Here is a 141,922-nt window from a genome sequence, read left to right as displayed (position 1 = left end):
CATAAAAAATAAACTATGATGAGAAAACCCTAACTCAACTCTAATTTAAAGACAAAAATGTAAATTTTGGCTTATAAGTATTAGCAAAAGAGAAAAGTTGAGACGACCTACATTACATTTAATAGATCTTATGTTTATTTATATGTAAATCTTTACCAAGATCGATTGTTCCAATGAACGATTAGATTTTTGTTAGTTAACGTGAGAACTTCTAAAGATTATAATTAGTATACAAAATAAATATATATAGATATGGACACTCACCGGCCGGAAGAAAAATAGAGAATTCCCTATATACCACTGAAATTATACCTGGTTCCTTCTATGCCATGTAAAAAATCAAACTTTCATCTATGTCATTCACTTAATTTTTTCTTCCTTATGTGTCACTGCTGTTAACTTTTCCATCCAATTCTATTAACTTATTTTGCTTACGTTCCTTCTATGACACTACATGCCAAATAACCTGAAACATAGAATTGAAAATTGATATTTTTGAATAAAATTTGAAATTAAGACAACAGAATTGAAAATTGATATTTTTGAATAAAATTTGAAAATTGATATTTTCGAATAAATTTGAAATGACCCGTAACATAGAATTGAAAATTTGAAAAATATCAATTTCCCTACTTTGAATTTTTCAGAGATTTTCTGTCACTTTGTTTACTCGTTTAATTTTTTTTAGAGATTTGAAACCATCTTACTTTTTGGAATTTTTCAAAAGGTTTAAAAAAGATACCCAGGCTGTGATAGTTAGAGACTGAGGTCAAATATTGCCCTTTAGTACTTATCAAAGTAGGAAATTGATATTTTTAAATTTTCAATTCTATGTTGCGGGTCATTTCAAATTTCTCCGAAAATATCAATTTTCAAAATGTATTTAAATATATCATTTTTCAATTCTGTTGTCTTAATTTTCAATTCTATGTTTCGCGTCATTCGGCATGTAGTGGCATAGAAGGAACGTAAGTAAAATAAGTTAACGAAGTTGGATGGAAAAGTTAACAGCAGTGACACATAAGGAAGAAAAAATTAAGTGAATGACCCAGAGAGAAGTTTGATTTTTTGTATAGCATAGAAGAAACCGGGTATAATTTTAGTGACTACGAGGAATTCTCTCGAAGAAAAACGCTTGGCACGTCGACTACACCGGTGAAAAAACGGACTCGCGGTGGCCGGCCGCTGCACCGGCGAACGAGGGACGCTCCAACACTTGTTTCCGAGCTTTATTCTTGCCCTCATGGAAGGCACAAAGCCACGCCAACTAAATTTTAAAAAAGAAGAAGAAGAAAAGCTCGCATGACAAATGCCGCGCGAGCCATGCCTCTGGACCAAAACGTCGCTGATGGGAATAGAAACTCTCTGCAAAATGTGCGCATTCTTAATCATCGATCCTCTCGCTGAGAGGCGTATGGTTTACACCATAAACCACGATCGAAACCTAGCGTTTCAACGCTAACGATCACATCCCCATGCACCGTACGTTCGCTAACTTCACTCATTTTCTTATTCTAATATAATGATGATATTAACAGAATTTTAATGCTAATAAATGAAGGTAAGGGTAATGAAGGTACGTTTGCTGATGGATGATTAAAACAGTTTATGTGTAACTTAAAAAATCATTATATTATATGTAGCCAGGTTCATTTTGTTTACCCATCCACACAAAAGGTTCATTTTGTTTACTGCAGCCTGCACGGAACAGGGGTGCAACTTTTTTCATGGTACAACAAAAAGATCGCGATTTCGCTATAAATACCTCTCCATGACTCCATGCAAGCTGCAGTCCCAGTTACGATCTCCATTTGTGATAGGGTAGCCCAGCGTGTCGTTGATCGATCGTGCACTGGTTGCAACCATGGCTATTGACCTTGGTTGTCATGTCGGCTATGCATCGCCGGAGGAGACCGGTGTCCGTTCCGACGGTATGATGAAACAAGAAGAGACCGATCGCTCGGCGGTCGTCGACGACGTCGAGGCCGCGGCTGGCGACGGCGGCGTCAACTACGTGGCCCGCGCCCAGTGGCTCCGCGCCGCGGTGCTCGGCGCCAACGACGGCCTCGTCTCCGTGGCCTCCCTCATGATCGGCGTCGGCGCCGTCAACGGCACCAGGAGGGCGATGCTCGTGGCCGGCCTCGCCGGCCTCGTGGCCGGCGCGTGCAGCATGGCCATCGGCGAGTTCGTGTCCGTGTACGCGCAGTACGACATCCAGGCTGCCCAGATCGAGCGCGCCCGCGGCGGCAAGGACAGCGGCGGCGGCGACGACGAGGATCAGCTGCCGAGCCCCACGATGGCGGCGGTGGCGTCGGCGCTGTCGTTCGCGGTGGGCGCCGCGGTGCCGCTGCTGGCCGGCGGGTTCGTGCGGCAGTGGGCAGCCAGAGTCGGCGTCGTGTGCGCGGCGAGCAGCCTCGGTCTCGCCGGCTTCGGAGTGGCGAGCGCGTACCTGGGCGGCGCGAGCGTGGCGCGCTCCGGGATGCGGATGCTCGTGGGAGGGTGGCTCGCCATGGCGGTCACGTACGGGGTGCTTAAGCTGTTCGGGTTGCGTGGTGTTTAGCAGTGCAAATCTAGCTCCTCTGCAAGATTATATTTCGCCATGTAAAATGTTAAACCAAGGTATTATTTACCGTATAAATTGAATAACAAACTCATGGAGCTAATTTTTCTTTAGTGGATAAAATTGCTGTATTAACATCCCTAACACGTGTCGTTTGATTATGGACGCGACTGATCAGAATTGGCTTGAAATGGACAAGAGAGTACTACTAGTGCTATAAGCTAGCTAGTGGCGACGATATAGCGATAAGTATTCCTGTTCGACACAATTTGCTTGACATGAGATGAAATGGGGCACTGAGCTGCATATTTAATTTGCTAGATCCCAATTCGAGAGAGAGAAGAAAAAAATCAGTGCCACCATATCGGTCACCTTCCTCCAATCCAAATAACCAATGACTTTCGTCCTTTTACTTTCACCGAGAATAGCTCGCTGAGGGTGGGAGAAGATGACTCTAGCCGTTGACGAGGCAGGCGCTGCCACAAATCTGGTCAAGCGCATGGTTGGGGGGCCTTGGGGGTTGGCAACCGTGCCCTTGTCTTTTTGTCTCCATAGCCATCCGGAGGCCGACGGAACGAGACCAATGTGGCTAGGAAGCAAATGCCTCGTGGCTCAAACTGGGCAAGCGAGCTAAGGGTCTTCACAGTGGGCCTAGGTGGCGTTTTGCCCAAATGCTCCAGCTCGGATGGCCTACCGATCATGGAGGCAGCTGGCTTGCCTCGCTCGGCCGCGCGTGTCCTGCAGAGGCTTCGAGTGTCTTTGTCAGAGTAACGGCATCTGCTGTACACGGCATGATGAGGCAACGTACTGGCTGGACACGGTGTTCCGACGGCGAGTGGCAACTCCCAAAATCGCCAATCCCTCCCGCACCTGCTCTCACTCTCCCGCGCAGCCGATCTGGCCGCTTCTCCCCCACCCTGTCCCCCTCCTGTGGCGGCAAGGAGCCCTCCATCCCGCGGCCCGGCTATCTCCTTCGGTTTCTCCCCTTCTGGGCTAGGTGTCCTCCCCTCCCCATCCCTCTCACGCGTCGGCTGTTAGGAAACAATACAAATAAACGATGAACACGGTAGATCAATCACAGAAGACACAATATTTAATGTCGAAAACCGTCCTAAAGCAGTAGAGAAAAGACCACGGGCATCAGCCAACAAAATATCTTTACTATATCAAGATAAGTTACCATGTTGTACGGTAGCTTACAAGAGGTATATATATGGTGAAACACTAAAATCCGTAGAGTCCATACCGCAAGGGCTCCGCCCTCGCACCCCTGAGCGTCCCGCCTCCGCTTCGCTCTGTCAAAGTTGGTCTTTCATACTAGGGATTTGGATCATAACTCAACACCGGCAAGCTTTAGATTTGGACGCTTCTTCCCCTCCCTATCGCCCTCTTGCACCGGCACAGTTAGGCACCAGCGGAGCGAGTGCTGCCGCAGCGGTGTCTTGTTGGTGGGACGCGTGTCCGACACCATGGTGAGGAATACCGACAACTCATCGGCTTCTAGCCTGCATGCGATCACGTCCAGCTCTATGACCTCCCTGTCGGACAGCTGTAGCAAGCACCGGTTCACCCGCTGCTTCATGGGCTCCACCTTCGATGTCAGGCCCATGGCTCGTGAGCCTTAGGTAAACCCCCCTTCCCAATGTCCTTGTACGGTGTATGCATTGGAGGAGTTGGGACAGCGGCGAGAGGGTGGCGTGGTGGTCGACTATTTTGGTTAAAAAGAAATGCAACTACATCTATAAACTTGATTAATCTCTTTGTTTTGAGGTCTTGTTGAGACCCTGGTTCACAGGATTGCTTCGATCTATGTTAGATTGGAAGTTTTTCTTTGCACTTTGGACGCTGAACTTGTGTGATATATAAATTGATGTATGCTCTATCGGTGGCTTAGCCATGTTTTTATCCAAACTCAATACTCTGATATGATGTGTTTGTTATGTTGGCATATCATTATCGGGAGTACTATAGGAAATTCATGGGCATAAGCCACTTGACTGGGATACACCTATTACGGGATTGAGTGACCTTATTTGAATAGTGTTAGATTTTGCAGGACATTCGAGGCTACTTTGCCTCGTCAGTTCTTCAACTCACTATTTTTTGCTAGAGCCACAAGTCCAAGTGGCCTCCATTGTGAGAGGCGCTCTAAGACCACTACCTCCTCTGTAAGGCCAAACTGAAGCTCTCCTACATGGTGAGCCGGAGTGAGTCGCTATGTATGAGTATTGTGTATGTCAACAAAGTTAGAGGTGAACAATTAATATCGGTATGCTACAGTAACAGATGTAAGATGAGTATGTGCAATACTTGCACTGTTGCAACATTATTTAATGTAAAATTCAAATGGTAGTATGACTTTCCGTTGTCAAATAAGCTGATACGAGACATTATTTACTTTAATATTAATACCTTATCTTTTGCGAAACACAATAAAATAATAAAAGATATCATACTATAATGGATTTGTGGTCAAAGTCGAAGTAGTGATAGCTAAACATGTTAGTTATTTGGAAACAAGGGAATAAAATTTAGGGTTAATTGGATACATGCCACTCTAATTTCTTTAGTTTTGAAATATGCCATTTATAATTCATGAAATTGAAGCCATGCCATTATAATTTACATATATTTGAGTTATGCCACTATTTACCCTTTTGATGCACATATCATATTTTTGGGACCGAAATACCCCTTTCTTCCTGCTCCATTCCCTTTTTCCTTGATTGACAGGCTGTATATGGCACCAACGGAGGTATGCGGCCTAGAATGAAAGTTAGCATGCCAACTCGAGTGGCACTGCGCCATGGCCAGACATCAGGGTGAATAGCGGCTAGTATGTATTGAGCCTAGACAACAAGAGGATGAACACGAGGTGGCCACCGATCTAAAACTAGATGCCGAAACACACCTGCAACCGAAGAGCGCGTGGATGACCACTGGTAGGTGGGTGCCACGGACCCTGAATGCTGCGTGCGCTAGCATTGGTCATGGCAGCCCATGGGAGACCACCGGCATGACTGTTAGCACGAGCGGATGCAAGCACGACGATTGCAACGCTCTGCAGCGCTGACATGTTTTGGCACAAATGGCTTCGATGTTGCGCCGCGAGAGCTTTGGACATCGCCATGGACATGGGCGTGGGGAAAGGAGTTCTTGGAGCCTTGTAAGTGACAGGAGTCAGGAGGAGTGCTCGAGAGGACACAGGAAGGAGATAGAGGAAGAAGACAAGGGCAGTTTGGTCCAAAATATGTGATATATGGATCAAAGACATAAGCAGTGGCATATCTCAAATACATGTAAAATTACAATGGCACAACCTTAATTTCGTGGATTATAATGTCATATTTCAAAACTGAAGAAATTGAAGTGGCATCGATCCGATTAGCCCTAAAATTTAACCATGATAGCCTACCGGTCAATGATGAAATAGCATGGTAGTTGTTTTTACTATAAAAAAAGTTCTCTACCTATAGAGCCCCATCTTTTCGCTTAAGTTTATGTTTATACCTAGAATCTAAGTTTTCAATCTTAAATTTAGAGCAAAATTTAGGATTTTTTTATCAAAATTTATTTTTCAATTTTACCTTTTAGATCGCTAATAACACTTATATATTTTTTATTTACAAATTATTTATTATTTATAAATATCATTTGACTCCCTAACTAAGGCTGTGTTCAGTTTGCAAAAATATCACATCGATGGGTACGGTCATACATTCGAAGTATTAAACGTGGTCTAATTACAAAATAAATTTCAGATTCTGCCAAGAAACCGTGAGACGAATCTTTTGAGTCTAATTAATCCATCATTAGCATATGTTGGTTACTATAGTACTTATGGTTAATCACATCCTAATTAGGCTTAAAAAATTCGTTTCATGATTTCCCTCATAACTATATAATTTATTTTAATATTCATGTATATTTAATGCTTTATTTATGTATCCAAATATTCGATGTGATATTTTTGAGAAAAGTTTTTGGAAACTAAAAAGGCCTAAGCCAAGGCGTGGCCGCCTGCCGGGCGCACTGGTGGCAGAGGATTCGGTGCATACTGGCAGCGCAACGCTGGAGTTTCGAAGCGTTGGCTGGAGGAGGTTTGGGTGGTGTGGGAGCGGTGGTGCGTCCAGGACAGATAGATTAGTGATCGAGCGCTTTTGCAAAAGGAAAAAAAATCTTAAACTTCATATATTTACACTTTAGGCCCACCCCAGAGATTTCTCACCGTCACGTCAATACGCGATACAACGTCAGGGTCGCAATCCCGATATCGATAAAAACCTCTCATACCATCTCCGAATTTCGTGAATACCGTTGATACATCGACACAAACCGATGAAATTTGACAAATTTTGTCACAAATTTATATTGTAGTTTGTGTTTTGTAAAAAAATTTGACCCATAAAACAAGCGGTTTGTATCATCGCAATGGTCGGAAAAGTCCAAAATTCATGAAATCCGAACCGGTTTCATTTGGTTTTTGTAAACCTGATGAACACACGAGTCAACATCTCGGTATGCAGCAATAGAACGAACACACACGTCCAAATCTCTCGTCAATGGTAACAAAGATTCGAGAGATTACGCACTTGGCTAATCAGAATTTGTTTGAATTCGAGTATTCGTACTGGCTAGCTTGGCTGGAGAGTTTTTTTTATCGGTTTAAACCTTTTAGATCTTAATTTTGGAAACAAATCCTCTTAAACTTATTTTTCAAATAAATCTTCTTAAACCTTTTAGATATTGTAAGACAAGTGGACAACACCGCTTCATCATAAATAGAGTGACATATGACATGTCACGCGAGTGTTGCCACGTCATGTTAGTTGGAGTTGCCATAATATGGTAAAATACTTGTCATAAGCTTATGGCATGATTTTTTTAACGGATGTTATACTATTGCCGTATCCCCACGCGCTTAGCTATTCCCTTAATCTTAAACCTCAGATAGCGATCTCGTCAGCTAAATTGGCTTGTAAACTTGAAAAAAAAACAAGTTTTTAGATAATTTATTTTAAAGAGGTTAAAAGGTTAAAGAAAATCTAGGTTGGAGGATCACTGTATTTTCAATTAGACATATGTTTGCAGCTTTTCTATGCAAGAACTAACATGAGGGATTGGATTTGGAGTGGAACATTGAACGATACGTACCTGTAAAGGTTCTAACATTTGCCAATCCGGTTTATGTATATGCTCTGACTTACCGCCCTCTTATTTTGAGTGGATGAGAACCTTTACTCCTTTATAGATCCACATGTCAATGACCCACGTCAAAGATCGGTATGTCATATGAGGCTCATTATTACTCGGTTGTTCAATCAATTACCCATCTATAGCTTAAAGCCAGAAGCCAACATCCCATCAAAGAGAGCAAATCCACTGTGTACCACTGAGTTTGATATCGTCTATTATTTATCATCGTCTTTTACTTAACTTCTATAATATACTATCACTGTCCGCTAAGTCTTCGTTAGTACCAAAAACTTAAAATATGACATTTTAGAATTTATCCAAATATTAAAAGTTTTGGTTCTAAGGTTATTTTGGTTATTAGAACAAAATTTATATCATAACAAAGTCTAATTGTATAGTGATGGTATACCGTAGAAGTTAAGCAAAAGACGATAGAGCGTGACAAAAAATAGTAGCATGTTGTAGATCGGTGCAAATTCAAGCACAGAGTGAATTCTCTCCTAGGGAGAAATACCTTTGCACGAGGTTCTCCTACAAGAACTTCGACCAAACTCTGCAGGCGTTTCTCAAGGATCCGACATACCCGATGGACAAGTCAAGAAACGCATCGAACATGTCAAGATATCACATACAGTAGGCGTTGCTATTTTGCCAGGTTTTGGCATCTCCAATTTTAGCATTAGCAAACTTCTGTTTTGAATTAAAACCAAAATAGTCTAAGATAGTATTTAAGTGCCCTCTTTTCTCTAGGCATGCCAAAATTTGGCTCCAACCCAAGTAAATACAAAAAACGGTCCAAATTACCAATAATATTGGTTTCACTAATTTTGATCCCGGAACAAACCAGCCCTAAGGAACCCATGACCGAAAAGGATCAAAGTTAGGCCCACGAGCGTATGCACTTTGCTAGACATCAACATCCCACCAAAATTATTCAACCAATTTTCTAATTTTTTTCATCCAAATGTATGTTCCAGCGCTAAAAATACATATATAAAACTTTTATCTATAAAATATTTTTTATGTGTAAATGTCATTTTGACCTTTTGAATAAAAAAACCAACAATCACCTCCTAGGGCTTATTCAATTAATTCCTTCTCCACGGAGATTAGAGGGGATTAATTTCACACCTATTGATCCCATGGGAAAGTTATTAACCGAACATGCCCTCAAGATACTCCAGAATTTGACTATTGTCATTAAGTAATGCAATTGTTTAGGACGAACAAATAGGAACATGCCCCTGAAGCTGTTGCACGGGTGCCACAGCAACTAACAATCCAGTGACAAGCTGCACTCACAAAATCCAATTGCGAATGGAGATTAGCCCCAAACTGTGTAGATCCTAAGTCCACAAAGACTGACCATGGAAAATTTATGGGGCGATGCACATGGACACGAACATAATTTCTAGCTTGGCCAACTATCTCATTTGGACTATTCCAGCGCTTACAAGCTTCTGAATCTTCTGCATCACTCCAGGGTTCTTAAGATGCTCCTGAGAAGCCCTAGGGTTCTCCTGCAAATCTATCAGCACCTGCCACATATTTTTGACTTCGTAAGATCATTGGCAGACAGGTACTGTGATATTTATCAACAGACATCTTAAGTTCCATATATGAACAAATATTCTGTGTTACCTGTCGCATGATAGGATCTGTAAGAATGTTCTGGATCTCTGGATCCTGCATAGCCTTGTTCTGCAGAAATAGTAGGACCAGTTAATAGTGTTGTACACCTATTGTACAACAAGGGGCATGAAAAGTGCATAACAGGTTTACCTGTCGTTCCTGAATCTCTTCCTGACTCAAATCACCCCTGTTGGCCTTGTTGATCTGTTCGATACACCTACAAATGTATGCTATAGTTCAGAGTTGGTTTATGCAAAAAAAAAAGAGGGGTGTGCATCGGATTCTTTTGGGGCAAACAAAGAGATGGGAATTGGGATGCACATCAGATTCATGGAATGCCCTAAATCATTAGGAGCAAAAGGATCCAATCGTAAGAATAACTATCACTAGTGATTTGTGCGATGACGCTTCAGTACCTCCTCACACCGTCCAGCAGTTCTGGGTTATTCGCATCATGTTTCAAACCAGCCTGGTAAGTTTCCATTGCCTTGTCGTATTCTTTCATGAAAAACTGAATTGCACCTTTCCTTGTATACCCTTTGGAGAAGGTGGGGTCTAGCTCAATGCACTTCTCTGCATCTTTAAGACCTTCAGGCATAGCTCCCAACTTGGTGTAGCATGCAGCCCTATTGCTGTACACCTGTAATAATTGAAACGCCAAACAATTATGTATTGTAAGGAATGCATGCAAACAGGCGATAAACACACATGACATGACAGCAATTTAGGCAAACGATGCAAATCAATCCAAAACGGTAATACACATAACACTTTTTTGTTATGCATACAGATAAATCAGAGCACACACAATATATAGTTGAAACTCCAACCATACAAACATGGCAAATATATATATATATAATTTCAATACAGAGGAAAATGAAGAAAACAAGTACATTCTTTGGGCGCATTCGCAAGTGACGCATGAGGCAAACCGTTCCTCCTTTTTCCATGGGCACGCTTGCCGAACTGCTAAGTGGTGTATTTTTTTGCAATATAATATATATATAAGTTGTTTAAAAGAATCAGATTAACCCATTTTTACGTTTGTAAAAGCTAATACTCAAATAATCATGTGCTAATGATTTTCTACGTTTCACGTGTGCTGATTAGACTCGCTGACATAAGCAGCTGAGAACGAGCCCTTTATATTTCCAAAGTTCAAACGAGCATGTTCAAGCAATAGGAGGAGAAGAAATTACCCTCGGATCCTTGGGATTTCTCCTGAGAGCCTCAGTGTAGTGCTTTACCGCATCTGGATATTTTTGCTCCTTGAAAAGCTGATTACCTACAAATCATAAGATCAGTTAGTCAGTCAAACTACAAATGAGACATTACAACTACTCTAAATATAAAGCTACAAGGGAAAAAATATCAGTATGAGACACATCAACTAGAGATAACAGTACGATAACCTACTGGATCTCATACCTTTCTCTCTCTCTTCATCTGCGATCTTTGGATCATAGTACTCTTGTTGCTCCAAATCTTTCTTTGCCTTCTCAGCCTCGTTTAGCCTTTTTAGAGTGTCTGGGTTTCGATGCTCAGTCAGAGCCTTCTGGAAAGTCTCAATGGCAATGTCATAGTCCTTAGAGGTCTTAGCAAGTTTGACTAGGGCTGTTCCTTTTCTTGTAAGCGCCCTTGAGATCATCTTGAAATCAGCACGAAGTTCCCTTCCCCTTTCCACAGCCTTATCACAGTCCTTAATGCATTCATCGTACTGGAGATTGAAAGTGACATTAGATCAAATTAAAAGAAGACAACCAAGTTGTTTTCAAGAATAGTTTGGTCAAAAACTGAGATAAAGCCAAGGACATGGTTCAGTGACTAGGCATCCACTTGGTACATAACTTGCACGGAGGCATAATAATGTGCATACTCATGAAAGAAAAATGGAAACAACAATTGAAGGTGATTGCTAGGCAACAAAATGTTTGTTTAAGACCTATGGAACAATTTTCACAATAAACCTATCTATGCAAACTTTTATTGGTGAAATCCATCAGCCTATTTTTTAGCAAATTCGAACTTCAGATTTCATATGAACTACAATTCAAGTGCACATCTAAAGAATGGATTAAGATATTGGTAGTGAGGTTCTTGAGGGAAAGATGAAGGATATTTACTCAGGTGGTGGACAGAACTATAATGGTGGTCCCCTAGGACCTAACATTCAAATTGTTAGCTATAGCCTATAGACCTATAGTATATGTAGTCAATTGTCATAGATATAACCCATAATGTTACTAACTTCTTCACAGAAAACATATAAAGTAGAACTAGGATAAACATCAAGAAATTTCATAGGTCACTAAGTCTAAATAAATAGACTAAAATGAATTCATTTACAGCTTAGGGCAACAGATTGAACGCTTCATCTAAAATTTTCATATAGATCAGGTGGTCATTCAGGCCTGTATAATCCCTGTGACTTTATTCTCTCTCGATCTTGTTGTGAATTTCCATTAATACTGAATCCCATTCAAACCCCTTCTTCCAAACGGAAAGACTTGTGTCAATATAAGACCACCTATATGGAGTTATTTCCAAGAGATCCACCTCTCGTGGAAAGGCCGTCTAGTAGTAACTTGCAAGTCAGTAGTAAGAAATAAGAATTGCGGATAATCAACTAGTAATAAAAGCAGAAGCAATGTACATACAAAATGTAATATTCTTTTAACACTAAGCAGTTACTCGGCTAACAAAAATATTTAATTTAGTTGCCATGTACTCTAGGCTCCATCAACTGTGCTAATGTGGTATCATGATTGCTAGCCACTCCTACATATGACCCGACCATCCTATCTTATACTTCAGCAATCGACAGTTTAGCAAAACAATCAAACTTATAATCCTCACACTAACTAGTCAATATGCATCAAGGATCAACACGCAATCTCCTGCAAGTCCAAACAAATGAATAACTACTACCAATTCACATACTTGAAAAAGCAAGCACTTTAACTTGGCAATGGACTGAACTCAGACACTAATCGCAAACCTTGAATCGAATAAAAAACAAGTACCACAAACCTTTCCCATTTCAATGTAGACTGCTGCACGGTTGGTAAGATAGGAAATGTCCTCATCGTCAAGTTCCAGGGCTTTTGTGTAATGCTGGATCGCAGTATCAAAGTCCTTTTTCTTGTAAGCTGCGTTCCCCGCCTCCTTCTCCTTCTGAGCAGACGATTTTCTCTCCTTCCGCTCCTTCTCCTCATCGGTCACTTCCATCGGCTCCGATTCCGGCTCTGGCTCCGCCTCCCTCGCCTTCGTCTCCGGCTGATCCTGCTGCTGCTGAGACCGCGGCGGTGGGGGGCTAGACTGCGACGATTCAGAGGCGTCTGGTCTCTGGATCTTGATGTTAAGCATGAGGCCGAGCACCTGCATCATTCGGGGGTCGGAGAGGTACATGTTGAGGCTGCTGGGGTTCCGCTGCACCTCTCGCAGCATCTGCATGAAGTCGGCCTGCTCAAGGTATGCGCGCGTGGTCGGGTCGGAGGCGATCTTGGTCCAGAGCTCGGGCCCCTGGAACATCTGGCCTATGCCGTCAGCGCCGCTGGGCGGGGGGCGGCGCGGCGGGGCGGCGGCGGCCTTCTTAGCGTCGGCGAGGCCGGCTTTGAGGCCCTCGTTGCTGGGGTCGAGCGCGAGGCCCTTCTCATAGGCGGCGACGGCGCTCGCGGCGTCGGCGAGGCCGAGGTGGGCGGCTCCGAGGCGGGAGTACCCCTTAGCCCAGTCGGGCTTCAGCTCGACGGTCTTCTCGGCGTCGGCGAGCGCCTCGGAGTAGCGGTGGACAGAGGCGAGCGCGGCGGAGCGGTTGGAGTAGAGGACGTGGTTCTCCGGGGCGAGCGCGATGGCGTCCGTGAAGTGCCTCGCCGCCTCCTCGAAGCGGCCGGCCGAGAAGGCCGCATTGCCCTTCGCCTTCGCCTCGTCGGCCATGGCTGCGGCCGCCCTCTCTGCTCCGATCCGATCGGCGGCGGAAGCTTCTGGAAGCGCCTGGCGGCTGGGCCGGAGGAGGAAGAGGAGGGGAGGGGAAAAGTCTGGGGTTAGATGGGGGATTAAGGTCTCCCCAGAAGGCGAAGTTTTTATATAAAAATGAGGCACACCACTATGATTGTAGTGGCGTGGCGTCGCGTCGTGTGGGCCGTCGGATCCTTCTCAAGGGTTCTCGAAGCTTCCGCCGGGCAGCAGCGACCGGAAGGACTAGAGCCGATGGATTCGCGGGGATCAGCTCGCGTAATTCACGTTTACTGTTTCCGCACAAGAAAGCGGATTATAGTGTTTTGGGCTGGGCTGGGCTGGGCTGGGCTGGCTTCTCACTGTGTTGTTGGCCCAAGGTGTATCGCGTTTGTCCGTCCCCAAGGAGTCAGCCGCGCACGTCGAAGCGGCGGTCGCCGTCGCCGCGCAAGCCGACGAGCCGCGGCGCCACCTGTCCACCTCACGCCACACGCGTCCGCGCCGCAGGCTTTGGCCCTCCCTGCATGGCGGCATGGCGCCGCGCGGCGCCTTACTTACGAGTAGTTAACTTGCTACTACTACCCCCGCTCGCTCCACAATCGGTGTCTCGTAGGGGACGCGTGCGGGGAAGGGGGAATATGGCGGCGCAGTGGTGCTTCGCGTTGCTCTTGGCGCTGTCGGCCGCGGCGGAGGCCGGAGCCAAGCGGATGTGGGAGCCGGTGATTCGGATGCCGGGGGAGGTGGTGGTGGAGGAGGAGGTGGTGGGCGGCATCGGGACGAGGTGGGCGGTGCTCGTCGCGGGCTCCTCCGGCTACGGGAACTACAGGCACCAGGTGAGAAACGCGGTACACAGTCGTTGGCGTCGTTCGCGGTGTTTTGCGCATCGTCCATGCGTCTGGAGTTCGGTTTGGGGGCTTGGATGATGATGATTGATGAAGGGTGTGTGAAACTCGGTTGGTGTTGGGATGGGCGGTCGTTTCTGAAAATCGTTCAAATCAGTCGTACCGAAATTGTTAGTGTTCGTGAATTTTAAGCTTTAGGCGTTCGATTTTTGTGCTCCATGGAATTTCACTTTAAAAACAATAAGTTTGCCTTCCGCGCTGAAACCAACTGAGTCGTAAGTCAACGATTTGGACTTGACGACTAATTAAGGCAGCTCCTCCATGATCTACGTACGTTTGATCATGTGAGTGTGTGCTAGCAGTGGAATCTCAGGGCATCATTCGCATAGATCGCTATCCAAGCAGTAGTGATCTTCTTGTCAGGAAGCTGATTGCTGAACATACACTGATGCCTCACTCATTTCAAGAAAATAGCGTGAGCACTGAGCAGCAACATAATTCAGGATGAGCAAAGGGATCTGAAGTTATTGTTTGAACCAAAGAATCTGAAGTGAACTTTTTTGTGTTATAAATTCATGCTTAGGGTAGATTGAGAAAAAATGACACCAAAAATGGGGAGTTTAAAGTGGTGGATCAATTTAATACGAAATAAATATCAGCTAAAAATATTGAGTGGTTAATACTGACACTTTCAGCGAACTGATTTTACTGAAATATGTACAGACAGACGAACGCATGGTTAATTTGTTTTATCTTTTTCTGTTCAAATTTAGAAGGAATTAAGGCTATTAGATGACTATGTTTTCAAGGTCTGTTCGTTTAATGTTTGATTTTTTTTGCGTCGGTTTACTTTGCAGGCTGATGTATGCCACGCATACCAGATATTGCGGAAGGGAGGGCTAAAGGAGGAGAACATTGTCGTGTTTATGTATGATGACATTGCTAATAATGCACTTAACCCTAGACCAGGGGTTATTGTCAATCATCCGCAGGGTGAAGATGTTTATGCAGGAGTTCCAAAGGTATTACACATTGCCTTCTCTGGAGGCAATGTGTCCAATTCTTCATGCAGTTAACCTTTTGCAGTTCTTTGTTTGTCTTATATAGCTTCGGATTTGTGTATGTCTAGCATAAGTGCATATATATAGACCATTTCCTCTTATTGAAGATAACACACTTCTAATTCCAGGATTACACTGGAGATGAAGTCAATACTAAAAACTTCTATGCAGTTCTCCTGGGCAATAAAACCGCAGTTACTGGGGGAAGTAGGAAGGTCATAGATAGCAAACCAAACGATCACATATTTATCTTCTACTCAGATCATGGGGGCCCTGGAGTTCTTGGTACATGAAAATTGTATATGTTGCTTTGCTTTTAAATTTTGTCCGTCATGCATGTTGACATGTGCAACTTTCAGGTATGCCCAATCTGCCATATCTTTATGCTGCTGACTTCATGAAGGTGTTACAAGAAAAACATGTCTCCAATACTTATGCAAAAATGGTACGGAGTAAGATTTTTCATGGTTACTTATGGGAAAACACCCTCTTTGTATGAAATAAGTAATCTATTTGTGCAGGTTATATATGTAGAAGCATGTGAAAGTGGCAGTATTTTCGAAGGTTTAATGCCAGAGGACCTTAATGTTTATGTCACGACAGCGTCTAATGCAGAAGAAAGTAGTTGGGGTACTTACTGCCCAGGAATGGAACCATCGCCTCCTGCTGAATACATTACCTGCTTAGGTGATCTCTATAGTGTTTCTTGGATGGAAGACAGGTAGCTTTCACATTTTAGCAAATGACCTCTGGTTTAGAGAACTTGAATTGATTGAAATTCAGTTGCAAGCTAACTCTAGAAACTTAAAGAATTACATGGTACACAATGAAATTGTCTACTATGCACTTGTGGTTTTCTCATAGCTTCATCTGGAAATTTCAGTGGAAATGTTTAAGAAAACTATCAAGCAGGAAGATAATGCAAAAAATATATATATATTTAATGCACCATGCGGGCATTATGAGATCCTTTATTAAAAAATCCTTTTTTCTTTTTTTTTAAAAAAAAATTATACTCTGCAACTTGTTTGTTATCATTGATTTATTACTGAAGGAATTTTTTTTATATTTTTTTTCTGATCCCTGAAACATTTCTGTCGTTATGAGAGTCTGAACCATAGTGCCATATCCCCATATTAAGCTGTTATGGGCTTATCGGTTCATGATCCAGCAGACCATCATACCACAACTGGAGAATAGATAATATAAACCAATTTGGTAAATGTAACTCAATTAAGATATCTATATCATATACTTTTGTAGTTGGTGATATAGTGGTGATTTTCCATTGAAAAGATGGCTTAGTGTTTTTTTCCTATTTTCTTATCTTAAGCAAATTCCCTGCAAGCAACATGTATTTATATCTCCATACAGTATGGAACTTGCATACATTCACTATTGAAAAGAGAGGGAGAGGGAGGGATAGAGAACAGACTTGTAGTTGCCAGCTGAGTATGTTTTCCTATCTATTTGGCATGTGTGAACTACGTTGTAGCAGCAAGTTGAATGTGAAATTTTCAAAATCTACATTTACTCTTCAATTGTGATAGTCCAAGCGTGACTGGAGTCCTGTGGTCGATAGCAGCTGAGGGCAAGTTGTGGTGTACTGCTGAAGCTAAAGTTTTCCAGAGTCTGTTGGTTGGGATCTTGGGATAGTCAAGTTTCTTGCGTCTAGTATTCTCTGGCTGTGTTCTCTTTATGTTTTGGTGCATATGTTTTAAAGTGGCTTTATGTGGTGTGGTGTTTGTTCTTCTTTCTTAATGGACTGACAGCTATTTTGCGCATTCGAGAAAAAAATGAACATGTGTATGAGGGGATTCCACATTAGTTTATAGTGCATGCTACTATTTTTAAGTATTTCTATGTAGTTTACAAAGTATTTACACAGTGATATGTAAAATTTGTTTCGATGTTAATTGGCAGCGAGACTCACAATTTGAAGGAGGAATCAATTAAGGAGCAGTATGAAGTGGTAAGTATCGATTTACTCTCTACCTTTTCTGACTTAGGGCTGGCAAACTCCTAGGTAGTGATGTTATGACAAATTCTCTGATTTGCATTGTGGACAGGTTAAGAAGCGTACCTCTGATATGAACAGCTACGGTGCTGGTTCTCATGTTATGGAGTATGGAGATAAGACATTCAAGGGTGAGAAGCTCTACTTATACCAAGGTTTTGATCCTGCAAATGCCGAAGTTAAGAACAAGCTACTATTGGACGATCCAAAGGCTGCAGTCAACCAAAGAGATGCAGATCTCCTTTTCCTTTGGAGAAGGGTATGCACTTAGTTTTTTTCTTTTGCAGATTTTTAACTTGTTCGTTATGTTCCTTCCAAAGATTTATTCCTTGAGGTCAAGAATATTTAATGTTATGGATTCAATCAAACTTCTAAAATCCAGACAAATCAAATTTCTACTAGCTTAGGTTTGTAAAATCTAATAATTTTATTTTGTTGGTTGTGTTCTTTTATAGATGAAAAATGATAGATGAAAGATTATCTAATTCTTTGTTAGATATTTAATGGTGTAAACGATGGAATTACCTACTAAAAGTTGAAAATCTACTTTAGAAATGTGACATCATGAACTTCTATATAAATTTTTTTTTTGCAAAAAACGTACCGTTTAGCAGTTCGGAAAACGTGTATGTAAAATCCGATGAATAATCTACATTGTAGTGCTGCAATAGAAGGCAGTCATTATGACTGTTCTTTTCAAGGAAAATATTTGTATATGTTTTCTTTAGTTTTTAAACTAGGTTTTGAGAAATCATTGATGGTCAAAATTTTAAAGGTTTGACCAAATCTTGTCCTAATGTCAAATTTTTGATCGGAGATAGTACTAGCTAATCCACTTCCTCTATAAGCATGGTTGGACTTGCACTTGCTTGCTGAATTTATTATTATAATATCACAAATTATTCCAGCATACAAACATAGGGTTTCTACGCAGTTTTTTTCTTTTTTGACATGGGTTGAAATCCCCTGTAGCATGCAACAACCAAAGATCTTTGTTTCAGATACTGTGATGGTGTCCAGTCAATGTGCTGCTAATAAGTTGTCTTTTTCGTTAAACTATTGGTTTAGAGAGATTATTTTGTTATCATCTAGCCATTTGGAATGTAACTGCACTAGACAATCAGTGCGCCAAACTGATAAGAAGTGCAGAATGTTATCTACATAAATAATCTGTGAGCATTTGTTTGTCATGTGCTTTCATCCTATGGCTACCAATTCTTTTTCTTGGTTGGTTTCAGTATGAACTGTTACATGAAAAATCTGAAGAGAAGCTGAAAGTTCTGAGGGAGATCAGTGAGGCTGTAACGCATAGGAAGCATCTTGACAGCAGTGTTGATTTTGTGGGAAAACTTCTATTTGGATTTGGGAATGGGCCTACTGTGCTTCAACATGTTAGGCCTTCTGGTCAACCACTCGTCGATGATTGGGATTGTTTGAAGAGAATGGTAAAAGCTGGAACCTTCTTTACACTTTGGATTACTGAGAACAATTTGCATTGATGTTACTTGCATACAGATGTCATTTTTTGGCCTGTATTCTTTCCCATACTTATGTAACGAGTTTCTTCAGGTGCGAATCTTCGAGTCTCATTGCGGGTCGCTCACTCAGTACGGTATGAAGCACATGAGGGCGTTTGCTAATATTTGCAACAACGGTATCCCTGACGCTGCAATGAAGGACGCAAGTATCGTTGCTTGCAGCAGTGACAACTCGGCAAGATGGAGCTCACTGGTCCAGGGGTACAGCGCTTGATCTGCCGCAACACGTAATCTAGCCTCGAACATGCCTACTGCACTTCCCCAGAAAAACCTTCAGGGCTGCAAATAACTGGACAAGAATGTACCACTGTATTCTACCGTACCTCTACGTGGGCAATATGCCATGTATGTGTATATATATGAAACTATGACATCATGAGTTTACATGCCTGGATGCTGGACAGTGGATAATCTGATCGTATCTTCGATGGTCGAGATCGAAACACCTAACAGAGCTTACACGTTTCAGAATTCAGAGACTGACTAGTTTGTGGCATAGCAACTTGAGTGATCGAATCACGTGTCAAAGGTCGCAAAATCGCAAGTCACCCTCTGGCAATTACAGTTGGGCTGGAACGGAACTCGCGTGGTCCATAATAGTTGGGCCGAACGGGAATGCCATTTACGAATGGCCCATTCTAGTGAGGAGCCCGTTAAACCATCTCATCTCTCATGGCCCGGAATGCGTAAAAAAGCAAGCGCGATCCCCGCCAGTTGCAGATCGATGTTCAATCCAACCCAAAGGAGGGTTACACTACATTACGTCATTACACGCAGGTCAGCCTCTGTTTCTTTGAAGACGGAACACAAGGGAGGCATTGCTTCTGAGGCAAATACCGTAAAATCATAAGCATGATTAATATTTTCTGATGAACAATTGGCTTGCCATTTGGTTTATAAATTGAATTTGGTTTGGAAACAATTAAGGTGTTGGTGCGAGTGTGTGTAACTAATGTGAGTCAGGTTGCGATATCTATGCTCGGAAACGGTTGGTTTGTCTCTAGTTGTACAGGTGACTTGAAGTCAATATCGGTCAATGGCGGTGGGATCGTGACTAGGCTCAGGGAGGAGCTGAGGTCCGGACGATCTAGGATGCCAGGTGACGATATTGAATACGAGTTGGCACATGGTGGAGCAACACCGTGTGGGATGGAATCGTAACGGGCTTCACATGTTGTGTGTGTAAGCGCTGGAAAAATCGGAAAGTAAATCGGATCAAAACTGGATGAGAAAAGGAAAGGAATTTGCTACAGGTTCGGACACTGTAGCAGCGTCGGATACTGTAGCGCACGATACTGTAGCAACCGGATTACTGTAGCGCGCGGCACTGTAGCAACCGGATCGGATTACTGTAGCGCGGTGGTACTGTAGCAGTCGGACTACTGTAGCACGGCTGATTTTGGCATGTTGGATTTGATTAGGAAAACTAAGAGATGAGCCATATTAGTATAAGGAGTCTTACTCCACTCCTGTTTGGTGATAGACTTTTCGATATAAATAGAGACCGAGGGGTATGCCCCCGGTGTGCCTTTTGTGAGATTTAGTTGTTGATTCTAGATCGACGATTTTGATAGGAGTGCTGTTCGTGCACTTTGTAAATACCAGTTGATGCAATAAAGTCAAGATCATTCAATCTACATTTTCGGCTTTCATCTATTGGTGATTTTATTTTGGATTCCGACGATCCGATCGACGTCATAGGAGTGGCGCAATTCGATGATCTGTTTGGCGGCACATGAGCGGCGCGATCAAGATAGCGGCGACATAGGAGCGACGCGATCAAGGTAGCAAGCCTGCGTCAATTTCTTCGACAAAGGTAATCCTTTATTCCGCAAAAGATTTTTGGGTTTTGTTTTTCCCTACCATTCATCCCCCTCTGGTAGGTTTGTTTGATCTTGTTCGATCCTACAAATACAGCACCAGTAACTCTCTGCTAACTAACAAAATGCAATAATGCATGCGATGGCTACATCCTGTGATCATGTAGATGGTTTTGTACTTCTGTTCTTGACCGGATGCGCCTCTGTTAGTCTCTGCACGTCTTCTTCAGCCAAGCTCTCATGTTCTGGCTACGCCGCCAGTTGCTAACCTGTATTGAAATTTGGTTTCAGCTGGTTAGCTTAAATTTTATATGTGGACATGTAATTCATAGTTTCACTTTCAGAGAGCTTACATGCTTTCCTGAGGAAAGAAATAAACACCACGAGGACTGCCAGGCCAGCCAAGATTCCGATTATTATCGCGACAGTCCTCCCAACATCATCTCCGGAGTTATCTGCCACCAAGTGATCAAAACGGAGATCAAGAACAGCCATATTGGCTAAGCTCAATTAAAGAAGCTAGCACGCTCAAGTCCCGACTGTTTAGTGACATCGATCCAAAAGGGCCGAAAAGTTTATGCCGGTGAATATATTCTTTGTGTCCTCTTTATCAGCTTTGGAAGTTTACCAATTTGGAATCTATTCTCATTTCCATAGCGACCTCACTCACTACTGAGTACGTACTGATCACTAGCTAGCTAGTTGCAGCCAACTATCATTTTGCCCATTAAGGTAGGGCCCTTAAACACAGGTTCTCTTTTAAGATTTGGATCGCCCGTGCTTTTTGAATACTAAATATTCGAATTCGTGCACCTCAGACATCTCCAAATACTAAAAAAAACGTTCAATATAAATTAAGAATAGTTGATTAGTTATTCCAACTTCTGGGAAGAAATGAATAGTAGTGAGAACTCGCATGCCATCTGTTTCACATTAATCAAAAATGTATTTTTTTTGAAACCGCCATTACTAAAAATGTAGTATAATTGTGATATGGTTGCGGTGTTGAATACCTGAATTAGAGCGGAAGTAGTAACCATTTGCCCAGTACCTCACGTAGCACTGTGCCAGGTACACGTCGGCGGCGAGCGCCGTGCCGCACGCGCCCTTGAGCTGCCCCACCGCCTCCGCCAGGCAAGCGGTGCAGTCGGCCGCCGGGACGTCGCCGAGGCACTGCGCCACCCCCTGCACCGTGCCGGAGGTGCTAAGCTTGTAGCCCGCCGCGGCTTGCAGCTCCCCGAGGACGCCGTCGCGGCTGCTCAGGAACGCGCCGTCGTGGCTCGTGCTGGAGCTGCACTTGCGGTACGCCGTGGAGGTGTCGGCGCGGCCGATGAAGTCGGCGGCGTCGTACCGCACGTAGCAGCCGTCCACCTGCAGCGACGCGGCGTAGGCGTTGGCACACACGGTGCCCAGCCGCGCCACCGTCTGCCGCACGCACGCGACGCAGTCGCCGGGGCTCAGGTCGCCGCGGCACTGGTACAGGCCGTACGCGGCCGTGCCGGCCGCCGGGTCAGGCCCGGCGCCGCCGCCAGCGGTGAAGCTGTTGTACGCAGCGCCGGAGGAGGCCGTTGATGCGATGGAGGAGAGGAGCGAGTTGAGGTTGCTCTCGAAGGCGGTGTTGGGCCCGTACCTGGACGGCGAGCACCCCGCGTAGATGAACGTGCCCGTCGCCGCGTCGGCCGCTGGCGCGGCACCCAGGTTGAGGACGGCGAGCAGGACGGCCGTGACGACGACGCCGCTGCCGAGGAGATGCATGGGCGTAGCCGATCAGAGAGCGTGCAGTGACCACTGAACAGCACAGTAGCTCATGCAGTCATGCAGATACGAGGATTAACTCTCCGTGGTTTGATCGCGCCCTCGCTTTGTCTAGAAGCTACTTATCTCGGACGATGCAGACGGTTGGTGAGGTGTTGCTTGCATCAGAGATTCCTAGCGACCAAAAGCCACGCGCTCAGCCGGCGGCGGATCTGACGAATGAGATAAGTCTGAATATGTGAGATAGAGTTTTAACTTTTTTTATTAATCTTTGATATAAAATTTTAGAGGGTCTTCGTAAGGGCTCTAATAGCTTTAAAGGGAATAGTGGGGGCTTGAGCTCCCGCCGCCCCCATATTAAATCCGCCTCTGCGGCTCCGCTCGCTCTTCCACTTCCATTGGCACGCACAATATGTTTGTTATTAGCTGACTTTTTTTTAAGCAAAACATAACGATCCGAAGAAAAGAGAATGATTTGGAAAAAATAATGTTTAGAATCAACTCTGGATGGATAGAGGTTAATAAAATGGAAAGAATTGTAATAAAAATATTTTATTTATTGATTTAGAGATCGTACCAACTCGATCTTTATACATAATATAATATAATAAGTTTTTATTGTTGATGTGGATAAAAAAAAGTTTATTGTTGCGGGTATGGATTAGAAAAACATTAATTCTATACTCTACTATTGTCATCTTTCTCTTACGCTTATGCTTACAAACTAAAAATTAAATTTTTAATTTTATATTTGAAGTTAATTTAGAATTTTTATTGTAGTTTATTTTTCATTCACGTATATAAAAGTTTTATTACAAATTATTTTTTAAATATGTTTTTTCATGAAAAAACGAAACGATACTGCTACATTTGGACATCCCTCAGATAAGCTGCCTCCGATTCCAGAATCCTCTGCACGGCAGGTTGGTGTTCAGCTTCTAATTTTTTGGATTTTTAATTTTATTTATTAAATAATTCACAAATTTGATTTTTCATTCGACCTCTGGTTAGGGACCGTAACCACTAAGCTAAGTTAGTAGTTGTGATTAAACAATTACATACATTATACATATATGTATCAATCTATGGTTTAATCAAAAAGTTCTCGGACACGAGCAGCAATTTTGAATTTTTGCATAAAACCCCTTACCTCCCCTGTAACGGCAAAAAGGGGCAAAATACAAAAAATCGTCGAGCGCCGTCATCATGTTCACTGTTGTCCGCCATGCCATGTGCCATGTTGGCTTTCCGCCCTCCTAGAGGACGATAAGAGGTTAGATCTGTGAATTTTTGAAATAAAAAATCAAATTTGTGAAAATAAATAAAATTAAATATCCAAAAAAATCGTTCAGCTTCATACTGTGATCCTATATTCCTATACCTATACGTTTGCTCTGGTCTGGCCCAACATTAGCCATGGGCGGCAGGGCCACGACGCTATATCGCGGCCTGTGCTCTCCTTACGTTTTGGGCCGGACGGGGGGACTCGACCTCCGTGCGTCCGATGCGTTGGCCCAGAACGGGAGGACGTGACAGGAACAGGTAATGTGCGACACTGTTACTGTTACTCTCCTATCCTTGTCACATAGACTGATAGACACACAGTTGATTCATGCATCAGCAACCAAAATCCAACCTTTTTTTTTCTCTACGACTGGAAGGCTAAAGTAAGTTGGTCTGCACCACCAGTACCAGATTAAGTGCTAAAATTTTTGTCTGGCTTGTTGTGGATTTGTCACTAGTTTCTTGTTTGATCCCCTTGTTCGCAGAACCTGAACAAACAATTTCTTGGTGGACAATGACTCTGTCCCCTCAGCAAGAGGCCTCTGCATCATTCTTAAGTGTCATGATGAACCTTGTAAGAAGAGAGATGAGGGTTCGTCAGCTCGTAGTAGCAGAACGACATATATTGCACGAGAGCAGTTCTTCCGTCATTTTCCGGATAAGCTGCACTTTTTCTCCCAGAATGTCCCTGCTTCAATGGTTTTTCTTGTTTGATGTTTCTCAGTGGGACATCCTGGCCAGATGCGGCCAGATGCAGGCTTGGACTAGGATTGGAACTCCGTAAACGTTCACTGCAAATTGATGTCACGTGGTGGTTATTATTCTCTGCTGCTATAGTGCTATCCTCGTTGCTATTAGGGAGCATCAAGGCAGAGAAAAAAGGCAGCGGTGATGCTCCGTACTGGCCCATTCCATGGGGCATGGTGCTTGTGTTCTTGTTGATGCTGACTCATCAGGCAGAAAATTGAAACACAGACGCTGCCGATGGATACCGTCAAAGTATACCCGTTGTTGAGTCTGCTTCATGGGCCAACAACTTGATGTATCCGTTGGGTATAATTTCTACAATTTCATTAGTGTGTTTCGGCGATTTAATTCGGCGAGGCCAATCAATCAGATGTTCATCAGCACAAAGATCTTTGTTTGCCGGGTGCCCACACGCCTCCACCCGCATCGATTGCGTAAAATCGTAACGCCCTCGATCACAAACAAGTCAGATTGGGGCTGGAATTCAGCCGCACAAGCGTAATCGTCTCGGTTGCCCTTTCAGAGATGGACAGCAGCGTCGTGCATGATTGCCCTCTCGTTGTCCTCGAGTCTTTGGCATCTCCCATCGTTTGCATGAGCCATGAGCGTCTAGCTGTGGAGCACAAGCTGAAATAAAAGTAGACGAGAAACTCACATTCAAGCTCTCCAGTTCCGGGTTCACTGAGAAGATTATACCTGATCGTCCAAAATTCCAAACTGCTCCAGCAGATTAACGATAATTAATGGCCGTAAGGCGCAAATTACTACTAACTATATAACACGAATAATTTTTCTCACTACACTTGATGACAGATACCGTGGAGATTGGAGAAGTACAGATGCCAAACACCTGATCATGTATCGAACGAACAAAAGAATTACTCTACGTCTTGTGCTAAAACTGCGGTGCAGGTGCAGTGACCAAGACGCTCGAGACAAAGCTGCACTCCGTTTGAGCTAATCTGCAAGCATCTCTTGGGATGGCTAACAGCAGAGGTGTACAGTGTCTACTTGCGTGGAAGTTGCTTGCTGCATCGCCCAACTGACCTCGGTTTGAAGGTCAGATTCAGGAAGCCGGCTGGAAGTAGCAGAGATCTTCACAACGGCTTAATCAATTCCTGCACGTACTGGATCTTACTAGCTTTGACAAGAACACACAATTCGGCGTAGCAAAGATCGAGGATCTTGGGGCAAAAAAACGGTGATCTATTAGCATCCTCCATCTGTAAAATCTACTGACTAGCCTCCTCACATCATCGCGTGCAGACATGCACACCCACAGAGAGAGGGGAGCAAGGAAAAGAAAAAAAAAACGGATACACATACACGTTCGAGTCCTATTCAGTCGAGCACACATGTGTATGTACATGCACCGGGCATGGCGCGGCCACGTGCTACCACCAGGCGGGCGCCTTCCTGCCGCCGCCGCCGGCGGCGGCCACGGCGGCCGCGCGCTCGAACCGCGCGGCGGCGCAGGGGATGGTGATGCCGCCAGGGTGGGCGAACCCGAACTCCTCCTCGGCCTCGCGGAGCAGCTCCCCGAACAGCGGGTGGTTGAAGTACACCACCGGCACCACGTACCTCATGGACTCCCCTGGCTCGCCGCCGCCCACGTACACGGCCACCTGCCCCTTGGGCGTCGTCGCCTCCCCCGGGGCGTCCTCCAGGATCCGGCCGTCGCCGCCGGAGCCCCTGCGCCGGAGTAGCCTCATCCGCCGCGCCAGCGACCGCCCCCACTTGAGCATCCCCGGCGCCTCGCCCCGCTGATGCACCACGATCTGCTGCTGCTGGTGCGGCAGCTTCTTGGCGCTCCCGCTCCTGGCCAGAAGAGGTGAGCTGCCTCCCGGTGGGCACGGCTGCAAGCGGATGTACCCGCGGCCGCGCCGGCGCCGGCGGTGGCAGAGCGCCCATCGCCACAGCCCGAGCAGCTTCCGGCCGAGCCGGAAGCCTCTGTGCCGCCTCGCGTGCATGTAGATCAGATGCAGGTGCAGCTAAGCTACCGGCCGGAACGCCGTCGCCGGCTTCTCCCTATCGGCGGTAGACTTTGGTGTTTCTAAAGCGAGCGGAAGCGACCTTGTAGTGGCAGGCGAACGTGATAACGGGGTTGTTTTATAGGAGACGGGCAAACGCAGGCACGCAGCATGGCGCGCGTGCGCAGTGGTGCGTACGGGCGTTTCCCCGTACACAGAACGAACCAAGTCATTAACATATACTCCCCAGAGGTCTATGATTTTTATTATTTTCGATAAAAGTGTAGTTAAACGTTTCAAATTTTAACTATTAATAATTTTTAAAATATTTAATGTGAAAATATTAAGACAATATATATACATATGAGTTATAGAAAGTACTTCAATAAAACCAACTATTTATTTGTTTTTATATATTTTAATAAAAAATCAGTTAAATATAATTTAGAAAACCATGTTATTGTTCAAAACGAGCAGAATTATGAAACTATTATTAACTATTATAATTTTGAAAAGGTAAATTTATCTAATTTTTAAGAGAATTATTTTTTTTCATAAATACACAATTTAGCTGTTTAAGAAAATGAATTCAAAGTTTCAAACTATAAACGAGGATCGATCCAATCCCAAATCCTACTTTCGAATAAGCCGATAAAACGGGGCACGGGATGAACGATTGATTCGTCTGACGGCTGCGACCATGTGGCCACAGGCGACCTTCCGAGTGGTCATGTGGTCGGTTACTCGGTCACGGTTTCTCAGAACGTGCAGCGCAACACTACAACGTGTGCACGAACTCTTCCATGTGGTACACCGTTTCCCCCCCGTTTTGTTTCTCTGCAAAGGATTTGGGACGTCCGGTTTTGCATCCAATTTGTTCAAGATAAATGCAGCATGTACGTGCATTACTAGCACGTCGATAAGAAGATCATATTTCGCAGTCATATCTGTGAAAAAAAAAAGGCGCTGTTGATGTAGGCAAGTGCGTCGACAAAGCGAGGAAGGGGAAAAAAAAGAAGCGATAAGCATTCCTTAAAGAAGTACTGCTGCTGACCATAAAAGTACTGAGGGATCCATGTCACCAAAGCATTTGGGAGCAAGCAGTACGAAAGTTCGCCGTGGATAATTCTTTTTTACCATGCAACCTTGAAAGGAAATTTGGAAAGTTCTTCTGTGGATAATTTTGTTTAGCATACAAACTACTGGCAAATTGCAAACTGGAACTTTCAGGTAAACACCTCGATATATTAAATACTGCAAGCATTTTCGCCGGTCAGATCGAAACGAATAAAGCGCCAGATGCGGATCTGGCCCTGGTACGTGCTTTCTCTCTCTCAAGCTCGTGCAAAATGCGCATATGGGACAGTAGTTGGTTTGGCTACCTCTTCTCAAGACTTCTACCAAGAGGCTGATTGTTTGGTGGTTTTTATTAATAAAATTTTTATATACATATTTTTATTGATCTAAAAGCTAAACAGATAAAATAAACTAGGATAAAAAACTCTAAAATTTAATCTAAATTTAAGATCAAAAAATTAAATTTTAATCTATAAGTATGTGAAAAGATGAAACTGCAAAGCTCCCAGGACCGTGCATGCAGCAACGCAGCTCCTCGACTTCAATTTAGTTTTGTGGAGTTCGATTTTCTTTTTTTGGTTGGCAGGCTCACCTCACTCGGCCCTCCCACCCCGCCCCCCCCCCCCCCCCCCCCCCCCGGTCTCTCCAATCGTACACGCCGTAGGCCGCCGTACGTCCCAATTCTGGGCTGGTTGCGGAACCGGAACGTACTCATCAATCGAACGAGCAAACGCAGTAACGCCAAGGAAGGACAACACCGGTACTGTGCACCACTGCACACGCTGCGTGATTACTTCAGCACGTCAATATCTACCCAAAACTGCCTGGATCAGTGGCCTGGTGGGGGAGCGGCCGGCGGCATCTGCAGATCCTTCGATTTCGTAGACGTTCGCGCGCGCGGAGGCGAACGTGTAAAATGCCGAGACGACGGGAGGAGGCCTCCGTCGCCCGCGGAAAGCTACGGGCTACTACGACGGGCCACTGCCCTCCTCTCGTAGGATCGGTTTCACATCGGCGGCAACGACGAGTGACGGAGCGGCCCGCCCTGCCCCTGCGTGCGGCAACTTCCGCGACGATTTTTTTCTACTGCGCGCTTTGGCGTTCTGGGGGCATTTTGGCCTGGCCCGGGACCCCGGGTGGAAACGGTAGTCCTCGGATTGGTACACTTGTGTACTGCTAGGTGGATGACCGACTGGGTGCCCGGTTTGCCGGTTTCCATGCATGATCTTTGCTTGTTTTTGACTCGTAACTTTGTGAGATGTACGTTATAAAATAAAATTTGAATTTTTAACCTTAAGATAAAAGTTGATTTTAAGATTGTTTTCACTAAAGTTTATTTTTTAACTTTGACTTTTAAATCACTAAATATATATATATATAATTTATTCATACATTATTTTTTGTTATAAATATATTACTTGACATTTTTTATAAAAAAAACTAAACAGTCAACCCCATAATGTCACGGTATACATTTGGAGTCACGCCTGTGACTGGGGTGTGACTGGGGAGGGAGTGTGGCCTGCTGGGAATTGTGTTACCGTCAGGTCAAGTGCTTTTTTCATTTGCATAGGGCATGTTTAGAGAGGTTTAGATTTTGAGAAGCAGATGTTTAGTCACCAGCTTCTGAGAATTTAGAAAAGCTCCTAAACCCAGCTTCTCCAACTTCCGTAGCTTCTGGATTCTTAGTTTATTTTCCAGAATCTGTAAAAAACTGCGAATCGTTTTGGGCAGCTTCTGGCAGAAAAAAGCTGGAGTTAAAAAAAAACTCCCCAAACAGGCCATAGCGTGGTTTGTGCACTTGAAAGATTCTCGTTACCAAAATATAGGGTGATGTTTTGAGGGGGAGCATTCTACTGCTTTATATAAAGTTTGATGTAGTCCTTTAACAAACGAGTGAGCCCAATTTATCTGGCTTTAAAAACTGCAGAGCCCACTTAATCATCTTTATATATAAAGTTCGATTGAAATAGAGCTAGACTTTTGGTGTAATCACAGCTTTACACACACGAACGCACAAGGAAAGCCATCCATAGATAGTTGGAGGTAGAGTGCTAGACTGCTAGTGGTGCCGGTACGGTTCGGATGGTCCAAACTCTGCACGGTACATCGGGAGGCTGCGTAGACTGGTCACCATGCCAGGAAACGTGTGGGCGAACGTAACTCTCTCTCCGGACCAAAAAAAATCAAGGATGCCATTACTAGTAGTCTTCCTCGCAGCACCTCGTTTCTTTGCAACAAGTCTGCATCTTGTTAGGTTAGATGCAGTGTTAGGGGGAAACGTTGCCATTCAAAATTACAGGACCTGCCGTACGGCACTAACTGAAAGTAGAAGGACTAGATAAACGCAATTTGTACTCTGTGATGGAGAAGCCAGCCAGCTGGATGCAGCTCGGCAGTCTTCTTCTCCTCGTTTTTTTAGGATTCAGCCGTCTTCTCTGAGATAGAGTTTGTCTAACTTTTTAACGAAACCAGAAACATAACCGTACGGCTCCATTAGACGTGAAGAGTATCTATAAGAGATGTCTAAAATTAATTTCTAAAACAAAATTTTAGAAATTAGATTAGAAAATATATATCCAACAGGTTACCAAATGCATTTTCAATATTTACTCATGCCTAAAATTAGCTTAATTGTGTCCTAAATTTGAGTTAAAAATATGAGCATTTTTCAATCCATGAGGAGTACCACTGTTTTCTATATAAAATTTGGGGGCTTTTTTTTATCATCCTTGAAAAATAACTTAGGTACTCAAGGTACGATGTACCTTAAGGTACCATACTTTTCACAGTAGAAAGGGTTGTATCTTGAGGTACTTTTTCAAGAATGGTAAAAAAGCTTAAAATTTAATACCTTCTAATATCTAAGGTAACAATAGGTACCAAATTTTACATAGAAAACAGTGGTACTTCATGGTACATACTCGGAAGTGGTAAAATTGCTCTAAAAATATGGGTTTCTAATACAAGTTATTTATTTTTAGATTTCTGTTAGAAGAGTGTAATTTTTATACCCATTATTTTTTAGATGAACCCAATACAAGTTTCTGGATAGCAAATATTAGCATTTTTTTTGGATGCTCTAATATTCTTTTTTAAAGCCAATCATAATTGGAACCTTTGGAACTGATGATTTTCATAGAAAATTTGGAGGGTTGAAATTCTCGGGATTTTTTATCTACGAAGTCCTTTTTGAAACAAAGGATAGCGTGCTAAAATTTAGGATTGACTTCCTAGCCCCCTAATTTCATAAAGAAAATAAAAATAAGCTCAATTTCTTTAAGAAGTCCAATGCGCGCTCTCCATTTCTCTCTCTCTTATCACATTCAAGTTTCTATGAAATTCCTGTGTTTTCTGAACCATTTAAAGGCACACATTCTAGTATTCTTACATGACAGTTGTGTATTCTTCCTATTCTTAGATGCTAATCATGCTTTAGCATGAGTTTGTTTTGGTATTGTACGTAATTGCATTTTATTATATTCATTCCAAAATATAAAAATTTATAATAAAAAATTCTAAGATTTAAATATTATTCTAAATATAAGGATTTATACCATTGTTCACTGTCTGTTTTTCCATCAATCACTTCACTTTTAAATTTATTCACATACTATCCACGTCTATCCTTCCACACTTATTCATTACTCATTTATTTTATTGAGAGACAACAAAATCGGTTTTTCTTAGCCTTAACCTTTGGTAAACATAGTATCTGTCATCTCATATAGTTAGGATGAAATCATGTTGGGTATGGTCGGATCACGAAATTCCTGTTACACTATCTGGCATGCTTTTCCTTTTGAACATACATACATGTGTATGTATGTACAGACATACGTACATATTAAATTAAGAAAGGTAATTAGAGTTTTAAAAAAGATACATCAAGAAAAATATACAATATTACTTCTGAGCTAATAAAATGGTGATTAACATATCTTTTATTATATTTATATATATATATATGTCATGTCATACTATATTTCATTATATATTTGTTAATATAGGACACACAAGCATATATACTTCTTTACATATCCTAACCCATTTTAGTGGAATTGTGTTCGAATTTAAATAGTATCAGGTATCAAATTTTCGATGTCTCTCATATTCTTCTCACAAGCCTTAGTTCGGCTGCGCAGAAAATATCCATCCCATTTTCACCCATACTCATTATGACGATGCTTTATGATTTATGCAACTAGAAAGGAAGTGGCAAACCCTCCAATCTTCCAATTTCTTTATATTTTAACATGTGTTTATTTTGGTACAGACTATTTATCCTGTATTTTCAGTAATTTTTAATCCAATTTTTCAGACATTTCCAATTCTATGATGTGCGGATCTCTATGGTATAAACCCACCTTAACTAACGATATTTTTGTTTTGATCATTTTCTTCAATTAATAAGGTAGTTTGTAGGGCATCCAAGCTAACATAGATGCTGAAACAAGTTAATTAATTAGGCATGGTTTTCGTACGGTACCGGGATAGAACGTACAGCTCGATCAGCGCCTTGTATACTTGCACACCATTGGCTGATAGCCTGATAGCGCTTCGCTGAATCGTTCGATGCACCGATCAATTACCTCTTCAGAAAGTCAGCTGCCCACTAAACAAACTCCATATACATTTGCTGAGATGTGCACATGACGGCAACAGTAGCATTAACCGACGATATACTGCATCTAACCGGTGCTGCCTAGTTGCATTATCTTTGAGATCATGTGCTGCAGTTGCTGGTTAATGTATTGCCACTGACCTAATAGCCAACCACTTCGTTAGCGCTGGATCAGTAATATATATATGCGTTAACTCTCTTGATTAAAATATTGTTAGAGCCAGTCGAGTCAGCAGCGATCAAGAAAGTGACCACGTCCATTTTTCTTTGGTTAATTAAGCAAAGTGGTTAGCTGGGGTCAGTGCAATGGTTGCGCGACAACACCGAGTTTGCCTGATTCTTTAGAGCCGTACACTGACCGTACCAGCCGATCGGTAGAGAAGAACAGATCAGTGATCAGCCTTGATGGGCTTCACGGCGGCTTTACCCTTTTCCTTTTCCATTTTGATAAGTGACGCACGGCTGCTTTCTCTTTATGCAGATTATTCCTCGGCCTTTTATCCGTGTACTTTTCGAACTGATAAATGATATAATTTTTTAAAAAGTTTCTACATAGAAATTAATAATCTCATGTTACTAAAATCGATTTTTAACTTTGTAGTAATTAATTTTATTGTTTACATCGTAAAATAGCTATAAAAATTATTGAATTTTTTATATTTCATCTTTATCTAACCAACAAAGAACGCATTAGATCAAGTTGAAGTTGGCTAAACAAGCCAACTTGGGAGAAGACAACCGGGAAATGGCTCTCGTCATGGCTAGGCTTGATCCGTTGATCGTGCCAATCCTAGTCATCAGCTTGGACCAGGCCAAGATTAATTAGATTTTTCAGGAGATTAGTATGGTGGGGCTGTGGGAGAGAGCCAGTTCAAAAGAGCCAACCAACCCGATGGCGTCGTCGTACGTTAAGTATTTAATTAAATTAAGTTTCGGGTGATTGTTAACGTTGCTAATTAGCGATCATCATGCGTGCAAGCGTAGCACTCCATTGTCGATTTGTTTTGTACGAGTTATAGCTAGCATTGGGTTTTTTTTCTGGGTTTAACTAAGGAGTCCGAAAAAGAAAATTTAAGATGTCACGTCGAATGTTTGATCGGATATTGAAAGTGGTTTTTAAAAGTGAATAAAAAAAGAATTTCATAGTTCAGCTAAAAACCACGAGACGAATCTTTTGAGCCTAATTAATCCATCATTAGCACATATGGGTTACTGTTGCACTTATGACTAATCATGGATAATTAGGCTCAAAAGGTTCGTCTCATGATTTCCTCATGACTGTGTAATTAGTTTTTTCATCCATGTAGATGTTCTATTTAGATGTTCAAATATTCGATGTGATGTTTTTGGGAAAAATATTTTGGGAACTAAACGGGCTCTAATATAGAAACTTAAGTATGGCCCTAGGAAGCTCCAAAGGACCCATTGCAAGTACTGGTACCTTTTTGTACTGCTTACAGGCGGCAAATCGAAAGCTTTTATATGTCTGTGTAGTCAAATATAACAAAATCGTAGGTGCTAATTAGCTGTTGCAGCATAATTAGGCCTTAGTTTATGCAATCTAAAAGCGACCTAAACTAGGAGGGCATACACACACACACACATATATATATATATATATATATATATATATATATATATATATATATATATATATATATATATATATATATATATATATATATATATATATATATATATATTTACTCATATCCTTCTTTTTTATCTTGAGGTACTAAATCGTTTCTCATTATTGGATCTACTGCTAAATAGGATGTATACTGTTGATGTTGAATCTAACGATCAGAAATGATTTGGTATCACGAGATACCGGTACCTCGAGATATATAATAAATGATGTGAGTAAAACTTTGGAATAGAGTCAAAGTTAGCCTCCCTCGGTCGAGCACTGGCTAGAACTGGGAAGAAACGTCTGAGAGTGGGGCAACAGGAGCAGTCAACTTTGTTCTAGATCTGTTCAATTATCATGCGTTCAGTTAATGTTGCCCTCTTCAACTCAATTATGGGACTGCGAAAATGACTGGCTGCTGCCGAAATGAGCTTATTTTGCACGCTGGTTCTCTACTCTTGAAAGAGGAACATGACTCAATCATTTGTTTATCAAGATTGTCCCATGCCAACACTGACCTTACATTGCTCAGATGCGGTGAACTGTATGCCTGTACCCCGTGATCCGAATCATGTATGATCTGAGATCAGACTGAGTGCTCTTTCTGTCTCTCCGGAATTAGTAACTCGTAAGCGGCAACGTTGTCGATCTGATATTCCACCGAGTGATTCCCTTTTCTCAGGTTTCAAAACAATTAAACAAACACATCTGATTGGTTGTTAGTTTTAAGTTCAGACATATAAGAAAAGTACCATTAAAAATAGAGCATTTTTCCTATCCTTAAAGAGTTACTATGAGGTATCACTGTTTTCTATATAAAATTTGGTACTTTCTATTACTTAAGGTACCAAGAGATACCAAATTTTATATAAAAATAGTAGTACCTCATGATACATTATCAAGGATGAGAAAATTGCTCTTAAAAATAACTCTCGCTGATACAGTCCATATTCCACGGCGTTGGACAGACATGGAAAATTCCGGTCCGAGTCGCTGAAGATCCTCGCGGATTCTGCTGTCCCAACTACCGTCAGATTGGGGACTACGAACAAGTACTACTCTCCCAAGATGCTGTTACCTCTGAAGAGATCTGACGAGAATGATCACGCTGCAAATGATCCGTTCATGTTAAACGAGCTGCAAAATAGAGCGAGCTCACCTCACCTGCTTTCGAATACCGTCGTGTGATGTCTAGTGGACTGGACTCAAATCTCTCCTCGATATCTGGTGCTGACTAGTTTCTGTCAGCGATCCTCCACGTCTTCCTGACTCATTGGAGTTCGGAAGGTCAGCAATCCTCTTCTCCTCGAACGGTCTACATGCATTCGACCTCATGGATTCGTGGCCTTTGGTACTCTACTTGGCAACCTCATGCCAGTAAAGGGGCGCATATAACAGCAGCAAGATGATGTACTCTACATGCACCAGTGCAAGAATCTTTTTTTAGATAATGACCAATGCAGGAATCACATCATGTTTGTGTTAATTTATTCTCTAGTGCATTTCCCTCTCAATGCAACAGGGATTGACATCACGCGTGTTCAGATTCTGTTGTATGTATGCACAGATTCATCCGCCGCCATGATGATCGGTGCCATCTCGTTTCTGATTAATTAGTGATGTTTACAGTATCTGGTCCTATAACGACTCCCTGATGTTTTCTGTGGACAGTAGCCGAAGTGAACAGTGAACTAGTTTCCAAATTGCCTCCGGGCTCCGGCCCTCCAACCAAAACTAGTCCTCCAATTTACTACCATAGTTTAAAATTTCGGTATACACTTTTGTACCGAGGGACAGAAATTTCGGAAAAAAATTTAAATTTAAATGCTAATAATGATTATTCTCACCAAATAAATCAATTTTGAAAATACAAATGATTATTTCGGAAAATAATACGTTATTGAACTCTATATCAAAATTTCCGAGAATTTCAGAACGAAATTACAAACCCTGTTTACTAAGTCAAAAGGAACGTAAAATTAGAATGATACACATTTCCTAGCTACTACTAGCTCATAGGCATATATGTTCCAGTAGATTCGGGAGATACTAAATAATCTGACGAGAACACTGAACCAACTAAAATTCCTGAAATCTACAAGAAATGCAGGTATGCAGTGCTGAATCCAGTGGAATCTGTACCCCCACATCTCTGCCACACAGGCACATAACACAAACACTAGCTAGCTGCCTGCCCGATCACAAGCTGATCGGCAGAAAAAAAAAATCCTATCTCTATTGACCGAGCGACAGCGACGTCGATCGTGGGCTGGGTATCTATATTTTCGATTATGTTTATATTTATAAGTTAAAATTTAAAAACTTTAATAGTAAATTTAAAGTTAATTTTGATGATTTCTTTATCATATTTTATTTTTTATCTTTGACTTTTAAATCAATATATATATATATAAGTCTTATTTATAAACAATCTTTTATTTACAAATATAATAATCAGCCACGTGGTGTTCGGCCAGCGCAGCGCCTTTCACTTCAGCTTCCTTCTCTTCCGGCGCCACTGCCAACGGGCTATCTCTCGATCGCCGTCGCTCTCGGCGTCAGCGTCGCGGCGCAATTGTCTCGAGGGTGACCGGCGAACCAACGTCGCCCATCGCTGCCAGCTTCGCCGTCCCAGTTGTTGTAATCTGCAGATCAGGCTCCATCTGCTCCGTAGTTTAATCACTGGGATTGTGAAGAGTTTGGTCACCATTTCTGTTGGTTTCTAACTTCCTATACATGTTTTAAGCAGTATTGATTATGCTGCAGCGCACCTGTACAGTACATGATTGTGAAATAGATAAATATTATGATGTTCCACGAGAAAATAATAGTATCAAATTTTACGCTAAAAATTACGGTAATTACCGTTACTATCTTAAGAATTATAACGCTTAAAAAATGTAGTACCCCTGCCATGTTTGACCTAAAACTTACCAGAAAAAAAAACTGTTCCACGTACCAGGGGAAAACAGTTCCTGCAAATGAGAGAGAGAAAGAAAAGAAACGAAACGATGTAGTGAGCTGGGCCTTTTTCGTTCAGCTAATGAGCTTGTGGTTGCTGCTATGATGGCCCAAAGGCCCGAAATAATTTGGGTTGTTGGTTCCTGCCAGGCCCATTGTTACTTCTCTACTGCATTTACCCTTGTTTTAGGGAGAACTCCTCTACACCATTTTTCCTTTTTTTTTGGTGGGGAACTTCTCTACACTACTATTTTCAACTACTCCTATCATGAGTTTGATTTCAGTGTACAGTGATGGACTGATGGACAATTAAGTGATTGAGAATTGATGCCTGAGGATCAAGTAAAGTGGTCTTAATCATTATCTTAAATGCTATCGCCCCTATATTTAAAATAGATAACGTTTTGACTTTTTCGTACATATTTGATCATTTGTTTTATTCGAAAAGTTTGTGTAAATATGTAAAAATGTAAATTATAATTAAAATATATATGTATTAATAAATCCAACCATAACAAAACAAATGATAATCATGTAAGTATTTTTAATAAGGTGAATGATCAAACATGTAACGAAAAGTTAACAGCGTCATCTATTAAAATACGGAGGGAACAAAATAAATTAGTGTACAAGGTAGATGTTTAGGTGAAAGAGATAAATCATTTCTAATGATGAACTTAAGAATGTAGATTTCACTGTTAGTGATATATCTGAATGTGAATTATATCAAATGATTTTGACAGCTACACCGGAGTTCGATGTCTTAACAACTAATAGCCTTTTTCTTGCACGATTGCAGGATTAAGATGTTAAGGCATTTATGTAACAAATTACGGTAAAGTTCCTTTTTGACAAAAGAATTTTGCTCTAACTCGATTTTTGACCTTGAGGCTTGAATTACAAAATTGGGGCTTGTTTTCTACCGTTGATTTTTAAAACAGGACAAATAATGCTCGGAACATATTTCAAAACTAGTTTTACTTGAAATGATCGAATTCCTCTCTTCTAGTTTTTATGCACATTTTGCTGATACTGATGGCATTTAATAATGTCCACAATCATTAAACTTATCAATTTGAAGTTTATATAGAAGAGCAATTTTAGAGTACTTGAGAAGGTGACATGAGGTACCAAAATTTTTACACTAAAATTTTGGCATCTCTCAGTGACTACTCAAGAACTGCAAAATTACTCTATATAGAACTACTATCATATAAATCAAAATCACCATGAAAGAAAAATGCTTACACTGTTATTTGTTCTTACATGAAAAAGTTGGAGATGAAAAATGACATTTTTTTTGGTTAATAGTGTAAAACAAATAGGCTTCGAACATAGTTTAAAGACTAAAAATAGACTTAACCTTATACATTAATAACAGATCGCTGCATTTGTCTAAACGATGTATTAGTGAAGTACAGCTACTCCAAAACATGATGACCCAGACAGCATCAACATAGGTAACCCGACAGCTAGCACAATTTGCGATGAGCACATCAGCACCATTTCACTAGATCTTAACAACGCTAACTTTAGAACGAAGACGACAACATCTCCGACATCTATCTCTGTATGCATTTCTAAATGTACTTGGGTCCTTCAGTGCCAATATCTTTATTGAAGTTGACGACCTATCCTACCTCTTGTAAAGTGGTATCCCCAAATGATGCACATATACCTCGCAGCTTAGGGTCCCAACCAGTCTAATCACCGTACGTAAAACAAAGAAAGCTATTAATACATAGTTAATTGAGTATTATTTTTTTATAAACTTGACAAATTAATTAATTTAATTTTTAAACAACTTATATATATATATTAAAAAATACATTGTTTAATAATTTAGAGAACATGCGCACCGAAAAAGAGAGTAAAGTTTGGCTGGTATGCTTACCCTGTGCGGCAAACATCACTGGCTGTTGGATCACGTACACACACTCACCTGCCAAAGCGCCAAGTGACAACCTCCCTCAGATCAGAGCACTCTCAGCTGGATCGATTAATTACTACACCCGTGCTTAATTATTTGACACCCAAATCGGGAAGGCTAAGCATGTACAGGACCACAAGTAGCACAAGTGTGCAGAATAGCCTTAACTAAAACAATGATATCCAAGCTAGTAGGCACACTGTTGATCCATTAGTATACTGATCAAGCAAGCCTTGTATATTATACGGTATACCACTTCCACATATAGGTGTGTCTCTCGTACCAAACATCACCACAACCTTTTTATTTTTTTTAAAAAAAATACAGAGAAATTCTCACCCTTTTTCCCCTTCACCTTTTGCACTTTTCCAACCTCGCTGCTCTTCCAAGTGACCAATGGCAGCCACACAGAAACACCTGTGGCTGGTAAATTAATACCCTAGCTGGCTCTGCACTACATCAAGCTAGGTAGGAGTAGCTAGCTAGCTGTAGTGTACAGGACCACAGTATATATACATGCAGATCTGCAACAAGCTGTACAAATACATGAGTGACCAAGGCTGGGTTCTTTTGCGGTACCCTTAAATTTTTTCTTGATTTCTGTACTTATGTTTTTCAAATGGTTAAACGGTGTATTTAAAACATTCTGTATATAAGTTCATCATCTTATCTTTTAAAATATTTTTTATTTTTATTATTTAATTTTATCGTTTATAGTATTAAATAGAGCATGCAATGTTTTATTTAATCTTCAGCAAAAGAAAACATCCCAGGCTGCACGAAAACGCGCACCAGAAATCAGAAGCCCACATGAGCAGGGATCGACTGATCGACTGCTGCGAGCCTGCACTACCAGTATACCAACACACTCTTGTCCCCTCTGCGTACCTCTCTGTAAAAAAAAACATCTGGTGCACAGCCTTTTCACATTTCGTACGCGCTTTTACAGTTGTATTTTTATAACACGGGCAGAGTATATCTGTATTTGTACTGGGTGGAGGAGCAGTAGAAATACGGGTTGGTGGCGTAGAGCTAGAGGACCAGCCATGATGGCGTACACCGAGCTAAGCTGCATGCAGGTGGGTGTGTGCGGGGTGGGGCCCGACGAGGATTGGCGAGGCCGCAACGCGCCCTCCCCATTGGGCCTGCCCCGGGCCCCACAGCGCTCGACCAACCGGGGGACGCCACGTCGGACGCAGAGGGTAGCAATGATTCGCGGCGGCCCGGACAGGGGCAATTAACCCCCGGGTAATTTAATCATTGGGCTTAACCACCGCCGCATCCTAGGAGAGAGGCCGCACCAAAGAGTGTGATGTTTTCTTCAAAAAAAAAAAAGAGAGTGTGATGTATTTTTACCGCGACGGCGGCCGGCACGTCGAGTATCTAGCTAGATGCATGTGTATTCAGTGGGTAAGTATTTTTTTTCCATTTACATATATGGAAATAGAAATACACTATGTATAATATTCCTAATAGTAATAACTGCCTGTCATTTAAAATTCTTCATGTTTTATCCTCGCTTATCTCTTCTCATCATAACTCCTTAACTATTATGAGACACTATATTCTTTTTTCTTATATACTCCCTCTATATTTTTTATATAACGCCGTTGACTTTTAGTTATACGTTTGACCATTCGTCTTATTCAAAAAAGTTATATAATTATTAATTATTTTGTTATAATATGATTTATTGTTATAGAAACTTTAATTATGCATTATAATTTTGCATATTTAGATATAAATTTTGAATAAGACGAATGATCAAACGTGATTTTAAAAGTCAACGGTGTCATACATATTTTTATGGAGAGAGTATTGAACAACTTACATTTTTGGACCTAAGTGGTGCGTAGTTACGAGCGGCGGTGCAGCATTTTTTTTCGCAGTGCCATCTCGCTAGCTGTTTATTGCGAAGCGAAAGTTACATCGCAACGAGCTGGAGACCGGAAGCACATGCACTCAATGGGAGGAAGAAAGGGTGAAAAAAAGTTACAGCTCGATCGCTAGCTTGTCCATGGCGTCCCCATAATTCTGCATGCAAGTGGATAAGGTGGTGCGTTTGTGGGTCCCGTTATCGGTCCATGGACGGATGATGCCATATTGGCACGTAGAAAAGCATGTCGAGGTCACCAGAGGCAAAATACGCGAAGCGCTGCAAGATCGACCAAGCGATCGCTAATTAAGGAATTAAAGTCGTCTAAGCATGCATGGCAGACTGCTTGTAACACTAATTAAAATTTGCTAATATGATTCTTTTTCGATGAAAATATATCTAATATCATGATTAATAACACACTGTCTAATGTTTTAAGAACGTTCAAAGAAGTTATTTTTAGTTTGTCTGAAAATAAGTTTATTTTCGAGTAATCATTGCATTAGAGTTTGTGAAAATAAGAAATGAATACAATAAGAATATAAGAAAATAGTTGTATTATAATTTAATTGATAAAATAAAGAATATTTTATTATTTTAGCTGATAGATGTGTTTTGGAACGGAGGTAGTACGTACCTAGGCTAGCTATCAGCTGGCCGGCTAAATCAGGCCTGATAGATGTGTGTCCGGCCGGTGCCGCGGCTAGTTGTCGCTTGCTTTTGCACCTTTTGCACCGGTCGGCGGCCGGCCGGCCTTCATGCGTGCGGTCTCTTGCTGGCCGTTTTCCCAAAGACGTTGATGATCATGGCCAGTATCCAAACCGCATGCATGCGTGAGGATCGATATATGGTTATACATGCCAAGCGCTTAAACCTAGCTGCAAAGTTCCAAGTCACGAGTCAAAAAGGTCAACCGAACAGTACGGCTAGCTACGCGTGCATCCATGGCCGTTGACCTACCTACGCAGACTGATAGTATAAGTTAGATGAGATGGCCGGATACACACGTACGTTTATCGTCGTCGTGTACATGTGTACACTTCGGTATGTCAGTATGTGTGCGTCGTCAGGTATAGAAACACGGTGAGGACTGAGGACCGAACAGTGACGCGAGCGGCGGCGGCGGCGCGCGCATGTGCGAGATGGCCGCCGGCCAGCCGGCCGCGCTGCTGCTAGCTAGCTAGCGCGCAGAAGCGCACGCGTGGCGTGGATCGAGCCCGATCCTTTTGCTTCACTCCTATCTCTTCTCTCCTCAAAAGGTATAGTTTGCACACGTATTTAAAGCGTAATATATAGTCTCATTCCTAAATAGTGTACATCGAAATAACATATTTTATAGTGTATAACTTAGTATATCTAATTATTTTATATCTTGATATACTAAAATTATAAGTATAAATTTTAATTAAAGATATTTTTCCTAAATATGGTAAAACTGTCGTATTTAAGATCCAGCCAGCACCATGCCTTGCTAGTAGCGTACGTCCACCCGAATGCATCCGACGCACGAATCGATCGGTCGCCATCAGGCCAAGGGTTTGGGGATTTTGTGGCGAAAGCGCGCGAGATTTGCCAACACGGCGCCTCCTCCGGGCCGCCGGCCGTCGCCATCGGACGGTCGACGGGCGCAGCACGCCAACGTGTCGAGGTGCCGAAACATGCGACACGAATCGATCGATCAACTAGCTAGCTACTCATGATGAGTGGTTCGAGTGGGGCTGGCTGGGCGTGCACTTTGTAGGATTAATCAGTTAGGACTGTTCCTTGAGTTGCACCAATGACCAAGCTATGTGTATTGTTAGTTTTGAAGGATCACATACGCTTATGGGCTCATCTCTGCCTAATAATGTGAAATTAAGAGGGTTAATATTAGAATCGATGATTTTTTTAATGGAAAATCCTAAACGATATATCTGCAAACGAAAAATAATTTATAAATAAAATGTTTATATACGAATTTTTATCAATCTGAAATCCAAGGCTAGAAATAAACTTCGATAAAAAAAAACTTCAAATTTAAGGCTAAAAATTTAAATTTTACCTTATAAACTTAAGGGTGGTAATTTTTCGAAGTGCAATCGAACACTAGTGTCGTCAAACGCTGGTGATACAACTCATTTATTTTTAACGTGGTAGGCTGTGGTAAACCGAAGTAACTTAGAGCGCTATATGCTTCTACGGTTAAGTCCATGAACAATGTTAATTGTAAACTATATATCATAGTAATTAATCAAATATGGACGTTTATACATGGTAAGCGGTTACAAAGGTGAATACTAGACTCAAAATTTTTCGTACGTCGACTAAGCTAAACACACATGGATTAGTTGCTTGTACCATATATATATATATATATATATATATGAAGACTAACCGTTGGTGGTGTCAAACACGGACGACACATTAGATTTGCTGTACTATGTTAGGCTTATAAACCTAACTAACTTTTACACATGTATGAAATTAAAATTATACTGAGTTTTTGATAGCCAGCGAGAGTTCAGATGTATTAAATTTTATATTAGAGAATATGGTACCTTTCATCCAAAAAATGATAAAACCACTCATCAGTCAACACATATACTCCCTATAAAGCATTATATGATTGGGAAATTCTTTTAAATCCTGAGGGGATATATATATTAATCTATCTTGTAAATATTTAAAATTTTATTCATAATAAACGAGAGGGTACTGGCCCGTCCCTCAAGGAATTAGAATCCATTCGTAGATGATTGCATGGTTGAGCCTAATGCTAATCATACATACCTGTCGTTTGAGTGCATTTCATTCGTGCATTCATCTTGGATTGCTGCACATGCAAGCATTGGGATTTCGGCGGATGCTAGAGCCAGGAGTACAGTTCTGCACGTGAGATATAGCAAGCATCGATCGCTGTGATTGGCGTAACGTCCATCCTCTGCAGTGTTCGATTATGAAATGTGCATGTGCAAAAAAATCGATCTTTACAACAACGACCATCGATCGATCTAAACGCCCTTCCTTTTCATATTTGCGTGCGAACAAAGCGCGTGCATTGTCACGTTGAGGACCACAGAAACTATCATATATGCATGGCCTGATGGCCACAAAGATATTGCATCAAGTAGAGTTCACCAGATTAATTGAGAACTGGCCACATAAGTGGTGGAGTACTAGCTAGAAATTAGGACCATTCCCCACGATGTATGTCATCGATATCGAGAATTAACATTTTCTCCCGTTCATTTTGCACGAAATATTTCGCTGAAAAAGGAAAAGAAATTAAAACACAGTGCATGAATGAAGGATGCTAATTTGGCCATGATGATCAGCCGTAGAAATTACCGAGATAGATACCGCCTGTTGATTATGATGCAGTATTACGCCGCACTGAGGTAAGTAGGGTTAGAATCTTCCGCCTTATCTTTTCGTTTCTATTTATATTTATAAATTAAAATTTTAAATTTTAGCCATCAATTTTGATTTTATTTTTTAATTATATTCTATTTCTCACATTGACTTTTAAGTTACCACGAACACATATATAAATGTTTTATTTTTAATTTATTCTTTGTTTATAAATATACCAAAAGGATTGAAATGTAGCTGCATGCGGCCGGGACCCTTCTCTTCTTGAAAAGGGTTGGGCGCCTCGTACAGTCGTGCGCGAGTGGAGCCCAGGGTGTCAGCATGCCGGCACCAGGAGAAGCTTGCTAGCTAGGGATGGAAAAGATCGATCAGAGTTAATAAAGCAATGCTGCTAATGATGAGGTCGAGCCCACGCCGGACCGCCGGCCGCCATGGCCTGAGACGACTGTTCCTGTAGGCTGTAGCCGGCATCAGCATCCGGCGAAATCTAACTCTTTGCCTCTTGCGTGTTCTTATTCCTTTAGTATACGTAGCTACTACTAGCAGCAAAGTAGCAAGCCGATTACTATACGATCGAGTTGTCCGGTGATTCTGTATATTTGATATTTCTGTTTCTTAGGGCTTATGATCAACGGTAATTAAACTAGGGCTCATGCATTTGGCTTTTCCACAATACAGGCTTTCCAACTTAACTAATTTCCATGTTTAGAAGGGTCGCCATCGAAACATACTACTTAATTAGGTCGGTTTGGGAATGAGCTCTGATTTCCGAATTGGTGGATCCGTGGATCGATCAGGACAGCGACCGTCAATTGTAAGGGTTAAATTTTCTTCACGACATAGAACAGGGTGAAAATAACGTCCCGTGTGCGAGTGCATGCGAGGAACTAGTTTAGCGAGCGAGAGCTCCAAATTAATCAGTCACACCACGGCTAGCGAGCTTACTATCATATACATGCATGCGCGTGATGAACGATCACCATGCGCTGCATGCGGCTAGCTAGCTAGCTTGCATGCGCGCGGCCGGCACGCATGATCCGAAACGGATTGGAATTCCATTCCAAGGGTATATGCACGTTTTAGCCGGTTGCCTTCTACTGTTTGGAGGCATGCATGCATCATGTGGCAATTCGCATGGCCAAACACGAGAGATCGAGACTGACCAGTAGTGTTCCTGACTCCACCAACCTATCTAGCTTAGCTGCACCATTCGTCTAGAAGAAGCCGGTATATATATGTATGGTCGCAGCCCCCCGTAGCACCCGGCGCCGCTACATTTCACTCCACTCCACCTCCACCCCTCCCGCTAGCTTTCCCTTCTCCGTCGATCCACCCATCCATCCATCCATCCGAGCTATCGATCTAGGATTCTAGGAGAGCCTGACAGAGACGACGACGAGCCGAGCGGGGCGGGTCGCTGTTGGTAGCGGGTGGAGGTGGTGGCGGTTACAGGTGGAGAAAGTGTAAGCGGCCGGTCGCGCGCGGTGGCGGGCGGGGAGGCGCGCGGTGGAGCGGCCAATCGGGAAGGCGGGCAGATCCAGGATCCCTGGATTTCAGCCTGACTTTGCCCGCAATCCACCCGCCCTTTCCGTGCACACCCTCCCTCCCCATCCCATCCGTGTCCCCGTCCCTCTCATCCCCTCCGCGAAAGCGATCCATCCGGCCGGCCGGAGATAAAAGAGACGGGGGCGCCCGCGTGTCGAGCTAGGTAGCTTGCCAGCTCGCAAGCTCATCGAGCTCGATCCTTTCCTTGTCTACAACTACAAATAGGTGGTAAGACGACCCATCTCATGTGTGCTAGCTAGCTCCTCTCTCTCTTATCCGTCGTCTCTTCTCGATCCTGCTCGCTCGATCTTGTGCTCGGCCGGCCGGCGTCCATACACATGCGCGCGCGCGCCATATAGCTAGCTATCTGCAGTTTATAGATGATGCCGGCCGTCTGTGGTGGCGCAGGTTGCGAGCGAGAAGGGTGTGCTTGCTGCCATAGGTAGCTCGATCGTGGAATCGAGAGGGTAGCTATCGCGCAGAATCAAGACGTCCACAGGGTTCATCGCAGGCGAAGAAGAACTGCAGAAGAGAGGAGTGAGCCGGCGAGCTGACGGCAGCAGCTGATCATAGCGTTGGCTGATCTTGTTGAGAATTTGTGATTATATATATTGGCGCTGGGAACAAACGAGATTTTTGTCGACTCGAAGCAAATTAACAAGATTTGGTGCTCAGCTGTGGTGTAGCCAGCTTCGTCTGTTCTTCCTTCAGAGCAATAACGTCAGTTTTCTCTCACTCACTCTCATCATGCATGTGTTTGGGTGCATATTTTTGTTACTACAAATTTCATTATGTTCTTGATCATCTATACTGAATGTTTTCACTGGGACAAATTTCCTATATATACACAACATTGACAAAAAACACTTTTTTTTGTCTTAGGTCTGGTATATTTTGTTTTGTTTTTTGGTTCTATACAATCGATGGCAGTTGTGTGTGTGTTTGCCATCATAGGGAGGCCCTTCAGTTACATTACATCAAGGTCCAGCTGACTGATCTTAAATCAGTTGATACCCTTCATAGCGGTTTGGCTGAGATCGCACATGATAAACAAAATTATGTTCTTTACCTTTGTTTTTTGCTGATGATTGTTTTGTTTCAAGAAATGTATCTTATTTTGGTTATTTTATGCCATACCCTAATAACTTGATTAAATATATGTTCTAATTAACCATGCATGCTCCTAGCAAGTGAAATTTTTGTAGCTCACCTTAAAGGTTCATGCCCTCAGCTCATTTCATGCCTTCAATCTAAATAGTTACCATAAAAATTGATTTTTTTAAAACATAACGTGGATCTATTAGCGTCATATCTTACTTGTCAAACAGTCAAGATATGAACTATTCCATTTCCAAAGGAAGCTAGGGTTATGTGAAATTAGGATGTACTTCCCTTTAATTTGATTAACTATAGACAAAAATCGTCTCCAATCAATTGAGTTACAACTGATAAACCATAGCAAAATAAACGAAACTATCATAAAAGAGCATTTTTCTCATCCTTGAGCAGGTACCATGAGGTATCTTAGTACGAAATTTTATATAGAAAAAAATGGTACCTCCTGATACTTTCTCAAGGATGATAAAATTGCTCATCATAAAATATTTTATGAATAAAACTCTTCTATTTCTATTTTTACTAGTTTAATAGATAAGACTAGCTAGAAAGTAGACTTTCAATGAAACAAAATACAAAATCAACTCCAAAATCAAGTTTTAAAGTCCAGCTAATGTTGGCTGCGACTAATAAGGCAACCAGCGCACGATGAGAACATTGTTAGAGTGTTTCATACTTGAAAGTACACTATATTCCCCCCGGTGCACCGGTGGCTGATACACATTAATTTTTTTTGTCATGGCTATTTATACATATGTTTTATAAAAAAAAGGGGGCTGTATATGCACTTAGATAGCTTCCTTGACACAAAAGGAAACCTAACAAAACATTGAATTAACCAGGTAATCGTGTATATGATGAAAGTACGGCACTTTTTATCTAGTGTCATGATTGCTAGCTTTTCCTGGAAATATCACCAATCCAATTCAAAATGAAACAAAAGCTACCGATCCAGTTGCAGAAGAAATATTACAGACGATCATGCCATCTAACCACCAAACTTGGTTCTGAAGTTAACAATGTTACCGCATGAGCAGGGGAAAAAGAGAGCGATAGGCGAATATTTTTTACTGCATAGTTGCATAATACGGGTCTAATAGTGTTTCTCATTGGTTGACACAGTACGTTTGACACACATTTATTTTGAGTTAGTTATTTTTGGATCATACATATATCCGCGCTAGCTATAACAATGACAGCTGCTTAATTGTCGTGTGTAGTGTTGTACATGCATCCTTTTATTTGACCTTATTTTAATTTCATGATCCTATACTGTACTGGAGTATATCGATCTTAGCTAATGAGTCAAATGAAAACCTCAAAACCCTAATACTGAAAATGATAACCGTTTGTAGTGTTCCTACGAGTCTGATCCGTCGGTGAAATAAGATGGACACTTTCTCCCATGTGCCACCTGGTTTCCGCTTTCACCCAACCGACGAGGAGCTCGTCGATTACTACCTGAGGAAGAAGGTGGCATCGAAGAAGATCGACCTCGACGTTATCAAAGACGTCGACCTGTACAAAATCGAGCCCTGGGATCTCCAAGGTACGTAACTAACTAATTAGCATGCACGTCATGCAACGCACACTGATGATCAAATCAGCACATTAGTCGAAAAAAATCAGCTTGCAAATTATACATTAATGGAATCGAACGACGTGCTGTACGTGCGCATGCAGAGAAGTGCAAGATCGGCATGGAGGAGCAGAACGACTGGTACTTCTTCAGCCACAAGGACAAGAAGTACCCGACGGGGACCCGCACCAACCGGGCGACGGGCGCAGGCTTCTGGAAGGCGACGGGGAGGGACAAGCCCATCTACGCCCGCAGCTGCCTCGTTGGGATGAGGAAGACGCTCGTCTTCTACAAGGGCCGCGCCCCCAACGGCCAGAAGTCCGACTGGATCATGCACGAGTACCGCCTCGAGACCAACGAGAACGGCACCACTCCCGTACGTATTTGGACAAGATTCGGTCCGAGTTTACCGGAGCTGTTCTTGATTTGAGTGGTGGTGTACTGATCATGGTGCAGGAGGAAGGATGGGTGGTCTGCCGGGTGTTCAAGAAGCGGGTGGCGACGGTGCGGAGGATGGCCGACGGCTCGCCGTGCTGGTTCGACGACCACGGCGCGTTCATGCCGGACCTCGGCTCAACGGCGGCGCTGTACCACGGCCACCAGCAGCAGGTGTACGGTCACTGCAAGCCGGAGCTGGAGTACCACCACCTCCTGCCGCAGGAGGCCTTCCTGCAGCAGCATCTTCCGCAGCTGGAGAGCCCCAGGCCTCCTGCTGCGGTGGGCGCCTACCTTGGCGGCCGTGGCGGCGACCTGATCGGGTCGTCGTCCACCGCCGGCCTTGCTCACGGAGACGAAGCCTCTGGGTCCGCCGCGCAGCAGACGCCGCCGCTGGAGGCTGTCTACATGGCCGGCGCCGGCGTCGACGCGTCGGTCACGGACTGGAGGCTCCTCGACAAGTTCGTCGCGTCTCAGCTGCTCAGCAAGGAGTCCAGCTACTCCTATCCAGCTCAGGTGTTTCAGGCTGCAGACGGCAACAAGCATGAAGAAACTTTGGACTACGCTTCGACGTCGGCCGGTTCCGGCGGCGGCGAGGCTGTTCTGTGGAAATAGCTTCGCTTTCCACCTACATATAAATCCACTGGACAACCTATACTCTATAATTATATATACAATTTATACTATCCAAATCTGATCTAGCCAAGTGTACAAATATATATAGCTGGCTATATATATATGCATTATATCAAGAGAAACACACGCATACATAAATAAGAAGTATGTAACCAAATTGGTTCGTATTTGTTTGACATCAGATATCTGGATCTGGTGTTAATAAGTTAGCTGTAAGGTGTGAAGCCATGGGGCTTCAGTAATTAACTTGACAATTTGTGAAAAAAAATAGACAAAAGCTGTCGATGGACGTCTATTTGTGCAGTCCATCTTTCGATCCGGCAGCTATGGCCGCTGCCAATGCGTCAGAAATGTTTGTGAACTTTATAGATGTATCCCAATTCATTGAAAAGGAATGATAAGTTTATTTACTGACAAAATACTCTCTAGCTAGCTAGTGCCAGCAGTAGTCTGTAGGTATGTAGCGAATGAATTCTGGAGCACTTTGATATGTATATATACGGCATCAGTTTCTATCACTTCAGTACGTAGTTCAGTATCCATAACATATCTACATTCCTAGTTTACCTGATTACACTGCAACGTTACATCACCTGGAAAGAGCACAAACAGCACAATTCTCTGAATCCTGAACCGGTCTGCTTTGTCTTTCACCCAATCTCCAATGTAGATACAGCATTCAGTGCCCAATTTCTGCAGTATGTTGGATAATTCCTCTTTTATTTTGCGTCACACATACCAGTTGCTTCATCACAGAAACCATCACGGTCCAGAAGTTTGGGTGGTGGAGCACTTAAAAGAGGAGAAGAAGGGCTCCCATATGCATTTCGGCGACTATTGCCACATCCAAGGCTTTTCCGAGTGCTGACCCCTGTTAAAGGGTTGGTTCCATTTGCATATTTGCACAAAGCCTACATATTGAGTTTGACTATAATTAGTCACCAGCATAATCTTTTATTTGCTATATAAGATAGAACTTGTGCAAAACATTGAAGATGGATCCAAACATGGCATCATATGGAGATCCTTTGACATATCATCCAAAATTAGTTTTGACCACTGATGACATGGTGCCCGTCCTCAACTTCAAATTCATTTGCCACAGATGTGGGGCATTAAGGATTATGCAATGTCTGGTCAGGATAAAGACACTGCTGTTAGCAGCTGACGAAACAAAACTGAAGTATCTTGAGCACATGGAACTTTCCTCTCAAAGACATGAGACATCAGGGCCTCAGGAGATACTCCCTCCGTCCCACAAAAAATCAACTTCTTGGTTTTTATGTAGAGCGTTTGACCATTCGTCTTATTTGAAAAATTTTTAAAAATTTTTAAAAAAATTAGTCACACATAAAGTACTATTCATGTTTTATCATCTAATAAAACTAAAATTATTAATCATAAAATTTTTTTAAATAAGACGAAGAGCTAAACATTACGTCTAAAATCTCAAAAGTTGATTTATTTTGGGACATAGGGAGTAATAGTTAAGTCCATGCCATGTTCTTGTCCGAAGTTTTTATGACACTTGTGCATTAGTACATAATTTGTTGGCACAGTGTTTGCAAATTAGTCGTACAAAAAAAAGATAGCAAGCATCCATAATGCTAAATCTCATTTCAGAAAATAATGCACAGTAAACTATATAAACACTTCAAAGCAGGAAAATAAAAGGCACATCCTTAGAATCCGGTGTGCTGAAGCTTGTCAAACAGAAGCATGGAAGTATGGAACATGTAAAATTAAACTTTAGTGAGAAATTGTGAAATACAGTGTCATTCAACTTTCATATACCTGTTTCTGTGTTAGGTCAATAACAGCATCACTGAAGTCAGCACCTTCGATGATTGCTCCACCAAGATCACTACGTGTAAGGACTGACCGTACAAGCACAGCATTGGTAAGGTTAGCTTCATTGAGAACCTGTCAACAACAGCCAGACTTTTTTAAAAAAACTTAAAGGTAACTCTGCCTTGACATTATTGTTTCTGGAAATTTTAATGATCTAAATTAAGAACAGGAGCAAAGGATTCACCTGTTGCCATGGTGAACGGTATATTATCGGGCTTTATATTTGCATGTAACAATTCATATACATGTATATAGCACCAAAACTAACATATGAATCATTTACTACTCTGATAGTCTGATCAAGAATTCTGATGCATTCTCTCTTTTAACTCCCAGATGTCAAATTATGCCTTTGCACGATTAAGTGCAGTACCAGTATGCCCTTGAACATAACATGTTCATAACTATATACATGCATTTGCAAAAGATATTTGGAACAAGAAAAACATGACCATGCATAAAGAAGCCATTATTGTTTACCATGCGGTCCATCAAAGTATCACTCAAATCTGCGCCTGCAAAAAACCAAAACAACAATACAGTGAAATTGAATCTTAATGAAATTGGGCGACCATTCCTAGGTCTTCCCCGCAAAAAAATACAGTGAAATTGTGTCATAATAGCATCATGGAAAGCCCGAAGTGGTAGTATTCCATAACCGCATTGTTAGTAAAATAGACGCACAATACATGAAGTTTTACGTGGAAACTCTTATGAAAAAAGCCACGACGTCGATCGGCAATAACTACTATGAGGAAATGATTATAATATAGGGTAATACAACGGAATCTTTTCCGTGCAACTTACGAGAGATATATAAACAATAAGCATAAGAATCCTGATAGAAAAAAGACTAAAGTCTTATTAGGGAACTATAAGAGTCCTAATAGAAAAAGATTAAAAATCATATTAGAAAGCTAATACCATAATCCAAATGCATTGGATATTGACATTTGGATCATATATCTAACTCGTATTCACATGCAGTCATGCTCAGAGTTTATAATGGGAAGGATTAGTGGGGACGCTTGTATAACCATTTTGCAAGGGTTCTCTATGATATCTCTAGTGTATTGTCTCCCCGTTAAGGCATACCGCAGAACTACAAAGAGGGAGCTTGACACGCCTATACTGAAAAGACGCTGTTTCACTTACCAGTGAAATTTGCTCTATAAGCAACAGCCTTTTCAAGATAGGCACCATTGAATGTGGAACCACTGAAATTTGACTCCCTCATATCAGCCGCTGTGAAGTTTGCCCGCCTATATTGATAAATGACATATTAGATAAAGAAAAAAATGAAGAAACAATATTTTTCTTGAACCGCAGGAGAATTCATACAACAGAATTGAGGATTTTCCTCACCAACCTATTGATTAGCATGTCACTCTCTCTTTTATATGCAATGACTTGCGGTTGCTAAAGGTGGATAGGATAACCATGCCAAGATGAATCGGTTATGGTAAAGAATAAAATTGAGTGCTAATTTATAGATTGTTTGCTTTTGTGATGCGGCTGAGAGATAAATAAGTTTGGCAATATTACTGTGTTACTCTTCCATCTTTGCATTGTTGTCTTAATAGTAGTACTTCTGAGTTGGGATTACATGGCATGCTGACGAAAACTCTGGCAATTCTCAATTATTTTTTCTCTTGGTTTCTTGTAAACAAGCAGATCTGGTTTCTGTAATTCCTTTTTTCCTTTCAAGTTTGTATAAGACTCCTTATTAACCTTAATTAAAGGTGGATGTGGTCTTATTTTCTAAAAAAAAGCAATAGAAAAATAAAGGTTGTATTTGCCCTCCATCTCTGAAAATGTTGTAACAGCACTCAACACAATTGACAATATGTTAGTTTTAAAAAAACTGATTAACTACTTCAGAGCCTGCCTGGGAAAAACGCTAACAAAAAAACTTTAAAGTGCAAGACCTTGCATCTCTAGATCCTGCCTTAGAATCAATCCTTGGAATATATATATATATAGCTCACTAGATTTCAGGCAGATGTGTGACTAATTATCCAGAACACTAGCATCGCACAAGCATGAGCTTGAGAGTACTACATATATCCCACTTATAGAGAACCAAAATTACCTTCAAGCCCCAACAGGCAGAGACCAAATGAAATTTCTGTTTACTATTGAAACTGGAAACACAAGATTCATTTGGTTCAACTATTCCTTACAACCCGCCGTCAAACATTTAGCGCTGAAGCGTACAAAATGTTAATTTCGGATTCGTGAAATTAAGCACGCACCTGAAGTTCTCATTAACATGAACGGCCTTCCTGTAAAAAAAATACAAGTACAAAACGATAATATCAGCAACACAAATACGCAATGAAGCAACGCGGGGAAGAAGTGGAGGCGGAAAGGGGAAAGAAGCCCGCGTACTTGAGGTCGGCCGACCCAAACTGCGCGGCGGAGCCAATGCCGAACTCGCCACGCTGCTCCGCCTCGAACTTGTTAAGATCCGCGTAGGCCGGCATTGCGGACACGATCGCCGCCGCGAGGGCTGCGGAAACAGCGGCACGCCACCTCGGCGCCGCTGGCGGCGAGGTGCTGGACGAATTGCCGCCACGAGAACCCCCTTGGGTCGCCTGGCAGGAGACGCGCGGGGGCCGGCGGCGGGGCGGCGACGGGAGCGCGCCGGGCCTCGCTGCGGCCGCGGCGAGAGGGGAGGTGGTGGGGAGAGCCATGGCGTGGGTCGGGTTTAAGCTGCGCCCGCTCGCTCGCGCGGCGTGGGAGGAAGCACAAAGAAGAGGGTGGGTGAGGTGAGGGAAGCGGACGTGTGGTGGTGGCTCGCGCGCGAACACGTAACTGACCGTCGCGCTCGCGCCACCGCCGCCACGGGAGAAGAGGGGACGCGGGGAAAAGATCCAGCGAGAGAGGGAGCTTCGTGGGCCGGTAAAGAGCTGTCCACCCTTTTCCTCCGCATGGTCCATTGCCGTCAGGATTTGGGCCTCGTGGTTAAAAAGCCCATGCTGGTTAGTTCCAGATCGTGTGGGCAAACTCGGCCTAGTGAATGCTAGTGTAGACTGTAGACGTTGACAAAAACTGCTCAGGCCCGTTGGCTTCAACTTTCGCTTCTGGTACTTATAAACCAAAATTTATATATTTAACTTTAAAATTGAAATTAATTTTGAAGATTTTTATTGTAGTTTATTTTTCAGCTTTGCTTTTAGATCGTTAAAACACGTATATATAGCAAAACACGTGTCTTTTTTTTTCTAATTGTGCCGAGTGAATTAACAAGTTCATATCCTGAGCATAAAGTATTGTTTATGAAATTTTGCTATCAATATAGCTTGAAGTCGTTAAAGTTATCAGTGTTTGATGACCATCTTTTATCGTCCACATACCTCATTCTCCAGTCCTGTCAATGCATCAACAAAATCCTCTTTCTGAGGTCTGGTAGAAAAATATATTTCACCTTAATCTTACCTGTCTATAGGCTAACAAACAGCCACCGAATTCATACGTGTAGTTCTGCTTCTTGAATTTTGATACCATTGATACACCTTGATCCGTATCAATACCCATAAATAGAAATATCCGGCATTTTAGCATTGTTATTAGCTTGAGGACCTTGGTATTTCGTTACTATCTTATTTAATTGGAAACAACATCTGGAGAGAGCCAGAGAGGGTATATATGCTGGTGATCGGTCACGGTATTAGATTGGTGTAACAATAGAGTCTTTTGAACCCCCCCCCCCCACCCAAAAAAAAAACGATGGGGTCTTCATTGGTTCGCTATCATGCTTGCACTGAGCTTCCTTCTATTTCTCCAAACCTTGGAAATGTTACATGTTCACACCTTTAAACATAATATTTTGTTAATCTGTTTTTTTTTCAGATTGGCATGCAGTACATCAATGGTGCCTAACACGTTCCTCAATCTCAAGCACTTGCAGATTACTCTTATTGCACTAACTCCCTTTTCTCCATCATATGATTATTTGTCTCTGGTTTCCTTTTTCGATGCCTGCCCTACTTTTATCATGGATGTAAGCCACTTTTATACTGCGAACATGTTTTGTTACTTTGGTGGAACCATTAAGTCAACTATCAGGATTTGTCATCTTCAGGTATATGCGAAAACCCGGAGGATGACCAAATCTTTGTAAACCCCTCAGATTTAAGGCACTTAATTGCCAGAGCATCGCCATGACAACCTCCGGAATGTGAAGATCACTGGATTCAGCTCCACAAAGAGCTTGGTCGATCTAACGTATCATATCATCAAGAACACATCAGCTGAGTGTCTTACATTGGTCACCACTTCTAATCCTTTTTAAGTGTTCTTAAGGCAAAATTTGTAGATGCTTTGGAATGTCAAAGGATGATCTCGTGGAAGCCTCTAAAGCACTCTTAGCTATCAGAACATACATAAAGGGCATAGTTCCCTCCACGGTTAAAGTAAATGTGGTAGAGCCTCTTGCAGCCGCTGCTATGTCATTGAACCTTTTACTGTCAAGTAACAGCAAAACGAAATGCAGTAACGATATGTAGGGGATTGTTGTACGTTGTGTGCATCATGTAGTAACTGTGTTTCTTTGTGCGCTTTACTACTGCATGTAGAGTACATGACTTGCTTCTTGTCACCAGAAGCAGAATAGCCTCTCATTGATTGTGTGATTATGTAAATTCAGACGGCTTCAATATTCTTTTAAATTAGCTAAAAAACTAGTTTCCGTTCTGTAGTTATGTTGTGCTAGGCTAGAGTAATAGGACGCCGCTAGTGTGATTTTATTTATTATATTTAAATAAAAAATATAATAAATAATGAATTGAGCACACCATAAATGAACGGCTGATTAAAATTTAATTAAACATGTAATGTCAGAGTGTCAAAGTTCGAGCTAGATACTCGAAAACAATGTTTCGAGTTTTTTTTTTTTTTGCTTTGGCGGAATAGGAGAAAGGCAAGACCCCGTTTTTCCTTATACCACGTTTTTTTGGCCAAAACCATATTGCAACCTCACCCGTGAGGGGCTTATTGCTACGGGGCCATCTAGCCCCTATTCGCCCAAGATAGCGAAGTTGCCCAAAGTGCATATACACATCCTAATATATATGCGCACTCGGGTGTACATGCATTCTAGTTATATGAACACGAGTCAATGTATACGTTTGTCCTAATATTCGCATGGTGAAGTAGGTCATGATTGTTTTCGAACAGGTGTCGTTGCATATGCTTTAGATGCATATTGGGACAATTTGCCTCGGGAGCATGTTAAGACACAAAGACCACGCAAGTGTCTTTATGACAGAAGAGTAATACCATCCGAGGTGGAACTTGACTAAGGGCTAGATGAAGTTTGTCGGCCAAGATTCATGGAAATATTCCTATAAGATGGCTGGGGACCAGCACTCAAGTGTCGATGATAGTTTGCAGAGTGGTTCCAATAGGCCAAACACATTAACCTAATGCGCTAGTATCCTATTAGTAACCATTCCTGGGTACTCCGGTATTTGTACAAGGGGACTTTGGGGCTATAAAAGCCCACGCCCCTACCTTATAAAACACATGTAAAATCAGAGAATATAGAGTGGGATATTTGAGTATTTTCTACATTTGAGTTCACCTTAAATATGCAAAGGGTATTTGCTTACTTTGTGTGTTCACTTGTGTTCATGACTTAAAGTCGCAACATTGGAAAATATTATTTAGATATGTCTTATATTTATGATTTTTAAAAGGTCATCCAAAGTTAGGTGGAGTTGAAGTACACATGAAACTTGTTTAGTTGATATTTTATTCGTTAGTTGTCTAGATATTTGTTACAATATCTCGTGTATATATATGGAGACAATTTTATAAAATTTAATATCTATGTTTCAAATCAATTCTGATGGATATAAACTTTATATGAAAGTTGTAGATACACAATATCTATGTAACTTTGTACTTGATCACTTTTTATAAGATTTTTTTATAGTGTCATATAATGATTTTTTTAGTTTGCAAGTAGTGCAGGTCACTCTCTGAAAGAAAATATTTGTATCTATATTCATGCCCTTCCCATCTGTTTTTTATAGTGTGAAATAACTATTTTTTAGTTTGTAAGTATTATATATTTGACACTTTAAATATCTTTAACTTAAAAAATGATCAATTATAAAGTTTATAAATCTTATCCAGATCTACAACTTATATATACGGCTTATCTCCATTTAAGTTTGTTTAAAAATCAGATTTAAGATTCTATAAAACTACATTTGAGATATAAGTTGGTTGTGTCTAGTTTCCTTCTAGTGGAAGACGTACTTAGGCTTGGGTGCTGAGCTAATTTCATTTCTAGCTAACTTGTTCGTGACGAAAGTTGATGCTATAAAAGATCGCCGGGAAGCTCACAAATACTACATATCTAGCAGCCTTAGCCCATAGTAAAAGATGCCATGGCCAGCCTCCGCTTCCAGAAGGGGCCCAGATCCCGTAACCGCAAGCTCCGCAACGCCATTGGCTCTATCACTAACTTGGAGCATCTCGAGCGGAGTAGCTTCGACCGCCAGACCCGTACACCGCATTGACAAAGTCCGGGAAGCGTTGGAGATAATGTCACTTCTCAAGCCGCTCAAGTACGACTACGACTGGGATGTCCACAATCTCTACCGCTTTGTGATGTAGCCATCATCTCCACGCCATCGACAAGCTCGTGCTCCCCTGCCTCGTCGTCGATTATGATGACTCCATTACCGTCGAGAACCTTATTACCGCACGAACGATGTTCACTGCATGGCGCAGGTGGTGGGAGGGTCCATACGTGTTATCGCGGCCACCTCTTCGTCGAGCATCTCCGACTCTCTCCTACCGAGGTTAATCGACCCATCATCTCCAACCGTCTCGACAACTTTCCCGCACTGATTCAGCACCTGGTGGCTATGGTGGCTGAACTGGGATGTCTCCGGACCTGAAGCGTTGATTTGCGCCCCCCCCCCAATTCAACTTTAACCCTAACTTCGAAAGGAATCGAAATAAGGTTCAATGGAGAGTATGTGTCCTTTGATGTCTTTGCTGCAGATGTCGCTATCTCTCCGTAGTCTTAGTTTTTTTGCATGAGTTTATCGGATTCGTGACTCGATATCCGTGGGATTTGTAGATCTCAAATCTGTGAATATATGTGGTAATTAGTGGAACTTTACTGAAATTGTTTATATAAATGCTGATTGCTTCAATGAAATTCACTTTTCTCCGTTTCTATTTTGTTCCATATTCAGTTTGGTGGTGTTTGTTTGCTTCCATTAGGCTTGGCCCGCACCCGCACATGTAATTTTTGCTTGTTTGGTTAATTGCACGGAGCTTCCAGACAAGCCGAGCGCGTGCAAAAAGTGTTCCACAACCAGGCTTTGGAGGAATGCTCAATCCAAGCATCGTTGCTCAGCTAGGCTGAGCGCGTGCAAGCCTCTGCGCCCGCTCGTGCAGCCTCCGTACCCGCGCGTGCAATCCTCCACCATTGCTGCGCTCGAAGCCGGGGGTCGTCTCTGCCACCAGCCCACCACCGCTCGTCTTCGTCGCCGTCGCTGGGCGACGCGCCACCGTCGCTGGACGTCACGTTGTCTCCGCCGCCGTGATGCCGTCGCTCGACGTCGTGTCAGTTGCTCTCGTCGGTGGTTGCCACGACCGCGCTCGTATCTAGATCCTCCGCCGCCGCACCCGTTAGTGGCCGACATGGCCTTTTCGTCTCCAGATCTGCCACAGCCGCTCACGTCGGCAGCTGCCACTATCGTGCTCGTCTCCGCTCAACTCCCATCGGCAGCCGTCAAGCCGTCTCCATTGCCGCCGCTCAACTCTTAAGTCCATCCGCCACCACCCCCGTAGGAGTCCGGCACAGCTTGCCAAGGGCGCACTAGCTAGCTGTCAAGGGTTATTTTTTCCTTATCTTTTTTATTTTCTGAGAATGTATTTGTTTTCATATAGTATACATGTACTACAATGATATTTAATCAATTGAGTATTTCTTTATCTTTACTGCTTAACAAATACGGATATTTCTGTCTTGGTACGTCATGGGGCCCTACACACGGGCCGTCAGCCTGCATTTGACTCGCGCACCGCCTGGGCCGGCCTTGCCCCGCGCCCTTGGTTGGCATGTGTTTGTTGCTGATCCGATTCCATGAAAGCCAATGTGCAAGAAGAAGCCCAGCAAACCAGCGGTCATTGTACATGAGTCCAATTCCAAGTCCCTCCTCTAATTCTTTTTCCAAATTGCAGTTATTAGATGCATCTTATCGTTTTTTTTTGAGAGAAAGATGCATCCTATCGTTGATGTGTGCTGCGGCTGTTCCGATCGATAGAGGAGTGTTTCATTATTAATTAATTAGTTTGGCTAATTAAATCCGTATTGATCTAGCTTGTGTCACCCATTTATTATTACATATATTATTTATGATTATTTAGCCTTGAGATAATTTTTGAGGAAAGGTTCAAAGTTCCTCTATATTTTAATAGCTAATATTATTGACTTTTTGACACAAATTTATGCAAATATGTGAAAATATAGTTATAGTTAAAATATATTTAGTAATAATTTAAAAAAAAGTAAATGATAATTGTGCAAGTCTTTTGCATAAGAATAATGGTAAAATATGGATAAAAAAGTTGATGGCATTATTTATTAAAACACATAGGGAGCAGTTGTTTTTATAAGACTTGCTTGTCCGCTAAATTATATACACATCACACAGATGAATGTCATATATTTTAATAGAGTTTTAAATATAATATAATGATTTTTTTATCTCGTGGCAAAACACGGACATTTGCTAGTAATAAAAAAATATATTGGTACACATATCTAGTCAACCAAACAATTCTTTTCTACCATATGTCTCGTACGGAAATTAAACACAATCTCATACGAGCCAAGCTAATCTGATACAAACAACCAAATAAAATTATCCATACCTTTACAACCAGATAACACTTAACCTAGATGGAAGAGATGGGTCACACTCAATCTAGACGGAAGAGATGGGTCAGGCCAGGACCTACGAGCTACCAAACACAACTAATGTGTTCTCTCCGTTCCCCATCTCTTCCCCATTGTCGGTTGGGCACAGCTCGGTGTGCGGTTGCGCCTTCCCGGCCTCGCTGGCTCCGTGCTACTCGTCGGTCTCGGATTGCAGCGTTTCTCTTCTCGATTCGTCTCTCTCCCCTTACTGATTTGCGATGAGGATGCCTAGTTCATCCCATCTCGATTTGCAGCGTCAGACATCAAACACCGGAAAGAGGACCTGATGGCACTAGCGGAACAAAGTGAGAAATTTAACTTTTTGCCACTCTTACGAACGGCCAAAACAGATTTACCACTCGCTGCCTATGACATGTGGGCCCTCATGAGTCTATGACAGGTGGGTCCAGTGGCAAATCTATTATGAAAATCTGTAAGAGTAGCAAAAAGTTAAAAGCCCCGAACAAAGTGGGCATCGGACGTCTTCGTGTTTGGAATGCGCTCCCTACCATCACCAGCTGCTTCACCAACATCTGGACAAGTGCATGGGCAAGGTAAACCCCTTCCCTATCGGGTTAGGTACTGTACAATGCAATCGTTGTTGTGTATACTCTCAGTGCTTGTTCTATTCATATTGGATCTCATTGCCATCATTTTGTCATAGTCGGAATGGTATCTATTGATTACTAACTACTGTCATGTCGTTTAATTGATGCTTCAACCTTCAAGCAAGTAGAATGATAGACAGACTTATGTTGGTGTGTGTTGATCTGATTTTTCAACATGTTAATCCTTAGTGCTTGTGATTGTGAATTGGTCAACATGTTAGCATGCAAACTGGCTATAATATATGATAAATTGGTGTGAATAAATTAATATATTTATATATGTTCCTATTCCTCCAAGCATATTTGTATTTTTTTTTAAAAAATATGGATGCACTTTCAATTTGAAGTTTACTTACAACAGATTGTATTGAATAAACAGTATATTTATTATGTAAATCTTTTACATTAGTTTTGTAAATTATAAGAGTTGGGTGAATGTGGCTCTGGGCAATTGGCAGTGATTTTGCTTCTAAAGAGTAATGCTGATTGCTGCTTGAAGTTTGTAGTAATCAACTTCAATTCTATATGATCCCTGTCCTAAATAAACATGCATTGTGTAATTCTTTTATATTGTTAATGTAATATATGTTTTTAGAATGAATCCACTTGAATGTTCACAATCTGGACTTCTACTGTTATGAGAAGTGTTTTAAATTAGTTCCTAAAAAGTTTGTTAGTTTCTGAGTATAATTTGATAAATCTATACGCTAAGAGATTTAGTCCCAGATGCTATTGAATTTGTACTGCATATTCAGGCTTGACGGATTGTGTTTGTACTGAATAATTGTGTAGTAGAAACCAATGCATTTCAGAATAAATAATTTAATATTTCTTATGTCAACAGACATTTAATTCATCCATCTGAATGTGTATTCTCTTTTACAAAATTGAATGAATATGCTTGAAAGATTATATCAGTAGATTTTCTTCCCTTTTCTGGATTTGGGACAATGTTTTGGGTGAGAAAAGTTGTATGTGAACTGAAGTGAAAAGGAAGATGGTGGACTAAATTGAGATTAGAGATTGAAGTATTGGAGTTTGTAGAGAGGAACAATCACACTATACAGGTTAATATTTTAATATTTCTTAGTTGCATACATATGGATTTGTTATTTGTTTATTCTTCCCCCTCTTTCTATTGATTTGGTCCCTTTCTCTCTACAATTTTCCTCCTAGAATCTGCTTTTCCCCTCTCTTCATAATCCATCATGTTGGATTTCTTGATAATTTTTTTTTAACTTCAATTCTTGTATCTAAGTGTTGACCTGTGTTTTTATTTGTTCCAAAGTGGTGGCATCGTCCTGATATTCACATGAGTCCTGAATAATTTTCTAAAGCACCTTCTTGCATCTCAAGGTTTTCGTTTTATAGGCTGCACAGACTTGTGCTTTTCGCTGATATGTTTTTGTCCAGGGAAATGATTGATAATATGAAATCTGTAGCCTGTTGGGCGGGCTTAATGGGCTTGAAATGAGAGTTGGGCTGGATTATGGGCTTGAGATGCAGTTATGGACACGTTTTGGGCTTTGTTTCTATTGGTTTTATGCAAATAAATTCAAGTTGTTAGATCAAAATATTATAGTTGATAGATTGAATACTTGAAACAAATTTACACATGTACCATTAGTTGTTCTAGTTGTAGAGGTCAATTTTGAGTAGCAGTATGTCCTAAGCAAATTGAAATGCATTGTCTGCACTAGAGTTAGTTCTAGATGTAGTAATGTTTTGTGAAAAAAAAAGAGTTATAGGATATTTCTATTGGAATTACAGTTTTTTTATTATGTAAAATTTATACATATGTACTGTAAATTGTGCCTAATGATACTTGAATGCTTTAAAAAAAGATGCTAGTGTTTGATTTTCTTTTGCCAAATGATGATATGAGATATTTGAAGAAAGCATATAAGATATCTGTTTTTTTAGATAGGGATTAAAACCCAGCCTCTACATCCAACATGGATGTACACGGCCATATATAAGATATCTGTAGGTCATCTGATGACAAATTTAATCATTTTGAAGTTGAACTATTGTTCATATTCAGGTCAAGTTTTCCCATTACATAAGTTATGGCTTAACTCCAGCCTAATGCCCTGACATGATAGAATTTTGTAAACTACCATAGCCTGATGTGTATTTTTGGGGGGAATCTTAATGTTAGTTGAAATAAAAGGTAATTTCCTCGTGTTGCTTCCTTCACTTTACTGGCTTTGCATGATGTGAATTTTTTCTGAATATTAAAGATACATTTATAATTTTTAAGACCCTAAAACTGTGATATTTTGTACATGTTTTTAACAGATTTACCTGATGAATAGAGCTTTTCTTGATTTTGTTCATTATGTCTCGGCTTACATTTTATTTGTTCAAACTATGTATATGTCCTGAAAAATAGTAAAGTTTGAAAGATTTTCTCATGTAAGCGATCTGTTACATAATATTTCTATTGATTTACAGTATTTGTTATGTAACTTTCTCACTTATGTACAACTTCTAGCTAATATTTTTATGAACTTAAGAGAATGGCAGATAGCAGCACATTTAAACTTACTGTACTGTAGATTATGACTGACGGGAACACATTATGATTAAAACTACCAAAACATATCGCTAGCAATTGTTTTTGACATTTGATTCAGGAGATCTGCTACATAAACTAATTCTCTCTGTTTTCTAAATCCATGAAGTAAGGAACCTACCTTTCGATTGAGTCATATGCAGATTGTTTCTTTCTTCTTTTCTCTTCTTTTCATTTGATTTGCTCTGAACATTTTGGCCGATTTTTACCTTGCTGGATCGTTTTATCTATTTTTGGACTTTTGTGTTGTCTTTTTTTTTTTTTTGGCCGGGATGGCCAAGGATTTCATTTAAGTAGGGAATGTACAATGAAGGGGGTGTCCTAGGGACAAAAGAAAGAAGAAGGCCGTTTAAAAACAGCTAAGTGGCCCCTTTTAGGGGTCCAAACAGCATGGTACAACCAGGGAGACATGATCAGCCTATTCCCTCCGGAACTCCGAAGAAATCTGCAGCTGTCCACACTGTCACTTCCTCCTTGATGTCGCCGAACAATTGCCATGGCGATCTGTTAGTTTGCCTGAACACACGAGCATTGCGCTCCTTCCACACTTCCCAACACATCAGGATCAGCATAGTGTCATAGTTTTTCCTGTAGCATTTCTGAAAACATTTCCTCGCTTTCAGCCAGCACTCGGCGATGTCCAGGCCTATCTCGGCCGGCAGCGGTAAACTCACTCCTGCCCATCCCCTGACCGCCTCCCAGACCTGGTTTGTGTAGGCACATGTAACCATCAAATGACGGTAGTCCTCGTCGCTGCTTACTGCACAGAGTGCAGACTGACTGGCCTGGCCATCCACGCTTCTGCAAGTTATCCGCCGTCAGGCATTTCTCCTTGTGCATAACCCACATGAAAATTTTGACCTTTGTGGGTGCCCTCGACCTCCAGATGAGTTTGCCGCATGACGAGGTTGTTTTGCCACGAAGAACAGCCTATACGCTGAATCAGTTGTAAATTGCCCATTTTCGGTTAGCTTCCAGATCGTGGCATCCTCCATCCCCGGCAGCAGACTTTTGTGTTGTCTAACGATCTGAGCTGGTAGAAGACCCTTTGGATAGAAAGGTTCAAGCCTCAAGACAGACCCCTGATCTCTGATTGCAAACATAGATTCGCTTTGTATTTCAGTAACCTAGTCGTGCGTTCTTGTAACTCTTCTGGAACCTTATTGCTCTATCTTTGATGGACTTTGAAATATATTCAGGCGGGAACCTCTCCCTCCTGGTGAAAATTTCAAAAAGAAAAAAGAAAAAAGAGAGAGCTGGTAGATGTAGATCCTGTGGCTATAAAATCTGACAGATATTTGCACTAAAAACGTTTATTGAATTGTATATAGGCAGTCGCTCAAATATATCTGAGCGGTGATGAAATTCTCATGGTCAGCAAAATCAAGGGGCTGCCTGGTTTTGTTAGAACATGTCAGCTGGGCACCTGTGCCTTCAGAAGTGCACGTGGATTCTAACGACAATGCAAATGCCAATATGAAACGCTGAATCGCACAAAATGCTGTAAGTTGTAGAATATTCATGCTTTGATACATGTATGAAGTGAACTTTAAAGCAGTTTGTTGATGTCTTCTTCACAGTTTGAGGAGGCTCTCAACGCTCCAAACTCCATGGAAATTATTGAGGGTTTGGTGGATCCATGGCTACGAGGGGACAATCCCATGGAATTGGCTCTCAAGGTTAGCATGAAACCAGTTCCTAACCAGTTTCTCTTTGCCCTTCATCTCAACTACTTGTGCATAACTCTTTCTAGAGAAACTCTTTCTCCAACATATGATTATTTATCTCTGATTTCCCTTCTCGGTGCCTGTCCTTCCTTGGACACTTTCATCCTGGATGTAAGCCACTTTTCATCCTGCAAACATGTCTAGTTACTTTAATGGAACCATTAATCCGACTATTTGGACCTGTCATCTTCAGGTATCTGTAGAACATCCGGAGGGTGACTCAATCTTTGTAAGCCCCTCAGATTTAAGGAAGTTGCCAGAGCAACGCCATGACAACCTCCGGGATGTGAAGATCACTGGATTTCGCTCCGCAAAGAGCTTGGTCGAGCTAACATATTATATTCTCAAGAACACCCAAGGATGCTCTTGCGGAAGCCCCTAAAGCCGTCTTCGCTATCAGAACATACATAGAGGGGGAAGTTCCCTCTACGGTTGAACTAACTGTGATAGAGCCTTGCAGCCACTGCCATGTCCTTGAACCTTTTAGTGTCAACATGCCAAGGTAATGGCGCTACTGAAACGCAGTAGCAGAATGCAGGGGGAATCCATTAACTGAGGGTTTCCTTTGTGCTGATTGCTGTTGCCGCAGATGTAGAACTAGTCATAATCATCCATTAGAAGCGATTGTGTAAATTTATTTTTCTTTTGAAATTGTGTGGTCATGTAATCTAGATTGAGGATTTTTCTTAGCTGGCTTCGGCCTTTTTATTTGTATTAAACTTTATTTGGGTGGGTGTGTTTTGGATGTGTATTCCTTAGCTATGCAGAGGTCGGGACTGATCTTGGTATGGTTTTGTCATCTTTAATGTAAACATCTGAGATAAATAAAAGCTTCCATTGCCTAAAATATAGTTTGTGGGTTCCTAGTTTAACTATTGAATTACCTCTCTGATTTTAGTTGTACGTGGTACAACAATTTGATTGCAACAGGATAAACTATGCTCTGTTTATTTATTTATCAGCGAGACAGCGATGACCAATTTTTATCAGCGAGACAGCGATGACCAATGTTTGCCTCCATGTAATATAGTATCTCTAAAAAGAAGATTTGTCATACTGTTTTCGCCATTAAAACAGAAGGACCTCGCAAACAAGGCGGGAAATCCACACGGCGATCTTGTTCAATTAGTTCAGCTTGGGCCGGATTCTCGTCATTATGTCCGGCCCGTTCACTTGGGCCCAAACGGGGGATAGCGTATGTGCAGTCCATTTTTGTTGGGCCGTTAAAGGGCCTTACAGGAAAAGCACCCAGCAACACGCGGCATCTCGACGACAATCACAACCAGCATTATCTCTCTCTGCTTCAACCTGACAAGGAACTCGATAAAGCACTGACAGTCACAGTTTCACAGGTGGCGGCGTTGGGGAGTCGGAAGTTGGAAGTGATGAATACAGAGTTATGGAGAAGAGAGCACTATTCGAGAAACGATCTTTAGCCTCGGTGTGCAACACCCTTTAGTCCTGGTTGAAAAAAAGGTTAATTCAATTCATGGTATCGGAAATGTTATGATTTAGAAAAATCAGCACAGTAAGCAGATGGGGATGTGGCGGAGGATCTCGAGGATGAGCTCGTCGGTGAGGCTGGCCACCGACCCAGATGATCTCCCCCACCACCGCCCGAAGAATTGTCACGCGCCTTGCCCGTGCTCGAGTTCGTGGTCGACGTGCCGGTTCTGATGACGCTAGTGGTCGCTGCCGCTAGTGGCCGCGGCCGAGTCCGCCGCCGCCGCCGTGGAGTCCGCCTCCCGCCACCACCGCCGCTGCCGCGGAGTCCGTTTCTAGCCAGATCTGTCTCTAGGGGATAGGTGTCGATCTGTCCAGGCCAGCTCCATTCGGTCAGGGGCATTAAGGTCATACAAAAATGTAGACAGGTTCAAACGGTCCAAACGAGGCAACATGGTTAGATAATCACAAATCAAATTTAAAAGAATTGATGGCACTAGGCCAATATGTGGAATAGTTATGACATTTTTTCTGAATCAGAACATTTCAGATGGTATGGATCGAATTAAACCCTTGAAAAATCGAGACTAAAAATATATCACATCGAATCTTTGGACACTTAAATGAAGTATTAAATATTTATGAAAAAAATTAATTGCGTGGTTTTTACAAATCTTTTGAGCCTAATTAATCTATGATTAGCCATAAATGCTACATTATTTAGTATGTATTAATAATAGATTAATTATGCTCAAAAGGTTTGTCTCGTGGTTTTCAGACAATCTATAAAATTTATTTTTTTTCATTCGTGTCTAAAAACCTATTTCGATACCTGCCAAATATTCGACGTAACTATTCAAAACTTTTCTAAACGAACTAAGCAAGGCATAAGTTGACTTTCGGATTCTGAGGCTGGCTAGCTAGCTAGCTAGCTAGCTGCGGCTGCATGATGGCCGCATCACATATTCACATGCATGCTTTGTTGCAATAGATCCTACTCCTGCACTGCTGCTGCACGCGTGTCAACGTGTCATACATAGTTTTCATATTAACTGCTCTGTCCCTAAATAAAATTATTTTCATATCTAGGCTTACCAAAATAAAAATATGTCTAAATTATACTTGCATTAAGGTTTATAGAAGCAAGGAATAGATATAATGTGAGATAATTGTATAGTAGTTAATAAAGATGAGTATTTTAGTTTTTTAGCCTTTGTATTGGTACGTGACAGTATATGCGTAATGAATGAAAAAGAAAGTTATTTAGGGACAGAGTGGGTACTTATATTGTAGGTCAGGAGTGTACTTGGAGATTGTTTGTAAACCAAATTCTCGTTTCCACTAGTTATTACATGTTATTTTATTAGTTGTACAAACTTAAAAATAAATATAGATATATCACTGCACAAACATACATATACAAATTTAACATCTATAAATTTTAAAAAATAAATTAAGCTTTAATTACTATACACATAAGTAGGTTCATGTTTATTTTCTTAATTTGTTAAAATCAAATTTGATCTTACATATATATATATCACATATTAATTAATCTACCTTGTTAAATACTTTTGATTTTTGTATAACTATTTATATGGAGGGGGTATCCTCTGGAGGTTTAAAAGGTTTTTGTGATTGTATGTGTACCTTCGTATTGCCTCTGCATTCTGAACATGCTGCATACAGGGAGCACGGTAAGGGCATGCACACCGTAAATTGCCTCACCGAAGAGTTTCAACTTCCAGCTAAGACAAAGCAAGTTTAAAACCACTGTTCCCACAATGCATGCATCCCTATGTGGGCCTTGCAACAGCCTTTTCTCTTCCTCTCTCCACAACTTTTTCTCTCCCTGTGTCATGCCGCACGTCTCCTCTCTCCTTCTTACTCCTCATCCTGACTTGCATGTGTGATGCTTTTTCTTCCTTTCATCGTGTTTTAGCAGTGACTCTAGCAAATTTCTTACGAGGCTTCGCGCGGCTTGACGAGGCTTCGCGCGGCTTGCAGAGGAGACGCTCAGCTTGCTTGAGCCACTGGGCCCCACGCCCTCTCTCCTCCTGCTAGATAGTTTGCCTACGTGGCGAGCTAGACCTACTCGCCACGTAGGTGCATTGTGTATGGCCTAAGCTCCTTGCACGTTGTAGCCTAGTATGACACACTTTCCTCGGCAAAGCAGTCCTCTCCAGACCATTCGATCAAAGTAAAAGTGTAAGGTGCAAAGCAGTATTATATAATACTATAATAGTAGTAGATCTTCGTGCTTCTGTATTACTGTATCATTTAGCAATTATGGGTTGTTTAGTTCCCAAAAATCTTCACCCAAAAACATCACATCGAATGTTTGGATACCTAAATAGAGTATTAAACATAGATAAAATGATAAACTAATTGCATAGTTATGTGAGAAATCGTGAGACGAATCTTTTGAGCCTAATTAGAACATGATTAGCCATAAGTGCTACAGTATCCAACATGTGCTAATGATGAATTAATTAGGCTCAAAAGATTCGTCTCGTGGTTTCTAGACGGAATCTAAAATTTGTTTTGTAATTAAACTACGTTTAATAAATATGTGTTTAAAAATTTGATATGATGTTTTTGCAAAAAAATTTTGCAATGCTTATGTCTACCTGCTGGCATGTACGACCAGACTCCCATTTAACGCATGCGTGGAAGCATCTGACGATCGATCAGTGCATGCCTAGTTAGTGCTACCACCTTTTTCATTATAAGATATATTACATTCGTCCCATAATAACTTTATTTATTATTTTTCTGTATCCAACCATTCGTCTTATTTGAAAATATTATATAAAAGTTAAAAAAAATTAGTCACGCATAAAGTACTATTTATATTTTATCATCTAGTAAGAATAAAAATATTAATCACAAAAAAATTTCAAATAAGACAAAGAGTCAAAACATTATATTAAAAAACTAAAAAATAATCTTATTTTGAAAACAGAGATAGTAAACATTTTCAAATTATTCAGCGTAGGCCAAAAACATATTGAATTTTGAATTAATTATACTTTCTAAGTACCCGATTGAATTCGGTGTAGAAATGGTTATAATGGGATAACAAATTAAATCCTATAAAAACTCATATTTTATATTTTGCAACAGGAGGAGTACGTGTGTGCATACTGCGCAGGATCAGCATGCGCGCGCCGCTACAACACAACCGAATACATACTTCAATATACGTACGTACGAGCAGGAGCGCGCAGCTAGTCGATCCATGCTCTCGTCGATCTCCTTCACTGGAAGTCTGGAACTGGAAGAGCTATAGCAATTAAGGAGGGGGCGTACGTGTCGCAACGCAACGGTACGAACGTTGTTGCCGCGCGGGGACCGGCTGACCAAAAGACTGACAGGTGCAGCCGATCGAGCAGTGTACGTATGTATGGAATCTTGCTCTTGCTCGCTCCGGCCGTGGCATCAGCTCGCACTCGATCGATTGAGCTGGAGAGATAAACTCAACATGCATGCATGTACTACCTAGCTAGCTCTAGCCGGCCGACTGCAAAAATCAGTTCTGACATTCCGTGGTGTTGCGAGATTAACTAGCATGTTAATAATAATTAATTATGTATTAATCATGTAATAATTTATTACCATATTTTTCACGCCAGATAACTAGCTCACCTTCTCCTTTCTATCGAACGCGGATAGCTTCCGAAGATTTTGCAAAGGCTCATTCCTTCTCGATCGTCTTAACGGCCCAGCCGACAAGGCTGCTTAATTCTTGTGCTCGTAGTACTGGCGGCTTCAGTTAGTCGGGGCTGTTTGTTTGGAGGGGCTAATTCATAATTCCCTCTATTTTAGTCTCTTTTAGCCCCTAAAATATCAAATATGAGAGACTAAAATAAACTAAAACTATCTAGTTTCATAAGTCCCTAGAGGAGGCGCTAAAAGAGACTAAAGGACTATAGTACACCCACTCTACTACTCTAGGTCTATAGCTGTGTGTTGTGTACTATTGAGTAGGTCATTAATGAGGTTTTAGTCCCTCCAAACAAACAGTGTAAGACTAAAAAAGACTTATGTTTTAGCTCTATGACTAATTTTTAGTCCTAAGACTTATAGGAACAAACAACACCTTAATACTATACTTGTGTTGTTTTGAACCGTGCTAAAGTTAAACTTTTCGAATTTGACTTAAAGTAACTTTATTAGTGTAAGATTTCTTTAGTTTTAACTAGAATCATATATATGCTAATGCATCTAAACATGTATACAAATCATATGCATTAATCAATGCATAAATTTAGACAATGCTAAAATATATTGTAATATGAAACAGAGAGTATTTACTTTAGAAGCATGGAGACTATATGTATAGATTATTTTTAAATGTATTTCAATAATTCATAATGTTTATTAATATTATATATAAATAACAAACATTATGGTCAATGTTGTTTTTAAAATACCATGTTCTTGTCCAAATGATAGATATTTATAGAATCAGAGGGAGTAGTAAATATAAAAATTAATATAGGAGTGGAAATTAATGGTTGAACTTCGGACACTATCTAATTTTCTGTAGCTATCTACTCATTCCGTTCCAAAATAAATCAACTTTTTAGTTTTTAGATATAATGTTTAACTCTTCGTCTTATTAAAAAAATTTACGATTAATAATTTTATTTTTATTAGATGATAAAATGAATAGTAGTTTATATGTGACTAATTTTTTAAAATTTTTTGAAATTTTTTTAAATAAGACAGATGTTCAAATGATCGACATAAAAAACGAAAAATTGGTTTTTTTTTTTTACGGGGAGAGTAGTGATTGATCGATCCCACCTTCTGAAAAAGGTTTCTTTGTATTCCCTGACGACGAAGAAGGAACAGGTTTAGGCACAAGCAGCGAGGGAATAAAGCTTGACAGTGAGGGCATATCTCTTGGTGTGCGTGAGTGCCGACTTGCAGGCCGGCTTTAAATGTAAATGAAGAAACAAAGCAATCCGGATATCTTTGTGTACATGTGTGTGTGAGAGAGAGGAATGGCCGTATGGGTGCATGGAGAATCGATATCAGCTGATTGCAGAGGTTAATAATATAGCTAATAAGACTTCTTTTAATCTTTTTATAACCCAGTTAGCTTTTTATTTTTAATGTAGGGTCCACATGTCTCTCTCACATGTTGTCTTGGTTCTTGTGTCTGAGTTGGCTATAAGCTTATAGTCAACTTCTCCTCTCTCTCCTCACTTCTCTCTTACACATCAGTATTTAATAGGCTTATAACCTACTTGCTCTTAGAGATGGGTTGAAATGCTGGGTACGTAGGCATTCCATGCACGCAGGTGCTTCGTTTGCTTCGCGCACACCTGTGTGTTTGAATGGTTTGCTCGGCATAGACATTTCGACCGTGCTTTAATTTTGGAGCACGCGAGAACAAGCTAGCTAAGCTAGTTACTGTACACGCACAATGCATCAGATAGCACACGTTAATTCATTTGTTGGATGCGCGAAATGGAGTAGATCAACGACACTATGATGGAGAAGAAACATAGTACTACTGAATTTTGTGGCCTGACTGGGACAAATCTAAGAGGGTAAGATACCACCGTGTTTCTGGTCAACGCCATCCATCATGAGTATTTTCACCGTTGAAATGTGCTGATTACTAACCGTGTGGTTGGTTCACTAGTAAAAAATATACATCATCACTACCGTTTCAAAAAGTCACCGGTGCTAGTTTTAGAACCGGTACTACTACCATATCGGCATTGATGAGAGGGACGTCATTAGTGTTAGTACAGATAACCAAGTACTAATGAATTCTACGAGCCAAAAGAAAATAAGAAGCTGGCTCGATGCACGAGTGGATTCATACCCGCAATCCAAACAGCCCACAAACTCCTCACATCCACATCCATGCATCCAAAACACTATGAACATAGCAGATAAATAATTTTTGCATCCAAACAAATCACAAAATCAAGTTTATAGATAAGAAGCGGATAATTAAAGTCATCCAACAACAGGTCATATATAAAAAAAACACATCCACATAATATAAAATCAATGCAGACAGATCTGGATCCTTTGTATAAAATAAGGGAGAGGGAAGGGAAGAAGAAGAGAGAGGGCTCAAGGAGGAAATAAAGGTAATCAACCCCTCAACATTCGGATCCTAGATCCGTCACTGAATGCAGGAGACTAAAAGGGGAAAGAGCAGAACTAGTTTGTGGTGATTCAGATGCTCAAAGACTCCTTATATTGTGGGCATGCAAGCACGGAATCGTGGAAGTTTGGGTGAGGAAGGCGACCTCATCGCCCTCTCAAGATGTCACGACTAAAACCACTACTCCTTCTATCTCAAAATAAACCAATCTTTTACTTTTTGCCTATAATGTTTGATTTTTTGTCTTATTTAAAAAAATACGATTAATATTTTTTATATTAAATGATAAATTATGAATAGTACTTTACGTGTGACTAATTTTTAAAAAAAATTCTCGAAAATTTTTCAAATAAGACGGATAGTCAAGCGCTGGACAGCAAACCTAAAGTTTGCCTAGCTTATTCTGGGACGAAGCGAGTAGGTGGCAGGTACATACGGTACTTAGGGAAGAGGTGGCAACCATAAAGACAACGGGAGTGGAAGCGATGTCTATGGGGTCGGTAAGGTCAAAGGCGGTTAGATTCAGTGGCCTTTGACCACTCGGAAGCTAAGATCCTGTTTGGATCCTTCAAAACGCCAAAAATTTTGCTATTTTGAAGTACTTTTTGGTAAAACGGATTTAAACACTAGGCTAAGAAAATGACAACTTTGAATTTAACATTTGGCAGTTTGGACTAGCAAATTTCGCCAAAATGTACATAGGGATACGGACCACCTCTTACTTTTGTAAAAATAAGACAACTTTTGCATGTCTCTAAACACCAACATGTAAAAATGCAATGCTAAAATTTTTGCCACCAAAACTTCTATCATCTACCATTTGTCATTCAAATACCTCTAAATAGGACCTAAATCCAGTGACCCCGGACAACTAGGGGGAGTGGGAGCCATAGGGTCCTTGGTCTCGCATCATTGTCTACCAAGTCATCCACCATCTAGACCTCACTATTGGCGTTCGCCAGTCTTGCTGCCAGCGTCTCGTCGATGGGAAAATGAGACAGGGAGGCAAGGACAGAAGGAAGAAAGGGCATTGAGAAGAGAACGAGATTTTGTCCTTTTAGTTTAATAAAAAATATAAGGAATTATTCGTTCCTTGAGACACTGTTTTATTTCCTGTCCATTGACTCATGCAATATTTTATTTCTCACCTAATACTTTTTTACTAGTTTATTCCCACCACCGTTGTCTTTTGTGCTACGATTTGTCATTCTACCACTTTATTAATTTTTGAGTTTGACCATGTTTACTTTCTACGGTAGTATTCTTCTGCCATTATTACCATCGAATCTTGACCGTTGATTTAAAGTTCTACTATCAGTAGAAAAAATATTCTACTAATAATAGTTGTTGTGGTAGTAATAGATCTGATCCATTGAATTAGAAAAAATAAACAGGTTGATTAGTTATATTATCAGTAGAGAGCATAGTAGAACACCTAATAATTTTTAAGAAAAGAATATAATTCTTTATATTTAGACAAAGGGATTAGGAGCATAATCAAAGAAAATAATGAGCACAACTAGTGTCCGTCGTATCCTATTGTCCGACCAAGAATTAGATTGCAGCTTCTTCTAAGGGCAGTCCCAATGGAATAAACTAGCATGTTTGTTACAGTATAAGAAAATCATCTATAGAAACTATTTATCATAATAGAGGTGTCTTCGAGTAATAATTGTTTTATCTTTCTCTCGTCTAACTATATATTCTTACACCAACGGTGAGCATGGCACATGCCCATAGAAACTAGTGATTTCTCCCAATAGTGAATTCATGGTTTCTTGGTACATTGGGTGAAGAGAAGACTTGTTTTCTTCATGAGGAAACCATTTCTAAGTTTTACTCTCTCTTTCTTCATTAATTACGTTGTCATGTCATTATTTTGCTTACGTGACAAGCTATTTAATTAGAATAGAAACCATCATTAATACACCATCAGAACTGCCTAATTAGACGGAGGATCATAGTAGCTGAGAGTGATAAACATCATAACAAGACACTCTATTTACTTAAATTTGAGTGATAAAGGAAAGGCTAATTCATGATACCTCATCTATAGCTAGATAAAAATTTAACTTGTTGTCACTCTTATGAATGGTTAAAACAAATTTGTCACTCGCTGTCTATGATATATAGACTATCATGCGTATATAACATATAAATCCAGTAACAAATCTATTATAAACATTCGTAACAGTGGCAAAAAGTTAAATGTGATAAGAGTACTCTACTACCGTAGTAACAACCGATGGACGGCACTAGTACTGTACTCCTACATCCGTGCGTACTCCGGGATACCAAGCTGGTCGGCAGTCAGCAGGAAAAGTAGTTTGAGCGGAATTTGAGGAAATTAAAAGTGTAGGAACCCCTTGGGGGTACGTAGGGAGAGAGAGGGAGAGAGAGAGCAACGAGACAGTGTATTGTGTCATAGAGGATCTCTGCCCTCTACTGCTCCTGGCTCTTTTGTTGGCGAGCGAGGTGAAGGCGAGCTGATGGGATAGTGTGAGGTCAAATCAGCAAAAGTACTGAAAAAGCCTTCCCTTCTTTATAATTGCCTGCCCCTGCACTGCTCCCCGCAACAACTCTCCTCTGTTCATTCACTCCTTGTCTTGCACTATTCAATGCGCCCCCATCTCATGCGAGCAGCTAGCAGCTCGTTTCACTTTCACCACAGCGAAGGTATCCATCGCATCTCTAACCCTACAAATGCCACAGTAATTGGAGGAGATGCTAGCAGCTCGACGGCGAATTGGATAGCTAGTGAGGTGCCCAAGCATGCAGAAGAAAAAAAAATGCAATGCATGCAGAAGAAAAAATGAAATGCAGATCGCTGGTTAAGTTTCACATTATGTTCGCCAGTGTCGGAGATGAACAGTAGCATATATAATTGATCGAACCGATTAAATTGGTTGGTTGGATCTCACCTCGGCCGTGAACCCGGTCGGTCTCCCCGATGCTTTTGCTTTCGATCCGTTCTCCCCAACCCCCCAACGCGCGTGGGTTTCTTTCTTTTGTCCGCGCTGATCGCTCGCTCGATCGTCGTCTTCTCCCTCCGACTCTTCCCTCACCCGCGACTGCGAGTGGTTTTTTATATTGTGATCTATATGAAAATTTATTTCATAAATATATTTTTAGAAAACCTTTACATAAAAATAGATCTTTTCCTCGGCATTGGGTCAATTGGTGCTGAGGTACAACGTCTTAATTGCTGCCAACAGTGCTGGTCCAAGACACTCAGCCCTTGTGGTAGGCCAGTGCTGATGTAGAAGGGGTTCAGCTCCAACAAAACAAAAATTGAGTATCTATTTATAAGTAACTTATTTACAAATATTCTGTCCAAAGAGTAAAAAGTAAATAACTTATTTTATAAGTAGATCCTCAATATAAATGGGTTTAGTGGTGAGAACTTATTTTACAAATTCATATTAGTGGCTATGAGGTGAGGTTGTCAACGCCAACATCGTTGCTGTCGAGATATTAGACCTCGATGCCAATGAGATTGGTAAAGAGAAAATGACCCATTACTATTTTTTAGGATATGTTTACGAAATACTATCCCTGTTTCAAGCATGTCTAGGTTGTTTCGAATAAATTAAGGGTAAAAAATGACTATGTTGTCCCTCGGTAAACGATGAATGAATGGAAGTAGAGTAGATGAGATTAAAATAGGAACAATTTTAAATTTAAACCGATTAATAAGACAAGTAGTACAATTTCAGAATTCTTATATTTTAGTATAAAATTAAATTCCTATAAACACGTGTATTTTGAATCGAGGAATTTTTTAAGAAATACTATTATTTTAATAGAAAATCGTAAATTTAGGGTCCTATCGGACTACCATAGTTCTTATGATAGGCCTGCTATTGATCGGCCAGCACTCGATTGAGGAGAAGATCGGAGGGCTGCTAGTTCGATAGGGCCCTGGACAGAAGCCTGTTGAACTAGCGGTGTTTGACAGGCGCCTGTCGAACACCACCATTGTTCGACAGGGGCGGTAGGAGGGCCCTGTCAATCGGTAGCAGTTCGACTGGCCTCGTGGCGCCAGGTGGTGGACCCTGTTAAACGGTGGATGTTCGATAGGGTCCCCTGCCGAACAGCAGCACTTCAATTGTACATAATCAAACACTCACCGTTTGACAGGATGCTAAATTTACGATTTTCCGCGGATGACCTCTACTTTTATAATTTTCCATTGAAATAATATTATTTCTAAAAAAATTATTGAATCGAGTGGGAAGGTATGTTTCGTTATAAATAATACAGCCCCCCCCCCCCCCCCCCCCCCCCCCCGGGCGTCCTGTGCTCGCATGCATGCTGCTCCTGCTCCTGGCACAGACCACTGCCGGCCGCCTCTCTCGGGAATAACGACGGCTACATCACCCGCAGCGGCAGCTAGCTGCTCGCTTACCGCATGGCGCCGGCAGCACCCTTCCTACCGTGGGCCTTTCACCACGGGTAACTCATGTTCGCCTCACCGGGTCGATCGTAACAGGACATACTCCTGCGGCATATGTACGTACTGATCGACCATGATCACTGACTGATTCATCTGAAGCTTATCTATGTAGTAGGAAGGGTGTAAGTGGACCGGCCCGCTAATCTGTTTATAGGCCAATTAAGCGGGTAGTTTGTCGGGTTACCCATTTAATTAATCTATAAGTGGGTCGGTGGGCTTGTCCACTTACACCCCTACTGTTTCTGGAGGATATCTTGCCCTTAGTAAAAATTATATCACATTTAAGTATAATGTAACCACGTAAATATGATGTCATTGATATATGTAAACACATAAATTCCTTTTTAGCTAAGTGGAGAGTACAGGTACGTGCACCGGTGCACGCATTTCTTGCATAGAGACCGGGGTTTGATATTTAATTAGCACCCACAGCACACGAAAATTTTCCTCCACCTAGTACGTCAAACAACCCAAAAAAATATTGAGATCTAAAGTGATGCTGCTACCATGAATTCGGCCAACAAAAATACTTATTAGCTACCAAAAGTAAGTGTCAGTAAAACATTTATATATGTATCATTAATAATTTAGAAGAAAGTATATAAAAATAAACTAGGGTGAAAGATAAACTCTAACATTGAGTTTTTAATCAACTCTAAAATTTAAGTGAAATTAAAATTTTGATAGTAACTTATAAGTTGCAGCGCAACCAATAAGTAGATCAATAGGAATCGGCTACAATGCTATCTATTTATAGTGATCTTCTACTAGTATTATCGCCGGTAAAATAATCTCATCTGTTGATTTATAATTTGACTGTCAGTAGGAAAAATATTTTAATACCAGTGATTAATGTGGCAGTATATAGATATGATTTATTTGATTAAAAAATAAATGATCTAAATTAGTTCTAGAAAGTAGCATGGTAGTACAACTAATGTCAATATTGCACCTTTTACCTTGCCTCTGAATATACGCAGGTAGCTTACTCAACCCCCCCCCCCCCCCCCCCCCCCCCTAAACGGACTGTAAATTTTTGGTGGCTTATTATGTGAAACACAACTATCCTGCACTGTTCTGTCGTAACACTACTACAGTATCGAACACGTCGATATCTGTTGTGTCCTCATGCAAGCAGGCCTCTGTTCGTGGCCCACAATAGTCTATGAGACATGAGCAAGCTTTCATACGTAAAAGGGACGCTGGTAGCCGTGTTCTTTTTACGGCCGGGTAAGAAGTATATAATTAATTAATTATAAAATATAAAAAATATAAATGCATTCATATGAATTTTTAAAGAATTTTTTTCATATATTTTTATAAAAGATAGCAGTTCAGAAAACGTACTCACAGAATGAGGGAATATGAATTGTGAAATTGGGATGTAGAACGCCACCTCAGTAGGAAGTACGTAGTAGGTACATACTAAAATAAATTTATTTTTTAGTTTTTATATAAGTTCGACTTTTCATCTTATTTGAAATTTTTTTATTAATATTTTTATTAAATGATAAAATATGAATAGTACTTTACTAAGTTGTTTAAGTTTGTTTATAAATTAAATAAGACCGATGATCAAGTCGGACACATAAGTCAAAATCTTCAATCACCTGCAACGATCTGAACCGGTATGCAAGCGTCCTTGTCAGCTTTAATTAGTTCCCGGACGTAGATTAATTATAACAACACTTCCGAAGCGAGGAATCCACGTTCCACGTTATGGACTTTGATGAGAAGTGCTTACCGATATTCGATTTATGAATAATACTTAATGGCTTCCGGCAAACGAAAAAAGGCACTGATACGGCTCTACGAGCTAGTGGATCAGAAAATCCGGATAAATCATTCGAAAAATAAACCCCAAAATTATAGATCACTACGAGCTAGTAGACTAGGGCCGCGTTCATTTGAGCGGTAAGTTAACTTACCCCGACGCAGAAAACGTAATAATAAATTAGTACATGATTAATTAATTGTTAATTATTTAAAAATATAAAATAGATTAATATGATTTTTTTAAAACAACTTTCCTATAGAAATTTTTTTTAAAAAAATACACCATTTAACAGTTTGGAAAGCGTACGCGTGGAAAACCAGAGAGATAAGTTAACTCAGTGGGGAGCCGAACGCAGCCTAGAACCATAATACAAAATGAATCAATCATATCCGACCATTATTCAAGTATCAGAATCAATCATAAATCTAATAAAACTAAAATCAGGTAACATCGCATCACAACGTCGACATATTGCTCGTCAGAAGTCGAGAATTTTATCATAGTTATTGCTTGCCATGTAACTGAGCCACCGGTGATGTTTAGGAGGTGGTGAGGTTGGAGGCAGGAGGACCTTCCACCACAATCCTTGCTTGTCAGAATGTGGCAGCCCTACACGTCTAAGTAGACGGACATAGCATCCAATCACTACCACAGAGCATCACATTTAATAGGTCATTTGTAATGGACCAAATTGGTAAGGGTGGTTATAGATCGTAGTTGTGATGGGCGGACTTGGTCACTATTAGAGATAACCAAAGTAGCTAGCAGCTATCAATTTTATATACACTTATTTATAACGGTTCATAAAGAAGAGTTATTATATGAGTTTATTTAGTCATCAATGACCACTCATAATTTAGAGTTATTATCAATATGGCAATATCAGATTATCTATAATATATAATTAAGCCGCTACCAATGATGGTGGCCATATGCATACGAGCTCCAGTGTTACATATCTCTCATGATTTCTCTATCTTCCCGCCAACAAATCTATCCCTAGCTTCACCGTCGCCGAAGCTTTACCTCCCTCCAAATAGGGCTTCCGTAACAATGGGCCACATTGGATCTGGTCTCGTCTTCGATGGTGCGTGATAGTTTTTACATCGAGGAGGTGGTGCCAAGGATGATAGGGCCGGGGAGAGGTTAGCAATGGTGTCACTAGCTAGCCCCGTCGTCTCTGCTATCGACCCCTTAACGCTCCTTGCTCTCCTATGTCACTGATGGGTACCGGTAGAGTCACGATGCTGAATAGGTGAGCTCAGGAAGTCGGTGGTGACTGCATCGAGTGGGCAGTGCATCCTTCTCTCTTTTTTTTTGAGATTTTCCTTGTAAGGAACGGCTCGGAACGATGAGTTGTCACAGATGTGAGATATCTATATATGTAATGGCTGAAGAGATTTTACAGATGTTACAGTGGTTCTTGACCAAACCCAGTTTATCAATGTCGGGTTTATCCTAACCGCATATATGTACTCGGTTAAGTACGTCTACGTCGTACGAAGCTAGCGGGGGTCGCATATATAGCTTAACCAACACTCGCCGCGCGGCGCGCGCGCCCATACGAGTATATGCGCGATCCTCGCGGTCTCGCTCCAGCGCTCCACCCTGGTGAGGCACTCAGGTAGTTTGCGGCCCGGCCGGGTCCAGGGCGAGCCACGGAAAAGGAGACCAGGAACTACACCGCGTGGGCTATCACGGCCACGCGGCTACACCAGAAGACGGGACGGACCTGGATGCCCCCCTCCCCCCCCCCCCCCCCCCCCCCCTGCCTCTGCTCTGCTGCCACGGCGCGCGCGATGGACAATGCACGCACGCACGCACTTTACTCCAGCGCCAGTGCGCCACCCGTCTTTTTACTTGCCCCCAGCCGCCCCCGCGCGCGCGCATCCATACGCATGTGCCGAGGCGAGGCTCTGTATAGTACGTCTCTCTATACAGTGTCCTCTCCTAGCTCGACAGCTCGTTCGCGTCATGCATAAGCGCTAGCTCGCGCCGGTGCAGTGGCCCGCATATATATCGATCAGCACGTACGCCGGCCGTAGCTCCTCGTCGTGTCGACGATCCGACCGGCTCTGTGCCTGCCGCGCACATGGTGTACGTGTACGTGTGTCACTGATAGCTAGTCTCTGCACGTACGGCCGGGCGCAGCACGGCACGCGACATGTAGCCAAGAACTCTTTGATCGATCTACGAGTACGATCGACGCGCGCGGTGCACCGGGGGCGCGGCAAGGTTGGAGCTAGCTGCGCGTCGTGTGTTGTTGCAGTTGCGTCCGTGGAGAGAGAGGTAGTCGTCGCGAGGGAGGGCGAGGACGATCGACCGGGCGCATCGGGACACAGTTTGGCCGGGGCCCGGCCGGTGGGGCGGGCGAGCCCCACCACTCATTCCCCTTTTCAGTCACGAATAGTGTCGAGATGCCGCCCACGCTAGCTGCTGTTGCGCGGGGACATGCAGCCCCGGTAGCAATATTTACTTGTTGCTTTGCCTGCATGCCCCCATCTCACTCATACACTAGCTACCCAGGGCTCTCTCTCTCTAGCAAGCTGCTGGTAGGAGTAGCTATCTGGACTGGATCTCTTTCCCATCTCGCCCCCATCGACCTTTTGCCCAGAGCCAATATATCATCCACGCCCATGCTGCCTCCTCGCCTCGCCACCGCTGCCTTTCCCTCTTTGCTCGCGGCAAAACCCACATGCAGTAGTAGTAGTAGTAGAAGTAGTTAGTTGTAGTTGTTTGTTGTTTGTTGTTTTTGGGCTTTCAAATCAGGAACAACGACAGATCCGAGGCTTTCTCGAACCGGGCAGGTCCATCAAATCGCAAGCGGCAGCCATCTAATCACCTCATCACATCAAAGGGGACCAAAAGGATATCTCTGGCTACCCCTCCTCCGCCACTCGTGTGAAATTTCCCCTCCCTGCGTTGCCAGATTAAGGCCGTTGCGTTAGCTCGATCGAAGCGAGCAGCAGGCCATACAACACACAGTGCTGCCCCTCTCTTGTCGATCGATCGACAGGCCACGGGGGAGTGTGCAGGTGTGGGGATTCGATCGGCTGGTCTGGTAACCATCGTCTTCATCTTCGTCTTCGTCCTCGTCCTCGTCCTCGTCGTCAACATCATGTCGTCCTCGTCCTCGTCGTCGGCTGTCTTCCAACTGGACCACCTCGCGCCGTCCCCAACCGAGCAGCTCTGCTACGTGCACTGCAACTGCTGCGACACCATCCTCGCCGTACGTGCTGTGGCGCCGAGCCACCCACCTACCGACAGCGCGCTAGCTTCAGAGCTTCTTAGCATTGATTCTTCGTCTATTAGTTATTCGTTTCTCGTTTGATATTTTGTTTCTCTCTTGATGGCTAACTTTGATTTCCACGCAGGTCGGCGTGCCGTGCAGCAGCCTGTTCAAGACGGTGACGGTGCGGTGCGGCCACTGCGCGAACCTGCTCTCGGTTAACCTCCGCGGCCTCCTGCACCCACCGCCGGCACCGCCGGCCAACCAGCTCCACTTCGGCCCTTCCTTGCTCTCCCCCACCTCCCCCCATGGCCTCTTGGTATGTACCTTGCTCTATCTCTCTCTCTGTCAAATTCTACCATTCTATAGCTAGCTAGCTGACTAGTTCTCATCTGAGAATTAATCATGCATATATACTGACGTTTAGCTTCCGTGGTGGGCGTAGGACGAGATGGCGTTCCAGGCGCCGAGCTTACTGATGGAGCAGGCGAGCGCGAGTAGCCTGAGCGGCATCACGGGCCACAGCAGCAGCAGCTGCGCCAGCAACGTGCCGGCAATGCAAACGCCTCCGGCGAAGCCAGTGCAGCAAGAGCCCGAGCTGCCAAAGAACGCCCCCACGTCCGTGAACAGGCGTAAGTTACCACTACTAAGTACTAACTAGGTTGTGACCCTGGCCCTTTGAAACACTAGAATTTTGTAGTCAAATTATGCTACTGTATATTCTCTCCTCGTTGCTTATTCACCGTTGTTTTTAGAGGGTTAAGCCCGGCATTACTTTTGTACAAGCTTGGTAGCGAAGATGTACATTTGCTCTTGAGGAATTACGTACCCGTACGTCCTCCAGCACTAAAACAAAATATGTAGGAGAAACTAAAAATGATATATAGTCGGATAGAGGATACGGAACAAGGCATGCGATCACGTCTTGTTGTGTGGCAGGGCCATGTAAGCCCATGCTTCCATCGATCGCGGGTCAGTATGTTTGCAGAGACAGCATGTATAGTGATAGCTTCGGTGAGCTTGCCCATTCGTCCATGTTTCCTCGGATGCTGTCTGATCCAAAACTTTTGCAGCTCCGGAGAAGCGTCAGAGAGTCCCATCCGCGTACAACCGGTTCATCAAGTAAGATTTTCTCTACAGCTAAAACTTTCAGGCTAATTAAAACTGATCGATGCCCTTGATTAATCAGTATTTTAGGTAAGATCGCATAAAAAAAATAAATGTGCTGCTGATGATTTGCTAAACAGGGATGAGATCCAGCGGATCAAGGCCGGCAACCCGGACATCAGCCACCGAGAGGCGTTCAGTGCAGCCGCAAAGAATGTAAGCTATTTTTCTTCGTCTCATCCGGGCATTAATGAACTCCTACTCACCCTGTAGTATCTAGCTTGATGTGCTAGCTGTTCGCGTGTCTTGATTTGACCGGACACCTTACATTGTCAGCACGGACACAGCGGCAGCTTGTGCCCGGCCGCTTGCGAGATGCCGAGAGCTAGCGGCTGCGGTTTCTGGGAGCTTTTAGCCCCACAGCTGCTATAGCTAGGGTTCGTTCGGATTTGTTTCGATCTCCTTTACTGATCCAAACCTGCCTTTGCTTTGGCTTTACTTTCCTTGTGTTTGTAATCAGTGGGCCCATTTCCCGCACATCCATTTTGGCCTCATGCCGGATCAGGGGTTCAAGAAGACGTTCAAGCCTCAGGTAACCAGAATCCCGAGAGAATTAGCGTATACTATATATGGGACACACTGTCACACACAAGCATAACCTAGTTATCTGTGTAACCTGAACACTCTATAGCCTTATCAGAATTCAGACCACCCGGCAACACGGCACTGCCTTTATTTACTTTAGTACTTTGTGAGCAATTCATCTGTAGACTGTAGCTGCTTTCCTGTGTCGTGATTTGCAGGATGGTTCTGAAGACATTCTTCTCAAGGATAGCCTGTATGCCGCGGCAGCCGCCGCCGCCGCTGCAGCTGCAAACATGGGCGTCACTCCATTCTAGAGCTAGCTTGGCAAGCGGCGCGCAATGCAAGCGCCGAGTTGTTGGTGGTGGCTCTAGCTCGCTCCCATCTCCGGCGCCATTCTAGCTATATATAGTCAGGGTTTAATTAGCATCAGATCATCATCTAATTAATATCATGTGTGTTGCTTGATTAGAGTACTTCTCAGTGTGTGGAAGGGAGATGGGGAATCCAGTTGAGTGTACGTCTAGGTTTCTGCTTATAACTATCCTCGTAGAGATGTACCCCCCCCCCCCCCCCAAAATTTTTTTTCTCTTTTTTTTTTTTTGCTTCTAACTTATTTCCCCCTTTTGTTTCTTCCCAGACTATCTGGCACGCCCTATTCACCTGTAGAGTGTAGAGAAGTTGCTATTCACCTCATTGTACCTCAAGACGTGCTTTACTCATGAACCTCACCTAGTAAAATTCTAGCTAGCAACCCATGCATGCGTGCCTTTACTTTTCTTCATTAATATTTCATGTGTTTCTTATTTTAAGAGTTAAATTTTTGTGGCTGACTCTGATGTATTCTACTGGTAGTAGAATTTAATCCACACCATACTACCAACAATATTAAGTGTAGTAGAAATTTAAAGGGGTAATATCGTCTTTTATTGTGATCTTTATTGCCATAAAACAAAATTATAAAATACTACTAATCAATTAATTAACAAAGTACCAAAAATACATTTTTAAATCAACGAATGAGATTAGTTCTACTGGTAATATAATACTACCAGTAAAATACACCGGAGAGTGACCCTAATTTTTTTTGGGTCATAAGTGCTTAATTGGTGGAAAGAATTTGGACTGTTTTTTTTTGACAGAATAAGATAAATTTCCACAAAGATATTATTGTAAATTAGGAGTATTTGGTTCCTTCAACTAAAAACTTTTACGCCTCGTCTATGGTAGTTCTTGCCCATAATCAGCTAGCGGAACATTGAGTTAGTTTCATCCTTGAATTGCTAGCCAATAAAACATGCTTTGGACGAAATGCTAACCTACTTTGAGTTTGATATACACCAAGATGGTTGAAAACAAAATTGAACGTGCGTGCGTGCCTAATCAGCTCCAATTGTTTACATATAATTAAAACTTATAATAATATTAGTGTTATGTATTCAAGATGAGGGAAAATTACAGAGATTTAGAAGGATTAGAGTGAGAAATAAAGGGGGAGGAGAGAGCGAGTACCTATGGAGATAGACGACCGCGTTACAAAATTTTGTGTGCTTCCTTGTTGAGTAAAAAAAAGTTTTTTTTGGAACTTTTTACTGCTACTTCCTAAAAAAGTTTCATTTATATTATCTAAATATAAGCATCGTCGGAATGTCGGCCATATAGAAACTAAGGGGCTTTTTATACCAGTAAGCATTGTCCTAAAAAATGTGTATTTGCCCAATGTTGCTTGTTACCGCTTCATGAATGGATGGCCCAAGCTACGTAGCAAATGAACATGACAGGCACAAAGTGGTTGTGTTTAGGGTTTGTTAAACAATTTCCAAGGCTAAAACCATCCCCCAGCGATATGGCAATAATAGCTTATTATTGCGTAGAAATCACACGAATTTAAATCCAAAAAATTCAAATGGAGCTGCGGTGGTTTGGATATAAAAATCGCGTGATGTGTCACGATTATCGTGATATGTTATGCGATAATCGTGATGGAACGAGCAATGTCGTCGCAATGATTCCGACAATAATTGCGTGATTAGGTGTGATTATTGCACGCATGTTTGATTACCATGGCCCAAATACAAATAGGATGCAATTCATCACAAAAAATCACATAGACCATGCATAAGTTTAGCTGCCTAAACCGTACGATAGTCGTACGTGCCAAGTGGATTACCGTTTGCTTCTCGTCATAGATGATCCGCGTCCCTCTCGCTGCAATTATCACCGCAGATGACGAGGTTTCAATCATCGCCGCACGAAGATGACAGATTTGGTGACAGATGCGCAGGAATCACCTAATGACAGATTTGGTGACCGGTTGGGGGGGGGGGGGGGTTTAGAGGGACGGTGGAGCAGAAGGGGGACCGTATGAGCCGATGTGTTTTATAGGAGGATATTTTTCTCCCCAATGGGCCACATTGGGCCAATTATGCCTACATGAACTGTAGCTTCTCTATATAATTTTTATTCATTTATGCAATACAGTTCACTTTCTGACCATAATTCGATGTTACATGCATTATTTTTTTAAAAAAATCTTCTTCGCAAGTTTCTAAAAAACGAGAACTAGCGCCCAAAAAAATTTCAGATTTTTTAACTTTTTTTTCAAAAAATTTGATATCTCGCAAAATTTCCTGACCCCTATGGGGCCTCACTGAAGTCGCGTCCCACGGCTCGCGTGATTATCGTGGTTTTATGAACCTGGTTGTGATATAGCATTATTTATGCATACTCTTTTATTTATATGTTACAACCTTAATTGAGAGTTTCTTTCAAACGGAGAATTTTTATGATTTTCACAAGATTTAATTCAGTCTCTGGGATAAAACATATAAAAAAATATCATGTTCCCGAAAACGCACTACATTTGTATGGTTACGTCTCCTTTTGAAGGACTTTCACGAAAAGCAGTTAAGTACTTTTGTAAATTATTGTTGCAAAATTCCTCCCATCCCAGCAGGCCCGTACTGTATTTGGAGCAAAGCTAACAGAAATCCAGCAAGAATCCCATCCTCTCCCGCACCGGCCGGGTGGCTAGATACTCCGGTCCTCCCCTTTTTTCTCTCACATAGACGAGAGCGAGCTGGTTGACGGACACGGATGTATATATAAAGCCTATTTCTCCGTGTTGTTTTGTCTCCCCCCAAGATGAGCGTACGCACATACATGCACAATCGATAGCCCGCGCCCGCCCGGCCGGCGAGACTGGCCGGAAGCATGCTGATCTCCGACGCGACGCGACGTAAGGAGGAGCGCGCGCCGTACGTGATTATGTACGCCCGCGCGTGTCGCCGTCAACCGGGATGTGGTACCGATTTCGAGCGGAGCGCTATAGCTAGTAGATCGATCGCGCCGGCCCTGAATCACGCTGGTTGTGAACCTTGTGGACGGTGACCCCATGAAGTGACTAGTGATACGGTGATGCCGGCCGAGAGGTTGCCTTTTTATATAACTGCTCCGTCTCTAAATTTTTGACGTCGTTAACTTTTTAACAGATGTTTGATTGTTTGTTTTATTTAAATTTTTTTATAAAATATGTAAAATTATATCTACATAAAAGTATATTTAGTAAATAAATAAAATAATATAAAAATAATTATTAATTATGTAAATTTTTTGAATAAGACGAACAGTTAAATCTGTATAAAAAAGTATCTATTGACGGAGAGAGTACGTATATATTTATATCCCCTGATCACAACTGCATGCCTCGATTGGTTGAGTGCGTGCGTGGGCCATCCGGGCCTGATTGGTTCGGGGGCTTGTGATGCATGCTGCCTGCCTGCCCCTGCTATTCGTCCTGAGTCTATGACAACCGATGTGTATATTGTTCTGCGCGCCGTGCATGTATATATGTACGGTAGTAGTTTGCTGCTTTGCAATTCCTGTGGCAAACTGGCAATGTACATAGGTGAAACCGTGAAAGCGATCGAGCGATTGTTGAAGTTCTGGAGTTCTTCCATCGAGAGCATCGGCTCTGTGCCGGATGACTAAGACGAACTGGTTCTAAATCCTTATGGAAAATTTTAACAATTTGGCACTATTAAAATTGTCAGCTTTTGAAATAGTCCTCTTAGATTCATCCTTACGATATTACTCCCTCCATATTTTTATATATGACGCCGTTGAATTTTAGGTCCATGTTTGACCATTCGTTTTATTTAAAATTTATATCCAAATATACAAAATTATAAGGCATACCTAAAGTTCATATAATAATAAATCATATTATAACAAAATAAGTAATGATTATATAATTATTTTGAATAAAACGAATGGTCAAACGTAAAGTTAGAAATCTACGGCGTCATATAAAAAAATATGGAGGGAGTATTACTGAAGTGATGTTTTTTCTTAACTATTTATCACTTTTACGTCCGTGGCATGCCACTGTGAAAAAAATACTTTCACCCCATCAACTGTCAACATTGGTACAAACTATATCCCTTTGTAGTTTACAAAGCGGTTTTGGCAAACGTGCCACATATGTGACATGTGGCATTCTAAACCAACAAAAGAAATTAAAAATAGACCGAACCCACATGTATGCCTCTCACTGCGAAAATAAAGAAACATCAAGACCTACATGTTATCCTCACATTCGTCTTCTTCCCCACCTTTCCCTTGCTTGGCATTGTTGGAGGCTAAGCAAGATGTCACCGCCACCATCATCCCATCATCATATGGTCCAAAGGAGCCAACTAGCTCAAGCTCGCCATCCCATTCGAGGAAAGACAATAGTGGCCATGGGCAACTGACAATGAGAGCATCGTGACAATCTGTGGTAGAGTAAAGGACATGATAGAGGCAAGGGAAAGGTTATTAAGGAGGGAGGTGATGGAGAGCTTGCCCTTAAACTCCACACATGACACCGAAGCCAACCCAGAACAATGACGATGGTAGAGGGGAAGAGAAGAGAGGAGGGGACGACATCCAAATATGTTTGCCGTGGAAACGACATGTTGTTTTCCACGTCGGCGAGCCACCATTCATGCTTGATGAAGATGACGAGTCGGATTGTTATCTGTTGTCCGTTTGTTGGCACGTTGTGTCGATGTCGTCATGGTTGTTGGCAAAGTGAAGGGGGGAGGGGCATACAATGTTGTCGTTGATGCTCCTTCTCCCTGGATCTAGAGCAAGAGACAGAATGAGGAAAAAAAATCCGAAGGCTCCTTTATGACGATGGCTCCTCATCTTTGCCCATCAAGCCACCGGAATCGCCTTTCTACCATACACCAGGAGGTCGTTGTGACCTTGTCGTCGGTGACGGAGGAGGTGACTTGCCACACCTATGAAGAGGACTGCTCATTTACTAGCGTGACCCTACCTTAAGCTACACTTAGCCTTTGGCTCCATCTCTACGCTGCCACCATCCTCCTGGGTGCTCTACCACTAGCAATAGTGTTGAGCAGAGCAAGGTGGAGAAGAAGACGGATGTGATGATGACATGTGGGTCCTATAATATTTTTTTTTCTCTTTCTCAGATAGAATGACACATAAGTGCCAGTACATGCCACATTAGCCAAAATAGTTTTCCAAACCACATAGGGGCAAGTTTGCAACGATATTTGTTGTTGATGGGGTTGATATATCCAATCTTGCAATTGAGGATATGAATCAGGTTCGATAATAGCTGAGGGGGTCAAAGTATACTTTATGCTTTTGGAAAGTCTAAATATTTTTTGAAGCAACAGCCTCGATCGTTACACTGTTGTAAACCAACATTTACGAGACTACTAGTGGATCACTCGATCCATTCCCCTTCCCTCCCACAAAAATAGAGGCGAGAGAAGCTATAGATCATCCATATCCTGAACATCACAAAAATAGATAACGAAAGCATGACATAGGTTGGAGCTAGATCTTTCGTCGAGTATAGTCAATTATAAACATCTCACCATGCGCATCTATATTTTGGGGTCACAAAAGGAAATACTTCCTCCGTTTTACAATATATATATTTTTTAATCTTGATAAGATTTATATAGATGTCAATGAATCTATATATATATATATATATATATATATATATATATATATATATATATATATATATATTATATAGATTCATCAATGGATGAATCTAGATAGGCCTAGAAAGTTTTTACGAACGAGATAGTAAATCATCTCTATTCCTATTCGTATCAAAATTATCTCCAAGGAGATAAAATTGCATAGTAACAAAACACTAAGCAGTATAAAACAGGCCTGCCCATATGAGTATATTCCATTGGGCCCAAATGTTCTACCAGGCCGAAGAGCCCGAGGCCGCAGAAGTACTCCGCCGGTGGCCGTGGGCAGCGACTCCCGGACCTCCGGGCTGCGGCGGTTCGGCCGACCGGAGCCCCTCACGCAGCAGCAGCAGCAGCCATGGTGTCCTGCGATAGGCACGCTAGCTGGCAGGCTGCAGCACCGAGAGAGAGCTCGGCTCCAACACGAGACCGTACTACGCAGCCTCGGTGCACGGCATCGGTCCCGACCCTATCCGTTACGTACGTATTCATCAGTGCATGCAGGTCTCACTCAAACTGATCCAGCAGCAGGGAGGGAGGCAACCACGCTAGCTGATGACCAAGAAAAGCTTTTGGATTATGCGAGTGGTAGTAGTAGCACACTGTGACTAGAAATACTACTAGTACTCGTATCTCTGTCTTGACTTTGCACCCGTACGTGTTTTATTTTAGTTCCTTTCTCGAATTTTCTTCGCGCTGGACCGGACCACGACTTGGGGTGCTGCTAGCTGGTGCGTCGCATTGTTGGACCGTGCGTGCCAGCAACGCCGCCTTTAAATTTACCTTTTCTCCCCGAACGAGCCTGTGCAGTCGTGAGTGGATTTTGTCTAGGATGACGATCATGTATTAGCTCGGTTCTAGAATACAAATATTCTTAATTTATTTGGAATGGATTAAGTCTATGCTAAAAATTAGCTTTTAATCATTTTAATGATTATCTTTAAATTTTAAATTGATTAGATTATTATTTTAAATATTTGATTGACTCTAAAATTGTTAGAATAATTGAGATAATAAAAACCAGTATAAACTATTTATATTATGATATAAAATTTAAATACTACGAATACTTATGTACTCCTCACGATGGCATGTTGCTGTCAGAGTCATGAAGGCTAGTTGACTTGGATTTGTGTTCATAAGTATCGGGGTGCGAATAGGACACAGGCTTCGAAATGGTGCCCCTAGCCATAGCAGATTTGGGCTGTTTTAGACGAATGATCCATTATGTGTAAAGAATAAATTAAGAATGATTTTTTATTTGAGGCGAGCAAAGTACTCTTACGGAGAAAAAGTCAAATGAATATTTATAAATAAAAATTAATTTGTAATTAAAATTTTTATATATATACTCTTAGCGACCTAAAAACCAAAGCTGAAAAATAAATTCAGAGAAAACCACATAATCAACTTTAAATATTCAAATTTAAAGTTAAAAATCTAAATTTTAGCTTATAAGTATAAACAGAAGTGGAAAGATTGGGGTGATAATTAATTTCATATGCAGCTTATGAAAGTGGCAATAGCTAATACGTACTCGTGATGTCATAAAATTGTACTACGAAAAATTTACATTACCAGTATATTGGCATGGACCATCTGAATTATAGGTACGTAATGTGATTTGTTTCGGGAAAGAACATTCTTTTGGAGTACTAGTAGTATATATATGAAGAAATCCCACTTTTGAACTTATACGGTCTATTTAACTAATACATTTATGCATAATGAAAGTAAAAAGACATCATGAAAATATGATATTTTCAAGTATATAACACATTTGTCATACTTTCAACTATGTTGTCGATAGTCATCACCTTGTTCATATATAAACGGTCAATCAATCATAAAATTTGTGTTCAATTTTTGCAATCATGCATGCCAGATTGAGGAAGAAGATAAAACCCTCAATTCGATTTTGCTTGTGTTTATAAGATTAAATTTAAATTTTAAAACTTAAATTTTTGAGAATGTTTTTCATCATAGTTTTTAATTTTCAGTATTTACTTTTATATCACTAAGATATATAAAAAGTTTCATTCATAAATTATTTTGTAATTACTAATAAGTCATTCTGCTTATGTTCATTTTTAAGCGAAAAGATGACGTTGAGTAATGTGCATTTTGGCCCTACTAGAATAAGAGTATGTATTAAACATACTATTTTACATAAACAGGAGTTCCTCTAAACATTTTGCTTTGAAGCATGGGTTTCTTTAAACAATCACAATACACGTTCGGCCTAGGTATAGTTATCCGGCTCAAAAAACGTACAGTAAATGATTAATTAATTATTAATTATAAAAAATTAAAAAATATATTAATATGATTTTAAAGCAATTTTATTATAGAAAATTTTCGTAAAAAATACACGGCTAGCAATCCAGCATATGTGCGCATAAAAAACGAGAAATTTTTTTTATAAGGGTACAACTCAGGACGCACACGAACACATACCACACTCACACAACAACATACACATACACACGTGTGCGCGTCCCTAACACACGCTTAGGATTTTGGATGTGTACGTGTGTGAGAAAAAATCTTCGGATGAGACGCGTGAGCTGTGATCCCAGAGATCGAACTCGATCGCGTGGGCTACTCGCACACCCGCGCAGCTAGCCACCCGGGGCAACACTTGATTCTCGTAAAATCTTGGTTAATAAGGGGTGAGAACGAACGAGGCCCTGGTGTTTTACGTTACGTGTGACTCAAAACTCACAATTTTATGAGATTTACTATTTATCTTCACGTAAAAGGGACTGGCTGTCCTGCGGGGAGTCGTTGGAAGGAACTTCCGAGCTTGGAGCCAGCGCTCTTTGTGTTTACAATGCTATCGTTTGCGTCAGAATCAAGAACATGTTGCTTATTCTAGCTCTGCCAAGCGTGCGGAAAATTTCAAAGAACATAATGCACTCCCAAGTTAACTTGACAAGAGCAGAGCCAGGGCACTCCCACGAGTCTAGAATTGCTGACTAGAATGGTCCGGAATTGTTCGTCAAATTAGCGCAAAAGAGAGTATATTGGCTTATTTGGAATAAAGCCAACTTATTACATAGTAAAATTTTGGCAACTTCAGTAGTAACATATACTCCCTCGTACTTTATTTACTAACGTCATACATTCACATATAAAACATACGAAGGGAGTATATGTTTGGTTGGTTACCATATTTTACCCATACTAATATAAAATATATACTACTAAAAATTGACACTGCCAAAACTTACCAATATTTTGGTAGGTCAAAAATATGCATCAATCCAAACAAGCCCCAAATGACAAATCCACCTAAAAAAGTTTCATGTTTTCTTTTCGAGAAAATAACATGTCTATGTTATTACTGTAATTTTTACATTTTGGCTATTTTGAAAACTTATTTTATAAATAGGCCCGTGAAAAAACTTATTGCACAAATAAATCTTTTTGATCGCGCCAATGACGTTGGCGCGGTCAAAAAGATTTATTTATACAATAAGTTTTTTCACGGGTCTATTTATAAAATAAGTTTTTCAAAAGGATCAAAATGTCAAAATTCCAAAACAAGACTACTCCTATTTGCGATCGCCTGCAGGATGGAACGACCGTTTACAATTAGACCAAAGCTAGAGTCCTCTTGTTATTTAGTACTCCAAAAGGAACACACCCTTAGGTCTAGTTTAGTTTGCAAAAAGTTTTTGTAAAAACATCAAATAAAGTTTTTGGACACTCAGTATTAAACGTAATTTAATTATAAAACAAATTTTAGATTCTGCCCGGAAACCACGAGACGAATTTTTGAGTCTAATTAATCCATCATTAGTATATGTTTGTTACCGTAGCACTTATAGCTAATCACGTCCTAATTAGACTTAAAAGATTCGTCTCATGATTTCTCATATAACTGTGTAATTAGTTTTAATATTTATACATATTTAATGCTTTATTTAGGTGTCTAAATATTCGATGTGATATTTTTGAAAAAAATATTTTGAAAGACTTAGTCAACTTCATAGGACAAAATTGCAATTGTTCACTAGAGTAACAGATCCGGCCTCGATCGGTTGGTACAGGGAGATCGTATTCGTTCTCGTATAATCCTATCACGCTAACCCACACCTTTGGCACGTCCCTGTCGCGGAGCATAGCAGCCATCGTGCTGAAAATTACGTGACGGGTGATCCAATTGAATCTGCACCGGGCGAGTACGTGCCCGGAAAGCGTCGATGACGAAGAACCAACCCTTCTCGACTTCTCGCCGCCTCCAGAGACGACGACGAAGAAAAGAGAAGCAAAGCCTTTGTTTTTTGTAAATTTGTACGAGTACCGCTTCTCTTTTCTTTCTTTCTTTTCTTTTCTTTTTTTTTTCCCCAGAAAGCGACGCGCATTTCGCCGTGTGCCTCTAGGCAGCGAGCTGCGCGGCACACTTGGAAGACTCTCGGTGTCGCGTCCGTCGCATCGCCACCTCGGCTGCATCCACGAGGGCCACGACTCGGCGAGGCAGGCAGGATTAGCATAGCATAACTGCATAAGCAGCCAGCGCCTGACGGCCCTGACCTCTCTCTCTTCCTCCTTGCGGAATTCCAACAAGTTCCCCGTTTTGCTCCGCTTCCTCCTCTGCTCCAGGAATAGTATTGCTGTTGTGCGAGAGGCGGAAAAAGGAAAAAAAAAAACCCAATCTTTCGAGCCCGTGCCTCTGGACGCCCGCCGGGGCGGATTGCTTCCCGTTTGATTTCCCCGGGAGTTTCGCCGGCGATGAGCTCCGATTCCAGGGATTTGCTCGGGATCGATCCCCCGGAGCTCATCTTCCCCTGTGCGTTTTCTTATCCCCAGAATTTATTTTCTTTTTCTTTGGCTCGCTCGAGTTCGTTCGGTGGCTCCGATGGATTTCCGGGTATATTTTAATTCTGTTTCATTCGAGGAATTCGTGTTGTTTTGTACGGTGAAGGATTTCTATGATGTTTTTAGGGGGGGAATTTTTTTCTTCTTTTTTTTGAGCTAATTTTCACTTCTCACATGATCCGGTTTGTCTTCCTCTTGAGCATACTCTTTTCTGCAGATTATGGTACTTCTTTCATCTGTGATAATAACAGTGTCCTCTTGTTCATTATCCGTTCTTTTTTCGTATCATGCAGTCGAGTTAAAGAAGCAAATCTCGTGTTCGCTGCACCTAACAAACAAGACAGATGAATACGTCGCGTTTAAGGTAATCAAATCTTTTTGGCCTCTAATCCTGATGAAAAATGCATTGCAGTAATAACTAAATTAGTTCAATATCGTGTCTCTAGGTTAAGACGACGAGTCCAAAGAAGTACTGCGTCCGTCCAAACAATGGCATTGTGGCACCGCGGTCCACATCTGATGTCCTTGGTAATTTGATGAAATGCATCGGTATTATGTTATTCTAAAATGACTGCCTTATGCTAACAATTTAGCTATCAATTGATTATCAAATCCAGTAACAATGCAAGCTCAGCGGGAGGCACCACCGGACATGCAATGCAAGGACAAATTCCTTGTGCAGAGTGCCATAGTGAAACAAGACCTCTCACCACAGGATATCACCGGAGACGTGGTAACCTGCTTTCTAGTGCGTCCTGGATTTGTAGCTTATGTTGAGAGCTTACTTTGTGTCCTAATGAGAGATCCTGTGTAGTTTACCAAACAATCAGGTAATGTGGTGGATGAGGTGAAGTTAAGGGTTGTTTACACTACACCCCAGCCGACATCCGCCAACGGGGGATCAGAGGAAGGTCTAGGCAGCTTGAGTGATCAAGAAGTAAGGCTTTCATCTATTATTGTTAGTTCTGCAATTGTAACTGTCGGTGTGCTGATCCTTCGTTGCCTTATCATCTTAAACAAACCATGAACTTTTCTTTGCAGGCAACAAAAGGACCTAGAGAATCAGAAACAATAACCTCTGAGGTGTGCATCTATTTGGTTGTGATAGGAGTCATAATTTAGAGATACTCTGTCTCAATTTACACCAAACATTGCTTCAGAAGTTGTTTAGTTTCATTTACAGCGTTGGTGTTCCCTCCCTATTTCCTAGTCCTCTGCACGGCACATTTTTTACACACAGGACCTCCTTTCCATTTAATACTAGAATGCATCACACTTGCTTTAGAACTCTGATCCAACAGAACCCAGTGTGTTAGTGTTTTATGGTATACACTTTGCTTTACTAATGCTTGATTGAAATATTCCCCTTTTAAATTTGACAATGCTCTGTTATCACTGAATGCTTGCTTCACATATTAGTGCAAGTTTATTTATGTTTGTCAATCTTCTTGCTCCAATCACATACATGGTCTTCTGTTTAACAGTACTGTGACATTTATTTAAGCTGTATTTATCTCCTTGCATCAACGATGGCTCTTCATTGGAACATATTTTGATGCAACAGTAGCTTAATCTCAAGGATGTTTTATACTCTAGCATATACTGAGTTTGTTAGCACTTAGCCATTAGCATTTTAGTTTTGTTACTGATCTCTTTCACAAATATGTGCAGGCTTTGATTTCAAAGTTGAAGGTGGAGAAGAATTCTGCCATTCAACAGAACATCAAGCTTCAAGAAGAACTGGTTAGTGGCTTTGATTGCTTGTGCAAACATTTTACGACACCACATATTATTTGACTTTGGCAATAAGCACTAGACTAACTTAAACTAATTAGGCTTGAACAACACCTTGTTGATAAATTTCCATCTCCAATAAATAATTACCGCATAATTTAGACATTCCCTGATTTTTCTACTAATTCAGCATTGATCAATCCACCAAAAAATTCGCTAATGTCCAAACTGTAATACCATATTGGGTTTTCTGAATCAAATATTTCTTCATAAAGTGTTAGCTTTGAGGTAGATGGCTTACGTGTGCTACATGTTGTATAAATGTATTTCCTAATCTGCAAATATGATATTGCTCATTTATCATATGACTTTGTGCATCAATGGATCTCAGTTGCAACACTCACGTAGTTGTCTTCTACTGGATTTGAATAGGATCTTCTAAGGAGGCAAATGGGAAGTCAGCACGGTGGTTTCTCATTAGTTTTTGTGCTTGCTATTGCTATTCTGGGAATCCTGCTTGGTTTTCTCGTTAAGAGATGAGCGTCTGTGAACATATATATATATCTTGTTCCACTTTTCTGTGAAGAACTGATAATCATGTGCCTTCTTCTGTGTTAGCATTTGTACCAACTCGTGATCTTATCTTAGAACCTGATTCCTCTTGTATTTTTTGACTATTAAATTCCAATCAGTAGAAGTTGTATCCAGTCAATAAGTCATCTGCCCATTTAGCCTATTCGAGGATCCCCCCCCCCCCCCCCACCCTTTTTTTTTTTGGTCTTTTGGCACCTGTAAATATGACAGTTCCCTTGACATTATGGCTTGTGATATGTACATGGTGAATACTTTGTGAATCGTCTGAAGCAGGATTCTCATAAATTATGGTCACATCACTTGTCTTATGCATGGGGTTCGTTCAACTGGTTAACTTTATGCCAAGAAGGCTTCTACGGATTGGAATGTGGACAACGTGTAAAACACACCGAGTTTTGTTGGACCGTACGACAATGGGTAAAAAATATTAAATGGCGTTGCTAGGCTGATAAGCATTCTATGGTTATCCAGATTTACAACTTCCAGTCGAAGCGGTTAGAAGTACTACGGTACACGTTTGATGCCAAGGCAGATGAAATTGACTAATCTTGGCCTCGCGCCACTTGCCTTTATAAACTGGCCGCAAGAAGATGTTGAGCTTAATCATAAGCTTCAGCAAATAAATAATTATAATGGACTAGCCAAAACATTTTAAGAATTGCGTAGTAATTCCTTTTTCCAAGATTGGTACAAAATGACATAGGTATTTACTTTGGGGGATACTGCTCAATATGATCCGGTTCTTTCGCTCCAACTCAAATAGAGTATAAAGAAACTATTTCCTTAACAAGTATGAAGGGAAAGTGGTTAGGAGTAGGACCAGAGTGAATAATTAGAACCATTTGTCAGTCCTCTAGATGTTACACATTGGATTGAATTAAATAAGAAAAAAAAAACTCCTGATTATTACCACTACAGAATATGTGTATAAACCACCCATCCTAAATAATTGACCAAAACTTTATATGCATGTTGTTAGGAAAGGAAAAACAGTAAGCTCTCAATGCTTGTTATCCTCAGGTATTCGAAGCCTTTTTCTCCCATGTTTCCACCTGCTTCATCGACTTCTCCTTCCACTGTTGTAGTTCTATGAATTCCTCAGGACTGAACGGAGGTGGCAGATCACACGGCCCTGCATCCTTGGCAGACCTCACCATAGAGTCCTCCATAAACTTCTTTTCACGGCCTATAGCTTGGCATGCCAATGACTCTGGACAGATCTCAACAGCTTCAGGTGGTTTGGTTGGCTTGAACCGCAGGAGCTTAGCATACTCAGTTAAGAGGTGAAACATGTAATCGTATATATAGTCCATGCTGAGCTCTTGTTGAATGAAATTGCTTGCTTTCTTTCCTATTTGTTGTGCCTTCAATAGTTTTTACAAGGGAGATATGAGAGTATGTTTTTAATATAAATATACTACCACAGGACGATCCGGTAAATATTCTATGTTAGAGAAAAGATGAACTGTGACTCCAAACATGAGCATTGCTACGAAAAGACAAGCAAAATGTTCTTGTTTACTAAATAATGGAAGGTATAGTGTTGATAACTTCCCATCAAGAAATAATTTGGAGTTTTGAATATTAGTTAGCATGTTGCTTGCTTTCATCAATGCTTTGGTTATAGGACAGAACTTTCAGCTGTAATACACAAAAAGACAATGTAATTATATACAGCTCAATCAATGTGCTTATACTTGAATATATAAAGTACATCACTTTCTGTATCGTTAGAAGCTTTAAATTTTATGCAGCAAAAGATTCCCACATTATCAGGATTATCACGCTAAGTAGTTTGTGACCTATGTGTTTCAGGTCATAGGAATAATGAATTATGATCTTAACTGCTAACTAGTACTACCACGTAATTTTGTTGCTTGATATTTAAATAGTATATAAAAGATGGTACCTTTTTCTTGTTTGAATTGCCCCAGTCAACAGCGTGCTTTATGGAGCTGCACTTATTGTTTTCTCGAACTGGCCAATAATGCTGAGTCGGAATCAGCACCCTTGAAAAGAAATCATAATAGTTTGGTGTAACAACCAGTGTCATTGAATTACACGCCAGAATGTACTTCTCACTGACTGACCATGCTGATCCTTCGATGTAAATCTTGTACCTGCCACCAAACAAAAAAATTAGTACAGAATAAAGCAAAGCGATTCTTATCTTGCTTTAACAAAAGAAAACATACCTGTGTGTGCATTGACTAGCCAAATCTGATTGTTTGTATCCTGCTTTACTCTCTTTGATCCAATCCTATATAAAAATAGGCGTAAACTAGCTAATCAACCATAAACAACATCAAAACTGTTTTCTTGACTCTATTTGTTTCAGCTTAGGATTATTGTAATCTAAATTATAAAAATAATATGAAAACAATTAGATTATTTTGACAGCGTATTATAATCGAAAATGCTATGCATACAACGGAGCCGTACGTCGTCATGCAACGGCAGCGGCAACATCACATGGCAGCGACAGCATGGATACGACGGCCAGTGGCGATCCTATATACACTTTCCCGGGATCAAATTATCCAATTCTTATAAAATTATATCATATTAATTAGTGTACAAGTATAAAAATTGGATAGTACGTATTGGACCCTCGGTAATTTCTGTTCTGGGTTCACCACTGACGATGGCAGCGGCAGCATGTAACGGCAGCAGCAGCATGCATACGACGGTATGGATAGCGGGGTTGTATTATAATTTAGAGCCTAGATTACTATAATCTCATAAGCTTCTCAAACAGTGTTTTTTTCAGATTATTGAGTGGCTAAAGACCCACTATCCTTGAGTACTTTAAAGTAATTAGCCACCATGTTGTCCTTTACATACTTCACCTTATAATAATCCAGCTTACATTAAACTAGTTCAATAATCTAGATTACAGTAATTCTGAGTGGACACAAATAGAGCCTAAACCATGTACTAAACAAGAAGGATTAAGAGAATGGAATATAAAGGATTATACTTGCGAGAACAAGGAACTATAAAACTTAATTGAAGTTCAACAACACACAGTGAATCATAGGCACAAGTACTTGCCTGTTTGTAAATTCGTGCGTTCCACTCATGCTTACTGGAGACATTGCACTTAACCAGCTCTTGTCTTTTAGCTGCAACATCTGGATTCCCTTTCCAGTAAGCATAAGGTTCTCTGTCCACCCATTTCACCCTCTTATTGCCAGTATTCAACTTCTTCTGCAATGCATTCCACGGCTTTATGTTGATCTCTGGCCTATCATCACACGGTTTATTTGTGTTGGCCCATTGTGGAATGAAAGCATTTACTTAATCGAAATGATCTTAAATTTGAGCACTGAACAATGGTCAACCTATTTACCACGTCATTTTTTCTTTCATTCCCATTATACTTAATGTGTCAAAAACACAACAGCGGACATAAAGAGGTGCATTTCATCCCTAACAAGTGCATATATTGGTAGTTGGTACTATGCACTCCGGATTATTTTCTGGATTTGGTGTCCTTTATTCTATCAAAGTTTCATGAAGAATTTGGCCTCTTTTCCATCAAAGTTTCATGAAGAACACAATCACTGCACTATTTCTAGAAACAGTACGTAGAAGTAATATCATAGCACTAGTAAAACATAACCAGTGATTGGATTCTGGGATTCAGTCAAATGTTAACCAGTATAGTACTCCGTATAACGTTAACCTGTAAGCAATCCAAAAATAAAAATAAAAATAGTGATAAAGACCAGGAGAAGTTACTTACCAACCCCAGAAGGACCAATCCGGGAAGACGACGTCGAGCGTCTCGTTGTCGCCACAGTACCGGAAGAGCGGCGGCATGACGGTGGCATTCTCTCCCTGGTACTGATCGGCGCGGACGACGGGCCAATCGACGCAGTCAAACATGAGCTCGAGGTCAGGGACGCGGCCGGGGTACCGGCGGAGCAGCTGGAGGATGCCCCAGATGGTGAAGAGGTCCCGCGTCTGGAAGGCCGGGGCGATGCGCTCGACGTAGGCGCGGCCGCGGAGCACGACGAGGCGGAAGTTGGCAGTGGCCCGCGCGCGGTCGAGCATCGCGCGGGTGATCCCCCCCGCGGCTCGCCACGGGTGGAGGTCCTCGTGGATGAAGCGGAAGTAGGCGGGGCAAGAGGAGTGTGTGGTGGTGGTTGGGGGGAGGGGTTGGGGCTCGGGGACGGAGGCGCAGTTGGGGTGGGAGGAGAGCGCGAGGTGGAGGGTCTGGGAGATGTTGCTGGGTACGGCAGGGTCGCGGGGCAGCGGCGGCGCCGAGCAGGAGATGGAGTAGGCCGGGCGCGGCGGCGGCGGCGCGGCGGGGGTGGCGGGGATGGAGGTCGTCCCCGTGGCGGTCAGGATTGTCTGCAGCGGAGGGAAGAAGACGATCAACGGCGGTGATTTCCATCAATGCAAAATTGCAAGTACAAGAAACTAATTCCTCCGTATCTTAAAAGAAAAAAAAAAGCTACTCCCTTCGTTTTTACATGCACAGTACTGTTGATTTTTGGATACAGCGTTCACAATTCGTTTTATTAGAAAATTCGACATAAACATTCATGTTTAAGGTATATTTATTTATTGATAAAACAAGCCACAAATGATAGTACTTACATAACTTTATGGAAATAAAATAGATGTGTACATATGTATGAAAATCAACAATGTCATACCTCTAACAGCGAAGGTAGTACACACTTAACTTATAATGTCATAAAAAATATTACGAAACTACGGACTTAGCATCAAACTATGGCCCGTTTAGTTTGCAAAAAGTTTTTGCAAAAACATCAAATCAAATTCTTGGACACTCATTTGAAGTATTAAACGTACTCTAATTACAAAACAAATTTTAGATTTCGTCTGGAAACCGCGAGACGAATCTTTTGAGTCTAATTAATCCGTCTTTAGTACATGTTGGTTACTGTAGCACTTATATCTAATCACGTCCTAATTAGGCTTAAAAGATTCGTCTCATGATTTCCTGCACAACTGTATAATTAGTTTTAATCTTCATGTATATTTAATGCTTCATTTAAGTGTCCAAAGATTCGATGTGATGTTTTTATAAAAAGTTTTTACGAACTAAACGGGACATATATCCAAGTCATGGTATCACTAAGTACAATTTATCCCAATGGTACTATGTTTAAAAGCTCCATCAAGGCAAAAAGTTAAGGTTCTCACCTCTAAACTGAAAAGCATGTTGATAAATTTGTGATATCTACTTTTACAATACCATGCATGACTTAAATATATAGCTTTATTTGCTGATGTGCATTTTTGCGTTGCTATTGCTCACATAGGTTTTTAAAAATTACTATTAGTCTATTACAGATGTTATTTTAGTATATAATTGCATGAGCCTAAGGACCACAAACATATTTAGACGTTGTGCTGCCCTTTTCATCAACCTCAACTCCCATGTTTTCTAAAATAATAAACGATATATTCTCTATAAAAGTTATAGTAAAGTTACATTGAAAAATAGTATTAATCTACTTATTAGGTTTTTATAGCTAGTATTTAATTAATTATGTGCTAATCTGCGGTATGTGTCTTGTTTTATGTGACAGTAGTTAAGAGTTCATATGTGCAGGTCACTGTTGATGAAAAACAAGAAAAAAATCCAGTATAAGGGGCACCACGCATGGAAATGCTGACAATCTAAAAAAGTATGGGCATTTTCATTTTGATCCGAAATTATTGTACTTTCTTGAGTACGAATGGATCAATCCTGTAAAACGACTGTTCATGTAACTTCAGACATTTCACATTTCTTTACAGGAAGAGCTCTGGTCTGCGCACATGGTGAAAAATGCACCTTGATTTGATTTGTCGCTAGAGGAAGCGGTAGTTAATTGATTTTCGATGAATTTTCCAATTTTGGATGGAACGAAAGGGATGGAGCTTACCTACCGTCTTTGTGCGCCACTCATCCAGATTGGTGATCGTCAGATGACTCTGCATGCATGTCAATAATATAATCAAGTGTCAGATACACATTGAATCGCCATGAATGCTTGGTTGAGAACTCGAAAACGAAGGGAGAGCAAACGAACTCTGATGAACTCACGGTGGTGGTGATCCAGCGGGCGGAAACGAGGACGCCGACCACGACGACGAAGAAGAAGAGGAAGATGGCGGTGGTTACCGGCGACGACGACGGGCTCCCGCCCTTGCACCACCGCCGGCCGTCCGCGATGACGGCGTCTGCCGCAGCCATCGCCGGCCGCCCTCCCCCCGTCTCCCGCCCTTTTTCTCGCCCGACGCGATCAGAGCCGAGCGGCGTCCGCCGCTTCCTCCGGTCCGGGCCGCGGCTGGCTTTTGCCCCTGAGACGGAAGAACACGGTGAGCAACTGGATCGTCATACGGCAGTCGATCGCTGGAGATCGAGCGTTTAAACGCTCTCGCCGATCGGTCAGGAGGGCGCGTACACGTGTGCGCGCCGCGCGTGAGGAGATCTCATCTCATGCAGGAGCTAGCGGAACTAGGCGGTCAGAACTCAGACCGCGGGGTCATGTTTTCGTTTTTCTAAAAACAAAAAGCCCAGCATTATATTTATAAATAGAGAATATTATATAAATAAAAATTTTATTATATACGTATTCAAAACATAAACTACAATAAAAAAATCTTAAATCAAATCTAAATTTAAGGTTAAAATATTTATTTTTTGATTTATAAGCATAAAAAAAGCAAAAAAATGGTGATTTTTTTCACGTGACGTGGAATTACCGCTAACCATATTGGATTTAAGTCTGGGTGACAGTGTCCACGTGTCGTTGTTCTACCACCTTATTAATAAATTAAGCCCCTCTTATCTCTCCGCAACTCTGAATCCAGCTGAAGATAGATTTTGAAAGAGATTTCACAGGGACGGACGGAAGAGTGCTGTACGAGAAGGCCGAACCTTTTACGCTAAAGATCGTGCGGCATGATAGAAAGAAGAGGCCGCGGGTGCATGAAGAGGCCGGCAGGGGAGCCCTGCACCCCCCCCCCCCCCCCCCCAACCATAATACGAGGGATGAGTCCGGTCTGTGCTAAACGGAGCCTTGGATGACTTGACGTCCATCGGTCCATGCTCAAACCAAATTCCGACGCAGAGTAGCAGGCGCATCCTACAGAAGGACTGCTGCATTGTTGAACCCGCCGCCGAAGCGGGGGAATAACATCTAAGTTTTATTTATAAATATATGTTAAATCCGGGAGATACTGGTTCTCGTATCGTACCTTCCGTCGAAGTGGTCGCGTGGCGGAAGAGGAAGACGCCGTGCCGGGGTGTCGAACGCCCGCGACACGTCGACTTGGAGTGGCCGTGTTGGCTGGCCGATATCAACTTCGCCGGTGGACTGGCTCACGGAGCCGGGGAAGATGAGCCCGAAAGCGTCCATCTCGCCCACCAGCACCCAGCCCAATCGTCCCCAATGGGCCTAGACCCAGTTTCTTAAACGGCTTCCGAAACAGCCCATTTGAAGCACACGCAGTAGTATTTTTCTTTTTTTTTTGCTTTTCTTCAGTACTGGGGTGCACCAAAAAGCCACCGCAACTTTTCGTCCACGGTCCACCTCCCCGTTGCAAGCCGAGAGCCAGCCCAAGATCAAAATTTACTCCAATATTCAAAATTTTTGAAAACTAATCGTCTTCGTGTCGTCTTGCTCCCCGGCCTCCCCTCGCCTCGCTTCGTTCTCCGCCGCGCCAATCGCCATGAGGACGCGCTTCCTCGCCACCGATTACTTCGCGCCGTCATCTTCCTCCTCCTCCTCCTCCGGCCAAGCACTAGTCCTAGAGTGCTTCAGCTTCCCCTCTCTCACCATCCCCGCCCTTCCTCCCGATCCCCACTTCCTCCCGTTCACCACCGTTGCCGAACTCCCCGCCGCCACCGTCGCCAGCGATGGCCTTGACTATCTCCCCATCGCCTCCGCGCTCTCCGACTTCCTCGCCGCAGTTATCCCGCAGGCCCTGCCTGTGCCTATTGTGCCCTCAGCCGGCGAGGTGAGCCATCTGCGACTCGGGTTTCGCGTTCTCGAGTCGTGCGGGGTTTGGCTGGGGATGGCTCGGGTTGCTGTTGGTTTGTGCTGTTTTGGTTAATTTGCATTACTAAGTGAGATAAAAATGTGTGGCATCTGTGAGTTGCAACAGCTCGTCTCCTTCACCCAGGTATTGGACGATTTCCTGTACGACAGGGTCGGAGATGGCGAGGGTTTAAACTCATGGGAGTCTACTGCATTCGAGGCAAGTGAAAAGTGAACTTTCTAAGTTTGGGTTCTGCAGGCTCTGACTCTCCTATGGAGCATATGTGAACATCTGTTTGTTTCTCATAGGGATATGGCGTGATCAACTGCGAGAAGGATGAAAAGGCAGACGGCTCTAGATCAGAAGGTCCAGAGATTTCCACAGTTATGAAGGTGACATAAGTTTGTTTGCTGGTCCTGTACATGCTTTGATTGTTCTTAGGGCATTGATGTTGGATTTATGCATTATGTGGCCATGTGGTGTTAGAGGTGGGGACCATTGAAGGAGATTAGATTTGAGGTTGTAGAGGTGGATCTCCTAACGGTAAGCAGCGTTTCAGTGATATTAATTCATTCTATTATGATGTTTCCTTCTCCAATTCAAACTCAATTGTTCTGTTGTATCTAAGGCTTTGCAAGAAGACATTGCATCCTTTGGTGAGGAGTCATCTGGTGGTGGTGTCACATTGTTGTTTCGTGTTCCAGATATGAAAATCCATTTGGTAATTACATCATCTCATCACAATATCAAACAATTCACTCCTCTATACTTCCAAAAATTCAATAACATGCATGAAGCTGCTGTTCAGCTATGGGAGACATGAAAATGTTGTACCTAGAGTTTAATGATCATGATACTTCCATTCTTATACCATGTTGCATTCTGAATATAATATGTGCTTCGCCCATAATATATATACACAATAACACGATGAAATTATTTCCTACCTTTTGTGTTAATCGTGGTCTCAATAGTAATATGTGCATCCTCCTTGTCATAATTTATTACTGTATAATGTAACCATCACTATCATACCATTGAAGATACAAAAACATAAAATCGGTCAAAGTTGCTTTTGTCTGGTGGTAAACATGTTAATTTGGTACCCTTATGTTTTATTAATTCATACACATTCTTTTATACATTGTGCTCACATTCTCATATATGTTTCTCACAGGATTTCATTGATATTGACACCGACACAAAAATAAGATATCAATCTGATCTTGCAGAGTCAGTGTATCAAGTAGAAAAAATCCCTTTAAAAGACAATGATGGTGAGGAACGTTCTTCTATGAGAGATTTTTGCTGCTTGGAAATTGCAGCACTAGATCATGGTGTAGCAATACCTCGATTGGAAGCAAGTAGGAATTCCTGGGAGCTTGATGATTGTCTGGCTGAGACTGACAGATCCAATGTTTTCCATAATGTTGTTAGACACTTGGATGAAGCACACATTCAGCATCCAGTGTTCAAATCAACTGAGTTCTTGAGATCAGCTGATATGGACATGCTAACCTTTGTTTGTGGAGATGTGCCATACCATGACATTCAAGTAGATAAACCAACAACAGTCAAAGCTGCAGTAGAAATGGATCTTGTGAGGATCAATGATAATATTTTGCTTGAAAAAAATTCAGAACTCTACCCCCTCAAGCCTGATGGCACTTGTTCAGACTTGCCTTGCTCCATTCATTTAGAGGAGATGCAGATCATTGATTTTCCTTCAGATGATGTATTCAAAATGCTTGTTCAGTCAGAGACAGCTAAGATGAATATATCTGATGAAATATTCAAAGATGATTTTGATCCCGCAAGACGCTTGTATGAATTAATGGTTAGCTCTGAGTTAGCGCTGGTTGATGATACATTTAGATCACTTCCTACACCTATCTTAAATGATGATATAGCAGTTAGGTCTATGGTCCCTCCCATACAAGAAATATTATGCTCCCTGAAACCACACCCTCTATCAGCAACTGATGGAATTTATTTGGATTGGCATCTCTTATTGGAAGAACCATGCAACCGGGAGATTTGCTGTTCGTATGCAAGCATGGTTGAGGAGGTAAAAGCTTGCCTTTTAAGTTTTGAGCTGCAAAGGAGCTGTCAGGGGACATTAGTATTTGACAGTGATTTTCTGTTGGAGTTTCAAAGAAGTTCAAAGCTTCAAGATGTGGATAAATTTAACAATATTTATATTCCTGCCCCTCTGTCTCATGATCCGCAAAAATTGGAAGCAACTCAAAAATGCGTAAAAGAAGGTGGTACTAGAAGCCGTAGTAACATGGAAGAAGTGAATCCAGAAAAGTCATCTTCCTTCCCTCAGTCAATCTCACAGTCCAATGACCTAAATTTCTACTTCAATGTCAGAAGTGGCTCTAGGAGAGAAACCAATTATGATAATACTTCAAGTTTAGACATCCCACCTTCAAAAGAGCAAGCATTCTCCTTTTCAACAAGGGATAAAGTTGACAAACTCATAGAAATTCATCCTGTCAACCCCTCAAATCTTATCCGAGGCCTTATAGAACAAATCCATGCAAGCTATACATCTGCTTTGCAAGAAAGCACATATTGGAGGCATTCTTTCTCAGATGGACAATGTTTAGGAATTTCAAAGCATAAGCTTCTTGAATTGATAACTGGAGAAGGTTCAGAAGGCTTGCATAATGACTGTGAACACAAAGATAAGATGGAACTCATTGTACTGTATGCATTAAAGCAGGTTGCGTATTACCTATGTTTCTTTGGTCTGCATGCTGCCAATTTGTACATTAGCAACCTGACTGGAAGCTTTGAAAGCACTCCTGAGAGGTTAAAACATATTCAATGTTCCATTTCTGAAGCACAGACGAAATCTGAGAAGCAACTGCTTGAATCTCATCCGTCATTGTCATACATTGAGACGATCCTGAGATCTAATAAACAAACTGGCCTTAAGATTCTTATAGTTGCTGATAGAGCTTTCTGGTTGCCACTGGGTCAAAAGCTAACTTCCATGAAGATGACATTTGTTGAGTTTGGAAAAAACCCTGCAAAAACTTACGTGGATCTTGTGAACAAGACAAACTCTACAACTTGGGTCCTGGAAGAATTACTGAAATCAGACTGCATTCTGCTAGATAACAAGTAGGTTCATAGGATAAATAAACCAAGCCAATTATCTTTCCAATTCTGTGATTTTCAGCTTTCTTATTAGAAACCAACTTACTTCAACTAGCAGATAGGTTGGTTCTTGTCGGCTACTAGTTATTTTCTGTACCTTTTTTGCATGACAAGAACTATTGAAGGATTTGTTGAATTCATTTTGGTGAGTAAAATGCTTACATTACATTAACAGTCCCCCATGTTTGCCACTAATTTCATTTCTTAGTGCATGGATATATTACAAGACTACGATAATGTTTTTGGAAGTAGCTTGCCCTTAAGAAGGATCAATTGCCTTGTGAGCCACTGTGTCATCTTGCACTTGTTGTCCGTATTGTTGATTAACTGTGGTTAGTTTAGACATACTTTTGGGGTCTTTTTATGGCAACTTCACTTAATATTAAGAAAATGTAAACCAAAGTTCATTGGTTCTTTTTGTCAAATAATTCGTTTTCTATGCACATTTTGTTTTTTGGTTGTCTGCTATTGAATATTATGTCATATCCATTCTTGTCATAATTTTGAAGGAACATTCCAGCTTCATTCCCTTTTGATGAGTTTGGCATCATACTGGAATATGGAGGTCCGAATAAATCATCTACCTTGTTATCTCTTGCTCCTAAATTAGATGGCTTGCCACCTCTGCATTTTCTCTATGTCAAAGTTGATAGCAAGGACTTTCCAGTTGCACTAGTCGAGGACAACCATAAAGACCAGGATTTGAAATCCACATTGGTGATTATCAGTCACTCCCTACTCCCATTTGTTCTGTTGTTGTATTGCCTGCTGTTTATTATCCTTTTTTTGAAATTCCTGCTATATTTGTATTCTCCATACCAAGTTCCTAATATAATTCTATATTTCTGGTGAACTCCCTCTGGAACATTAGGTAAACTGTTATAGTAAAAATTCATCCTATGAAATTCTATATTTTGTACTAGTAACTCACTGCAACATGCAAACAACTAGGCTCAGCTCTGTAATCAAAACGTTTATCATAGGAGTTGATTGCTTCCATTGGAATGAGTTTACCTGTATGATCTCATAAGTGTAGAACCATACAAACGAGTTATCATATTTTCTCATATTGTAGGCTCCACCAATGTCTAATGGAGTAATGAGCAGCAGGTGTTTGTAGCAAATAATACTAAGGATTCTTCATTATTTGCAGGAAAAAGTTTTGCTTACACTTCAGAAAGACTTGCAGGAGAAGATGAATAAAATGCGTATTGTTGATTCATTAAACTTTATACCAGCAACGAATCAACTGCAAGGTCTTCAAGAAAAAGTGAGCAAACATTTTGCTGCTGATTTCAGAAAAGAACTGCTTCCAGATGATCAATGGCACGGATTGCAAAATCTCAAAAAGAAGAATACTTCTGATTCACATAACTTTGTTCTTGCTGATGAACAGCAACACATACATCAAACAATGAGTAATAGACCTGTTGTCAATTCAGAAAACTGTGTACCAGCAGTTGAGAAGAGTAGCTCTACTTCTTCTGTATCTGCCACTGTACTGAAAGACCCCCAAGAGAATCAATCAACTACTGACTTACCTTACAGTGCAAAAAATGGTAGCATAATGACAGGACGATTGTCCGTCCCAGAGGTGGTGATAGTTGTAAATACTGTAAATCATGGAAAAACGATGCTTGTTTCCCGAAGATCATCTTATCAGCAGATATTAGCTCTGGAGAAAGGAGGAATGCATGTTGTGGAGCGAGATATTGATCTGCCTGTGGACATAATACTCAGTTCTGCGGTTTGCCTAGTATGGTATGAGACCATGCTCTTTGAGTCCAATGAACCAACAACATCAGAAGAGACATCGGGTATAAATTTTTTTGTAGAGAGTATTGCAACCAACATTCTGATGTCAGTTAGTTTCTCTTTCACTGGCTGCATAATGGTAATTAATTTTGTATCCCTCAAAAAGTATCTAATTTTTCATGAATAGTTAGCATCACAGTCATTTGTCTATTTTGTTTTGGTGTTATAATTTTTCATCCATCATAAGAGAACAGTTTCCTTGTACTTTTGCAGGTCTTTGAGGGAGAAGCTCACTTCCTTTCTGCTGTAATGGACTCATCTGATTCGCTGTATGCTGCAGCTGCTAGTTTGGACATGAACTTGCAGCTGTTCTTCTCACACACACCCAAGCTAACAGATGAAATAATTCACAATTGCATTATGAATGTGACTAGCTTGAATAAAGCTCCTTCTGCAGATGTACCTGAATCAGAAACCCTGGCTGAATCATTTCTCACAAGTTTCCCTTCCATCAATCCCTTGTCTGCATACATGATACTTTCTTCTGGAGACAGCCTTGTGGAGTTCCTCAGTTGGCCACATGAGCGTCGGATTCAGAAAGTTGAAAAGTATCTTTTATCTCCAAAGATCATTTCCCTATTTAATGCTTTGTGCAAATTTGGTGAGTTAGGTGAATCAAGGTCTGTAATGACTGAGTGCTCTTCAGTCGATTCAGATATCAGTAGTGCATTGCTGCAGTCTCCGAGGAAAAGGAAAAAGCGTGCCTCCCAGGCTTTTGCAGTACCAACTAGTGATCTCTTTTCTGAATCTCTTAACCAAATGCCTGGTGACTATGCAGAACATGCCGAGGTATTCACACCTTCTAAGTTGAGGAAGTTCTGTGACATGGATAATGCAATCCGTGAGCTCCCAGATGTCTTTACATTCGATCAAAGTTTGAATATGGGAAGTGATGGATTCTCTTATCAACAAAAGAAGCATGGTGTGGATGCAATACCTGGCAATCATATCATTGATGATGATTTCAGCAATGGATTGACCCCAAATATTCGAGCATATAATAGGAGTGACAATATGGTGGACACATTCAACTTTCCCTGCGAACCTGAATTTGGTGGTAAGCATCACACTTCTCCCACAAACAGACCATCTTTCAGCAGAACTCACAGCAATCCAGTATTTTCAACTGCATTAGAGATCAACGGTGATCCTGGCGAGCGGAACATTTCAGGAGGTACTAAACAAACATGGAAGGGTCTTGCACATGGAGGTATTGCAGATGACTCCTACAGATATGATATGGATAGCAAATATCAGGAAACAAGAGATGAAATTGTGCAACCTCCAGCAAGTTCGCTTGCTTTGCAGAAACTAGAATTTGGCAGTCATGCAACTTCACAAGGGTCATGCTGGGAAATTGATTATCTAAGGCAAATGAGTGCAAAGAGAAAAGCACGTCAGGAGAGATCAAGATGTAATAATTCGGCTATGTCGAACCCAAGAATGTGGGATGGCAACTCAAAGATTCTAAGTCCACCTATAGAATCCTTCAGATACCGAGATAGAGACACTCCTTCGAGGGACCAGAGTCCTTCAATTGGGACTCAACACTATGGGAAAGGCAAGGAAGGAGCTAAAACACATAATCGCAGAGCAAGGAAGGATTTCAATGTACAACCAACTATAACCCACAAAAAGAGGATAGAACCGTCTATTGATCCAACATGGACTCCTATTGACAAGAGAGCAAGACAGGTACCTCCTGAATCATCTTGTGACGTTGTGAATTTTTAGTGTCTGAGATGCAATGAAGTTAAAAAATCGGGATAATTTTCTGCAGAAACTTTCATTTGTTACATATGGGAAGGAAAAACAAAGCAAGCTGGTCTGGCGAAACCAGAACAGCCCTGGTGTTGGGTGTGGCTTCCGGAAAAGATTCGGGGAGGAAGGTACGTAGATTATCATGTCAGGTCAGATAAGCTCCCTCTGCCCTGTTTCCTCAAATGTAAGTCGTCGATGATTTAATTGGTAAAGATATGCCTAACTTACGTAAAAAAAGTGACATTACACAAAGCTTGCTCATACATTCAAAAGGACTGGAGGCCACGTTAAATAATGTAGTGATTTACACATGTTGAAACATTTGGAAAAACTTCAAGAGTCGCAAGACATCTCGTAGAGGATTTTGAGCGAAGGGGGAGAGCTTTTCTAGCGTAGTTTGCACGAGTTTTTTTTTCCCCTTTTGTTTTGCTTTCTTTTTTTTCTCCCTGCTGCTTGTAAACTTCTATTTTATCCTCCTTTCGCTTCCTTTCGTTCAAAAAAACTACGTAAAAACAAGCTTTTCTGGGATACAGTGCTCTTCGTTATCTGTCAATCCACATTTTGCCGTGCTTTTCTGGGATACAGTGCTCTCCGTTATCTGTCAATCCACATTTTACACGGCTGTGCATTCTTGATTCCATGTGCTGTAGTCTGCATATCGATGATTTTGAGCGTACTTGCATTTTTCTGGACGGGACAGCCCAGACACCCATAAACATATGGTGGTCTGGTGGATCATTTGTATTACGGGGCAAGACCAGTTTACGCCAAAAAAAAAAAAGAAAAAAGGATGCTGGGCCTTCCTGTGTAGAGCCTTGTGATTTCAAAAGAAACGTCAAAGCCCTATAAGGAACTTCAGGTATGGAAGAAGGGGCACTTGAATTCCTCAAATATACTACTCGTAGTAACAACGATCTTCATACACGGATTCAGAATTCGTATCCGACACATTCTCTGAGATGGGCTCCGACACCACCTTTAAAACGGACTCTGTTTATCCTTCGCCGCCTTTATAAAGTCACCAGCACGCCTTTTGCGATCAATTCTCCAGTTCGATCGTACCGCATCGTCGTCCTCAGTCCGCTGAAACCGATCGGCCGTCGTGGAGGCAATGCGGCACGGAGGACAAACCCCCGTGGCAACGGGGCGGCCTTCCGCCGAGCGAGTACCGGACCCAACGCCCCGCGCCCCTACCACCACCCGGCAGCCGCAGCCGCACACCATGACGCCGCAGCGGAGGGAGGACGAGGTGCTGCTGCAAGCCGGCCGCCTCGCCGCGGAGTACCTCGTGTCCATAGGCGAGCTGCCCCCGTATGCTCTGCAGGGCCGCCCACCAGCGGCCCCGCCGCTACGCCTGCCCGCACTGCCGTTTCAGGGTTCTCAACACCAGCACCAGCAGCAGCAGCAGCAGCAGCCGGCGCTGGAGCACCAGTTTCAGGGCTACCAGCACCGCCATCAGCAGTTCCAGGCGCCGGCGGGCCCGTCCCAACCCAGCCGGATCGCGCCACGACGCCGGATAGCGAAGCGGCCAGTGGCACGCGCGGCGTTCCTCCAACGACGCGGGCGGTTTCCTCCGCCCGGCGCCGCTGCTCCCGAGACGGCCGCCGGGGAGCCTGGCGCTGGCGGGGTGGGGCCGGGAGGAGTCCGCGATGGCTTTGACGTAGCGGGGCCGAGTAGCAGCAGCCGGCAGCCGTCGCAGCAGCCAGGTGGCGCGGCTCACGGTCAGCCGGAGAAGGACCAACCGCCACCGGGACCGGGAGAGCATCCAAACTCTGGACTCTGGAGGCTCTGGAGCATTGTAGGCAACTAGGCACACGTAGCACAAGCCGCACAGCTGCCAGCGGGCTCGTTTTGAATCTTCTGTCGGCCGTCTGCGCCATAGGAGCCGTTTGGGCAGTTGGGTTGGCTGCACTAGCACTCATGTTTTGGACAAACTTGAATGACTTAGAACAAATTCAAAATGATTTCTAATATAAAAAGAAGAGAGTTTACTTCCCGTGTTCATGAAAACACGTTGTTTTGACATATCTTAGAGTAAAACATTTAACACTTTAAACACCGTTACCTTATTATTTTTTAATATGATATATTAAGAAATCATATGGGGATATTTGCAACGAAAAGTATTTTTAATTTTCCTGGGTTTGCAAATATTTTACAATACAAATTGAACTATGGTGCAATATTTCCTGCAAAAAAAACTGACATAATATAAATTTTACAATATAAACTAGTAGTCAAAAACGTATTCTAGAGACCTTGTTGATATCCAATATATTTTTTTTTACCGGAGAGAACATTATTTTTAACCTTTGAGTGACCCGTACGTGCTAGCGAGTGATATTTGTGATTTTCTTTCTGTTGGTGTAAACTAGACTACGCCATTACACCAAATAGCAATGTTAGTTCTGATACTACTTAGATTGCATGTTCCTGCCATTTTCTCCTAGGTTTGTTCATCTATGGGGTTACTTTAGCTGACTAACCTTGATTTGTTCATGTATGGGGATTATATGATTAGCTGACTAATCAAGGGGAACAAAAATAGTTTGTTCATGTGTGGGGATTAGTTAGATGACTAATTAGGGGAGCAATAACAAAAAGAATGGGGCATTCCGAGAATCGAACTCGGGACCTCTCGCACCCAAAGCGAGAATCATACCACTAGACCAAATGCCCTTCGATGTTTAATGTGGATAGAAAAGGATTTTAAGATGGCTCAGAGGGTTAAAATTGCAACTCGGAAGGAGTATCAAATCTCATAGGGCCATCACTCGTCAATCCATGGCAGCTCGAGTTCATAATGCGAAAACACCGAATACCGTGATGTAACCAGGGTTCGGTTTATCGTGGAATGACCCGAAATCGCTCCCCTACGGCTACGGTAGCACGATTATTGACGATAATCATGTAAAAAACGTATGAATCTGAAATTAAAATTTTTGAACAAATTCTTCACAATTTTTATGGGAATACCACGCGCGCGATAATCATGCGGTTTGTAGCGATTGCCGCCGAGGTTTTGGTGAAAATGATAATCACGGCAGATGAGACGATAATCATGGTGGTTTTTGCAATATCGATAATCGTATTTTTATGCGAAAACCGTATGATATGTCATGATTATCGTGATATATCTATTTTTTTTGGTTTTGTCTTCCAATTTACCATTATCGTGCCCTGACAATATGACCGATTATTGTGATAATCGTGACAATTACTGCGATATTGCAGATCCTATATGTAGCATGTAACAATTACTTCATTTCACATTACAAATTGTTTTAGCAATCACTAGGTTGATATGGATGTTTAATGGATCAATATATATTTATAGAATATTTATTTATTTATAGATAGATAGGTAAAGTCAAAACATCTTTTATATAATATAACCGATTGACCGGGAGAAAGTACATGGCGTAGTGTCAGCATATCACCAGCACGAATGACCTCCCGCCCTCCCCGGTCGTCGGCTCATCACCTTACCAATATTGATAGTATCAAAATTATGGTGAGGTTTTTCAGAACGAGACCGAAGATGCCAAGATGGAAGACACGAACGCCCACGGACGGATCGGAGGACTAGAGTCTTCCGTTTCCCGCTTTGTGGCCTTCACTGGGACTGAATTAATCAGATCACAATAAATCATATTCTTACGTAATCCAGTCTCTACTTTCAAACATTTTAAATTTTAGTTAAATGTTTTTATGATTTATTACATATATATATATATAATCATAGTGTTTTTAATCTAAATATTATGAAAATTATTGATGGTTGAAAATTTAAAAGTTTAATTATTTTTATTTAAAACGATAAGAATTAGAGAACCAGGGAGCGCCAAATAATCTTATAAATCTTGGCACCTTCCACCCTCATCAGAAAAGACAAATACGTAATAATTTTAGAGCATGTTGGGCAAGGCTTCAACTTTTGAATCCTTAACACAAAAGCAGGTAGAGCTTGAGTAAAATTAAATTACTGGAACGTTAGTTTCTCAAAACCAGAGTAGTGGATCTATTCTAGAAATACACGGAAAAATTGAGCTACCTTTTCGTTCTTTATAAGTTACACTATAATTATTTATAGTATATATTCTTTTTAAGTTTTTCTGTAGCCCGTTACAAACAGAATACAAATATAAAGGGGTGATGGTTTGGGTTTTCTGTAAAAGAACCAAACAAAATATTTGCAAATGAAAAATAATTTAACGATAAAATTTTATATATGTATTTTTAGCGATAAGATATAAGGCTAAAAAATTAACCACGACGAAAACCCTAAAATCAGCTCTAAATTTAAAGTTAAAATTTTAAATTTTGTCTTATAATTAAGCGTAAGCGATAGATATAAGTTTGAAAAATTAACTACAATAAAACCTAAATTTTATTTAGTCATATAAGCATAGGCTAAAAAAAACGTGGCTGAGACGCTCCTATGCATATACGTGCACTGCACACACCCTACCAACACAACATATTCTTATAAAAAAAGAAAATACTATACAACTATATACCGTAAATGACAGAATACACTGCGACGAGTAGCATTCAACCATAGAGAAATTAGAAAAAAAGGTGAACTGATGGAGAGCCAGCGAGCCCCACATAAGGGCCCACGGGGCAGTGAACAGACCAACCACCAATTAATTCGGCAGAGCGAGCTGCAGCACGGATAGGCATTTAGCAGAGGAGCAGGCCTTGCCTCGTCCACCACCCAGCACGACCCAAACCAAGCGAGCGAGGGTACTGTTCTAGGAACAGGAAAATCCGACGTGGACACGCCCAGCGTCGTCGATGATCACCATGCCGACCAAGGCGTATTTAGAGACGTTGTACGCTGTTATGGCGGGGCACCATGATGCTCGCGGTGTGCTTGACTCAGGCGAGGACGCTGCGCGTGTTGATCACCATGATGACGTTGAAGTCGGTGAGGTCGAGCAAACCGATCGTTCGCTACGCTAGGGAGCCCACGACCCTAACGCTGTTGACGATGATATCGAGGTGGTGGTGCCGCGCCACCGTGAGGTCGACGATCGTGGTGATCTTAATTACAAGCTCATGACGGCAGGGACGATGACTACAGCGACAACGGTGGCGACGACGACGACAACAACAACAGCGGTCGGTGGGAGCAGCTAGCGGCGGTCGACAGCAGTTGCGGCGTCAGCGACAACTACGGTGGCTGCTAGAGCGACAGCGATGGCCGCGACAACGACGGTGGTGACAATGATGAGGATTCACTACCGGATATGACATTGTTTATAATATCACTAGTACCAGATATGATATTATTCAGGTATCATACACAGTACATATGAGGTACCATATTACTTAAGCATGCTACCTTGAAATATCATATACGATACACGTGAGGTATCATGTTACCTGAATATGATATCATACCTAATACATTTAAAGTATCATATTATTTAGACAAGATAACATCTGTCGCTATCTTAAGGGTACACCATAACAGCCCCGTAAAAGAAATAACTGAGGCGGACATAATTTTTTCTTCTACCCACTAACCCACGGCTCCATCTCGTAAGTTAAAAATAGAAGTTCCCCAATTATAGGAGCGGCGGCGTCGTGTTGGGGCAACTACACTCGCCCCCACACAGCAGCCGGTAGCAGCGGGCAGCGCGGCGGGTGCGCGATGGGGCTCGGCGCGAGGGCGGCGCCTTTCACATACGTGGCGCACGCGCTGGCCGTAGCGGCCGCCGCCATGGTTCTGGTCTGGTGCATCCACTTCCGCGGCGGCCTCGCCTTCGAGGCCACCAACAAGAACCTCATCTTCAACGTGAGTACTACTTGCTCGTCTGCTCTGCTCTCTCTTTCTCTAGTTATCTTTCTCGTCCCGAGGTGTTGGATTAGATGGGGGCTGCTTGGACGCGGACAATTTTGGATGCCGCTGTCTTTTGTATTTCTTCCCCAAAACCAAAAAAAAAAATAAATTTGGAGGTAGGGGTAGTTAGCTTCGTTTGCAAGAAAAGGAAGCGCTGTCATATCTGTTTGGCAATTGATCAAGAAAAGCATGATGTTCGTAGCATCTGCTTTAATTTTTGCTGTTAGCATTGGCATGATGAAGTTGTGAACACTAGTATTTTTTTTTTCTCCGCTATGCATCTTTGGTTAAGCAATTTCTTAGGTAATGTCCTCGGATTTGTGACTAGCACTTGATGAGAACTGGGTTGAATTTCGTAAGTTTGCAGGTCTTGCCGGCTTGCTGCATGCGTTAAGTTTGCAAAGCGTCCGAGCGTTCGGTTTGAGCATCTCACAGGGTTGTTTAACTGCTTGATGGGTTATTAAACAAAGCACCACATGGTGTATTCTTTATTTGGTTTTTGTTGGGTATTGAATTATGGATGCTCTCATGCTCATCCAACCATGTTGGGTCAACACATTGGCATGTTGTCCATGGCCATGGGGGAAAATAGAGAATTCCTAAATAATGATGGCATGATGTTGAATGTATATCAGAAGAAGCGGTTCATGTTAAAAGCAATGGGACGAGCAGAAAATGTTAAAAAGCAATTGTATTTTAAATTTCAACTTGCCACACATTTCTTTACGTGGAGCACCCAATATCGCCCCTTCCATTCAAAAGTCAGCAAAGTAAACTTGGAGTTAAGTGCAGATGGACATTTTAAACTGCATATTTCCTTCTCCTCTGTTATGCTTTTCTAATCACATAATATTTTGTTTCACAGTAATTCAGGATAGTAGTTGGTATACATTAGCATTTAAAATCGGTTGCCTATTGCATATCTCTAATTTTTAGATGTTGCAGGTTCACCCTGTACTTATGCTTATTGGCTATTTAATCCTTGGGAGTGAAGGTAATGTGTTTTGTTGCTGTTATTATTATTATTATTTCTTTGGTTTGTGAACAGGTTTTAGTAGTAATATTCCTTCTCCATTTTGGCAGCTATAATGGTTTACAAGGTACTTCCTACATGGAAGCATGATTCAACTAAACTGATCCACCTAATTCTCCATGCAATTGCACTTGTGCTTGGTGTGATTGGGATATACTGTGCTTTCAAATTTCACAACGAAAGTGGAATTGCCAATCTGTACAGTCTGCACTCCTGGCTTGGGATCGGAACAATTTGTTTGTATGGTATTCAGGTAAGCCCTCTAATATAGTTGCAGTTTTATTCCATATGAGCCTCCACTTATTATGATTTGTCTGAAACCATTGACTTACAACAGAACCAATAGGGGAGATAGCGGTAGGTCAAGCATTCATATAGAAGACTTTTTTTTTACAATTTAATCAATTATGGTGTTACATGCAATTCCTGAATAGGTTTGGTTAAATGATATGTATCCTATTATCTGTTCACAACTCAAAATTCATGAATCTGAATATGTTACTAGACACCGAGAGACATAAGAATTGGATCCACAACACATTCATTGAACTGGGACGTTATATCGTAGTAGCTGAAATCTGTCAATGAAATTTAGTAGAATATTTTTACTTGGTCGTTGACAGCTTGTGTTATTAAATGTGCCTTATATATTACAGTGGATATTTGGGTTTGTTACCTTCTTCTTCCCTCGTGCTTCACCCAACGTGAGGAAGGGTGCTCTTCCTTGGCATATACTGTTTGGGCTCTTCGTCTACATTTTAGCCTTGGCCACCGCACAACTTGGTTTTCTTGAGAAGCTCACTTTCCTCCAAAGCTCAGGACTCGACAAATATGGCGCAGAGGCATTTTTGGTGAACTTCACGGCTTTGGCTGTTGTGCTGTTCGGTGCTTCCGTCGTCGTTGCTGCTGTTTCTCCTGCTCGCTTTGAAGAACCACATGACTATGCTCCAATCCCTGGACACTAGAATGTGTGCAGTTTACAGCATATACAAGTATACAGCCAACAAAAAACTTGCTATTCCAATGTGAAACAGGGTATTCATATATCTCCCCTTGAAAGAAAGAACAAACTGGAACTGACCAAAAAAAAAAAGGAAATGTGTATATCTGTGGTATGTTTATTTGTTACTGCTATGTGATTAATCTACATTAGTACAAACAATGTCGGGACTCAGGCGTGTCTATGAGCGTCATCTTTTTGCTTTTTAAAGGAAAAAAAGACAAACAACATGTTTACAAATAGAAAATAATTTATAAATAAAATTTTTATATATGTGTTCTTAGCTATCTAGAAGCCAAGACTAGAAAATAAGCAATTAAAAAATCTCAAAATCAACTTAATCTGAAAATTTATTTTTTGGCTTATAGTATAAGTAAAAGTAAAATGATGGAGGTGTATGCCATGTTTGTCTAAAGAAAACATTTATTGCCGTCTGAGATGATTTTCCTCTCGTTTCACTATGAGTGGCATTTTTCCACCCAGTAATCCTTGTGTTAATGCAAGTGAGTGGTAGTAACAAACTGGATAGCGCTGGAATTTTGGAATTTTTATTACTCCCTCTGATTAATTTTATTTCACATGGTTGACTTCTTAATCTAAATTTAAATTTGATTGTTTGTTTTATTTAATTTTTTACAATTATGTAAAATTATAAGTCATGCAAGTTCCTTTAGTAATAAATTAAATCACAACAACATAACTAGTAATTATACTTCTATAAAAAAGGAGCAGTGATGGTGACAGTGAATCTACATATAATTAAAAACTAGTTAAATATAGATCGATATCTATATATAAATTTAAATTATTACAATTTAGCCCTCAAATGTCTTGATATTAAAAACCAGCTAAATATAGTTCTACATATAAATTCAAATTAAGGTGACTATTTCATATAAGAAAATTTAATAACACATCATAAAATCCATAACAAAGCACAGATATTTAGTTATATAATTTTTTGAACAAGATGGACGATCAATCATGGACTCAAAAGACAAGAGCGTTAGATAAAAAGGCAGATGGAGTACTTTTTTTGAATCTTTTTATTTTTATTTTACAACTGACTCATTCTAAAACTTATCTTTAAATCTGATCTTTTAAACACGTCACATCGCGTAGCTAGCCTTAATGGTGTCTAAATCATATTGCCAATATTGACACACCTGCAAGACTAGTGTAGCTTAATAACATTGCCTAACCATCGAGACTTACGTAACAACGTTATTTGGCATGGTCATGCCAAGCAGGAGGCATGATCAAAATGTCCATATTTGGAAATACATTTTACGAGGATTTAACTTTAAATTTAATAATAACTGCAGTTGGCCATCCATTTTGTTAGCCACTTGAGCTCACCCTCATCATCTTCATCGAAGGTGACATATTAAAAGAAACCTGTGGAGGAAGATGGGTTGGAACTCGGAAAGCCTAAGAGTAACTCCAAAAGTCTTATCAAATCTTACTCTCCATTTTTCTATTTTGGACTGCTAGCCAAAAAAATTCTTCTACATATTTTGTTTATGATCCAACGCCTCTTCATCTTCCCTCTCCAAATTTCCTACATTCCGCATGTGAGATTCTTAACCTTAAATTTTAAGTTGATGTTAGATGTTTTTTACCGAAGATTATTTTATAGCCTTAGTCTTTTAAATCGCTAATAATATGTATATAAAAAAACCTATAAATTGGCTACCGCTCGGAGATATAGATGCCAAGTGAGATCGACGAGTTGGCGTCGCTCAACGGTGGACTGGTTCCAACGTGCGCGACTGTTTATTTTAAAGGAGCAAAATCTAGCTGGCATTGTCTCCAACCTTAGTTGTTTATACTATCTATATATATATACCATATAATTCTTACCCACTACCTATAAAGCTCAATATACACGCATGTCATATCATCACCCACTAACTACCCTTATATTTAAAGCTCATGTGAATATGCCACTAGCAATCATTATATTTAAAGCACATGCAAGCCTGTCACTTATTATTATGGTGACGATCAAATTAAGGTGCTTAATGGAAGATGCATATAGAATAATCTAAAGCTCCTGCGACAGTTTCTAGTTCATATAGACAGATAGCAACTTCTAAATCCCAAATAACTCGAAGCACGGGATTGCGTATTCTTTATGGAAGGGAAAGGACAAGGATAATTCACTAGTTTGTATTTGCAGTTTTTCTTCGAGACAAGTTTGTCTTTACAATCTGGGAATCAAATACAAGGACGGAAAAAGTTACGCCGACGGAAAAAGAAAAGGCAGCTTAGGGCACGAAACTGAATAATGGCTAGTCCCATACTGTAATACGCGACGGAAAAAGACTAACGCATGATAATTCAGAGCCAATATAATAGCAATTGTATCAACAACCACACTGTCTTTGAGCTATGGAATCATTGCATTTAATTTGTCGCATCCAAATATTTGCAAATGTCCTCACTGGAAAAGTTAAAAAAACAAAGGGGATGATCGTTTGATTTTTTAAGAAAAAACTAAATGGCGTATTTGCAAATAAAAAATATTTTATAAATATTAGCAATTTAAAAGCGAAAGTAGAAAATAGATTACGATGAACCTCCAAAATATACTCTAAATATTTGGTTGAAAATTTAAATTTTTCTTATAAGTACAGTCAAAAGCTGTCAGTCACAAATGACTAACCTTAGGGAGTTATTGTTTGTTTTTTAGAAAAAAAACTAAATAATATATTTGCAAACGAAAAATTACTTATAAATAAAACTTATATGTGTATGTTCGGAGTGATTTAAAAGTAAATTCTAAAAATAAACTATAATGAAAAACCCTAAAATCAACTCTAAATTTAAAACAAAAATTTAAATTTTAGCATATAACTATAATCAAAAGCGAAAAACAAGAGTAATCACTGCAAATCTCATGATCTATTGGTTAATTCATATGTGCTCAGGTTAATTAAACTATGCCAACCGATGGGTTGTGTAGCTATAATAACCAAGCTCGGCGCCGCTGGAGTTGGCCCGCACGAACGTCCAAAAAGCTCGCGGCTTCCCTGCCGTGCACGTCTGAGCGGAGTCAAGGAAAACACGGGCGGAACCCCGTGGTACATCGGCCGCGCGGTACGCTTGGCTGCTGAGGGATGAGACGCCCGCTCCAACGGCCGCGCGGAACCCTCTGCGCCGCACGTACACCGGTACAAGTCCGCGTACTTGTCCAAGCACGTTACTGGTTGTACTCGTATCGCTTATATTTATATGTATAAATCGAAAGTTTAAATTTAAATTTGAAGTAAATTTTAGATTTTTTTATCGAATTTATTCTATATGATTTACTTATGGACCGATAAACATGTGTGTAAAGGTTTATCCATAAATTATTTTTTAATTGCTAACATGTTGTTTTTGTTTATACTAATTATAAGTGAAACGATGGGTCTGTCCTGCTAATATACTAAGGTTTATGTCTTTTACGCGTTTGAGAAAAAAAAAGATGAGCATGTATCGATTTAGGCTTCTTCTTAGAACTTGGAAACTGAGTCGATTTAATAGGATATCGTGGATTGATCTACAAATAATTTGTAATGATTATAGTTCAAATAAATAGCGTAGATTTTATTTAAAAGATTTTAAAAATAAAATTAAGTTTGCTAAGTTGATCCATACCACAATAAATTATTCTCGCATCAACTATACCTACGTAGGTAAGCTTGTTCGAGTTGGACTTGACTCTGACCATGCATTGGGGTGGCATGGGCCTAAATATTAAAGCCCAAAAGCCAAAAAAATCTAAAGTTTATAAAAAGGAAAAAGTCCACACAAGGTCCCTGAACTTTAAGGCCAGTCTGTTTTTCATCCCTTAACCGAAATACCAGAAATCTATACCCTTCAACTCTTATAATCCGTTCAAAAAAGGTCTCTCAGCAGTATTGACTTATTTTTTGACTGGTTTTGCTGACGTGGCATCCGGTGGGTCCCACATGTCAGTTTTTCTCTCATTCTATCTCTTCCTCTCCTCTCTCTTCTTCCTCTCCTCTCTCCTTGCGTCACCGGACTACACCCCGTCAAGTCCTCCCCGACGCGCTGCTTCAACAGACTACGCCCCACTGAGTCCTCTGCAGGGCGCCACGTCGTCGGATTACACCCCGTCGACGCCTCTACCGCGTGCTGCTTCGCCAAACAAAATGTCGCTGACCCCTCCATGATGGGGGTGCCATGCCCCACCTGGCCACTGACAGATGTTGTTGTTAGCTCCGACCTCTAGGCCGCCGCCGGCGGCGTGCCGTTACACGCCGGCATCAACTGAGATAGGCCAGCCGGCCGGCCGGCGTACTACTGTACTCTTCTCGCTATTCATTGTCTTCATTCATGCAAAGACGATGCAGTTATACACATCCATGGTGAAGTTTTGGCTGCATGCATGCATGCAAGCACTAATTTGGTTGTTAATTTTGTCGTGTGTGATGTTAAATTGATTTGATGTCTTCATGTTGTATATAGGGTTTAATTAGCTCTTGTTCGATTATCAAAAATCATACCATCAGGAGCTCCAGCCCCCCGTCCGCGCCCAGGCCTTCCCAAGGTCGCCGCCGTGGCCACCCAGAAACCCGGCCACCGACACAAGAAGGGTACGTGATTGTTACGTCCTCGGATTTGGTTGTTTTGCTCCATGGCGTCTGAGCTTGTAACTTGTAAGAGCTAACGGCGGTGAGTGGCCGTATTACAGTGGTGCAGGCCGGGACGACGGTGTGCTTCCCGGTGGGGGAGCCGGGGCCACGCTAGATGACGAGCGGGAAGGCGGCAGCGCCGGTGAAGCTGCTGACAGACGTGGAGAAGTTGCGTCTGTTGACCAAGGCGGAGAGGCCGGCCTCCTGTTGGCGGGGAGCGGACGGGGCTGTCGCGTCGGCGGTGGAGTGGCTTGGGCTGTTGTCCAAGGCGGAGGAGCTGGAGGTGCTATCGGCGGCCGGTGTGTTGGATGGAGGTGTTGGCGTGTTGGATGGAGTCCCCACGATGAGCAGTGACAGCAGCTGCTCCACGGCTCCACCCTACGCCTGCTGCCATCGCCGTCTTCGCATTTCGTGCGGCAGCAGCCACGGCCAGCACAATGCAAATGGGACAGTAGCCCCGTCCTGATTCGCCGGCCATGCCTCCCACACTGCCCGTGGCTACCCCTCAATCCCCCCTCCCCGATTCGTTAACCGACGACGACCTTGCGCCGCGTGACGCCTCGCCGCCGCCGTCCTCTCTTCCGCAAGCCGAGCTACCGTTGGGCATCGTTGCATGTAGCCTCCGGCAAGCACGTCAACCTCCTCTTCGTCAGGAGAGATGAAGGATAGGAGAGATCATGAGTCAGGATGACATGTGGGTCCATATGTACCTTTTGCTATGTAAGAGAGCAAACGTTGGTTAAAATGCCACAGCGAAACCACTACTCCATACAGCTCTAGGATCTATTTTAAACGGTATTTGTAAGTTTAAGGTTCAACATTTTTGGTATTGTGGTTTAGGGATGATTTATAAATTTGATGTTAAGTTAAGGGACCTTCGGTGAACTTATTCCTTATAAAAATTACAAGGAAGTCCAAAAAAATCAGAAGGTTGGGCCATACCTAGCTCTGTTTTTTCTTAAATCGACGGTCTCGGGCCAGCTTGGATGTAAGATTTTTGGTCGGTTTTTTCCAGGCTGGGTCCCAAAGCCCGGACCTGCCCGTGGTTTGATCAGGGCTATGCATAGCCAGCCCTATATAAAGACCACCTCATGCCTCGGCGTAGGAGCACGCACTACGCTGGCAAGCCCGTGAGTCGTGGCCACGTATAGTACAGCTAACACAAGCAGTTGTGAAGTTCCATCCACTGAGGCAGCGCGCCGAGTCACCAGCGTCGCGTGAGCACGGTGAAGATGGCCGGGGAGGCAGTCAACAAGGCAGAGGCAGAGGCGGAGGCGAGGGCGCCCTCTGCACCGGAGGCAGCGAAGAGCGGCGCGGCGGAGGAGGAGAAGGCCGTCATCCTGGCGCCATCACCGGCCTCCAAGACTGAGGACGCGGAGCCGCCGGCCGATGACTCCAAGGCTCTCGTCGTCTTCGTCGAGAGTGAGTAGTATTTTGCTGGCTCAGTTTGTCGAATTTGGCGCGCAGTCTTTTTTTCTCTGAAAATATCCATTTTGGGACCAAAATTAAACTCTGTTCATCCATGCGCACTTTTGTAATTGTCAAGTTTTGCAAACTAGAGTTTTGAACTTTTGATCACCGATATGTTTGCGTTCTGTAATCGACTGTTGGCAGAAGAAATGAATTGTTAGTCGTCTTCAGAAACCTTTGCTTGGTTTCAGAATTGAAAACTCTGCTCAGACACCAAGTTGATGTGTAGCTATAGATAACTCGTCTGATTGGTAGTACTGCCTCCTTATTCTAATAAATAACACCCTTAATTTTTTCCATGTTTGAACATTTGTCTTGTTTAAAAACTTATATAATTATCATTTTTTTAATTGAATTTATTACTAAAGATAACTTAAATTTCCATATATTTGTATAAAAAAATTTAAATAAAATAAATGATAAATATGTACCAAAAAAGTTAGCACCGTTATCTATTGAAATACGGAGAGAGTGTAGTAGTATTTGAGAATGCTCAACCATTCACATCTTTTCATTTTTCAATTCAAATTACATATGAAATGGACAAATGGTGTTTGGAGATTAGTGTGCATGATTTGTTTAGAGTTTGTCATCCAAATGTATATACCTAAGTCATCCTTCTGATTTCTGCTTATCTGATCACAATTTTACATGCCAGAGGTTGTTGATAAACCTCATGCTGAGAAGGCACCACCAACCTCAAATGACAGAGGTGATTAACTTACGCTCTGTCCTTCCCCTTTACATGGCTACCCATGTTGCAAATTGAGGACCTCTAGCTAAATTAAAACCTGAATACTTTTCAGCCGTTGCCCTTGCAAAGGTGGAAACAGACAAAAGAGAATCGTTAATCAAAGCATGGGAAGACAACGAAAAGGCAAAAGCTGAGAACAGGTATGTAATCAAATGTAACCGCACATATTGACCAGAATCAAATTTAAACGTCGTATTTGTAATTGTAAATTTTTCACCTGTTTTTTTTATTTTGCAAGGATGTCACTCAAACGATAGTTCTAGCGATATTTCTGAAGTTTTTAGTGGCATTTTTCAATAGTGATTCAAACTAGTAGTAAATTTGTATTTGTCCCAATTCAACTTGCTAGGGCATATATGGCTCCATTACAGCATACTGTGCTTATCGAGGAAACGTGGTGCGTAACCTTCTTAATCACTTGTTGTCTATGTCACCGCAGGGCCTCTAAGAAGCTATTGGATATTATTTCATGGGAGAACACTAAGAAGGCAGTAATAAAAACTCAACTGAGAAAGAAGGAAGTAAGTTCCGTTGTTTTATTTTGACTTGATTAGATATGTTGTTCTTTTTAAGAGATGATTTCATCAATACTCTGCATATCTCATCTACAAGTATTTGCAAATGGTTAGTGATGACGTTTTATTTTGTTTTATTTTGGGAGAGGATATGGGTGGTGAACTAGTGATTGTTTGATTTTTTAGAGGGAAAAACAAAACAAGATATTTATAAACGAAAAATAATTTGCAAATAAAATTTTATGTATCTATTCTTGTCAATCTGAAGTAAAGGCTAAAAAATAAACTACGATTAAAAATCTCAAAATCAACTCAAAGTTTAACACTAAAAATTTAAGTTTTACCATATAAGCATATGCAGAAGTGAAAATATGAGATGTTTGATTGTGATGCTGTTGCTTTTTCTATGCACCAGCAATGTACATAGAAAACTATGTTTTTTTTTCTTGGTAACACTCAAAATCCATCAGCGTGATTGATTCTTTAAGAAGTCCATGTAGCTTGTTTGAAGATTGGCAACATAAATCTACCTCACCCACTATTCTAGAATCCATCTGTGAGTGTTCAGGAAGAGTTGGAAAGGAAGAAGGCGGAATACGGTGAGAAGGCGAAGAACAAGGAAGCAATCGTCCACAGGGAAGCTGAAGAGAAGAGAGCAATGGTGATGGCCCGGCGCGGTGAAGAAGTGATCAAGGCCGAGGAGATGGCGGCTAAGTACCGTGCAACCGGAGTGACACCGAAGAAAAATCTTGGATGTTTTGGGGCATAAAAAACATACTAGTCGTCGTATACTTGCTTTTTTTTTCTCTTTCGAAAGTTGTTTGTGCTGTTTTTGTAAATGTGTCCTCTTTTTTTCTTATCCGAAACATTTTCAAGTGCCGTTAAAATAGCACATCAAGATTGACAAATGGCAATCATTGGTGGTACTTTCTATATTTCTATTTTGATCATCCCTTGTGTTTGTTTCAGATTGCCCGTGATATTTGCACTACCATTTGTTTTTCTCGAAAAGAACTTTATCATACCACTTTATTGAAACCGATTTAAACAGAAAAGGAAATTTCACCCAAAAAATCGAGGAGGCGCGGAAGCCGCGGTGGAGCGGGAGCAGCAAGCCCAGGGGCAGGTACCCCGTGAACTCGCTCCGAAGGGGCAACGTGGGGGCGCGCCCCCTCTGTGGTGGGCATTATACAGCCTCACGAGGTGGAACGGTTGGCACGGGGATTGGGTCGTTGACATGCCCGGTAGATGGGCCGCGGCCTGCCTAGCAAGCATTTTGGGCCTTAGAGTATCCCTAACAGTTCATCTAAATTTAATTATTTATATCTTTATTTGGATGATCATCTAAACTAGTTTCATTATTCATATCTTTATGTACTCTAATAGATCATGCATATATGACATTCTCTATATCTCTTCGTAGGATGGAGAGAGATCATCCAAATATAAAGTTTCTTTCCTAATTTGGATGACATCTAAAAATAGACAATATGATAGTTGTTCTGTTGAAGCTCAATTTGTAGTTTTCATCCTCTATTTTCAGGATAGAGGATGTGATAAATGAGCTATTGGGATGCTCTTAGGGATCCAAAATTTAGTACACCTCCATTTCACGATTTTCTAACATTGTTTAGATTAATGGGTTGATCAATGTTATTATTTGTTTCTATTAATATTTAAAATAAATCTATACATAGTTATATTTTTTATGGGTTGACAGGCTCTTAGAGGAAGTAGTTTACCAGTTATAACTTCACATTACTCCCAACCAGAAGAGAAGTATCACCCGATCACGCGAGAAGTAGCACAGTATGGAGTATTGCAGTTCCTCTATTTAAAAAATTATTTTAACCTAACTCATATGTACCTATACGGCTATACGGACTTATAAACTCTAGAATGTACTTTATTTTTTTTCAAACCACAATACATTTATATATCATTTTCAAATCTCAATGTATTTTTTCACTACTTTATCAAACTTTAATATAATAATTACTTAAAAATAATGTCTCTGTGACAAACAAGACGACCAGAAATGAACAATCTCATGTATAGACTTATATTAAGCATAAATTAAATAACTTATTGATAACAAAAATAATTTATAGATAATATTTTTATATACTTGTTCTCCATGATCTAAAATTAAATACTAAAAATTAAGCAACCATAAAATAATCTTAAAAATCAACTTTAATTTTAGAATTTAAATTTACTTTGTAAGCATGAGCATATGGGAAAACATTGGCCCTTTTAAGTCTTTCTACGATAGAGCGGGTCGTATTCATTTTTTTTATGCGTCCTTTCGGTTCATTTTTGGTCTAGTTCAGTCGGTTGATAAGGCCATGCGCAATGCATGGAGGAGCCCTGTCTTCCACATAGGACTGAGCCACTCAAAGGGAACTATTCCCACACTGCAGCACATGGTTTCAGGTGGGACCGAAACTTTTTTATTTCACTGTTGCTGTGCACTCCTTTCTCTCCGTCGCACTATCTCTCCGTCCCCTCTTCTATCTCTCTCTGGCGCGGGGATACGGCAAACAAAGCGCGTGGGCGGCGGATCGATTCCGGCCACGGCGGACGGAGCTTGGCGGCGGCCGACGGACCGAGCCGATGGGGGCGGATCTCTTTAGGCTGTCCTCGGCGATCGGCGCGGTGGCACGTCGGCACAGCGGCGCCTCCCCTCGGAGCAGCGGCACATCCCCTCGGCGGCCTGTGGCGGAGCTCAGCGGCAGCGCGGCAGATCTGGGCCGGTGAGCTCCGAGCGACCTCGGCGGCGAATCTGGCCGCGGCCTGGGCGGCGGACGACGGCCGTGACCTCGGCGACGACGGACGTGGCTCGGACGGCGGATCTGGGCCACCGAGCTCCAGGCGACCACGGCGGCGCTAGCGGCGGGCGATGGGCGACGGCCGTGACCTCGGTGGCGATGGACACGGGCTGGGTGGCGACCGACGACCTCGACGGGCGATAGCCGCGACGCGGGCGACGGACCTTGGCGGTCTCTTTCCTCCGTCCTACCTTCTGACGCTCGTCTGACAAGGCTCCGATGCCTTTTACAGACTGCGCGCTGCTCTATAAGGAGACGGTGTATGGCCATCTGTCATGTGTGCGCCGACGTGGTGGGCTGTGGCTACTCGCCACGTCGGCGCACTGTGCATGACCTAAGTGAACTGGATGGATTCCAGGCCCACCAGTCCATTACCACGCCCGTCTCCCCGGCTGTTTCTCACCGAAGCGCACAAGACGTCGAGCGAAACACGACGTAGGCCAAAGTGCCAAACGCCTCCAACCATTCAATGCACCCTGAGACGGAGCCGTACCGCGATCAAAAAAAAGTCTGAAGCGCACGCTACTCTTCCTGCCTCCCCCGCGCTCTGGCTATCTCCTCCTATCAGGCAGACAGGCACCACACCACCACGGGAAGGAGGAGGGCGTGGTTAAACGTGGTAATGGAGACCCATTATTCCAAGCCCGGTGGTTATTTACTTATTGATGTGGATAAATGAGATAAGTTTTATATTTATGGATATTTTAATGAGAAAATTTTATGTCCAATGGGTTATTGCGTATGGGTATAAGTATATAGTATCCATACCCATAACTCAACAAATACCCATTAAAAATAAATAAATATAAATTCTAGTCCTGTCCCATCAAAACTAGACCCACTAGAAAAATATCTCATCCAAAAACTAGTCCAATTGCCCATCCCAGAAAAACCTTAGGTGGGCTTGTTTCCTCGAACTTTCTAACTTTTTTTTTGGTTACTGTCACATCGAAGGTTTGAACACTGATTAGAAGTATTTAATATACACTATTAATAAAACTCACTCTATACTCTGGACTATTTCACGAAAAGAATTTGTTCAATCTTATTAGTCTATGATTAGCGAATATGATGCTACACTAAATATTTGCTAATCATGAATTAATTAGGCTTAAAAAATTTATCTAATGAAATAGCCTTTATTTATATAATTAGTTTTGTTATCAGTCTATATTTACTACTCCTAATTAACGTTCAAACATCCGATGTGATAAGAGACTAAAAGAATCTCTCGATCCAAACAAACAGCACTTAGCTTGTTGGTTTCTCAATCTCTCCATAGCTAACATAAAGTATAAGATAATAAGTGTTGTTGTGTGTAATGATGTATTAATGCACTGCTAGTTTATTTACTATTTGGTTATGTAGTGAAATTTTTATTATGCTTATGCTTTACGTTTAAATCTACCAGTTATATGGATATTGATCATGTTCAGTTATTTTTATTATACTCGTGGATAATAATTGAGTATGAATTAACCATGAGTAAAATTTATCCATGTCGGTATTATATGTGGGTATATGTATGAGAAAAAAATTTATCCATCAATATAAATATAAATGGATACTTTAGTGGGTGGGTTTTGATTTTGTGAAGGTGAGTACAAGAGTATAATATCCCGTGGTTATACGCCCATTGCCACCTTTAGGCGTGGTAGCGTGCAACGTGCGTCGCCCCGGCCCTGCCGGTGCTGCTCGGCACTACTCCGGGACGAGTACGACGCGTCGTCCGGTCAAGTCGACCGGCCGGCCTGCGCCGCGCGCTAGCTTTTCCGCAATTTGACGTGGGTGTGGCAGAGGCAGTGCACATTCACAAGCAATCAATGCGGCGCTCGCTCGCGCCCGCGCCGCACACGCTACCTGAGACCGGGCCTGGCCTGGCCTGCTGCTCCTACGCTACGCTGCTGCATGCGTCGCCTCTCCCTCTCCGTCGTCCTCGGCGCATTCAATGCGTGATGCCCAGAGCACCGCATTGATGATGCCGTTCCCCACCACACTGGGCGAGTGGCGCTCCGCCCTCTGTCTCGGCTAGTTCTCAGATCGATCGCCTCCGCGCCTTCGGTGGTGGTGGCCTGAAGCCCTGCACGCATGTCTCTGCCGCGCTCGTTTCTGGTTTTTCCCCGGAGTTCGAGAGCTCGTCGTATCGAAACGAACCCGTTTATAACGATCCCTGATTGAGCTCGGGGAGTGGGAGTGAATAGTCAAGATGCCGTGCGTTACTTTTGTTCGGGCCCAACAATGTGGCGCCTAACGATCGAGGGACTACATCTCGAAAACTGACTTTCGATCAAATTTCAATCGAATTTACTGTTTTAAATTTGAATTTCTTGATAATCATGCGAAAATCTCTTGGAAAACATGTTTCAACTCGGTTTGACAGGCTCGAAATTTGCAAAATATTGTTGTTCTCGTCAAGATCGTGAACACATTATTATTATATATTTTTGCCAAATAAGTTAACGTAGTTGGTTATCAAGCAAGAAATTGTAACAGGTGTGTATATATATATACTCATAAGTTGAGTACTCTCTGGAAGAGTTTCTAATTTCTAAAAATTATGTTAAGATGTAACCGTCAGAAGCTCCGTAAATACTGCCCTATATTATGTTCTCTCAAATCGCACCAATAGGACTGCATGATACACATTACACTAGTGAAAAGGAAATCTGAAGATGTCACCACCAATACGAACAGTTGGATGTATGATTTGGATGAAAAGGATCGTTGGGTTGGAAATTAAGTAGCAAAAAGTTCCATGAAAACCGATAATATTCTGGAACATTTAATCACTTCTTATTTAGATCACCGATGACGCAAGAGGGGAGAATAGAAAAACAAAGAATGCCTTACATACTATTTAGTTAATAAACTGTTTGTGATGATTTTTAATACTAATTTTAATTTTATTTATTTGACATTATTGACTTTTACATATGTGTTTGACCATTAAATTTTTTATCATTAAAGATACTTTAACATGATCTATAATTTTACATATTTATAAAAAAAATTTTGAATAAGACAAATCATCAAATATATACCCAGAAGTCAATGATATGAAATATAAAAAAATGATGGAGCAGTATTTCTATCTTATATCAACAATAACGAGTACAATGGTATATATGGATATCTAATTAACTGGATGTTGAATATTGTTAGAGATATGATCCGAATTATTATCTGTAATATATTTGGATTATATTACTAGTTTCCTACTAGGTTTCTCCTAACCGTTTCCTACTTGGAGTAGTAGTAGGATTAGTTTCCTAATATGATTTTGTCAGTCTTTTTCTATTATGACTCCTTTGATTTCCCCTTATATATATTTCTTGTAAGCTGCACGGGAAGAGTGCGATGGCCCGGTGTATTCCCCTGCTATTGTAATCATCACCTCATAGTGGTTATTGCCGGTTGGCTCCCGTGGTTTTTTCCCACAAGGGTTTTCACGTTAAATCTGTTTTCTCGGTTATCTGGCAAATTTCCCTAACAAATATCATGTAGCATGGACATACTAAAATTTGTATAATATATTTAACATATGAATATAAAATTTATGATAATTGTCGTATAAGATACTGGTCGAACAGGTACCTAGCCGGGTTGCAACGAACACGTTGTTAGGTAAAATAATTTTTGTAACAAAAATACTCTTAAGCACAAATCAAGACAATTTTTTAATGTTATTGGTACACTTCCTACAAAATACTATAAAATATATTTTATGTTGCTAAGTGTTATTAAAAATAAAAAAATCACTTAATAAATATAAACAACCCATTGGGCTTAAATTGTTTCACTAAACTGAACAAAATCCAACCCACGAGTCTATAACTCGTATGACAAAGGCACATCCCTTTTTTTTATTTTTTTACTACAGATGGAGTAATTTTTACGATTCCCTCCCTTCGTATAGGATGAAACGAATAATTTGTCGCGTTCACTGACCATGCAAAAAAAAACTGTCAGAAGGGTTAACTCCAAAAGAAATCGTTTTCTCCACAGTTACCCATCAGGACAGTCCTGATTAAAGGACAATCATATCGAGAGGACCACAGTAGCATGGCATTCAATATCTCCCAGAAGTGGATCATTAGCGTAGGGGCGGCGAGCTGCGCGTTTCTGTTCTTTCCTGGCGATGAAGCCCAGGCTGCTCCCGTGCTGCTGCAGCTGTCGTTGGCAAAACCTTTCACTGCTCTCGTTCGGCCTTTTGTCTGGGCGTGGCATTAAATTCCTTCTCGTTGGGCTGGCCCAGCTATCCGCTGCATTTACTGAACATAGAAACAAGTCAAACAGAGTCAGCCATGCACATATGCCATCAGGGACCCCTGTTTCTGAACCCCACGAGCTTTTACCCAGTTCGTGTCATCCTTAAAAAAACACTTTCAAAATTTATCTATTCATTTTAGTTTTCACAACTTTGAATTCTAACAGCATCTTCAAAAAAATCTTTATTCCCACACTCCAAATCCTGGCAATAGGAGGATGATAAGAGGATCTCTCACCAACGTAAAACCCACGGATAGCAATTTTGGAAGAATGAGTTGTCAGATTTAGCCATTATGGGCTTAAGTTTAGCCATTCAAATATCATGGTAAGTTAAATAGTAACTCTCTTGGAGGATATTTTTTTTACAAATTATCAAATTTATGTATGACAAGTAAGATGACTATTTTCTTAAAGATGCTCCGATGGTGTTTTATCTTATACATTCGGATGTATATTAATAAATTCGGAAACATATACACTTTGCTTTAAAATATAAGTATCTATAAGTTATTTATTAAAATTAAAATTAATAGTAACGGTTGTAATAAATGATGAATTGACGTGATGGAAGAGTATATATGGGGTAAAATACGAAAATTTTGAATTAGAATTGATGATATGATAAGTGATACCGTAAATATTACTGTAAATACTTATATTTTGATAGAAGATTTAAATCACAAAATACTTGCATTTGTTAGAAGGGAAAATTTGCTATAGGACACTCAAAATTGGCGCTCTTTGTCATAGGACACCGTAAGATCGCATTTTGGCCGCAAGGCATCCAAAAAAGGGTAATTTGCCGCTGGGCACCGCCGACATTAATTTAGTGTTTTTGCTACCATTGGAGAGAGAAAACGGGATGAAAGGACTAAAATGCCTTTGTCTCACCCGCCGTCGTCAGCCGGCCTCACCAATGGAACGCCTTCGCCACCTTCCAGCCTGGAGATGGCTCGGTGTCACCCGCCCTGGATCTGGTTCCAATGAAACCGGGACGACTTGATATGAGGTGGACCAAGGGTAATACTGTCTTTTTTGAAAGTTTCTCTCACCAAGTGTAGCAAAAACACTAAATTAATGTCGGCGGTGTCTAGCGGCAAATTACACGTTTTTTGGATGCCTTATGGCCAAAATGCGATCTTACGGTGTCCTTTAGCAAAGAGCGCCAATTTTGAGGGTCCTGTAGCAAATTTTTCCTTGTTAGAACTAACGGAGTAAAAACATATTACCTCCGCCCATAATAAGCACGACCCTGTAGTTCAATTTTAGACTATGATACAGATATAGAATTTATTGGTCCTAAATAAATGTTGATAGTTCTAAAATATCTTATATTATGGGAAAAAAAGACAAAGTATCAAAATGATACTATTTTTAGTGGTATGCAACGAGGTATTTGTAGACTAAAGCAAACCGTACCCCCCCCCCCCCCCCCCGCCCCACACACAACACACTCCAGCCCCGGAAAATTAATTGATGTTAGTTGTACATAAGTTTTATGAGATCCATGCGTTCCGCAAGAAATAAGATATAGCAAGTCCCTATTTGAGACACGAGAAATTTTACCAGAGAAAATTAAATGACCGTAAAAAATTTTCCTTTCTAATGGTTTCTTACGGAGGATTTTGTAGTCACAATGGTACGACTAGACGAGCTTAGTAAACTATACTCTCTTTATCCTTAAAATATATTATTTATTTATAGAGCTAATGAAGAAGAAGACTACGAAGTGGCTGAAAATGATCGGAGAAAAGTTATAATTAGTTGAGAAAAAAACACAAGTGAAAGTTTACAGAGAGTACGGTTTTAAAAGGATGAAATGATAAGATAAATAGAGAAATAGATTTATTTTGAAAGCGGCAAAACAGCTTCCTTTCAAAAAAAAAAAAGGGAGGGGGGGGGGGGCAAAACAGCGAGATAGGGAAGACGAAGCCACATGGACAATCTCAAAGATGAAGGGGCGGGAGGAGAGGGGAAATGATATTTATCTTACATTAAGTAAACATTTAAATTTTTAATCTTAAATTTAAAGTTGATTTTATAGTGTTTTTACTATAGTTTATCTTTTATATTGTGTTTTGATCGCTAAGAATACATATATAAAAGTTGTAGTAATAAATTATTTTTGAGAAAATTTTAAAAATACCATTTGACAAACGTCTAAGTTTAAGAAATGACATTAACGAATATGAGTTATAAAATGTCATTAAAATGTCATTGTACAAACGAATTTGCCTGAAAAATATCATTAAAGTTAGGTATCCATTTTTTTGCCATTAAATACACACTGTTCATATTATATAACTTAACAGAAAAAGTTGACGGAACCTAACTTAAAAATATTTATTTGTACGATGGCATTTTGTTTATTTGTATGATGGTATTTTGTAGAACTCACACTCTTCAATGGTATTTCTTAGAATTAAGTGTTTGTCAATAACATTTGTTAAATTTTCTCCTTATTTGTTGGTTTTTAAAACTTTGACTACTAGTAACTCTTAAAATTAAAAGGACTAAACATGTATAGACGATTCATAGTGTACTTTAGTAAAAAAAATATTTATTGTAAATAATTTTTTTAGAAAATCGTATTGATATATTAAAAATAGATTTAGAAGAGTGTCGCTGTAAAAACAATGAGAATTATCGTACTGGATAGAGCGTATGTAGTTTGCCTTGCCTTGACTTGTTTCTATCTTGTACCTTGTATTTTCTTATTTTGCCCCTCCTACTGGCCTTATTTATATGCAAATGCTTTCTCGTTTAGAGTAGAATGAGTATCTCTAATAGAATAGTTGAAATTTCGTTCTTCAAATCTTAATTTAGCGATTCATGTTAAAATATATTAAAATATTAGAACTCCAAACTCATGGCACTTTAACATACTTTTAATTTCGCTCTTCAATTCCTAACTGCCGGAAAGGATAACTTATGGACCCAACCATATGGGATCCGAAAATAACAATTTTGTTGTCTGTGAGGATGAATTACATATTTGGCTATTGAAGAGTCATGTTTAATCATTCAAAGGACATCAAATTTTTTAATTTCTTAAAGAATAATTCTTTTGTTAAAATTTAGTGTGACAAGTCAAATAAGTAATCTCTTAAAAATATTAAAAATACTTTAAGATACTATATTTTGAAACGAGAAAGAAAAGTACGTGACAGAGGGACTACAATGTCTCATAGGATTAGAACGTCTCCAAAAAAATATCTAAAATTGATATCTAAAACTGAATTTTATGAATTGAGGTAGAAAATATATTTCCAACAGATTACCAAATACATTTCTAATATTTACACATACCTAAAATCAGCTCTCATAGAGCAGGTACAATAACAGGTTATAAGGCAGTTGTAAACATATTTTAAAGAGATAAAAAAGAGAGAGAAGAGTAGTGGGCTATTACTAATTTGTAGCTAATTGCAACACGAGCTCCAAGACAGCACGGGCTCTAAAACGAATGTGTGTACGATATGTGAGGTTATATATTGATGCTTTGTAGCTAACTATTATATGAATTGACTATTAGATTAACTATATATGAATTATATGAATTGGAGCTAGTAGGTGACCATTCTATTGAACTTGCTCTTATGTCCTAAATTTGTGGCAAGAATATGTATTCTTAATACAAGTTATTCTTTTTTAGATTTCTGTTTGAGAAGTTTGTAATTTTTATGTCCAATACCATTTTTTTAGATAAATCCAATACAAATTTTTGAAAAGTAAAATATTATTACTCTTTTGGAGATGCCTAGTGATGCAAATACTCCCTCAATTCTAAAAAATATAAATCTAGTACTGAAGATCCGTCCTAAAAAATCCTGTACTAATCTTGTACTGATCCAACGAATATATGTTTTTATGGGACAAATAGAGTAGTTTTTCTTGATAATTTTATAGGGGAAGAGCAGGTAAAACAAGCTCCATAATCACGTTAAAGAAAGATCGAACATCATTGGATGTATTAGAGCATCTCCAGTAGGCACTTGCCCACAGAATGCCATCAAAAGGCCGTAATACACACTATGATGTCCCCCATGCATTAACCCAAGCTACAGATTATCATCAGAACCCCTAACTGAACCCAAAATTTTCTCACGTATCGTGCCTTCATACGGCCGCGCGTACGCTCCGGACGCCAAGAACACTTGCTTATATACATACGTACGTACACACGAGCACGTCGAGGCACTGCGTCTGCCTGCCACGTACGTACATGGCGCGCAGCTAGCAAGGTCGACGTCTCACGCTCTCACTTGAACGCCGTTTCCAGCGACGCCTCGAGCAAGTCGACCGGCGGGAACAGCGAGAAGCCGCCATGCCGGCCGTGGAACAGGCCCAGCTCCTCGCCGGCGAAGTCGAGGAACATCTGGTACTCGTCCACCGCCTCGGCCACCTCCACCTCGTTGGACGCCGCCGAGGAGTCATCCCCGGTCGCCGCCGCCTCCTCCTGCTTCACAGCGTCGTTCGTGGCTTTCACTGTCGAAGGGGACTCTGCCACAGCTGCAGCGGCGAGCTTGCGGAAGGAGTCCCCGATGTCGGAGTTCCAGAGGCGGAGGAATACATCGGCGGGCGTCGCCACGGGGACGGGCCCCGCGGTGGACGACGACGAGGCGGAGGTGGTGGCGGTGATCGTCGTCGCAGCGGCGGCGCCGGAGGAGGAGAGGAGGGAGAGTCGCACCTCGGCCTCGAGCCGCGCGGTCTCCCACTGCGCCATGTGACGCGCGGCCGGGCAACCGGCGGCCGGGCCGGGCGGGGGCTCGTCGAGGCCCATCCGGCGCAGCTGCTTCTTGAGGTGGGTGTTCCAGTAGTTCTTGATCTCGTTGTCGGTCCGGCCGGGCAGCTGCGCCGCGATCATGGACCACCTGGGCCAGTACCAACAACAAACAGCAGGTGCCACCACTTCCAATCAATACACACGACTGGTACCAAACTGGGCTGAATATTTACCATGGTATAGCATTGCAGTAAATGAGTTAAATATACACTGTACTATCCGACCTAAACTAGACGTGATGATCTTCCAACATGCAAGTACCACTACTAGTAGTAGTAGCAGCCGGTGGGTTTGGGATGTGATGTGATGGACGGAGAATGCGATGTGTCACCATTGAATGCGTAGGAGCCATGCACAGTGTGCGTGTACAGTGCTACGGTGTGGTGTGCTAGCTTTTAGCTGCACCGAGCAGTGCACAAGTGGCTGTGCGACGCCAGCTGGTCAGTCATCAGCTACACGCTGGCTAGGCGCAAAGACGAAGCGTGGTTAAGGCTGGGGCTATTAGGACATTACGACACTAGATAGGACATTACCAACATATAAACTTTTCATTACGAAGAAATGACTCTTTCCATATAAAGACCACTGTTCCATATAAACACTATTCCAAACTTCTAGTTAATTCTACTTTATCTTATATAATATCTTGAATATTGTGTAGAAAACATGTCTTGCATGAGACATTTCATTCTCTTTCCTCGTCCTCGTTTATTCACTTGTCAAGTCATTTTTCATTCTATATAACAACTTATTTAATGTTATAGACACTATTCTAATCATTAGGTTGACTAGTCATTAGGTTAGGAATGCCCTTAGGTGGTGTTTAGATTAGAAAAAATTTCGTGAGAAGAGTCACATCAAATATTTGATCAGATGTCAAAAGAGATTTTCGGACACGAATGAAAAAACAAATTTCACGGCTAGGCTGGAAACCGGGAAACAATCTTTTGAGCCTAATTAATCCGTCATTAGCACATATTGGTTACTATAGCAATTATAGCTAATCATGGATTAATTAGGAGATTTCTTCCGTAATTATGCAATTAATTTTTTGGTTCATCTATATTTAATGTTTTATTTATGTGTCCAAAATTTTGAGACTTCTTCCGTAATTGTGCAATTAGTTTTTTGGTTCATCTATAATTAATGCTTTATTTAGGTGTCCAAAATTTTGAGACTTCTTCCGTAATTATGCAATTAGTTTTTTAGTTCATCTATATTTAGTGTTTTATTTAGATATCCAAAATTTAATAGGATGTTTTTTAAAAAAATTTTGGAAACTAAACCAGCCCTTACTTGTTGCCGACGATGCCGTGGAGCTGGACGATGGACTTCTGCTCCTCGGCGGTGAAGGGCCCGCGCTTGATGTCCGGCCGGAGGTAGTTCGTCCACCGCAGCCGGCAGCTCTTGCCGCACCGATTCAGCCCTTCATTCAGCAAAAGAAAAAAAAAGTCTCTCAGCTCCTGCCACTAGTGATAAACACGAAAAGAGTAGCACAGCACGGCATGCTACTATGCTGCTAATACGCCTAGTACTACCACTATGCTGCAGCTTGCAGGGTGAGTGTTCTTTGCGGGAGGCAATGCTGATGTCTGGAGTGGAGATTAAGCAAACCAGCAGAGGGTAGTACGAGTGTACTGCGAGTTAATCAGTACTCCTGTTTCGTGTCAAGGAAATAATCTGTGTATTTTTCCGCAGGAAATCTTTGGCCCTATCGAGCTCGGGGCTATTGTGTTGCAGGTGTCCAGTCGAGCATATATGAGCAAAATGTAATGCTGAAATCACCAAGAGAAATTCCCGAAGCAAGCATTGCCTCGCATGCACAGAGCAGGCAGCAAGCTAGGAGGACCAACGAATGATGCATGGGGCTTAGCTGATCTCGAAAGATACACAGCACAGTACCTGCGAGCTTGGGGAGGAGGCGCCAGCTGCCGTGGCCGTTGGCCTGGATGTAGTCGACGAGGAGCTTGTCCTCCTCCGGCGTCCACGGCCCCTTCTTGAGCCCCTTCTTGTCGCAGCACGGTGCCCTCCCCATTGGCTCCCCCCGGCTAACTCCGGTCCGCCGGAGCTCCACACGATCGAGGCAGCAAGAGGCCGCGAACGAGACGACGACGATGACTTCGAGTGTGAGTGGTTCAGCGATAGTAAAAAGGCACGCGTGTGGGTGCGGAGGGATGAAATGCGAAAAGATTTTGGGGGTGACGAGAGTGAGATTTGAGGGAGACGTGGCTACTCTAGCTAGCTACCAGCAGAAGGAGCCAGCCAGCGAGGGAGGAGGCGCGGAGGACGAGGAGAAGGGTTTTGTTTGTGGCCGAGGAGGATCCCCCGCGGCGCACTTTTTAATGCCGGAGATTTTTCACCTGCGCTGCTGCGGCAACAACGAGACGGAAGCGAGAGGTTGTGCTGTGCTGTGCGAGGCGACGCGAGCGGAGGCCGCGGCGTGGTGGTGACTGGTGAGACGACGAGGGAGGCGGGCCGAGGCAGGGGCTGCGTTGCGCGACGCATTCAATTTGGTGGGGGGGGGGGGGGGGGGGGGGGGGCTCAGACGGAGAGGGCCTTTTCTTGCCAAGTACAGCGCGCGCGCAACGGCGACGCCGGTGGGTACCATCGTCGTGCAGGTCGTGCTATCGCCACTCCAGTGGGATACGCAGGATAACTATCACTGGTATGTCCTTTCATGGGGGAGTTGGTTCACGTAGGTTTGTACCGAAGCAAACTAGTAGCTGAATACTATACGTAGTAGTAGTAACTTCGGGCAATCAGTTCAAGCGTTCAAGTTCAGATGAAACGTTTCAATAACATCTGTTTATTTATTACTGTACGATGATAAGCACTATATACGTACTAGCAGTAGTTACTGTTTAGTTCCAAAAACTTTTTTCAAAAACATTACATCAAATTTTTAGACACCTAAATGAAGCATTAAATATATATGAACACTAAAATTAATTACACAGTTATGGGAAAAATCGCGAGACACCTAAATGAAGCATTAAATATACATGAACACTAAAACTAATTACACAGTTATGGAAAAAATCGCGAGACGAATATTTTGAGCCTAATTAGTACATAATTAGCCATAAGTACCACCATGTGATAATGACGGATTAATTAGACTCAGAAGATTCGTCTCGCGGTTTTCAAGTGAAATCTAAAATTTCTTTTAATTAGACTATGTTTAATGCTTTAAGCGTGTGACCATACATATTGATGTGACTTCCGTTCCAAAATATTTTAGAAACTAAACGTAGCCTTATCGTTGGTTCA

General features: G+C 41.5%; 14 protein-coding genes and 1 non-coding gene across 16 annotated transcripts; 8 read left to right on the top strand and 7 right to left on the bottom strand.

Moving 5' to 3' along the window:
* The first annotated feature begins 1,804 nt into the window (after positions 1–1,804).
* On the top strand, positions 1,805–2,664 carry LOC107303543 (vacuolar iron transporter homolog 1-like). The gene has a single exon (XM_015833189.2). It carries the CDS (start codon positions 1,865–1,867, stop codon positions 2,558–2,560), a length of 696 nt encoding a protein of 231 aa, XP_015688675.2. The 5' UTR covers positions 1,805–1,864; the 3' UTR covers positions 2,561–2,664.
* A 6,268-nt stretch (positions 2,665–8,932) lies between these two features.
* LOC102699754 (hsp70-Hsp90 organizing protein) lies at positions 8,933–13,439 on the bottom strand. The gene is made up of 7 exons (XM_006648818.2): positions 12,422–13,439; positions 10,820–11,108; positions 10,591–10,676; positions 9,805–10,028; positions 9,539–9,605; positions 9,398–9,457; positions 8,933–9,294 (listed from the first exon to the last, which is right to left on the bottom strand). Exons 1-7 carry the CDS (start codon positions 13,322–13,324, stop codon positions 9,181–9,183), a joined length of 1,743 nt encoding a protein of 580 aa, XP_006648881.2. The 5' UTR covers positions 13,325–13,439; the 3' UTR covers positions 8,933–9,180.
* Positions 13,440–13,953: 514 nt separating this feature from the next.
* Positions 13,954–19,251, top strand: LOC102710946 (vacuolar-processing enzyme beta-isozyme 1-like). Its single transcript, XM_006647539.3, has 9 exons — positions 13,954–14,175; positions 15,042–15,206; positions 15,374–15,530; positions 15,605–15,690; positions 15,767–15,966; positions 17,169–17,217; positions 17,315–17,521; positions 18,501–18,707; positions 18,832–19,251. The coding sequence occupies exons 1-9, from the start codon at positions 13,981–13,983 to the stop codon at positions 19,012–19,014; spliced, it is 1,449 nt and encodes a 482-aa protein (XP_006647602.1). The 5' UTR covers positions 13,954–13,980; the 3' UTR covers positions 19,015–19,251.
* A 1,384-nt stretch (positions 19,252–20,635) lies between these two features.
* Positions 20,636–22,447, bottom strand: LOC102699475 (plasmodesmata-located protein 8-like). The gene is made up of 3 exons (XM_040521016.1): positions 21,634–22,447; positions 20,974–21,075; positions 20,636–20,889 (listed from the first exon to the last, which is right to left on the bottom strand). The coding sequence occupies exons 1-3, from the start codon at positions 22,373–22,375 to the stop codon at positions 20,885–20,887; spliced, it is 849 nt and encodes a 282-aa protein (XP_040376950.1). The 5' UTR covers positions 22,376–22,447; the 3' UTR covers positions 20,636–20,884.
* Positions 22,448–25,084: 2,637 nt separating this feature from the next.
* Positions 25,085–26,469, bottom strand: LOC121053565 (auxin-responsive protein SAUR36-like). The gene has a single exon (XM_040521072.1). The coding sequence runs from the start codon at positions 26,374–26,376 to the stop codon at positions 25,801–25,803; it is 576 nt and encodes a 191-aa protein (XP_040377006.1). The 5' UTR covers positions 26,377–26,469; the 3' UTR covers positions 25,085–25,800.
* A 19,501-nt stretch (positions 26,470–45,970) lies between these two features.
* On the top strand, positions 45,971–49,449 carry LOC102710663 (NAC domain-containing protein 7). The gene is made up of 4 exons (XM_040521416.1): positions 45,971–46,090; positions 47,842–48,035; positions 48,170–48,441; positions 48,522–49,449. Exons 2-4 carry the CDS (start codon positions 47,876–47,878, stop codon positions 49,113–49,115), a joined length of 1,026 nt encoding a protein of 341 aa, XP_040377350.1. The 5' UTR covers positions 45,971–46,090; positions 47,842–47,875; the 3' UTR covers positions 49,116–49,449.
* A 31-nt stretch (positions 49,450–49,480) lies between these two features.
* LOC102710373 (thylakoid lumenal protein TL20.3, chloroplastic) lies at positions 49,481–53,769 on the bottom strand. The gene is made up of 6 exons (XM_006647537.3): positions 53,379–53,769; positions 53,243–53,272; positions 52,143–52,249; positions 51,468–51,502; positions 50,931–51,059; positions 49,481–50,047 (listed from the first exon to the last, which is right to left on the bottom strand). Exons 1-6 carry the CDS (start codon positions 53,681–53,683, stop codon positions 49,856–49,858), a joined length of 798 nt encoding a protein of 265 aa, XP_006647600.2. The 5' UTR covers positions 53,684–53,769; the 3' UTR covers positions 49,481–49,855.
* A 27,507-nt stretch (positions 53,770–81,276) lies between these two features.
* Positions 81,277–84,443, top strand: LOC102710091 (protein YABBY 4). Its single transcript, XM_006647536.3, has 7 exons — positions 81,277–81,894; positions 82,040–82,213; positions 82,340–82,526; positions 82,968–83,016; positions 83,142–83,217; positions 83,522–83,593; positions 83,805–84,443. Exons 1-7 carry the CDS (start codon positions 81,784–81,786, stop codon positions 83,898–83,900), a joined length of 765 nt encoding a protein of 254 aa, XP_006647599.1. The 5' UTR covers positions 81,277–81,783; the 3' UTR covers positions 83,901–84,443.
* A 9,629-nt stretch (positions 84,444–94,072) lies between these two features.
* Positions 94,073–97,005, top strand: LOC102709810 (vesicle-associated protein 1-2-like). The gene is made up of 8 exons (XM_006647535.3): positions 94,073–94,386; positions 94,709–94,779; positions 94,862–94,943; positions 95,033–95,148; positions 95,230–95,352; positions 95,457–95,498; positions 96,087–96,158; positions 96,582–97,005. Exons 1-8 carry the CDS (start codon positions 94,329–94,331, stop codon positions 96,687–96,689), a joined length of 672 nt encoding a protein of 223 aa, XP_006647598.1. The 5' UTR covers positions 94,073–94,328; the 3' UTR covers positions 96,690–97,005.
* Positions 97,006–97,407: 402 nt separating this feature from the next.
* On the bottom strand, positions 97,408–103,072 carry LOC102709531 (O-glucosyltransferase rumi homolog). Its single transcript, XM_015833881.2, has 7 exons — positions 102,814–103,072; positions 102,657–102,701; positions 100,492–101,102; positions 99,798–99,990; positions 98,939–99,003; positions 98,653–98,863; positions 97,408–98,107 (listed from the first exon to the last, which is right to left on the bottom strand). Exons 1-7 carry the CDS (start codon positions 102,961–102,963, stop codon positions 97,760–97,762), a joined length of 1,623 nt encoding a protein of 540 aa, XP_015689367.1. The 5' UTR covers positions 102,964–103,072; the 3' UTR covers positions 97,408–97,759.
* Positions 103,073–104,444: 1,372 nt separating this feature from the next.
* On the top strand, positions 104,445–111,868 carry LOC102709245 (protein SHORTAGE IN CHIASMATA 1 homolog). Its single transcript, XM_040520741.1, is given in 10 exon segments — positions 104,445–104,732; positions 104,898–104,996; positions 105,062–105,145; positions 105,240–105,296; positions 105,382–105,474; positions 105,931–107,885; positions 108,431–108,638; positions 109,075–109,815; positions 109,950–111,431; positions 111,517–111,868. Coding segments are annotated over 10 exon segments (5,124 nt in total). The 3' UTR covers positions 111,634–111,868.
* A 2,236-nt stretch (positions 111,869–114,104) lies between these two features.
* TRNAP-UGG lies at positions 114,105–114,176 on the bottom strand. The gene has a single exon. It is a non-coding gene; the product is annotated as a tRNA-Pro (tRNA).
* A 2,893-nt stretch (positions 114,177–117,069) lies between these two features.
* Positions 117,070–119,543, top strand: LOC102708962 (probable ascorbate-specific transmembrane electron transporter 1). Its single transcript, XM_006647532.3, has 4 exons — positions 117,070–117,303; positions 118,294–118,342; positions 118,432–118,634; positions 119,038–119,543. Exons 1-4 carry the CDS (start codon positions 117,160–117,162, stop codon positions 119,344–119,346), a joined length of 705 nt encoding a protein of 234 aa, XP_006647595.1. The 5' UTR covers positions 117,070–117,159; the 3' UTR covers positions 119,347–119,543.
* Positions 119,544–125,156: 5,613 nt separating this feature from the next.
* LOC102723024 (remorin-like) lies at positions 125,157–127,707 on the top strand. 2 transcript variants are annotated; one of them, XM_006648816.3, is made up of 5 exons: positions 125,157–125,449; positions 126,156–126,209; positions 126,304–126,391; positions 126,691–126,772; positions 127,335–127,707. In XM_006648816.3, the coding sequence occupies exons 1-5, from the start codon at positions 125,260–125,262 to the stop codon at positions 127,533–127,535; spliced, it is 615 nt and encodes a 204-aa protein (XP_006648879.1). In that variant the 5' UTR covers positions 125,157–125,259; the 3' UTR covers positions 127,536–127,707. The 2 variants fall into 2 exon arrangements, with proteins under 2 accessions (XP_006648879.1, XP_015689084.1); XM_015833598.2 differs by having other exon boundaries at positions 127,314–127,707.
* A 10,074-nt stretch (positions 127,708–137,781) lies between these two features.
* LOC102708686 (transcription factor MYB17-like) lies at positions 137,782–140,687 on the bottom strand. The gene is made up of 3 exons (XM_006647531.2): positions 140,555–140,687; positions 139,949–140,078; positions 137,782–138,740 (listed from the first exon to the last, which is right to left on the bottom strand). The coding sequence occupies exons 1-3, from the start codon at positions 140,685–140,687 to the stop codon at positions 138,128–138,130; spliced, it is 876 nt and encodes a 291-aa protein (XP_006647594.1). The 3' UTR covers positions 137,782–138,127.
* Between the last annotated feature and the right edge of the window lie 1,235 nt (positions 140,688–141,922).

The sequence above is a fragment of the Oryza brachyantha genome, chromosome 2 (genome assembly GCF_000231095.2).
Source record: "Oryza brachyantha chromosome 2, ObraRS2, whole genome shotgun sequence".
Lineage (NCBI taxonomy): Eukaryota > Viridiplantae > Streptophyta > Magnoliopsida > Poales > Poaceae > Oryza > Oryza brachyantha.
Note: the sequence above shows the minus strand (reverse complement) of the source record. Positions and strands in the feature narration are given on the sequence as shown.

Coding starts and splice junctions, on each gene's coding strand:
- LOC107303543 (XM_015833189.2), top strand. CDS start 1,865: ATGGCTATTGACCTTGGTTGTCATGTCGGCTATGCATCGCCGGAGGAG.
- LOC102699754 (XM_006648818.2), bottom strand. CDS start 13,324: ATGGCCGACGAGGCGAAGGCGAAGGGCAATGCGGCCTTCTCGGCCGGC. Junction 11,109..12,421: donor TCTACATTGAAATGGGAAAG/GTTTGTGGTACT, acceptor TTCAATCTCCAG/TACGATGAATGCATTAAGGA. Junction 9,295..9,397: donor CAGATCCTATCATGCGACAG/GTAACACAGAAT, acceptor AATATGTGGCAG/GTGCTGATAGATTTGCAGGA.
- LOC102710946 (XM_006647539.3), top strand. CDS start 13,981: ATGGCGGCGCAGTGGTGCTTCGCGTTGCTCTTGGCGCTGTCGGCCGCG. Junction 14,176..15,041: donor ACGGGAACTACAGGCACCAG/GTGAGAAACGCG, acceptor TTTACTTTGCAG/GCTGATGTATGCCACGCATA. Junction 15,207..15,373: donor TTTATGCAGGAGTTCCAAAG/GTATTACACATT, acceptor TTCTAATTCCAG/GATTACACTGGAGATGAAGT.
- LOC102699475 (XM_040521016.1), bottom strand. CDS start 22,375: ATGCATCTCCTCGGCAGCGGCGTCGTCGTCACGGCCGTCCTGCTCGCC. Junction 21,076..21,633: donor CTACTTCCGCTCTAATTCAG/GTATTCAACACC, acceptor ACTTGGTGGCAG/ATAACTCCGGAGATGATGTT.
- LOC121053565 (XM_040521072.1), bottom strand. CDS start 26,376: ATGCACGCGAGGCGGCACAGAGGCTTCCGGCTCGGCCGGAAGCTGCTC.
- LOC102710663 (XM_040521416.1), top strand. CDS start 47,876: ATGGACACTTTCTCCCATGTGCCACCTGGTTTCCGCTTTCACCCAACC. Junction 48,036..48,169: donor CGAGCCCTGGGATCTCCAAG/GTACGTAACTAA, acceptor GTGCGCATGCAG/AGAAGTGCAAGATCGGCATG. Junction 48,442..48,521: donor ACGAGAACGGCACCACTCCC/GTACGTATTTGG, acceptor ATCATGGTGCAG/GAGGAAGGATGGGTGGTCTG.
- LOC102710373 (XM_006647537.3), bottom strand. CDS start 53,683: ATGGCTCTCCCCACCACCTCCCCTCTCGCCGCGGCCGCAGCGAGGCCC. Junction 53,273..53,378: donor TTTGGGTCGGCCGACCTCAA/GTACGCGGGCTT, acceptor TTTTTTTTACAG/GAAGGCCGTTCATGTTAATG. Junction 52,250..53,242: donor CATGTTAATGAGAACTTCAG/GTGCGTGCTTAA, acceptor TTATCAATATAG/GCGGGCAAACTTCACAGCGG.
- LOC102710091 (XM_006647536.3), top strand. CDS start 81,784: ATGTCGTCCTCGTCCTCGTCGTCGGCTGTCTTCCAACTGGACCACCTC. Junction 82,527..82,967: donor CCCCACGTCCGTGAACAGGC/GTAAGTTACCAC, acceptor AAACTTTTGCAG/CTCCGGAGAAGCGTCAGAGA. Junction 83,594..83,804: donor AGAAGACGTTCAAGCCTCAG/GTAACCAGAATC, acceptor CGTGATTTGCAG/GATGGTTCTGAAGACATTCT.
- LOC102709810 (XM_006647535.3), top strand. CDS start 94,329: ATGAGCTCCGATTCCAGGGATTTGCTCGGGATCGATCCCCCGGAGCTC. Junction 94,944..95,032: donor GTCCACATCTGATGTCCTTG/GTAATTTGATGA, acceptor TATCAAATCCAG/TAACAATGCAAGCTCAGCGG. Junction 95,499..96,086: donor CAGAAACAATAACCTCTGAG/GTGTGCATCTAT, acceptor AAATATGTGCAG/GCTTTGATTTCAAAGTTGAA.
- LOC102709531 (XM_015833881.2), bottom strand. CDS start 102,963: ATGGCTGCGGCAGACGCCGTCATCGCGGACGGCCGGCGGTGGTGCAAG. Junction 99,991..100,491: donor GATTGGTCCTTCTGGGGTTG/GTAAGTAACTTC, acceptor GTGTGATGATAG/GCCAGAGATCAACATAAAGC. Junction 98,864..98,938: donor GCTAGTCAATGCACACACAG/GTATGTTTTCTT, acceptor GTTTGGTGGCAG/GTACAAGATTTACATCGAAG.
- LOC102708962 (XM_006647532.3), top strand. CDS start 117,160: ATGGGGCTCGGCGCGAGGGCGGCGCCTTTCACATACGTGGCGCACGCG. Junction 117,304..118,293: donor ACAAGAACCTCATCTTCAAC/GTGAGTACTACT, acceptor TAGATGTTGCAG/GTTCACCCTGTACTTATGCT. Junction 118,343..118,431: donor TTTAATCCTTGGGAGTGAAG/GTAATGTGTTTT, acceptor CCATTTTGGCAG/CTATAATGGTTTACAAGGTA.
- LOC102723024 (XM_015833598.2), top strand. CDS start 125,260: ATGGCCGGGGAGGCAGTCAACAAGGCAGAGGCAGAGGCGGAGGCGAGG. Junction 126,210..126,303: donor ACCAACCTCAAATGACAGAG/GTGATTAACTTA, acceptor AATACTTTTCAG/CCGTTGCCCTTGCAAAGGTG. Junction 126,773..127,313: donor CTCAACTGAGAAAGAAGGAA/GTAAGTTCCGTT, acceptor CCACTATTCTAG/AATCCATCTGTGAGTGTTCA.
- LOC102708686 (XM_006647531.2), bottom strand. CDS start 140,687: ATGGGGAGGGCACCGTGCTGCGACAAGAAGGGGCTCAAGAAGGGGCCG. Junction 140,079..140,554: donor CCTCCTCCCCAAGCTCGCAG/GTACTGTGCTGT, acceptor TGCTGAATGAAG/GGCTGAATCGGTGCGGCAAG. Junction 138,741..139,948: donor CACGGCATCGTCGGCAACAA/GTAAGGGCTGGT, acceptor GTACTGGCCCAG/GTGGTCCATGATCGCGGCGC.